Source organism: Rhinolophus sinicus, chromosome 12, assembly GCF_057876585.1.
Source record: "Rhinolophus sinicus isolate RSI-liver-muscle chromosome 12, RSI-T2T, whole genome shotgun sequence".
Lineage (NCBI taxonomy): Eukaryota > Metazoa > Chordata > Mammalia > Chiroptera > Rhinolophidae > Rhinolophus > Rhinolophus sinicus.
In genome coordinates this window covers 48,821,942-48,966,120 of record NC_142512.1, presented here as the reverse complement: position 1 = coordinate 48,966,120, position 144,179 = coordinate 48,821,942, and the positions used below count along the sequence as shown (strand labels likewise).

The 144,179-nt window shown below is 40.3% G+C and overlaps 2 protein-coding genes and 2 long non-coding RNA genes across 12 annotated transcripts; 2 read left to right on the top strand and 2 right to left on the bottom strand.

Annotated features, from left to right (window-relative positions):
* Window positions 1-6,494: 6,494 nt before the first annotated feature.
* On the bottom strand, window positions 6,495-24,018 carry KCNJ2 (potassium inwardly rectifying channel subfamily J member 2). 4 transcript variants are annotated; one of them, XR_012491990.2, is made up of 5 exons: window positions 23,835-24,010; window positions 17,353-18,810; window positions 12,131-12,215; window positions 10,686-10,810; window positions 6,495-10,592 (listed from the first exon to the last, which is right to left on the bottom strand). XR_012491990.2 is itself a non-coding variant. In XM_074319437.2 (4 exons), exons 2-4 carry the CDS (start codon window positions 18,587-18,589, stop codon window positions 10,744-10,746), a joined length of 1,389 nt encoding a protein of 462 aa, XP_074175538.1. In that variant the 5' UTR covers window positions 18,590-18,810; window positions 23,835-24,010; the 3' UTR covers window positions 6,495-10,743. The 4 variants fall into 4 exon arrangements, 3 of the variants coding, with proteins under 3 accessions (XP_074175538.1, XP_074175540.1, XP_088658471.1); XM_074319437.2 differs by having other exon boundaries at window positions 6,495-10,810; XM_074319439.2 differs by lacking the exon at window positions 10,686-10,810.
* A 1,114-nt stretch (window positions 24,019-25,132) lies between these two features.
* On the top strand, window positions 25,133-32,604 carry LOC141568797 (uncharacterized). 2 transcript variants are annotated; one of them, XR_016022981.1, is made up of 2 exons: window positions 25,133-30,349; window positions 31,646-32,604. It is a non-coding gene; the product is annotated as an uncharacterized LOC141568797 (long non-coding RNA). The 2 variants fall into 2 exon arrangements; XR_016022980.1 differs by having other exon boundaries at window positions 25,133-31,550.
* Window positions 32,605-50,907: 18,303 nt separating this feature from the next.
* Window positions 50,908-93,321, bottom strand: KCNJ16 (potassium inwardly rectifying channel subfamily J member 16). Of its 5 annotated transcripts, XM_019740471.3 has the most exons (3): window positions 54,817-54,835; window positions 54,147-54,267; window positions 50,908-53,622 (listed from the first exon to the last, which is right to left on the bottom strand). In XM_019740471.3, exon 3 carries the CDS (start codon window positions 53,556-53,558, stop codon window positions 52,278-52,280), a length of 1,281 nt encoding a protein of 426 aa, XP_019596030.3. In that variant the 5' UTR covers window positions 53,559-53,622; window positions 54,147-54,267; window positions 54,817-54,835; the 3' UTR covers window positions 50,908-52,277. The 5 variants fall into 5 exon arrangements, with proteins under 5 accessions (XP_019596030.3, XP_019596029.3, XP_019596028.3 ...); XM_019740470.3 differs by lacking the exons at window positions 54,147-54,267; window positions 54,817-54,835 and adding an exon at window positions 93,168-93,321; XM_019740469.3 differs by lacking the exons at window positions 54,147-54,267; window positions 54,817-54,835 and adding an exon at window positions 74,207-74,403.
* Window positions 93,322-93,400: 79 nt separating this feature from the next.
* LOC141568828 (uncharacterized) lies at window positions 93,401-109,580 on the top strand. The gene is made up of 2 exons (XR_012492040.2): window positions 93,401-93,526; window positions 108,935-109,580. It is a non-coding gene; the product is annotated as an uncharacterized LOC141568828 (long non-coding RNA).
* Window positions 109,581-144,179: the final 34,599 nt, after the last annotated feature.

Below are 144,179 nucleotides of genomic sequence, written 5' to 3'. Positions count from 1 at the left end.
CAAGCCGGTACCCCCTCCCACCTGAGAGTGAAAAGATTACATTGTTGCAAATGAGGGTGGTAACTTGGATTCAACTCAACTGGAAGAGTGTAGGAATGTAGACAGAAGTGTTACTTTGAATCCATCTTCCTTCAGCAGCCTATTTGATGTGTTGGCCTATAAATGTCCTGCCCAAGCCTCAAAATCAATGTCTATTCTTTCCTGTCCTCTCTCCTGACTCCTGTTTCTTATTGCAGCCATGCTATGACCCATCTTTAACTCTTCCAGCAACCTTTTCCACTCCCAAGATTCAAACAATTGCCAACTCATGTATATTTCTCTTCTGTAACATCTCTGGAATTGATCAGTTCCTTTCCATTCTCAAGTTCAAGCACTTATTACCTCTAACCTGAAATATTGCCATCCGCACTTACTGATCTATCCGGCTCTTGTCTTTATCTCTTACTCCTCTAATCAATTCTGCATTTGACACTTCATCTTTCTAAAAGGTACTTTCATTATATTATTCTCTTACTCAAAAAGCTTCAATAGTTGCTCACAACCCTTTATGTCAAGTAAAATCACTTAAAATCCTTAAGCTAATTCCCAATCTTATTCCCCATTAATGTCTCAAAGTAGCTACACTCTAGACCAGGGTTTCTCCACTTCGGTTTGACTGGACTGGACAATTCTTTGTTGTGGGGGGTTGTCTTGTGCATTGTAGGATGTTTAGCTGCATCTCTGCTCTGTCCTCTACCCACTAGATGCCAGTAGCATTCCCACCCCCTCCAAGTTGTGACAACCAAAAATGTCTCCAGATATTGTTAAAGATCCCCGGGGGTAAGATCCCTGGCCTAGACAAAAATGGGTCTCTTGTGGTTACAAGGTTGTGCCTTAGGTATTCTGTGCCTATATGTGTGTTTGCAGCGGGCCCTCTGCTTAGAATGTTCTCCCTACCATCTCTACCTAATCAAATCATATCCATCATTTCAGGTTTACCTCAAAAGCTCTGTTACCAAAGTCTTCTCTCTGTTTTAACCAGGCTCCCTGAATGGAAGTATTTCCCTTCAACTTGGGGTCACTATAGCATTTAAGGTATTTCTTTTCACTGTTTTCTTTTAATTTAGCTGTTAAAAAATAAATTAAAAAGTTTTGGCCCATTATTTAAATACATAAATATTTATGACAAGACTTATGAAAGATACTCTATTCTGTTTGAATTTTACTTTCCATTTTTCTTTTTTTTCTTTTTTTTTTTTTTTGCTTCTAACAAATCCATTCTAGCTCTTTGTATGAAATTTTTACTGGCGTGTAAATACTAAAAAATATAATCTTTATCTAATTATCTAAAAGTCACTGATAAATGTAATAAATATGAGGCACTCTTATCAAATGTGATAGAAAATAAACCACAGCCTATTTAGAGAGAGGAAACAAACAAACAAAACCAACAAACTGGAGTTAGCTGGACCCTACAAACTGTCTGGTCTTCCGTCTGCCCCTTTACTTGAGGAAACTGGAAACTTGGGAGGGTGACTGTCTTTCACAAAATGGTGGACCCAGTAGTCTCTTATGGTCAAGATGAGCATCCAGGGCTTTCATTCAGAATTTATTGCACTAGGCCAGTTGATCCACATTTAGGGTCCTTGGGTCAGTACTTTGTGTACTCCTTAGAAACTTATTAGCAATGAAAATTCTGGGACCCCACCCAAACTTACTGACTTAGAAACTCTTGGGGTTGGGGTCCATCTATCTATGTTTGGTCTAGTGCAGAAGTGCTCAAACCCCAGTGCATCAGAATGGCTCAGAGGACCTGTTTAAGTACAGAGCAATCCATTCCACATGCAATGTTGGGGAAAAGGTAAGTCGTGGGTTCTCAAGGCCAGACTATGAAAGGCAGCTGTGTTCAGTATCAAATTAACCTGACCTACTTCCTGGAGTTTACAACTTAATCCAGGTTCCTCTGTTGACGTAGTAAAAACAAAAATTATTCTACTTGAATCACTCTACTTGAATCACTGCAGTGTCTGTTCCATCTTAATTAAGAGAGCATACTAAATTTGCAAGAAATTTAAGATAAAAATCCACTAAAATTCATTTACTTCTGATTTTTAACATGTAATGTATGGTGCAGAAATCTCCAGCACAGGCGTGAGAGGGGAAGAGAGAGAGATTAAAGCATTTTTTTTGTCTTATTAAAAAAATAATTAAAAACAAACAGAGAGATTCAAGATGGCAGAGTAGATACACACTATGCATCATCTTCCTTCCATGATCACATTAAAATCACAACTAAATTATAGAACAATCAACCTGGAGAACCATCTGAAAGTCTAGCCAAACAGAAGTTTTATAACTAAAGATATAAAGAAGCTACATCAAGACTGATAGGAATGGGCAGAGACGTAAAACGGGCTGGACCCAAACTGCCATGTGGTGGTTGAAAACTGGTAGGGATATCTCGGTCACGGAGGTTCACCCCAGAGGAGTGCGAGACCCCAGTCTCCCACACCAGGCTCCCCAGCCCAGAATACTGGTGCCAGCCAAAGGAGCCCCCACATCTGGCTGTGAAAAATGGTGGGGATTCCAATCATCCAGGTGGGACCAAAGTCGGCAGGAGGCACAGGCGTCCTCTTAAACAGCCCACGCACAGATTCACTCGCTCACAGGCACTCACCTTGGGTTCCAGCGGAGGCACAGTAACTCAGGGGGTGTCGGAGGCATACAGGGTGCAGACTGAGGTGTGTGGCTTCGGAGCAGGGCTAGAGGACAGTCGCCATTTTCCCTGTGAGGGGGCCTTCTCCCATGCAGCCAGCAGGCAGACGCCATCTTTCCTGTGTTGAGCCCTCCCCCTATGCTTACAGCCAAATCTGAATCTGATTGGCCTGGTGAGCTCTGCTTGCTCCACCCTGCTGATTAACTGAGACCCCGCCCCAACCCACTCCTCCAACACCACAGGCACTTTCTCGAGAGCAGCAAGCCCCACCAAAATTGCATTCTTTCTTGGAAAACTATCACGTCCGTAGGCCCCAGGTGGGGGTGATTGGCCTCTGTGAGCTCTGAGACTTTTGCTGAGTCTCTCTAGGCTCAGCACTGGCACTGAAACAGAGCCTACATCAAGCTGGTGAACACAACTCTTCCCACTCTAGTAACTCCCTGAGACCCTGCCTCACCCAACTTATGTACTACACAAGGTTTTATCACTGCCTGAACCTTAAAGGAGCCAGCAGGTGGCAGCAGACCTTGGGATGTCCTGGCTTTTTGTGAAGTTACCCCAGGATCTGTACTGGTGGCAGCCATCCTCAGTTTGCAGTATGGCCTCTTCCACACACCTCCATGGTTAGCACAGGCAGCAAACGACTGTGGATTACTTTGTAGCTTCTACCAGGTATTCTCCTGCTGGTCACAGGCAGTGGCTGATCTGCACCTGCACCGGAGTCCCTCTCAAGAGGCCTCAGAGCCAATGTACTTGGAGGTTGGCTTCAGACCACAGCAGAGCACTAATTAGCCACGCAAGTGGCATACACAAAGGGTAGTCTCAGCAGGTGCCAGAGCCCACTAAGATGAATCCCACTCAGGGGGTTAAGCCTCCCCACATAGCAGTCTGTAATCTGTGGACATGGCCAAACCCCAAAGCCAATCAATCTGAGCATCAATCCCACCCACTTGTGTGCCAATAGTAATCGAAGCTCAACTATAACAGGAGGGCACACACAACTCACACAAGGGACACTCCTGGAGCACCCAGAGCAGGTGACCAGAGAGACTGTGTCAGGACCCCACAGGGCACCTACTACATAAGGCCACCTGGCCAAGACTGGGAGACATAGCAGATCTACCTAATACACAGAAACAAACAGAGAGGCAGCCAAAATGAGGAAACAAAGAAATACATCCCAAATGGAAGAACAGGGGAAACTCCAGAAATGGTACTAAACAAAATGGAAGCAAGCAACCTTCTAGAGACAGAGTTCAAAACAATGGTTATAAGGATGCTCACAGAACTTAGTGAGAACTGCAACAAAGAGATAGCAAGCATAAAAAAGGACATAGAAACCATAAATGAATCAGTCTGAAGTAAAGAATACAATAACTGAAATGAAGAATGCTCTAGAATGAATCACCAACAGACTAGAAGAAGCAGAGGATCGAATCAACAATATGGACAACAAGGTAACAGAAACCACCTAGTCGGAACAGCAAAAGAAAAAAAAAAAGGCTAATTTAAGAGACTTCTAGGACAACTTCATAGGGGCACCAGAAGGAGAAGAACATTCTACAGTTGACTGTGGTGATGGTTGCTCTGTGACTATACCATAATTCATTCAATTATACACTTTAAATGGCTGAATTGTATGGTATGTGAATTGTATCTCAATAAAGCTTTAAAAAAAAAAAGAAAGAAAAAATAGATATAAATGCAAATAAGTTCTAGGCATTTTCGAATGATTGGTTTAAATACAATTGTTAAACATATAAGGACAACCACTAAAACAAAAGAAATAGAATATATATTTATATGCCAATAGAAGAAAAAGTAAGGCAAGTATAGCTATACAGTAAAGAATAAGAAAGAAAGAGAGAAGGAGCAAGGAAAATAGAAAACACGTCAATGTTCGTAATAATCATAAGTATTCTCCTGAAATTTGGTATAAAAATCGACATAAAACAATTACAAAGAAAGATGGAGATTAAAGGGAGAAACAGAGATATGCTGGGTAAGTTCTTAAACTAAAACAGCATATCATGTTAATGTCTAACAAAAACTAATTCAAAGCAAAAACAGCATTATCTTATTTGTAAAGTTGCAATTCTCCAATAAGATTTAATAATCATTAAAGTGCCATCAGAAATACAAGTAGAAATGGACTACTCCATCATGGTAGAGACTTAAACCCATTTTTCTCAGTAGTCAAGAGATTAAACAGATAAAAAGTATTTGAGGATATTGAATATTTGAATTACATAATTAACAGGCATATAAATGCATAAAATTTGAACCTACCAAAGGGCAAATAAATATACTTTCATTTCAAATAGTTTTGGCATGTTTACAAAAATCAGCCATTATGTTTTAAAGAAAATAATGTATTACATATTTTATGACCACAGTTCAATAAAATTAGAAATTAAAAACAAAAGGAAAGAGATAACCTCCTCCCACAAAAATAAAACAATAAAAAAAAACAAATATTCAACTGAAGATTTTAAAAGACTTTTTTTTATAACCTTTGTAACCCTTATTACAAACTACTTAGACATTTTTTAAAAACATGAGAATGTTACATATCCAAAACCTATGGATTTTGGCAAAAGTGGTATTCAGATGATATTTTGTAAATGAATGCATTTATTATAAAACAAAGAAAAGAGGAATGGAAAAATGAACTATGTACTCAATTCAACAATCTTAAATAAGACATAAAAAAGTGATATATTCTCACTGTAAAAAATTGGAAATTATAAATAAATTATGAAGAAAAAAATTATGAAGAGAATTACCCACAACCCCACTATTTTTATTATTTCCTTTCCTGCAACCATAACACATATAATGGACAATAAATAATCCAGGCCAAATGTCCAAAATTATGTGATGTTTGTAGTTTCTGGGCTGAATTTCCCCTTTGATCTCACCAATATCAAAAGAGAGACTCGTTAAAACTATGCACTCTGGGAGTCATCAGAGAATGCGTTAGTTTTACGTGTGTATGTGCAAGTGGTGTGTGTGTGTGTGTGTGTGTGTGTGTGTGTGTGTGTGTGTGTGTCTGTTAAGGCAGAGTGATGGCAAAATGAGTCTCCTCATAATTTTTTGTCAGGAATACTGCTTTCTTTTTAAAAGAATTTGTCAAAAGAAAATACATGGATCATTTTAGCAGATTTTCCAGAAAGATTTCAATGGCATGAAAATTTGGTAAAGATTCAGCCTGCAAAATGAAATGATGAAAACAGTGTGGGAACTAGTATCTGTAAGGAAGTGACAGAAAAAGAATTGGAATCCAAAGAGGGGACATCATTTTGGACAAGGAGGTTGTGGGGGGAGGTTTTCTCATACAAGCAAGCCCGAGAAAAACATCTCCACCCTCTGTGAAAGGATAGGGCCACTCTTGGTTGGCTAGAAGTTCCAGGAAGGGCCAAATTCTTGCTCTTGAGAAGCAGTTGCTATGTTTGGGGTCAATGAAGCCATTTTGTTCAGCAGAAAGCATCTGGGGCACCGAATGCATTTCTTGTTTGAGCACTGACCTTACCAGGAGGTATGCCAGAAGATTACACTCTTTTCTCGGAAAGAATGAGAATAAGAAATGACCAACATGTCCAAACAAGCTGTGAAATCCTATCCTCCTTGCCCCCTGAATGGAGTCCAATGCCCCAACATAAAGGAAATCCACTCTATAATCTGATAGATTTGTGACTGAGCATTTTGCCAAGAACAACGCCTTCCCTTCACATAGCGCCAGGGTCCAGGTGCAGAAACTCCAACCGTATAAACTCCAGTACAAACATAAATAAATAAATAAAATCCTTGACATTTAATGCATATAACACAACAGGTAATGCTATGGATTCTCTTAACAAGGGTGGAGAAGACTATGCTCACATCTCTTGCACAGACACTGCAATGGAGGTCTTCTGGCTTGATTGCTAAGGTCAGAGCACAAATATAGAAATCTAAAATTAGATTACTGTAATTGTTGTTCTCATTCTCCCTCACTCCTCTGCAAGTCTTTGAAAAAGAGGACCTTTGCATCTCCAACATCTATCATCATTCCAGGTGCTTGATGCTGGGTGAATGTTTCCAAAATGGGAAGAGCTCTTTTTCTCATTTTTGGATGGACTTAAACGTTTTGAATTTGGAATAAAGATTATCTATATTAGAAAATAAAAAATTGTTACCACAAGCATAAAACTAACATGTATGTGTGTGTGTGTGTGTGTGTGTGTGTGTGTGTGCGCGCGCGCGTGTGTAGTACTTTATAATTTATGGAGCACTTTTACAAAAACTACCTCCTTTTAAATCTCACAAAATTCTGTTTTTATTCTTATTTTCCACTGAGCACACCAAGGCTCAAAAGTCTTAAATAATTTGTGAAAGGCAATTTTTCTGCAGAAGATGGCTCAGGTTTACAAGTAATGTTTCACTAAGTGGGGTTAAATACATCTTACCCAGAAATAAAAAGATTGGGAGAAGACAATTCTGGTGCACAAAACCTATAGGAATTTCTTTGAGAATTTCTTAGAATTGCAGATTTCTTCAGGGAAAATGTATATGCTAAATTATACATATACACAATTTTTCAAAAGTTCTGCTACCAATGGTTTAACGACAACAACAACAAAATAAAATGTCAGTGGGGGACCAGGACGCTGGGCTGGGCTGGGAGGGAGGCAGGGAGCTGGGTAAGATTTACAGGTAGTGAGCATTTGGAAGTCCCCAAGATCTTGAAAATTAGAGAGTAAGATTTTCCTCTAAGAGTTAGACGGTAAAATCAAGGGCGTGATGCATCAAAGCAGAGATATGTAGGACCTTTAAAGAGACAGAATGGAATTCTAGAAAACAAGAGCTGACAACCTGCACGTAAAAAAATGTGGCTGGTTCAGCTAGTGCTTTTTCAGAAACTAGACTGGCCATGTTGCTTAAACGCCTACTGACACCAGCTACAGTCTTGGAGGGAGGGAAATGGAATTGAAGAACTTCCTTGAGTGTGTAAGGCTGGAAATGTGTACTTTAATGAATCTAGAATTTCCAGATCTTTGTACCTAGTAGTATGTAAAAACCACTGAGGGGATATTCTTAAACACAGTGTTAAATGTCTGCTTGGCTCTGAGTTCAGATTGATTATTTCTGGTTTTGAGTTTTTTGTTGTTGTTGTTATTGTTGTTGTTGTTTGGGTGTGTGTTTTTTGCTGTTGGTTTGTTTTTGTTTTGTTTTGCCTACTTTAATCCACAAGAAGAATTCAAATGCTCTTTGGGTTTTCCCAAAATAATCGAAAACTCTACTATTGAGCAATATTGGCTTTACAGAAAATTGTTTATGGGAGATTGAGGAGGGGTTCTCAGCAAACACGTCACAGGAAACATCTAATTGAGCTTGGAGGTCCTATTTCTATGAGGATTTCTTCCTCTTACTTTCCCCACTAGTTTATTCTTTTTACCTCCTGAAAACCACTAAGATGTTAAGCAAACTAAATGGCCATGTGGTTAGCAAGACCTTCCTTATTAGGAATGGGCAGCTTTATAACTGCACAGATTTCTTGTTATTTTACATAATAACTGTGCCCCTAAGATGGACAGAGTAATCAACTCCTCGGAGTGGCTGTTACATACCACGAGGTACAAAGGTCTGGAAATTCTAGATTCATGACAGTTAAACTTTCCAACCTTAGATATAAGGGAGTTCTCAGTTCCATTTTTGCAAGCATGTAACTGGTTGTCAGTAGGCATTTAAATAACACAGCCAGTCTAGTTTTACAAATGGCACTGGCTGAATCAGCCACGCTTTTCACCTGCAGGCTGCCAGCTCTCTCTCTGAAGGGGAAAATCCTTTCATATTTTATTCATATAAAGGACTTGTTTGTCTTGCAGAAAAACTCAGTGTAGGGCCCTCCTCACACAATGTAAAATGCAGAGAGGATGTACCTGGTCCTGCAAATCCAGAGAACAGACGGGGGCGTATTCACAGACAACAAACAGGATTGTATTCTTGCTCACCAGACACACCTTGTACCTTTGCATTTCCCTTTTTAAGTGTATTCTATATTGCACACAACTTTATGCAAATCAGCAACAGGAAATGGAAACCTAAGCACTTTTTGAATCATGCCAGCCAGCATGTGGGTTCAGGATTGACTTGTCTCGCAGGATACTCGGAAGAAGAGGTAACTTCTGCAGCCCATCAGAAGGTGTAAAGAAGTGGACAGACTCTAAATGCTGAATGCTTTTTCTCCACTGAATACTGCAGTGGGATCTCTGTTGAGGGGCTTGTCTCCCTCCCCCACCTCTCCATGTGAAAGGAGCTGTTTATTGCAAGTAGCAACAGGATTTAAAAAAAAAAAAAAAAAAAAGAGAGAATTTTGTTAGCCTTCCCCACTAATTGCTTTTTTGGCATTCTCCTGTCCACTTCTTTTTATTATCCTACAAAATGATCATAAACCTATAGAATGTTTTAGACGAGCGAGTGCCTGAAGGCAGAGTGATTTCAAGTAGGACCCAGTGAGCCCAGATGGCCCAATCTGAACGTACACTGGTAAATGGACCTTGTTTTAACAGACCCCACATTCAGATGTCGAGAAGGAGCCGGAGAAACGTTGAGGTTCAGAAGAAAGCCTCACTCCCTTATCTTGGCAAATCTGGGCCTCACTTCAATTAAACCTCAAATGAAGACTCCTGTTTGAATAGTTCCAATGTTTCGAAATAGAAGGGAGCAGCAAGCTGTGGACTGAGCAAAAGTACACACTGTATTTCTAATCGAATGCAGCTTTTTATATAATTACATCCTTGTGCACTTTTTATTTTTGGTTCTTGAATAAAGTCACTCAGATGAAATTAAGAGTGTGCAGGAGAGGTGCTTCTTTCTGTTTCTATGGCAACTCTGGGGCATCTTCTTCAGCTGCCTCATTGACTGCGGTGCCCAAATAATGCAGGCTGCAACTTTCAGCCAATCCTGGATACGGCAGAGAGGAGGGCTTTGTGGTCTGATGGGCACCCAAAGAACTTCTGACAGGACCGAAGAAAACCTCTGGCATGTTGACTTGACTGTCCCTCCTTTTTGTACGAATGGCTGCCATCTGAGAGTGCTTTTGCCAAGAGTGTTCTGTACGGGATGTGTACACACTTGCCTTTGAACTTCCTCTGTTGGTAAATAATCTGTCTTTACGGGTCTGTGTCTGGGTGCCCAAGGCAGCTATTTTTAAGGACACTCTTATACACTATTTAGTAAAACACTCTCTTTGTTTGCAAGATCAAATAAAGAGTTGCTTAACTGGGATGTCAGATGTAGGTATGTTATCAAAAATTTGAAAAAACAAAAGCCAAATAAAACTATACAGTGTGACACTTGATTCATTTGTTTGTTATACAGGAGTGAACCCAGGGGATGTCTTCCCACCCATGTGTCAGGATTGGGGAGACACTGAGGCAGAGATGATTTCACAGGGCAGAGCGGTCAGTTAGCGTGAAGAAATGAAAAAGCAGCATCCATGGGAGCAGAATTTTTCACAAAATCATGATTTTTACAAAATCATTCCCAGTAAGGCATTACGAAAATATGTGACTCCATGGTGCCATCCCTGAAAAAATATTTCTGTAAAGATATTTGTATATGAAGGGTCAGCACTGTATTTTTACACAGTATCCAATATACCATAAGCACTCAATAATTGGTAGTTATTGTGATACATAAATTTTGGTTTTCTCAATTGTAAGACAAAATGAATATACAAACATACTGCCCATATTCCAAACTGTGATCTATTGTCGACCAAGTCCACATAGAAAATTTTGAGTCATCAGCACCATATAATTAATTCCTCAATAACTTTTGGGTCAAATTGCATAGAATTTTCTAGACGTCAAACCCGTTAACAACTCCAGTCTCTCAGGATATAATCTCAAACCTGAAATAAAAAAAAATTTTTAAATCTCAGGAAATGAGTACAGTCACCACCGAAATCAAACCCTCCATTCAAGCCCTGTCTTTTGCGTCTTACCTGCACATTTCTGGCCAGCCTGGTCTTCTGATATTGGTTATATAGACTTTACAACGGGTTATCTGATTTCCTCAGCAAAGCAGATCGGAAGCAAAAACCTAACTGGGTCTTGGGGACTTCTGGTACTGGACAAAACAGCAAGTGATGGTTTAAAGGACAAACCTTGACAAGCACATTCTACCAGGAAGAGCTGCGCCTATTGGCTTGCGTTACACCAGGAAACCATTTTTTGAATAAGGCAGAGGATTGTGTAATATTTTAGAAAACGATTCCTCCAAAACAATGACTGCCTTGAGGCAGCAAATTTGAGCTGTTCGGAGAGAGCCACTTACATGTAATTATTCATCGTTATTATTCTTACTAGTTAGTAACCCTCCTATGCAGAGTCTGGCTCACCTTTCTTTAAACAACTCCACTTCCACACTCTTCCTAACTGTCCCTCTCCTTCCTTCCCCCCGAACATTCTAATTCTCCAGCTTCCGAAGTAGATAACTGACGTATCCCAGTTTGCCCAGAACTTTCCCAGTGTTAGTCTGCAAATCTTACATCCAGGGAAAGCCTGTCTGTCCCAGGCAGACCGGGGCAGTTGGTCACCCTATTCCCCAGCCACGTATTATGATAGTCTTATTGCACCTGCTTCTTGCAGGTGTTACCTGGTAATTGTGTAATTTTTTAAGTCATTATAACAACCCTCCTCGACTGGCTCAAATCATCAGGTCGCCAAGATCCTTGGTCTGAACTTTTTTTTTTTAAAGTCTCTGGTGTCTTAAAACATGCTACTCATGGACTTGTTTTTTTGTTTTGTTTTTTTGTTTGTTTGGGTTTTTTTAAAGGAGGGTGCAGTGGCCCATGTGGGGATCGAACCAGCAACCTTCATGTTCTTGGCACCACGCTCTTACCAACTGAGCTAACCGGCCACCCCTCACTAGCCTTTTCTTCCTTTCTTTCTTTAATTTGGGGAAGCAAATCTGATAGATTTAATCAGTGTACCAGCTCTAAAATGGAAATTGCTAGAGGAAAATTTACAAGTATTATCTGGAGAGCTGCTGCTTAAGAAGGCCAGAGTTTGAGGCCTTGTTGGGATGTCACTGAAAAGAACGCCTAAGCAGGACTCTGGGATGCCACCCTGCCTTTTCTTCATATAATACAAAATTTTAAAAAGTAGGAGTGAGGCCACGTGGCTTTCACTCGCTGCCTGGAGTTACCATTCTATATTTTGCATAATAGGACCAATCACCAAGAGGACCAAGCTACACCTTTGACAGCCATGGAGGGATGGAAGGCAGAGGCCTGTGACTTGGTCGGGCGTCTGCGTTTGGTTAGTAACCAAGCTTTGTGGTTTTGCCTCTGGGCAGGCCTAAGCAATTCCTAGTGAATTGAAATTCCTCTGAAGTTTGAAATGTACCAAATCCCACAACCAATGCTTCAATTTGTAATTAACCTACCCTTTGTGAGTTGTCCCCTCTCTCCAAGAACTAAAGGAGGAATTGTGGAGCCGGTTATGAAGGAGGTGGGAATTCTGGGCTGATGCTCCCTGTGTGGAGAAAAAAGCATGTCCATCACCTACGAGAATGAAAAATGGGAAGCAGGAAGACAGGAGATTAAATAAATAGTGAAACTTTCACCAAGAATGCCTCCAAACGGGAAGGATAGAGCAATTATTTAAAAACAAAACAATAAAACACAGCCCAATGACAAATGGCGCCAGTTTGAATCCCAGTTCCAATAGCTACTAGCTGGGTGTGCTTGTATAAGATGCTCAACCTCTCTGACCTGTTTTTTTCATTTCTTAAATGGGGATAATAATAGTGCCTCCTCCATAGGGTTGCTGTTAAGATCAACTTCTTTAGAATGTATTAAGAACCTAGAACCATGTTTGGAACATAGTAAGTGCCGTGTGAATATTTGTTAAAGAAAATATTTTGAGACCCATATCTCAAAATGCAGATTTTTCTCAGTATTTTCAATTGTGAAAAACAGTTACACCAAATTTGCTAGAGAAGTAGCACTTTTCTCTGAGACGGTATATCCAAGTTACCGAGGAGTAACTTTGTGCCCTGAAACAGTATACAGCTTAGTGGATTAAACTAGGTTTGGAGGCAGATGAAACCTGAATTCTAGTATCACCTCAGTGATTCAGTAGCTTTAAAATCTACCCTCAGTTTCTTCATCAATAACAGAGGCCAATAAATTACAGGCCACGGGCCAATTCTATCACACAACCTGCAGTTATAGTTTTATTGAAACACAGAGCCACACTATTTGTTTTCATGTTATCTGTGATTGCTTTCACTCTACAAGTGCAGAAGAAAAGACTCTGTTATGCAAACCCCAAATTCTTTCTATCAGGCCCTAGTAGGAACACGTTTGCCAATTCCAGATCTATAATACGACAATAATATCCTGATTTGTTTCTGAGAAAACCAGGTTATATATATACGGCAGAACACTACACAAAGTCTAGGCTCCATGAAGAGAGACTGTTATCATTAAACAAAAAAATCAAAATCTAAACCTTGTATTTTTTGTTAGTTTTGTTTGCTTGTTTTTCCATCTTTTCGATCCCCTCACTACCTAGGCCATTCTGTCCCAAAAGAAAACATGAGCTTGACTTCCTCTAACTTGGATTAAACTAATCTGCCACCCCATTGCACCTGCCTGTTGAGGCAGTTTCTATGGCTCTATTCATCCAGATCACCAGGGTTTCTGTCCTATTGTTTGGGAACATTTGCTTTATATCTCAGTGATTTTACACAAGCAGACAGGAAGCCCAAAGATCTTGCACCAATTTGTTTTCAATGTTTAATTTTTTATTTAGAAATAATAAAATAAGACATAATATATAAAAATATGTACAATCCATAGTTTGTGCAGTACAATAGGAAGACTTTAGGTACAAAAGGACGGCAAACGGGAAAATAACAACTCTCACGATTGTCAAAGGCCGGGATTGTTCAATTCACCAGAGCCCAGAGCTGAAACCCAACGTCACTAGAAAAGAGATCCTGGTTGGGGGTGGGGACAAGACTGTGCAACACTTTTTTTTTTTTTTTCACCTTAATATTGTTAGACACAGAGTGAAAAATGACTCACTCTACTTCTCAGAACAAGTTTTTTGCCTTTACTGAGTGGCTTATGATAAAATATGAACTGACATTTGTTATTTGCAAGGGCAACGTAATTTGGGCGATACAAACTCATCAAATAAACATCAAGGTTTGGGATGGGAGTTTGTAGGGAAGAAAGGAAGTGAAGAAATAATGCATTAATAGAATTTTTTTAAAAGGTAAAATAAACTTTCTCCAGGAATTTGGAAATGACTACAGTGCTATAGCGACATTCTTAAAAATGTCGGATTCAAGTATATGCTTAAAGTGATAGAAAACTATTCCTTTTTCAATAATCAAAATAGAATTCACTTTGTCTACGTTTTATTTAAAAATAAGATAACCAGGATTCCATGCCTCCTCCCCAAAATATAAAGCCCAGCCGGATATGGGCAAAAGATTCTTTAAAAGGGAATAAGTCCTAAGTAAATCCAACTGGGGGGGTTTGCTTGCAACAGAGAAGCAACATGTGTCCAGGAATAGACATTCACGGTGGGTGAGTCTCTTCAATCTGCATTTTAATGACATGTGTGCACTAATTAAGGAGACCCAGTCAATAAGGACAAATGTTTTGAAGGTAAAATGCAGCAAAAAATGTTGTGCATTACCTGTGTCTTGGCTCTTGACAAAAACAAACAAACAAAAAAAACCCACAAAAACAAAAACACAGCCATTTAAAGCTTGTAACTGTTAAAATACTAATAACTAGAAAAAGCTTTCAAATGAACAGTCCATGCTGAAATAAATAACAGAAGAACATAGCCATACAAACCTTATAAGGCTGGTAAATATTTGCTAAAACCATGCTAACCGGTAGCATATAGGTACTAGCTCTCAGAAATTGCTGCACTGAAATTATACTTTCTATGGCAATTTTGTTTCCTTTACAGACATCTATTTACATTTGGCTTTAAATATGAAAATATCTGATAAACTTTATAAAATGTACACTTTAAAAACATAGCTTCTGCAAAATTTTCTTGGAAAAACAAACAAACAAACCTGTGCACCAGAAATTTTAGAATTTTTTTTTTTTCTCTTTTTCAGAAAGAAGTTGAAAGATTTCCCTCCCTCATTCCTTCCCCCGTACCCACCCCTTTACAATGATCTCGTCTTTTTAAGTGGCAGCACTGTGTGTTTAGGAGGAGGCTTCTCTGGGGTCACCCCAATTTGTCCACTGTATCTTCATTTAATTTACATATCACTGAATACTCTTTGGTATGATTATTTTCCTTTGCAAAATATCAAAATAGCAGCAGCTGAAGCCCTTGGTATCCTCTTACTGTCAACGGCCAAACCGTTGCATCTTTTGTTGATTCTCTCGTCCACTCAATCCCAATTCCACCAACTCTCTAAACAACTTCCCAAACCTGCTTTGCAATTTGGATTTAGACTAGCATCCACTTGCTTCACATCTCTATCACAGTTTCAATGAAAATAACGCCACAGTTTGCAAACCCATCGACTCTGAAGGCTGACAACAGCAGAAATGGTGATATTGTTGCAGGCACTGCATTCAGATATGGCTGTTCAAGAGACCATCACAAACATTGAGTCACGAAATACAGGATTCTAGAACAAGCTGTTTTTTAATGGCATACTGGGATATAATACCGTAAGAGAGTTGATTTTGAGACTCCAATTAAAAAGAAAAGTCAGTAACCCCAGAATTCACAAATAGGGAACGTTAAACCAAAAACAGAGCTTCATTACTGAGCTAGAGTTGGGGGAGAAAAATCATTGTTTTTAGCAAGTCAGGCAGCCTGGCAGGAGAGGCTTATGGAAAATAACGTGTCCTTCAGTCACCTACGCTAGGGGTCCACAGGCGACAGGGATCAACTCAGATTCACTCATGAGTGTGCATACAGAAATGGGAACTAACCCTTTCAGACCATTATCTCCTTCACTTGTGATTGTGTTGTATTTTGTATGACTCTTGTTGACCCTAAAATACTGAGACATTTTCACTCCTACCCTCCAATATTTAAAAAAAAAAAAAAAAAAAAAAACCAGCAACTTTCCTCTCGCTCCTGAATACTTGAGTTGATGTCAAAGAGACTTGTCCCCATCTCGCCACCTCCCCCACGTTGGCATTTGCAGCACTCTCAGACACTGCAGGGCTCACTCCAGACAGACTGATCAGAATAACCAGTCTGGAGGTCTGGCGTGGCATCCTTTCTAAGGCAAAATCAATCGGGAAATATCCTGGGAGTCAGGGAAACAAATTCAACTGCAAGGGTTTAAACCCAGTTATCTTCCATGTTGGATGGCTCAGTTCTGAGGATGCTGACTAAATTCAACCAAGGCCTTACCTTATGGAATAAATTTTGGAATGTGCAAAAAAGAGAAAACCTAGAAAACGCTGAGAGCATGTCACCATCTCTCAACTTATGCGTTAGCCTGGCCAGCACTACCTTGCATGAAAGATTTTTATTGTGTGTGTGCGAGTGTGTGTGTGTGTGTGTGTGTGTGTGAATTTTACTTTCCCTTTCTTCTTCTTCTTATAATACAAAAGTTACGTGAAAGAACAAAATTTAAAAAGCACTACACTTAACTGGACTTGGCGTGTATGATGTCCTATTTTCTGAATAAGGTGCAAAAGGAGAGGGCAGTTCAAGGTCTTGGTGAGGTTCAAAGTTATTGTCTCTTGATTTCAAGGCAGCCGGTGAGCTTCCTTTCTTTTTTAGTATAAGCTCCACTGTGCAAAAATGTGCATTATCTTTGGTATTTATTTTAGGTAGTCTAACTTAAAATTTGAGATAACCCATCAACATCATGAAGGAAAAAAAAACAAAAAAACCCAGAGGCTACCATTTGGCTATTGTTACATAATGCCCTTATGTAACGAGATAGAGAGAGAGATAGAGAGATAGAGAGATAGAGAGAGAGAGAGAGAGAGAGAGAGAGAGAGAGAGAGAATCAATTCTAGCAAACAAATTACTGGCCTCAAAAAATCAGGCTCTCGTGTTGGCAGCTAATAGCCAAATACTTGCCACTTTGAAGCACATATCATGAGCTTTCAACAAAGTTCAACACTGACTTTTAAATTACATGAAAGAAAAACTACACGGCAACAAAAATACAATTTGTGTTCATGTGGTTAGCAGCTTTTCAAAATTAAGGCAGAGTCTTGCCTTTGTTATGCCATTAAAAACATCCTTGTTCCCTAAAGAGAAGCATTCTGGATAAGTCAAATACCCAACCAAGGCTTGCCTGCAAGTTCAAGTTTTGTAAAAACACAAAACAAAACATAAAAAAAAAACACAAAAAAAAATAACCCCATAACTTATTCTACAACATATATGTGCCATTGGGTCACGGGGAGGCATGTTTAGTGCTTTGCATTAATCTCCGAGCTTAAGAGTCTTTCTCTGAAACCATTGTGCTAGCCTCGGTCCCTTGTGGCCACTTGCCTTGACCCAGCTCTTCACCAGTACCGTCGTCTGAATAACTGTTTTGGGCCTTTGACCAACAGGCTGTGTTGTAAAGCAAATATCCCAGAGAAGGAACCAGTCATATCTCCGATTCCCGCCGTAAGGGTCTGGGCTCTAGAGGTACACTTGCCTGGTTGTGAAGGTCAATGTCAGGGGGTGTGTCCGTACTAGTGCTTTCTGGAACCCCATTTTCACTGTCATCTTCCTCTTTGCTTGTGAGGGCAACTTCATTTTCATAGCAAAATGAATTAGCATTTGAAAGGATATATTTCTTTTCTGCTAAGTCTCTGGCACTACAAAGCGGGGTGTTGGGGACTTCATAAGTCTTGTGGAACCTCGAGTAGTCCACTTTGTAGTAATGCTTCTCTTCAAAGAGTACAGGCTCGTAGCGGTGGCCCCAAAGGATTTCATTTGCCAGGTACGAGCTACGGCACTGCGTCGTCATGGCGGTGGCTTCCACCATGCCTTCCAGTATCACCACAATTTCGAAGTCTGCATTGTCAACGTCCTGCTTACTCAAATCGTACAAAGGGCTGTCTTCATCTATTTCGTGGACGATGGTAATCGGGGACACCAGGAATATGCGGTCAATCCCACTGTCAAACCCGACATTGATATCTATTTGATCCAGGGGGATGTACTCCCCTTCCGAAGTAATTCTGGATTTCAGGAGCTGCGCTCGAACGTGAGCTTCCACCAGATGGCTTTTCCGGAGGTTGCCCACCCGCCACATCAAACACAGCTTGCCATCGCGCATGGCGATGACAGCATTGTGACTGAAGACGAGAGTCTCGTTTCTCTTCTTGGGCTTGGCCATCTTCGCCATGACGGCGCCGATGATGAAGGCATCGATGATGCAGCCCACAATGGACTGGAACACCACCATGAACACGGCAATGGGGCATTCGTCCGTGACACAGCGGAACCCATAGCCTATGGTGGTCTGGGTCTCGATGGAGAAGAGGAAGGCAGCCGTGAAACTCTTGACTTCGGATACACAGGCTTTGCTCTCTTTAGCTGCATCCAGGTCCCCGTGGAGCAGAGCAATCAACCAAAACACACAGCCAAAAAACAGCCACGACAGAACGAAAGCCAGGCAGAAGATAACCAGCATCCACCGCCAGCGAATGTCCACGCACGTGGTAAAGATGTCTGCGAGGTACCGTTGTCCCTTCTCACCCACGTTGATGAACTGGACATTACAGTGGCCGTCCTTCTTCACAAAGCGGCTCCTGCACTGCTGTCGGGTGTGGACTTTACTCTTCCCGTTCCCAAAGCCGTTGGCAACCGCCATGGTGGCCAGCTTCATGCCGTCTTCTTCTGAAGAGACAATGCTGTACCGGTTGGTTCGCACACTGCCCATTGCTTCTGCCGTGGACGCCAGTGCTTCTGCTTTGGAAAACAGTCTGAGTTTTTGCAAAACCCTTTGGAGAAACAGTTTTGAATGTTCAGTGAGGACACACACGCAAAAAAAATATAGTAAGGAGAGATGGGGGTCTCCAGGAGTCTTGAGGGTCTACCAAAGTCTGTCTACTGACATGCGGAGTTACTTTCGTAACTCAGCTGACATCCAGAGAACAGGTCCTGTCAGAAAAAAAGACAATTCATTCATTACAAAAGAAGTCATTCTTAAGGGGCCTACTCCCTAAGGCAACATTTCCCAGCAAGACACAGAGTCAGATATAGATAAATATATTCCACATTGAATTGTAGGGTTTTTAAAATATTTGCAGCCTGAAAATATTTATTTTCTTTCAAAGCACAGAATCATTCAGCACAGGAGAGGGAGTTGTTTGTGACCGTCTTTCAACAAAAATTTCCGGTCCCTTTTCTTCTATTTTGGGCAAGCAACCTAAAATATTCTAGTTCACAGGTCTCTCTCTCCCCTCTGATTCTCTTCTTTTGCTTGCTTTCCCTACTTGCTAGGATGCCAAGTTATTAAGCAGAAGCGAGACTTTCTAATTCCAACGTTTGTTGTGAAGGTTTAAGGACTGGGACGTGTAGAGAACATTTCACACAAATGAAGAGTGTTAATATGAATTGAGCTGCAGGTGCATTGTGGGAGAACATTAGAGCCCTTGATAACAAGGTTGACATCAGAAGGCACAGGCTTTTCGTTTAAATGATAGAACTGAACAGACAGCCCTTAACACCATCTGAAATGGATCTCAATTTCTGGAGACTGTTTTTGGGGAGATCGTGTGCTGCCTCACTGCTTCGTGAACTTCAGCCACTGTGGAGAAATGCCTGACAACATCTCTGTGGGTGCAGCTGATTCTGACTTGAAGACACAAGTTAGCTCTGGGGGACAGGGAGTGATTCTGTTGCCTAGCAATAAGAGTCCTGAAATTCTCCGGAGATGGGATTGCTGTGTGTATAATGACAGGCTCGGAAGTAAGCACCTTTGTGCCAAAGGACCAGGTCTTTCGCGGATTGAGATAAGGCAGGAACTCATTTTATGTGAGGCCAATTCTGTGTTTTCCCAAACAGAGGCAACTCCGTAGGAAGAGATCATAAATGTCAGTCAGCTTACTTTCACTTCAAGCGCTGTTGTTTGCTGTATGTTCCTATGGAGAAGCCACTCACCTTCACTAAATGTGAACAAACAGCCGTTCTGTTTTCTCCTCTTGCCTAATTCTCTAAGTAAAAACCAACTACTTACTGTTACTTTCCATCTTTGCTCCAAAGACTATTGTTTTTCCTTGACTAATTAACAAAAGCCTAAGGATAAGTCGAGGGTGTTTGATCAAATATGAATTAGTGCAGCATAGAACCAAAAAAAAAAAAAAAAAGTGATTCGCAACATTTCAAACAACCAAACCTAACTTATGTACGAAAGGTGAACAATGAAGAAGATCAGAAATTTGGTGAAGCCCTGATAATGATAGAGAGGACTCCTCTTTTTCTTTCTCCCCCCAAGCCACATTAATGTTACGCAGCTAACAAAACCCATTACAGCCAAGCCTACTGCAAACAAATAAAGCAAATTATTTATCTTGTTTTGCACAGGCCCTGAAAGAGAGGTAAGGTGCATTGTCTTGGAAAATGCCTTGCTACAGTCTTTTCACTTCTCCCTCTTCATCCAAGTTATTATGCAAGAATGTGCCCCAACACATTTTTCCTGTGATTAGTCATCTGTGAAAATTGCAATGTGTGTTACATTTTGGCAGCTTTTGACACCTAAATGATGCCCGATTTGAAAGTGTCTTTGAATTACTTTATAAAAAGAAGTTACTGTGCCTTCCCAGTCTTCCACCTGCTTGAATGTTTTGTCTGCTTCCCTGTGAAGTTTGCACTTGGACAAAAGAAACAAGACTCCTATTGCTCGGGGTTCTAGATCCTGGACATGGAAAGAATTTTTTTTAACAGGGATTTCAGCTTATTTGGCTCACATGAAATTGCCAAGCATTTATTTCTACACAGAAACAGATAGAGATCATAATATAATACCAAATGCAGGTGTATTTTCAAAAAAAGGGGGGGTGGGGAGGGAGGCATCATTTAAATAGTACTTGTATCCTTGAGTTCTGATTGACTTCAGAATCTTATACTGTAAACTGACACCAAGAAATTCCCTTTTCATCATCCAAAGCAATCCTTCATCTGAGTTACCATTAGAGACAGTCTCAAATTTATTCTGATTTACGTATACACTTTTGCCAGATTAAAGCATAACAACTGTATGAAATCTAAAGACTGAATTACGACTTTCCAAAAATCTTGACCCCAGGACATTCGTTTGAATTCCACAAAACACACAATACCAGCTTCCTCTGAATAGCTTTCCGCATTTAGAACCTTGAAAATAGCCTGTATTGAGCGACTATTATAGTCTTATTTCCATTGCTAATGACAGAATGTGCTCCAGATAGGGAGCATCATTTGCAAATTTTACCATTTCTGCCTGAAAAGAGGGAGAGGGGGAAGATTCTTTTGCAAAATGGAAACTTTTGTCACTGTGAATAGATACTCGTATGCTCCAAAATGGTAAATATGTACACACACATTATGTGTATTCAGACTTTTGTGGAGCTGATTACATAGCAAAAACCTAGAACCTGCCAAAGTTTGATAGGTTAGTTGCCTTCTTATTCCACTCTGAAGAATGCCTTTCCTATTAACCTGCCCACACACCAGAGTGGCTTTAGGCAAGCAGGAAACATTCTTGCCTGCTCTTCTATCAGTGAAAATCACCAACTCACACACTCCTGGCAAAAACATTCATTAGGAAGATGGCTTTCATGCAACTTTATTTTAGGGAGAGATTCCAAATCATGTTTTTGAGAAACATTGGATTAGGAGTAGATGGGAACCTTAAATGATTTGACCCCTTGATGGGTACAACTCAGGAAAACTGATATTTGATTGGATGAACAATGTGTCAATTCCCCTATCCGCCAAAGTATTTAAGGGCCTGATGTAAATTTAAGAGACACAAATAATCATTTTTACCCAGGCTAGAACCAATGAGGTAGAAAATATTTCTGGGAAATTGAGAGGCAACATGTGGTGCCGTTCATGTTAAGACTATTTATAGGCTGAGCCAAAATTAAGCATAAGCAATGGAAAAAATAGTTCAGTGCTTCACTCTTAGGTAGTTGTTAAGGAAGAGAGAGCTAGGGATAAATAAAAGGTCAAGGGGGATAACATAGTATAAATGAGTGAATCTAAATCATTTTTACCATACAGGAAGTATTTCGAATATGGATTATTAAGAAAAAAGAAAAAGGTACTTATGAAGAATAACCAAGAATAAATGTGTCCCATCAGATGGTCATGGTGTAGTGAATACGAAAGTTTCTAACTAAGGACAGGAAATAAGGATAGTAAAAGAAAGTGTGCTGGGCTAGAGAGAGGTCTGCTAATGAGTATTTTAGAGCAGCTATTCCCCAGCTGACGCCATATAGACCAGCCTGAGTGTGCTCTGGGCACGTGTTGCTATGTGAGCACAACTGCTAGCAAAGCAACCTCTTAGACGTTCAGTAAACAGAGGGAGGGGGAGGGGAAGTACAGGAGGAGGGAATACCCATTTGTCTATGTGAGTATTATAATATTTATACTCAACAATGTATGTAGCATCACTCAGCATGTGCAAATGCTGAAAATACATACATATTTGTAAGCAAACATATACACCAAGAAAAAAAAAAGAAACACTTAAAACTATTTATCTGTTCAAGGAAAGATGTAGTCAATCTTTCATGCTACTCAAAAGTTCATACAAGGACTCTACAGTGAACCAGAAAGTCTACATCCGGAGAGTCTAAAGGAAGTAGAAATATTGTGTGTGTGCGTGCTTTTTTAACGCCAAATACACAAGAGTTTAGATCAAATATTCCTATGGATACCAATAACATAAAAGAAAGTGCCATCAAAACATGAGCGGCAAGGGCTGAACGCAAAGTGAAATGACCTTGACCCCAACTCTCACCCCTCCCACCATCCTTGAAGTCACATCTCCAACTCCTGAACATGGAGATTTTTCCAGATAATGGCAAATATAAATAAAACACTTGGGGTGGGGGTGGAAGTGAGTCGGAAAAAAGCTAACAAGTGCACAGGTAATAATACACAGCAAACATACAATAGTGGTTAGTGAGGAAATCCGACAGCCTATAGATTATTAATGTGAAAGAAGTGGTAAAAGGCAATATGCATTTTGTGCATACGCAAAATACATTTTTAAACAGTGCCTTATTTCCTAACAGGGAAATTCGGAGTTTATGAAAATCCCCAGGACTCACGGCCGTATGGTAGTTACCATCCCACTGATATGCTTACCCAGGCACAACATTAAACTGCCCATTTCCTATCTCTTTTTTTTCTTCAATTGTCACGATGAGTCTATGTTATGATGCAATCTTTTTGCAGAAAAAAGTCGTTTTGACCACTGTGCTCCCTAGAAACCACGCTGTCTTCAACCTAGGTATTAGTACTATTATTGCTAAGAATTACAAGTTGGCTTAGGGGAGAGTGACATAATGATGTGAAAGTTTTGCGGTCTTCGGGCTCAATTCCCAACTCTGGCTCCCGCTCTGTTCCCCAGCAAAGCAACTTTGAGACACCCGGTCTGTTTGGAACTCGACGCTGCACTTGAAGCAGTGACAAAAAAAAAAAAAAAAAAAAAAAAAAAAAAAAAAAAAAAAGGCTGAGGATCGAGACTATCCCTGAGTACCAAGGTTTGCCAAGGTTTGAGACCAGCGCTGTAAATACACTCTCTCCCCCCGCCCCCCGCTGCCTTTTTTTGTCCTGAGAGCGAGAATCGAACGCAGACTCCCTTGCCCTGGTCTCCAAACTCAGTATCTCGCTACAGCTGGTGCATTGGAAGTTATGAGCACAAACAGATGCTGCAGAGAAATGTTTCTATTGCTCAACTGTTCCAAGCATGTCTCCGTATTTTTAGCTCTGGGGATGTTCTGGTGCGCACACAAACTCTATAGGCATGATACGGGACTCGAGAGCGTGGGTGAGCTCTACAGCAGCGTGACAGCTGGGCACCTCTGGAGCAGCGGGGCAAGGTAGCGTCAGGGGCCGCTGCCTGAGTCCGCTCCCCATGACACACAGGCGGCGAGAGAGAAGGAGGGAAGAAAACACACAGCAGCGCTTACCTGTTGCTGGCGCAGGAGCATGGGGACATGAAGTGGAAGTGGGGAGGGGCACAGAGGCATGTAAGATCCAGTAGTTTGTAAAAGCGAATGAGCCAAAGCAAACCAGAATTCCCAAGACCCAGCTTGCCGGCGACGGGGAAGGCTGCGCGCTGGCCAAGGCTTCAGTGCGCTCTGCACTGTCCTGGGCTCTTTTGAGGCGGTCCCAATACCGGCCTGCCTGGCTCCGCCCTCCGGCCTCTGCGGGCCAATCGCAGCGCGTCTGGCCGCGCTACCGGCTGCGGGAACCGCAGCGGGGAGGGGAGAATGCTACAGCCCTGGGCTCTGCCAACGAGGAGAACCTGCCGCCGCTTTCTCCGCCTCCAGCCTCCCAGCCTGGTCCGGGAGTCTAGCCCCGGCTGGGTAGGAGAAACTTGCGCCCCAGCTTGGACAGCAGCAGGTGGGAAGCTCTACTTCCGGACTTTGCAGCTGCCTAATTGCAGCCTGGCCTTGGGCAAAGTTTCCTAACCCTTTCCGAGCCCCACGCTTCCCCTTTTTTCTCCTTGGTGGCGACTTTGCCTTGCGTGCTCCTTGGGGGGGCCTGCGTGCCGGGTTGCCAGCGCCGGGAGGAAACGTTTGCAGCCAGGGAGGATTGCATTTCAGCCCAGGCGCATCCCCCTCTCCCCTCCCTCCCACCCAGAGCCCCACGCCCCCGAATCCCCCGCAGAACCCGTGGTGCGCGGAGCAACCGCGAATTACCTGGGGAAAGGGACCGGGACCCCGCGCAGAACCCAGCTGAACTTAGATGTGCACAAGTGTTGCAACTGCTTAGCCGTTGGGCTCTTTCTTCTCCCGACTGTTCGTGAATTACTTGCAAAGCGCCTAGACTTCTCTGAAGGGTGAACAACTTGTTCCCTCTCGCATTGTCCTCCTTCCATCTCTTTCTCCACCACCGCCCGGCACGCTCTGCTGATCTAAAATCAGAGCAATTAGTAATGAATTCTCTGGAACAGCAACTCCTACAGACACTCAAGCTCTGCCCTCGCGCCAGCGCCTCCCAGCCCTTTCCCAGCAACCAGGCAAGAGCATGTAGACCCTTTAAAAACCTATGCAAAATTCAGTGTTAACTGGGTCTGGATCCTGGAACTTGACAGATTAATCCGTGTGTGTGTGTGTGTGTGTAAACTGAAAAGTGCAGTACTGTGGTGTCAAAACCAAGCTTTGCTCTTAAAGGAGTCTTTTTCTTACACCGAGTTTGAGTTTGAAATCCCTGTGTGTTTAATGTTTCCTCAACCGATCAAAGATGTCTTTCGTGCCGTTTATTTATCCCTTTAAAAGGCCTAGAGTCGCCAAACTACTTCCACAATCTAGCTCGTGTTCTGGGCGGCGCAGCCCTGGTGGATTGGTGTGTGTGGGGGAGATGAAACTGACAATGCACGGAAAGGGTTTGTGCCTGTGCTCACCTCTGAGCCTCATACCCTCAGATGGCCCCTAGGAGGTGCTGGTGAAGTATGCTTAGGTTTTGCAGATACGTACTTCATCCTGCCTTAGCAAGTGTATCTCTTTTCCTAGCACGGAGCAAAATATTGAAATTAAAAGGGTGTCGAATAGATTGTGCACGTCGTGTGACTGCCGATAGCTAAACGCAAACGCGTTGCTCTTCCCGTTCCATCTGTTGAGATTACGCAGTACTCCAAACCCCGGTACCAACTATCTTGCCTTTTAAAGCCCTGAACGTGGGAATAACGCCTCTCACACAGGGAGGTCCACCTTAACATTTATTTATTAAGTAGTGTATTATTTATAAACAGATTGAATTAACTGTGCAAAATAGATGGGTGTATAGGCACCCAGGCTGTATCCCGAAGCTAAAAGAACCTGGAGGTAGACAAGCTAACGCTATGCAGTCAAAGGACCGAGAAGGAGTAACAGCTCACTTAAGTGCAAAAACCTTCTTCTGAAATATGCTTCCTCGTGGATTTCTTCTAAGAAACAGGTGGGAGAGGGCTAATTGATTCCTTAAAACATATTAAGCCTAAATGGAAAGAGGAAATTAATCATTTATGTATGTTCTGTTCTTTTGTATGATTCAATCTGTGCATCGCTGGATGGCTAAGAATTTTCCAAACCATGCTAATTCAGAGAACACTTTTGTTTCCAGGCAGTGAGCTTTTTTTGAACATCAGTCACCGAGGAAGAAATGCCATTTCTCTGAAACTTGGATTGAAATGGCTTTAACATTCTAGTCTAAATAAACTGAATACACCACAGGCCAAGCTAGTTTCAAATGATAGGAAAATCTTAAAAGAAATGAACACCAAGTCATAAGGTTATGGTTGGTTGTATAAATTTAGTTATGGGAGGGGGCAAATAAATATTTGTATCCTAGTCTTTCTCAACAACATCACTCTCACCCCCCACCCAGACTGATATGCAGCAAGGCTTATTTCTTGAAGTAGAAAGCTAGAGAAAAGTTGATTATTTTAATAAGCAGCTTCCCAATCTGATTTAGAATTTTTACATTATTTAGCTAAATAATGAAACACGAAAGATTACATTTTATAAGTAACTGAAACTTGATAAATGCATGATAACATCAAATAACTCCATTGCTTCATGTTATAAAGGAAAATATATAAATGTGTATTTTAATAAGTGATTTTTCCCAATGTCCCTATCAGGAAAATTCTAGTGTTCCAATACAGTCAGTGCTTGGGTAAATATACGTTTTGGACGATGTGTGGTATAGATTTAGATATAGAGTATACCTTTTTTGGCTGAATCATTCCTTATTTAGCAAAAATCCCCATTAGTTTTGAACACCAATGCTGTTGGGTGTTGCGATCCATCTGTGGATTAAATTTTTCCAAGGAAATGACAATTATGATCTTACTGATTCCTTCCACGGTAACCACCTATAATGTGAGAGCCAAATATTAGTCACGTCTAGATCTGCAGTCAGATTATGAATGGTTGTTCGACACAGAAGGTGATTGTTCCACTAGGGACACCAATCTTTCTTTTGTACTTATATAAAGATCTCTAGCAATTAGATATATTTTCAGACTTCTATTAACCATTGATGCAGTCCAATTTCACAATGACAAGAGATGAAAACCTGCTGGCATTTGCATCTACTAGGTATTAAGAATCAGTTACTAATCCTCACAGTAATAATTAACAGTAATCAATAATAAATAAGTAAATGCCAGATTGACTTGAAATGTAGACAGGATGTTTGCAATCTATTGCTACCATATGAGGACAAGCCATCTATGATGGTATTTTAAGGCACTGAATATATCCTTATCTATTAGAAAACAACTTTGGTAATTTCACTTACTGCATTGGTAAGATTTAATCTTCATATTAAATTCAATAATTGTATTTGTTGCACAGCTATTTTGCACTTTAGCTTATATGCTAGGTTATGACATGGGAGACATAAGAGCCCTGGGAGGAACAGTTCTTGTAATAAGTCACAGTCTCTAATTGAGAAGGCAAACAACACACAAGTGAGATCAAATGACCAAATGACAAGATAAGGCAGCCTATGATTAAGTGCTAAAATGGATCCTGCAAAAAAAAAAAAATCTGGAATGTTTCTGAGGAGTGGAATGAAATGGAGTAGAATTTATGGGGAAGTCTTAGAATGAAAGACTTGATATGTATGACACACTATCAAGTGTTAAGGATTCTGAGAGCAGACTACTAGAAGACAATCCTGTTTGTGTCCTAAAATGCCTGTTATGCCCCCAGATCTGTCTATCTATATGCATGTGACCGTGTGTATACATTATAAGCTGCTTCTAAGAATGGCATGTTATTGTTGCACGCCACTGTCTACACAAACATGATTTCCTCTAAAGCAATGGGATTTATTCCGTAAACCTTATTTCCCATCTGTCACCGCTGTAACACACACTGGTTATGCCTTATTTATCTGGCGTGCCTGGAACTGTCCATATCACATAACAGCTTTTCTAAATCATTGAACTTTCTTTGGGTGGGAATTGTTTTCTCTGATCTATTCTATGCGTCCTCCATCTCTCCCATTGATTGCCCTTCTTACACTCTGTATGTGTTTCTAGTAGACCATATTTTGTTCCTCTCATGCTATTATAAATATTTTTTCTCTCTATTTGTTTCCACCTACCAATAGTGAGCTTTTCAAAAGCCACTACCGTGTCTTTTTTTTTTAATCTTTATATCCTCATTGCCTTGAACATGGCTGAGTAAAAAAAAGAAAAGTCAGTCTCAATAAATGTCAGTTGAATGACTAAATAAATGAAAGTAACAATCTTTTTAGTATAAAAATGACTTTAGAATAATGACTCAGAATCATTTTAATAAACATAAGCTGTTGCATTATTACGTGCAGTAGAGCAAGCCTATCAGAGCGGTGTCTCCTACATTCATTCAGCCTAGACTAAGCTTATTTAAATTAAGCCTTCTGTTTTCCCTTCTTCTCTCTCAGTGGCAGCCTTCACTTCTCATTTTTGCTTCTGCCAATGTACCTTAACATTTATCAGGCTGTCACCATGCTGTCTAATGGTGTCTAATGTGCACTGGGCTGAGAAATTATGTAACCAAAGTTGTTAAAAAATAATGTATATAAAGTAAAAGCTAATAGGCTCTAAGGGGCGTATGGTGGATGTAGACTTTTGAAATCGAATGAGCAGGTGTTAAATTTGGAGTTACCTTGGTTTGTTCCGTTCTCTTTTAGGTTAAAAAGCTTCAGAATATGGATTTATGACATCTATTTTAGGTTCTCAGAATACTGAAATGCTTTAGTCCTCCTATTTGCTGTGTTATGAATAGTTGAGAAGACCTCTGGGGAAGTGAGGTCCCTGTGTGTTTGCAGATACGCACATGTTTACATGTGTATGTACAACTATATCAGAGTCATTTATCGAGAAGCAATCAAGTGCTTGCTGTGTCCATTATATATTCATCTTCCATCAAATGTGTTCAAACCAACAACAATAAGTGGATTGTTCTTTAAGGAGCTCATACTCCCAGAGCAGCCAAGTTAGTATTTAATAAATTACTTTTTCATGCACTGGAAGACTTCATTCATCTCATGTGGGTGAGACAGTTACACTCAGAAAACAAAAGGTAAGTATCTGAGGATTTTAGGGACATATGATAGCTGTAACTGGATGTATAGGTTGGTGTTAGACAAAAAGGAGGAAAATAAAATGTTTTTTCCAGTCGATGATCAGTATTTGAATATATTTATGAAAGAAGGGATATTAGAATTGAACATTAAATTTGGGCCAGATTTTTGACCCCTAAGACAAGCATGAGGATTGACACTGTTTTAGACAGGGAAGGATCTCCAGATGAGAGAGTAGAAGGGCAGGAGGTATGAGGCAGGACATTAATCTGACTTCATTTCTTCATTTGTTGCCTCTGGCTGCAGCCCTCACATATGCTCTTTTCTTCGTTTTTTTTTTCTTCATATGATTTCCTAAATCCCAGTTTTCATTTGTAAGAAAACAGAGATATAGAAATTATGTTCCATGACAGCTCCTCAGGTGAGTGGAACCTGTAGATATGAATTCTAAGCCTGCTGATTTCAAAGCCAGTGTTTCTTCCTTCGCTTTCTGCAGGATATAACGTTTCCTAGCTTCTGCTGCTCAGCCAAATCTAGAAATCATACAATAGAACCTATATTTTTCACAGCACTTACTAATTCCCCCCAAATTATTTCTACCCTGACTACAATATACAAAGCTTGGCTTTTTACTCTTTACACAGAACTTAATTCCAAATGTTTGGCTCAATTTTCATGCTTCTCTGTGGAAGAGTTTCTTTCATTTTAAAAATAAACTTGATCGAGACCTCAGGATTTGATTGAATCTTTTCCTCCCTCACTAACCGGTTTGTGTTCTGCAGGCATATATCCTCAATGGATATTTAATTCCAGGCTTTTGATAAATTTATGCGTTAATATTCAAAGCCTTTGTATATCAGTTACAAAGAAATAAAATTTGTGTTACAGCTATGCAAATAAAACTCTGTCCTTACCGTCACTAATAACATTAATGACTAATGATAACAGAACAAATAACATTCATGGCATTATATGATTATTAAAGGTAAACACAAGTTATATCATTATTCATTTCATAGGTGCTGAATTAGATATTTCAGTGTACTCATTAGGATCAAATCCAGATAGCTTTCTTCCTGCATTTGGATTTGAGCTGTCAGTCTATTTCAAATGTTAAATAATTCAAATGAATTAGTATTGTAAACAAGTGTTTTAGAAAGTTACTTCTATGGTTAGCAATAGAGAAACTCTGAATTTATAACAGACAAATTGTCACTCGTGTTTCAAGTTCTGATGACCTTATCAGCAAAGAAACTCTCATTTCAAAACTTACATATATACCGAAATCTATTCTTTTATATGGTTTGCATAACTGAGCCACCAAGTTGTAGCAAGGCAGGAACTGACACTTTTTTATAAGTAATGCTTTTTGGTAACCTAATTGTCTTTTGCCTGCATGCAAACTGAAATACTGTACCTGGTAAGTCAACTTGGGGGGAAACAAATCAAATGGGAGAGCAAGGTTCCTGTTTACTGAGATTAAACCTCTTATCCATGTTAATACATGGAATAGTGCCTTCGAAAAAAAATTCTTGAAAAATAATGGTATATTTCTCACTTGGACAAGAGTTAAACGCCAGAGCTATTGCTTTGAATGTCTATTATTTTTATGTAAAAATGTAGTGCTTCCTTAGTACAGGATTAAGGGAAGGAAGGAATGTACTTAATAAATTAGTTAGCAGAAAGCAAATCAAAGTAGACACATGCATATACACAGAGTTATATCTGTTGACTCAATGGTGACACACATCTAAAAATCTCTTAAGAGGATAAAAAGGGCTAAATTTTGATTTGCAGTTACTTATTTGAAACAGAAGATCTGTCCTCAGCATTGAGATTCCCTTTCTCACTAACTTGCTTTCCTGATTCTGATTTTATGATGTTTAGAGTTCAGTTATATTTTACAGTTTGCAATTAAAAAAAAAAAATAATCTACTCACCCATTGCACACACATCTCTTATGCATTAGAGTACGCAACACTCAAAGTAGATAACGGCAACTCAGTATTTTCCAAAAGTAGAATAATCCATTAAGCTCTGAGGCTAAACAGCTTCAGTGTTTTGGTATAACACTAGCAACATACACATAACGTAAGCAGTTTCCTCAGAGTAGAAGGCAATGAAAATGTTATTTGTATTTCCTTGCCGAAGTGATCAGAACGTCGACTGATCAAAGCATCATTTAGAGCAGAAGACTTAGTCGCAATGCCAGTCCAGGCAGTATCATGGAAATGTATGCAAGTCTCCTTACTCCTGGGCCCCCAATGAATCAGTGCTCTTTCCTAAGTGAGTAAAGCACAGACTTAGGTTACTCCTCCCTATGTTCTATCTTCTTTCCTCATGCATTGCTTGCCTTGGTTCACGTGTCCTGTCCGTGGCCCATACATTATTTCAGATCTGACAAAAAAGGGATTAGGACCCAAGCGCAGCCAATGATCCAGGCGGCAGCCTCAGAATTATATTAGCACCGTAATTTGGCATTTGGTTCATCTCCAGAAACAGCTCAGGAGCTGCATGATTCCAGCTCCACAGGCTCTATTAAAAAGCATAGCCTAACAAAACAGCATGCCGGAAAAGCACCAAGCACATCTGATAGTATAAAATCAATCCATACCCTGCAGGTGAGACAGCCCAGTCGGGGGAGGGGGGGAAATTAAAATCATTTTTGAACGATTGCTCCATAAGGGAAAGTAATTCTCTATGAACTGTCTTACAGGCCATGATATAAAACCCAAAACAGAAAGAAAGAGAAGGAAACAAGACAGAGTCCTAGGCACTGACAGATGTTCTGTTCTTTCTCCTATCTCCTGAACCCTCTTTGGAGTCTCCATCTGAAGGCAGCCTGAATCGCAGACCATTTCAAGCAACAGAGGAACAGGAGATCTTCCTATAAAAGGTTTCACCTCTATCTCCACGGCAAACTCCCTCAGACCAAGAAAACTTTTTTCTCACAGGAGAGCTTGAAAGAGTCTATGAGTTCATGTTCAAAGTGAATTTCATAATTTCCTCTCTGTGCAAATACCAGGGTATTTATTTCTCTTACGTAATTTCCAGGGAGTCCGTTGCATGACCCGACTTCTATTCTGTCGGTCAACGAAGGGACCTTACCGTCAGTCACCCTTGGTGAGAACAACCCAAGGACTGATATATGACTGCAGAGGAACTTAACAATTCCTGGAAGGAAAAGGGTTAAGAGAGCCAGTAAAAACAGCATAAATTTACACATGACCTAGTGTGATTACACTTTGATTCCCTTCCTTGCAAGGAACCACAACAATGGCAACCTCCATAACTAATGCTTCTGGTCTAAAACACCTTCTTCCTATAGGCCACATTTCACCCACTACAGATGGTCTCAGCAACCTTCTGCTTAGAAAAGATCTCTAGACAGAGAGATGTACTTACTGGTGAGCTTTCTTTCCCAAGGATCTGAATGGTTCATTACATTATGGAAAGATAATCTCAACTGTTGGACCACGAAGGGAACAGCCTTGTATGATTAGTGTGTGATGGTTTGCTTCTAGCTGACAAGTTCTAGAATTATAATTAATTTGTCCCAATCCTAACTCACTAGGAAAGGGGATGGCTTGAATAGCCAGCGGACTTGGCTTCAGGAAGAATTATGAGCAGATAAAAGCCATTGCACTGGCTTAAAAGTTGTTTTTTGTTTTGTTTTGTTTAAAAAAAAAAAGAGAGAGAGAGAACTGGCCCTGATATTATTGTTTTTCATCAAGCAAGCAAGCCTCATGTTCTACCTTCTTTCTACAAAATATAGGAAGAGGGTTGTCTAAGCAAGGGGAATGTCATGGGGGAAAAACAGAGGACACACATTTGTTTTCCTATACAGATGACATCAAGTGCTCCAAAGAGACAGATGCCTCAGTCCTATGTCCGAACCCTGCAATAGATACAACCTCCCCTAGATGAGCAAGTTAGTTGCAAACTGAGCTCTCAGGACGGGGTTCAGTTGGGCCAGTAGAAAGTGGGCAGAATGGGGCTGTAACCTCTCCTTCTCCCCCATTGAAATCCCTTAACTGCCCAACAGTCCCCTTTCCTTCCCCCTCCCCTCTTTTCCCTTTCTCCTCTTGGTATTTTCCATCAGTTGGAGAGCAAAGACATCAGTTGTCACACTGATGGGAAAAGTTGCACTTCTGCCCTTGGCCATGGATACACTTGGGTGGCCATGGATTTGCCTGTAGACCCCACTACTGCTAGAGTGGCATTCAGCAGCTGCTCTGGCAATGTCCCACCCACGTGCTCTGTGCTCCTACGTCCCTCTCCTCCTTATTCTTTGCTGTCTGCTCACAAATTCTTGGCAATGGAGCTCAAATATCTAGATCAGTAGAAATCTAGAAGAACTGGCCTTGGGGACTTTTGCAGCCTATTGATTGTATTAGAAGTACTGATGAATTGCAGAACTGAAACAGAAAAGGCAGCAACCCAGGAAAAAATAAAGAGACATTTAGAGATGGCATCATTGGGAGATTTTTGCTTAAAAATCAATTCTTCAACAAACTCAATGTGTTTTTTGAGGGATAAAAATGTATCTGTTTATATCAGTGTCTATATCTGCCTTTCTTTTTATATTTGTTGTCAGTACCAGGATTAGGATGTGGTAAGTAAGGGTCTGCGCATCTCAAGGGTGAATTTAAGAGGCACACACACAACAAAACGTTATCAAGTAATAGTTCAATGTACTATTTGTTTTAAATAAATAATGCAAAATGATCCATAATAACCTAAATAGGTCATTATTGATACATATATGTGTATATATATATATATATATATATATATATATATATATATATATATATATTCTATAATAAAATGATTCAATATAGCAATGTATTAACCAACATAGACCTATTTCTCTCTCGTGTAAAAACATCTGGAGATAGGCACTCCACAGCTGCTATGGTGGTGGCTGCTGGTATTCTTAATGGGTCCCGTTCCCATATCTCAGCTTTAATATCATATATAACATAATCTGTAATGTAATATATAATATATAATTCATATAAGTGATATATTTATATATATAAATATAATTAATATAATAATATAATATACTTGGGAAATCTTTCACTGGGTTTAATAAGAAAAAAATAAAAAATGGAATGCATATTTTCACCATAATTCAGTGTGCACCTTTTACTGCTGTGCTTCATAGAAGACAGATCCTGCTAAATTTTCTCTAGGTACCAATGTACAAAATCACCAAAGACTTGTTCTCATTAGAAATTTCTAAGGATTAATAGAAGTTTGGTCTTTTCTCCCTGAACCCCATTAGATATGTCTATGAGCCTAATTTAACCCTAATTTAATTCTGTCAGAGTTAAGTTGTTGGTTCATTTTTATATCAAAAACTCAGTATTAAATAAATAAGGCTTTCAGACTTCTGCTCATTTGCATATTTTTTAAAAAAAGGAAATTAGGGCCCATCCCATCAATAACTCCCTTGCTCCTGGTTTGTCATTGCACATGCTAAACCCACAGATAGATCCCGAAAACCAGGTCTTAACATGGGAAAGTCTTCCTGAAAATGTTCATTTTGAATGAGCTTGTTTCTGATAGGTTTGTCACCTGACCTTAATTTTCCTTAATGAAATTAGATAGACGCACAATGGCTATGCTTCCATAGAAAACAATTAGCCATCCAAACCATGTGGTATATGTGGGTAAAATGTTTAAAATTGCCTCTAGGAGTCAATTAAATATAAACACAAAAGGGGGAGGAGGAGAAATCAAATGTAAGGATGGATGGGATTCAAGAACATAAATGATTGCATTTTATAAGAAGTTCTAGGAAGAAAATTCATCAAACATTAAAAAGAAATAAAGCCAACTCATTCATTTTGGTGGAATTTTGAGTTTCAGAATCCACTCTAATGAAATGGAAATGGTGATATTAATGACTTCAAACAACATAGGATTTCCACAAATCCTTTCTATTTAGTATTAATTATTTTTTTTATTTAAAGAGGGATTTTAGTAATCTTTAAAGTTAAATACAGAGGGTGCCAAAAATGTACACACATTTTAAGAAAGGAAAAAAAACTGTATTGAAATTGTAATAATATATACTGGACAATAAAAGATGAATACAAGTCATGTGTATACATTTTTTTGGCACCCCTAGTATTCATCAAAACTTCATGGACAGAGATCCAAATGGTGGAATAGACAAACACTGTGCCTGCGTCGTTCCATGAACACATTAATATTACAACTGAATTATAGAACAGTCAACCTGGAGAACCACCTGAAGTCTAGTCGAACAGAAGTCCTATAACTAAAAATATAAAGAAGAAGCCACGTCGAGGCTGGTAGGAGGGGCAGAGACACGAAAGAGGCCAGCCCCAAACCTCAGCATGGTCGTTGAGAATAAGGAGGGATATCTCAGCCATGGCCCATGGAGGTTCCCCCTGGAGGAGCGAGGGACTGCAGTCCCCCACACCAGGATCTCCAACCTGGAGTACTGGTGCCAGCCATTCATTTGGGAGGGATGGAAAGCTACAGGAAACCCAGATGTCCTCTTAAACAGCCCAGGCACAGACTCACTTGTTCGCAGGCACTCACCTTGGGCTCCAGCGGAGGGACGGTGACTTGGGGGGTCTCAGAGACATATAGATGACAGACTGAGGAGTGCAGCTTCAGGGGGAAACTGGAGGACAGTCGCATTTTTCTGGTGAGAGGTCTTCCTCCTGTGCAGCTGGCAGGCGGGCGCCATCTTTCCTATGTTGAGCCCACCCCCACAGGCCAAATCTAATTCTGATTGGCCTGATGAGCTCGACTGCTCTGCCCTGCTGACTCAGCTGGGACCCCGCCCCACCCAACTCAAGCACAACTGGAGGCACTTTCACCCTGAGCAGCCAGGCCCTTCCACATTGCACTCTTTCTTGGAAAACTAAGAGTCCATGGGCCCCAGGTGGGTGGTGACTGGCCTCCATGTGCTCTGAGACTTTTGCTGAGTAGTTCCAGGCTCAGTACTGACAACCAAATCAGAGTCTACATTAGCCTGGTGACCACAACTCTTCCCACTCTAGTGACTCCCTGAGACCCTTCATCACCCAACTCACGTACTGTATGAGGCTTTATCAGTGGCTGAATCTTAGTGGAGCCAGCAAGTGGCAGCAGGTCTCCAGATGTCCTGGCGTTTTGCGGAGTTACCCCAGGACCTGTACTGGTGGCAGCCATCCTCAGTTAGCGGTGTGGCCTCTTCCACACGCCTCCAGGTTTAGCACAGGCAACAAACAACCGCAGATAGCCTTGTAGCTCCTACCAGGTAGCTCCCAACCAGTCACAGGCAGTGGCTGCCCTGGCCCTGCACCAGTACCCCTCCCAAGAGGCCTGAGACTCAACATACTTGGAGGTTTGCTTCAGACCACAGCAGATCAACACCCAATCATTCCCAAAAGTGGCACACACAAAGGATGGTCTCAACAGGCATCAGAGCCCATTGGGGTGAATTCCACTCAGTGGGGTCGGCCTTCTGCACTGCGGCCAATAAGCTGTGGATGTGGACACACCCCACAGCCAGTCAGCCTGAGGGCCAATCCCACTCACTGATGTGCCAATAGCAACCAAAGCTCAGCTAGAACAGGACAGCACACAAAATCCACAAGGAATACTCCTGGAGCCCCTGACTCAGTTGACCAAGGAGACTGTCCCAGAGCCCCACAGGGCACCTACTACATAGGCCACCATCAGTGGAAGAATGAACAAAGCAGAGGTGGTACATATATACATTGGAATATTGCTCTGCCAAGGAAGGGAATGGGTTCTTGCCACCTGCTGTGGCATGGATGGACCTGGAGGATGCTGTGCTGAGGGGAGTGTCAGAGAAAGACAGATACAATGTGATTTCGCTTACATACGGAATCTAAGAACAAAATTAACAAAACAGAAACAAACTCATAGGTACAGAAAACATTTTGATGGTTGCCAGATGGGAGGGGGGTTGGGAGTGTGGGTTAAAGAAGGGGAAAGAATTAAGTATAAATTGGTTATTACAAAGCAGTTATGGGGTTGTAGGGTATAGAACAAGGATTATAGTCAATAATATTGTAACTATGTAATTACATATGGTGTCTGAGGGGTCCTAGATTGCTTGGGGTGATAGATGGGAGGGGAGTTGGGGGCAGGGTGAAAAAGGTGAAGGGATTAAAAAGCACAAATTTGTAGTTACAAAATAGTCATTAACATTTAAAGTAAAGCACACAGAATATAGTCAATAATATGATAATAACTATGTACAGTGCCAGGTGGGTACTAGACTAGTCAGGGGGATCACTTCTTAAATTATATAAATGTCTAACCGCTATGCTGTACACCTGAAATTAATATAAAATAATATTAAATGTCAACTGTAATTGAAAAATTAAACAGGCAAGGAAAAGGTGAAGGGGAATAAGAGGTCCAAATTTCCAGGTATAAAACAAATACGTCATGGGGATGTAATGTACAGCATAGGGAATATAGTCAATAATATTGTGATAACGTGGTAGGTACAGTGTCAGATGGTTGCTGGACTTATCATGGTGATCACTCCTTTAGGTATATAAATGTTGAATAACTATCCCTGTAACTGATGTAATATTGTATGTTAGCTATATTTTTAATAAAAATCTTTTTAAAAAATATAAAAACACTTCATGGACAAATTCTCTTTTTGGCCTTGTTTTTTATTTTACAAACATGGAAGAGAGCAAGGTCTTCCTTAAGGTTCCATTCAGAGTTATTTTTCTGTGACCTCTTTGACTAAATTAAAATGGCAGAAATTTTACCTTTTTTTTTTTTGGTCTTCTTAACAATTTCATCCACTAGAAGTAAAATTGTTACAATCAATTTTAAAAACTTCTACATCAATGTAAGCCCTCTGGGAGTCATACAATTTAAATGCTTATGATATAAACAAAGTTTAATATGAGTTATTACCTTAGTTCTCCATGCCCTGCCTGGTTTCAACATTATGGCATTCAATATCACATCATTATGTTAGGTTGGTGCAAGAGTAATTGCAGTTTTGGCAATTATTTTTAACCTTTTAAACTGCAGTTTTATGCACCAACTTAATATTGCTTCTTCTGTTTGTTTTTGAAGAGTTACTTTAATCTGATGATCTCTGAAGGTTGGTCTACAGGTGGTGTTACAATTATCAGCCTTATCATCATTGTAGTTTTCAGCACAAAGGATGCAAAGCTAGAGACCATGACTTTCTTCATAGCCAGTAATCGCCTATAAGTTTGAAAACAATAATGTCCTGTCTTTGCAACACAATGTTCTTACAGGACTATCAATTTCCATCATTCAGCCTCCTGGAAAATTTAAATATAGCATCAGTTATCATTGCAAATAATCAGGAAACAAGGTAGCGCATTTTATATGTTCAAGAGTGTTTCCTTTGCAAATATTTGTAACTGTGTATACCAACAAGTTTTCCTGAGTCTGTCTCTTGCTTATGTTATGATAGTCAACAAAAATCAACAGTTTACTGTAGCTATCTGATAAGTGGCAAGTTTACTCTAAACTAAATATAAATACATTCCTCATTCAAATATTACTATTGAATCTGCAATGACACACACAAGGTATACATTAAATTAGAGTTTGTTTGCATCATTATTCATTAGTCAATACAGGAATGTATGTCCTAATATGCACCCAAACACAGCTTTACAAATACTTCATTTATTCACTGAAAAATCATCATCAGACTTGAAATCATCTCTCTGTCTTTATAACATGGCCAATGAAAAGTGAGCCTGTTTAGTTTCTAGGCTCTAATAGGTTGATTAAATGGCCCTATTTAACATTACTTAGCTATGTGCTCTGTAATAGTGAATTTTTTTAAGTACGAAAAATAAATTTAAAAAAACTTTGTTATAAAAGGATATCAAAGAATATGTCCCAAACCAAGGCAGCACCAAATTCATTAAGCTCTGTCCCCTCAAAAACAGTGGATATAGGAAGGGTCCATTGCAGAGGAAATCAAAAGCAACAGAGGGTATATAGATGGAGGTAGGGTTGGCATTAACTGAAAATACTAGTTTTCACCTTATATGTAAATACAGAAAAAAAACCCAAATCCATGAATGGAAAAAAAGAAGTGAAACTCTCATGAGGACAAACGAATGTTTGGTTGACAGGCTCGTTTCTCAGTTGATTGCCATGTTGCTCCAGCATCCACCCACAGGAGCCAGATGGCCACTGTTCCAGAGCAGTTTCAGTGTAAACCAAACTCGTGGTCCTCCAGCTCGTGGCACTCAGCACTTGGCCCCTTCTACTGTGCTTTAATACGATATACTCAAAAGCTTGTGAAATAGTATACAGACCCAACGGATAGGATGAGTCCCAACACACTTGACACATTTCCCTTCAACAGTTGGTTGTAACATATGACCAAGTAGCGAAAGCTAGGGAGAGCCAGCATATTGCAAAAGAGTTAGAGGTTTGTTCTCTTTGGTGTACTGAGGTGGTAAGATGTGCTTTGTGAGCCAAAAATGGTGATTTGGCCACTTGTTTCTAGATCCTCACAATTAATGTTGCAGGTAAAATTAGTTATCTTTTTAATTGAAAGCATGAGTGCATGTGCCGATTACCAAAATCCAACATGTTCATTTGGAAAGCTGGATTTTTTTTGAACTGACAAGTTCTTGGGAGCTAAACTTTATGACAAATGCTATAGAGGCAGGAAAGCACATAGCCATGCTGTCTGATGTTACGTTAAATGTGTGGCCACAAACTTTCAAGGGAGCTTTGGGACTGCCTGGGAGTCAGGTCAGTTACACTTCTTTAGTCTATTCACACTCGTAGTCTCTGAGTATTTGGACCTTTCCTATCTGCACTCAAATCTCTAATACCCTTCACTCCCTTACTTCCCATTGCACTGAAAAAATGAAAGCAGAAAGAACAGCCCCCTGTACCCCAAGATGAAATTCACCTCCACATCTCTACCTGTATATGGTGTTTTCCCTCCTGTATCTGTGGCTACAATGTCATCTCTCCCTCCACTTGTAGAATAGATGCCATCCCTTCCCAAATATTCAAGGACTCTAGTTCTTTAATTATCCCCTCTCTCCTACATTGTCTATTTTTTCCTCTGTATGGGATCATTCCCATCTGTTCATAAACATGCTGAACTACCTCCCACTTACAGAAAAAAAAAAAAGGAAAATACAAAGAAATAAAATAAAAGGAACCTGTATCTCCCTCCCGCTATTACTATGTCATTGACCTTCTCCCCTTTATATGAAGACATTTGAAAAGTTGTCACGACTTTCTCACCTCTCATTCTCCCTCCAATCTCCTTGAATCAGGCATTCGCTCCAGATCTTCAATCTGAGTCCTATAGTCAAGTCTGTTCTTTCACACGTGGCCTCTAAGTAGTGCTTGAGAGTCAATGATTTCTTGGATCACTTTCTGTACTTGGCTGTGAAGTAGCCAGCCACTCTCCTCTGTTTCTTTTCTTTTCTTTCTTTCTTTCTTTTTTTTTTTTGGTATTTTTGTACCACCTCTTTTTTTTTTTTTTTTTTTTTTTTTAATACCTCGCAGACTGCTTGCTCCTTCTCATCCTCCTGTGATGAGTTTTCTTCAGTCTCAGCCTCACTAGAGCACCCGGCTCTAGTACCATGTTCTCTTACCGCCATTCACCTGATGGCAGAGCTCAGGTAAGCCTACACCTTTAAAAGCGTGTATATGGAGAGGGCTTCCAACTGACATCCTCGGGTCTGACCTTCTTCCACAACTCCAGAGCACACAGACAGCTTCCTATCGTTTTCTCCACTTGGGTAGCTAATAAGCATCTGAAACACACCTGGGCAAAATGGAATTTCGCATCTTTGCTACCTCCCAAGACTCTCAAACCTCATTCTGCGTCAGGGTCTTTGCACAGGCTTGGAACTCTATTTCACAGGCATCCATAGGGTTTACTCTCTCTATTCTAGGTTTAGAATATTCTGTTCTAACAGTCTGAGTAAATGTCACCTCAGCTGAGGGGGCTTCCCTGACCACCCTACCTGAAATGGCACCCATCGCTCTTGGCACGGGCACACTCCTTATTTTGTTTGTCCATAGCACTTAACTGTGCTTAGTGTTAAATTATGTATTTGTTTCTTTCCTTGTTCTCTCTCCTACTAGAATGTAAGTTCCAAGAGGGCAAGATCATTTTTCTGTTTCGCTCATTATTGCCTACACAATGCCTATGTAAGACTGGATACAAAGTAAATACTGAATATATGAATGAATGAATGAATGAATGAATTTTAGAAAAATCAGATACTGTGACTGAAAACTCTTATTTCACTGACTGTGTTAATTCTAGTCTGACAAATAAATAAAGAATCAAATGGGAGGAAGGAAGGACTAGTTGGAAAAATAAAGTCATAACTTAGAATGAGAATTATTGTTTATTTCAACCAACTCTGGGTGAGGATGTACAAGAAGAAATATGAATTCATGTATGGGTTCTGCTACTTAATTACGTGATTGTAGGCAAGATGTTTCTGCTTCTTAGCATTTCATTGATAAAGTGGTGAGAAGAGGCACATAGGAGATTTTTCTGTTTGAAATTCTAGAGCTACATCTCTAATTTGTAGTGACATCATACCTGTAAATGAGGCAACATTGGAGCATCTTATGATGACAGAGATTTGAATATTACAAATAGAGACCTTTTTTAGACAGCCACCATGTACTGGCCATTTACTTTTGTGCTAAGTATTATCTTAAGTACTTGCACATCCAATATGTCACTTAATTGTCACAACAATGTATGAGGCAAGTGCCCCTATTTAACAGATAAGGAAACAGGTTTAGAAGTTGGAGTAACTTGCCCAAGGGTACACCACTAGGAATCCACGGAGCTAGGATTCAAATCCAAGTCAGCTGACCTCCTAGATTTCAGTCTAAATTGAATTAGAGAAGTGTAACAAAGAGAGACACAAAGAGAGAAAGACAGGGAGACTAATATAGAGAGAATGAGAATAAGATATAGAAAAAGAGAGAGAGAGAAATTGACAGATATAAAGACAAAGAAACAGACCAAGAGACTGATGAAGAGACTTAAAACCTGGCAATGCCTCTGTGAGAATTAATTAAAACTCTCTCATTCTCTCTCTTTCTCTCTCTCATTCTCTACACACACACACACACACACACACACACACACACACACACACAACACACTACATATAATGAAAGAATTGTTGGAACCTCATTTTTTTCTAATACCTTCATCCTTGATAAAAACTATATCCTTGATCAAACAAGCCCTGATAATATAAAACAGTGGCCATTAAATTCCTGAATTTGTTACAAAAGATATAATTTAGTCCCTAGCAGACAAGTACTCTGTGGGAAGATGGCCAATCCTGTCTTTCTCTGTTCTTCACATCTGGATGCTGACATAAGTGGAATTTAGAAAACAGAAAAATCCTTTAAACAAATATCACGACTCTTTGAAATGCATAAAAATTATGAGATTATAATGCCCATATTTACAAAGCAAATCTTTACTCATCATGAAAATCATGTTTATTAAGTTATTTCCATATATGCATTAATGTGATTATTCTAATACAGTATTAGTAATTGATACCTAAATTCTGGCTGCGTTCTCTTACTATAAAAAGATTGTTGGGTTATTTATTAGATTTCAGTGGACATGATCCAGACTTCCATGTCTCTATTTGTAGAATGGCAACCCAAATGAACTCCAATTTCATCTTCTAAATATATTATCCACATGGAGGTAGCAAAGGAAAAATCTCATCCTTGGAATCCCCATAGTTAGACCAATACTATTGTTGCTTTTCAGGGCGGGTTATTTTTTGACTTGAGCAGCGCCCATTATATTTCTTTCAGAAGCCTTACTGGCAATGTAGTTGCCAAGTTACTCTTCCAAATATCATCCCATAGAAGTGGGAGGCGGGAGGGGCGGGGGATAAAAACGTGGATTCACTTCATGGAAAAAAAACAAGTGTTCCCTGGTGACCACAAGGTGGCGCAATGGTGACCAAGAATACTCAACCTCCTAATAGAATTACCAGAGGCTTTTACGTAATTGCTACTATTAATAGTTGTTATTATTATCCTTATGGTATTTCAAAAGACCAACTAATCACCCTAGCCTTTGGTGAAAAGATGAAGTGTTTCTATTTTTTTTTTTTTATCTTCTTCTTTCTGCTGCAAAATCATTAATATTTTGCTTTCACTCAATCCCCAATCCCAGAAAGGACGAGTACGGATACAGATCCTTCACTTTATTTATTGTCCAAAGCTTTTAAACAAAGAATAATAACTTGGGCAACACGTTACGTTTCCGGAAAAGGATAAACAGAACTTCGTACTGTCTGATGGACCTGATGTTGTTCAAATCCATGATTTCATGACTACCCTCATAGTCGTTTGTAATATAGGAATAAAAAAGCCATTCTGAAAATGTTGGTTTACAGTAAAGGTTCAGATTTGTAATTTGCAAATTGTTATTTCCCTAGGTCCCACCGCAGCCATGAAATGATAATGGGAAGGGTGCCCAGAATATTCCAATGTGTTATCCATTTATTTGTGATTATTTGGTGTTGATATTATAGACCATCTCTCTCATGCTCAGGGGACTAAGAGACCACTGGGGTCTGGAAATCTAGGTGCTGCAGTCGTGGTCAGTTAGACATATTGGGAGGAGATTAAAAAGCAGACACTTTTTCCCAACTCGAAAAAAAACACTGCCTGGCCACGTACAGTTGTTCAAGTCATTCACTGCACAAGTCACCAACCTGAAGATGCTGCTTTAAATAGTAACACAAAGGGTTAGTAGCACCCTTGGCTGAACATTTTCCCCCCAACTTTCATAGATTAAGTGTTCTGGCATTTCATAACATTTAACAGCATATTTGATGGCCTCTGTTAGTTTGTCATAAATGTAGGTTGCCCTCATCAGAATTTTAGTTACTGCTTTTTTCATGCCACTACTCGCTTCCCACCATCGTAATTACAAAAGCGGTATTTCATCTTTAAAAAAAAATCAGACTTGTGTCATTTTTAAATGCCTTAAATTCTCCTGTTTGAAATAGGTCCAATTTTAGAAAAGGAGAGTAATATCAGGTCTGAAAACTAAATTCAACAAATATTATTATTCTGAGTTCTTAATTTGTTACCACAGGAAGTATACAAGTTAAAGAAGGGTTTTAAAAGAAGCAGAAAATAGTATGAAAGTAGAACTTTCCTGTTAAGTTCAGGGAGTACCATAATCACGAGAATAGAAAAGATTGCAGTAAATTACATACGTTAGTAAATAAATTATAAAAAGCCAATAAGAAACAAAAAATCAGGACTAAAAGTACAGTGAGGGAAAATCATGTCTTGTGGCTGCAAGGAATCATGAGGTAATTTCAACACCTATGCTGTAAGTGCTGGAAAACATTGGACCAGAGAGGTTGGGTAATCCCCCCAAATCCCACAGCTCATTAGTGCCAGTGCTGACACTAGAATCAATTACTCTTGGAAGCAGAAGAGAACATACTTAGAAAGTTGACCTCAGACATCAGATAAAAACATGGGTATGTAGAAAAGAACTAACTTTGGGATAATTAGTAAAGCATTATTAGCCCACAGCTAATAATGCTTTGGCTTTCAAATTCCTTTGAATCATGCTACTATTAGTGATATATATAGAGAGGAGAAAAACAAGAAATATTCAATTACTGAGCGACTCCTGTGTGACCATAGTTACGCATATGTATGTGTGTCTCTTTACACACTCCCTCCACATCCCTGGGTTATACATCCTGGGGTTCAACCAACCACAGATCAAAGATAATCAGGGGAAAAAGTTACATTGTTGCTGATGTGCGCTGCGTTGTTAAGCCTACGACGGTTGCGTCTGCACTGAACATGTACAGGATATTTTTTCTTGTCATTATTTCCCATACAATATAGTATAATAGCTACTGACTTAATATTTATATTATATTAGGCATTACAAGTAATCTAAAGATGATTTAAAGTGTACAGGATGATGTGCAAAGGTTATATACAAATTTTAAAACATTTTATATAAGGGCTCTGGGATCCTCAGATTTTTGTATCCGCAGGGTCAGGGGGAGGGGTCCTGGGATCAGTCCCCTGCGGATACTGAGGAAGGACTCTATACATATACATATATATACGTGCATGTGCGTGAGTGTGGGGGGGTATCCTGATATGCTCTTTCCAATTAGCCCACAAGGTAAATATTACCTCCATTTATATCCATGAAGAAATTGAAGCCCGGTGACAATTAAGATGTTGCCCAAGTTCATACAGCTCGCAAGAGGCACACCTGGAACTTGCATCCACTTCTGACTGATTTGAAGTCCGTGAAGCCCCTCCTGTCGCACGTCCCACATTAGAGGAGGAGAATTGCTCCTCCCTGTGCCGATGAGTCCAGCACACTTCTTTGCTGGCCCGTGAGGTGTGGCTCTCAGGCTTCCGGGTGGTTTGCAGACCCACTGGCGTGTCCGAGACCAGCACGTTTTCCCAGGTTCAGTTAGTGGCAGCGTATTTGGGTTGTGATGGGTCATTTCTGGATAATGAGCCTGCTCCTCCCGGGACCCCTTTTAATTTACTGGAACATGTGGAGAAGGTTGCATGTAGTGCATGGTATTGTTATATAAAATAGTTCAACTCTTTTTGAAACATCTTAAATTGAATGTCCAGTGGGGAGTTTACAGAGGGGGAGTATCCCATAGGACGTGCAGTCTGATTTCCCCTTGGTTTGGGCCTATTCACTCAGCCTCTGTGTATCTTAGAGTCAAACTTTTATTCTCAAAGCACCATTTTACCGAATCCCAATGCCTCATAATGGAGAAAGCATGGTTTATGTCATCCAAATGGTTTTGGTAAGATAGCACACAAATCATTTACACTTGGATGGCAATAATCTATATTCCTTCTACTGAATGATCTCTCTCTCTCTCTCTCTCTCTCTCTCTCTCTCTCTCTCTCTCTCTCTCTCTATTTCTTGGCTTAAGTCAATGTTAAAGGTTATGGACTGTAAATTAATGGACAAAACACTTAAAGAGATGAAGAGTTTGCAGCGGGCGGTAATAACAACACCTTGTACTTTATCAGCACTCATCGTGTGCCAGGTGCTGTTCCAAGCACTCTGCAAATATTGTCTCACTGACTCCTCACAACAACTGTGAGGCGGGTACTCTTATTTTCCTTACGTCACAGTTGAGAAAGCTGGGGCACAGAGAGGTTAGTTAGGTAAAGTGCCCAAAGTCGCACAGGAAGGAAATAGTAGAAATAAGATCCAAACCTAGGCAGTCTGATTTTTAAGCCTGCTTTCAGAATCGCAGCATCATACAGCAAGGAAAACCATAGATAAGGGGACTGAGAAGCAGAAACACCGGCTAAGTTGCTCTAGGCTGTGCAATCACTAAGACGAGCACCCGTGGTCAGCCCCGGTTTTTGTGACGCTGTCAGGTTGGGCTCCTTTCCTCACAGATCCTGCCTCAAGAATGGACCGTGTCCATTTAATGGAGGAAAAGCCCCACCACTCATGGTGTTTAAGGCTGGCCGTGCCCTAGGACCAAACGTTCCTGAGCCCAAGGCGAGAGGCATGGTGACAGGGCATCACCACACAGGGGTGGGTCCCCCGTGCCTGAGCCTTCCCCTGAGAAAAGGTGAGTCTTTTTCTTTTAAATTCTGTAATCTTTGTTTACATGTGGGATGCGATTATTCTCATCCATCATTGCTCTTACCGGCTGCTTCCCACGTTTTTTTGTCCCCTTCCCCATACTCCACCCTCTCTAAATAGTTTATGACTAGTTAACTTCTAGAAAAGAACAGGCTTTTATTTCACAAAGGGTCTTGAAATGATGGCTTTTCCCACTGAATGATTACAGAATAAAAAATGTCTCAACCTCTGGCAGCATCAGGGCTACTTAGCACCTGTGGTGATTCAAAGAGCTTTGGGTTGGTCTTTGGTAACTTGTGTGTCTTTCGTCTGCTGTCCCTCCTTTGGTGGCTGTGTTTCTGGGGTCACATAACTCCTCTAAGTGGGAGGGCTCCTCATATGTAAAATGGAATCTGATTAAATGAGCTAATGTTCGAAAAAATCTTTGGTTCTGGAATTGGCAGCTGGCAGAGGCTAGCTCTGTGCTTAACCCTATGGCTAGCCTCCCCTCCCCTGGCAAAGTGGGATCAGATACAATCAACAGGCAGCACAATAAATAATTGATTTACAACATGTGCTTCTAATTCAAAGAAAGAGCCCCAGTGCATCGTGCATGCGACTGAAGTATTTTATGTGGAAATTTGAAGGTTTCTGATAACTTTCTGTAAAGAAGTTTCCACAGGGGCTAAACCTCTTGGGGCTCTTTCTGTCTCAAGTTCAAGTTACTTAGATAGTGATTAAGGATGTTTTATGGGCCCTGTGGTAAATGATAGCATAGGGGGAAAAGCATTCTTTGGCTATGTAATTTAGCAAGACTTAATCTATCTGTTTGGGTTTTCATCCTCCCGGCTTGCTGAAAACTTGAAATGATTAACCTGTGTCTCTGTAGCCTGCCGAGGGTCCCAACTTTCCATCAAGGACCCGACTTGAGTGACTACCCAGCTCAGGTTACCTTAATGACTTAGAAGACCCTCAATCTCAGTCCAGCTGTGTTTTCTAGGTGTTTTCTAGGGGTGACAGATTGACTCAAGATCCAGTATGCTTTTTCCTTTGCAGTATTTATGAAACAGCATCCATCAATGAGACCAAACAGCAAAAGGCCATCGTTTATTTATTCTTAAATTTTCCCTGCTAGGTACTCAGCAATGAAGACTCTATGGAGCTATGTCGATTTAGTCTCCAGACTGCACAACAGATCCCCAACCACAGGCATGGACTTTCCCGAGGAAAGGAGTACCGGGTGACATGATGAGGCAAGAGGCTGCCTGACCCCAGCCAGATCTCATGATCTAACCACACAGTGGGAAGACGACTGTGTGAAGTTGCTGAAGCAATCCAAAGTGAAAGAAAAACGTGAGAACTCACTTGGACATAAGGTTTTACTGACTGCAGAAAAGCTACAAAGCCACACAGGCCCGTGATGTTTTCCCAGCAGCACTGTGATTCTGTCTCTCCAGGAAAAGGCCCCTGTAGGAGGCCTTGCTTGCTCTCTGCCCAGTGATTTATCTGAACTGAATCTCAGTTACTAGCTTTCGTTTACAAAGACCTCAGATCCAGAAGAGTCTTTGCAGACCATTTGCCAAGGGCCTCCCTGCTGCTTCCTCTGTGTGTCTGTTATCCCCACTTGCGTTGTGTGTGGGGCCCAAAGTTATTTTCTCCAGCAGATGGGTCATATTGCTCCTTCAAAACTGAAAGAGAGAGAGAGAGAGAGAGAGAGAGAGAGAGAGAGAGAGAGAGAGAGAGAGAAACACCAAATCTAGAATTAAGGCAGGGTCTCGTGAGTACCCAGGGTATGTAGGGGTGGTTTCTACAAGGCCACAGGCAAAACTTACCTTTACAAAAAAACAGGGGCTTATACACGCCTTTGCGAAACACTCAGAGCAGAAGAATCAATGGTTCTAATGAGTGGAGCTAATAGAATATTTTAATTTGGTTCCCAATCTTTTACATAGGAGCTTCCCAAAGTGTCTACTTTACACATATCCTGGCCAACCCAGAAGTAATGAAATACAAACATTTAATGTAAGGATGAAGGTTCCTTGGTCTATATTTAGAGTCTGCTTAAAAAGTTGATGCCACTTGGTCTCCCTGCGGGTCTGAAGCCCTGCCCAAGATGTACAGTGCTTGCTTGCCGAAATCTCACTGGATTTCAGGTCCCCAACCCCAGTGACAGTCCCATCAAAACACAGAATGTCATTCTGTGGGAGGGAAGGAAAAAGGTAAAGGGCAGTGGGACAGTAGGCTGGTCAATCATCTTATCAAGGTTACTCAGACCTCAGTGTCTCTGAGGGATTTGCAGGCCAAAAGGAATTCTTTTGTGTTTGTTTTACAATGATAGTGGCACTTCCTCAACTCCCCAGAAAACATGTGGTTTCCAAAGAGACCAACTGCATCGAATGCTGTGTACAAGCTGGACCTAACAGGTATATCGTTTTTTTCCTTACCAGCCTTTTGTTCCCTGCATAATTGCCTTTGGAGAAATCACTCACTGTGTCAGTTAGAAATCATGTTTCTTTTCACTCTTGCGGAAGAAGTCTGGAGATATGCAATCTCGGGTTGCACTCTTTCCTCTCCTATGCTTCCTTTGGAAGGGGTGTCCTTGATTTTCATTCTCGGAAGACGGCTGCAAGGGTTTCAACTACCAAGTATGATGAGGTCTAGGTGAGGAGAGGATGTATGCAGTGAGCTAAAGGGCCTGTGCCAGCTCGGTCAGCCCCAGTGAAAGAGCATTCTGAGAGGCCACACCCAGAGTTCTGATGACATCTCACGGGCCAGAACCATGCCACTTAAGCACACTCCCCCAGCCCCCAGCCGCAAAGGAGACCCAACAGCATCACCATAATTTGTTTTAAACCTGGGCACATTGTTGTCCCAGTTGGGACTCTGTCAGCCAGGAAGAAGCAAAGAATGAGATATTTGATGACATGGAAATTTAAAATATCCCCCCCACTGTTTTGGTGTCGAGATTAAGTGTATCTGTGTGAAGTACCTCATAAAGCTTGATGAACTGGTGGTCCACGAAAATGGCATTTCCATCTCTCCCTGTGCTCCCTCACTCTGCAAGGGACCGCTCACAGGTGACAGCACACAGCGGGGCCAAGCCTTGATGTCACTATTTGTTTTTCCATCTAATTAAGTTCACCTAATAATGTCATCTTCATGGAGAAACAGATGCCATCGGAAAAAATATTTGACTGACTTCTCATCCCGGACCGAGCATTCAAAGCTAGAAATGCCATTTTGCACAGAGCCTACAAGTTGCAATGCTAACAGAAGCACTTAATTGTTAATTCGGATACAGCTGTTCTACAAGCTGTTCTAAACCCATAAAAATGGTTTATAATTGTGCCAACATCCTAATTCTATGACGCAGCAACCTCATTTTACATCCGCAGAGTTTACACTACCTGGAATATACACCTTTGGCATTATTGAAAGATCTTTATTACCAAATAACTCATTGGGGTGTCCGGGTATGTTATAAACCTAAACAGAAAGTTAGAGATAAATAGTACATGGGAATGCTGAGTTTACATTCCATCCTGGGGAAGATGATTTGACAACAGATTGTATGTATTGAATATTGCTGCCTCTATTCTGATACTCACGAAGCAAGATCATAGGGAGGCAGAGTCCAGGAAGCAAAGAAAAGTGAAAAGAAACTAGATGTGTGTGAAACAAGCTAAGGATGGGGGGGGCATGTTTGTTTGTGGTAGTGGGTGTTTTCTACATAGTAGGTGGTAGTACTTACTCTGCTGAGTAATTTCCACTACAAAATCTAAATCTACAGTGCAAGTGTAATTTAAACATGGATTTTGCATTCCTGAAGCAAATCAGAAAAAAAGGCATTATTTATATCTGGTGTTAAGCTTCCAGACAGTTTTGCAACTTGTAACCTGAACAAAACTCTGATCCAGAAAACAACAGGAATAAAAGATTTGCACACGAGCATTTAAAAATGCTTTGTTGCTCATAGGCAAAAGGAAGAAAGAAGGAAAGAAATAAGAAAAAAAAGGGAGGGAGGGAAGGAAGAAGAGGGAAAGAAGGAAGGAAAAAGGGGGGGGAGGATGAAAAACAAAAGAAAAACACTTTATATACCTACATATTAATATTTTACTTTTATTGCTAACCTTGAACTATGTGATTCAGTTCAATTTACTTGTATGCTTTAATTTAAATGGAAAAAGAGATAAAGATATTTTCAAGAAAAAGCAAAAACTATGTGTGTGTATATATTTAAACAAATTAAAAACTGTAGTATATATAATTATTGCCAACTCAGCAACAATGTTAAAAAACACACAGGTAATTCTGAATGTAGCTAATAACTTCAATTTATAAAGCTTAAAGTGACTTCACTCACAAGTGATCAAATTTGTGCTTAAAGTAATCATAATTAACATCGTCTAACACAGAAATACAGTATACAGATGGATCGCAGTTCCTCAGGTGTAAGTAACTCTATAACCCTTAGCTTCTCCGTTTAATAATATGCATTAAAATCTCCTTCATTATATTTCACAAAATCTTCAATTTAAATGATTGTTCCAAGCTCAGTGGAAGAGTTTCTTAAAATCCACAATTCAAGTCATTTATATTTTATAAAATGACCAAGACAGGTAGCATACATAACTGCTTCTGGGCACAAATAAATACCTTTCCCCTCGCGCCGCCACCCCCCTACCCCCACCCCCCGCCAAATGCCCCTAGAAAAGTTTCCATCCCTATGCAGCCAGCCAGAGCTTTGCAGGACACGTGGGCATGTTTTCTTCCGTAGTGTGAGAGTGTTTATCACGGCTATCCATTCCGTCACCCCATCTCTGTGACCCTGTTCCTTCATCTTGTCCTTGGAGAAGCTGGAAGGTGGGCATCAAAAGCCCCCTTGTCAGAGAAACTACAAGGGTCAGGATTGCCTCATTTCTGCTCTTCCATGTAAAGCCATTTGCTGGAGCCAATCAGGGCACTTAAGAGAGAAACACTGCTCTGAATAATCATATAACTTTTCTCCTGCCTTATGGTTTAGAGAGAAAATAGCTCCTATCATTGATTATTACCGGGCAAGCGGCTGTGGAAGAACTGTCTGAATTGGTGGCATTGTCTCTTTCTTACAGCCACTAACTCTTGCCTGCTGATACCAAGACACTATGAGGGGCAAACATAGTGACACAAACAGGCCAGTCGATGTCACAGTTCATTATTTCAACATTACAATTTACTGAATGCATGCCTTGCATATCTTGGTTAGGTGATATGATGTTTTTATGAGACACCACTCCTTATCCATTCTGATACATTAAAATGTTTATTATTCATGCTGGTTGCCTCTCCTATTTTTATTTATTCTAGTATCCTACCTTGTTCCCCCATTATTGAATATTACACCTCCAATTAAAGATACAAGTATACAGAATAATAAAAGCAGATGGAATTTATATTAATCAATTAGACTCTTAATAGCATCCCTAACACAAAAATTGCTAGCAAAAAAAAAAAAAAGTTTAAACAATTGGATACTAAGTGATTTTTAGATTATCTCCCATCAAGTTTAACCTGCTCTTCTTATTCCCATCAGCATCAAACATAACTATTACATTCTTTTAAAGCCCTGTTTACAACTACTTGCCCTAAGGTGATTGGCTAGATAGTAAAATGATTGAGTGGTAGCCCTTGCAATTGCACTTTGGGACTACATTTGGGATTCTACAGAGATTCTATTTAGAGTCAGGAGAGCTTTCTGATAAGGTGTTTCCTTACACTCGTCCATGGCAGAAGTGGTGGTCTCCTCCGGGCTTTCACAGCTGCTGACAATGGCAACTGCACTAAATGACCTTCTTCTGACCTTGGTGTCCCCCGTGCAGGCTCCTCGGCCTGGCGGGGCTTTTTCCACGCTGTGGAGCTGCTGGTCTTTCCAATCCAGTTGCTTGGCACTGCAGAAGGGAGCATACACTTCGACACTTCCCTCAAACTCTAAGCAGTTCACTTTGTAGTACTTTCTCTTCACTTCCAACACATCATTAAACCTGTGGCCCCAGAGAATTTCTCGGGGAACGTAGGAACTTCTGGACTGGTGGGAAGTCCCCGTGGAATCGCCGGTATAGATAAACGTCACCAAAATCTCAAAGTTATCTTTGGCCACGGCTTTCCGGTCAAGGGCATACAGAGGGCTCTCGTGATCAATCTCATGAACAATGGTGACTGGTGTGACGAGGATAATCTGGTCATTGACCAACTTGAGGTCTTTGAAGGCCATTGTCATGCGCCCTTCGCTGTCCTCCGTGTAGCGGAGCAGCTGGGCTCGCACTGTGCCCTCGACCACGTGGTTTGGTCGGAAGTCCCCTACGCGCCACATGAGGCACAGCTTCCCATCGCGCATGCCTATGAGCGCACAATAGCTAAAGCGGATGGTTTGCGCTCGCTTCCGAGCGGTGGCCATTTTGGCCAGGGCGGCTCCGATGATGAAAGTGTTGATGATGCAGCTTAAGATGGACTGGAGGATGACGGTGAGCACGGCCACCGAGCACTCCTCCGTGACGCAGCGGTAGCCGTAGCCGATGGTGGTCTGCGTCTCCAGGGAGAAGAGAAACGCGCCGGTGAAGGAATGGACGTTGTCCACGCAAGGCGTGATGTCTGGGTTGTTCAACAGGTCTCCGTGGTGAAAGGCTATGAGCCAAAAGATGGAGCCGAAGATCAACCAGGAGAGGATGTACGACAGAGAGAAGATCACAAACATATGGCGCCACTTGGTGTCCACGAGGGTGGTGAAGATGTCCACCACGTAGCTGCCCCACTCCCCGAAGATGTGCTTGAAGTACACGTTGCAGCTGCCATCCTTGTGGAGCAGGCGTCTCCTGGCCCTTCTCTTCTCAGCCACGACGTGCTCGGGCGGGTAGCCTGGGTATTTGGCGTCCACGTTCACAATGGGATAGCTGCTGCCGTAGTAGCTCATTCTTTCCTGCGCCCTGGGCATCCAGGTGAGGTGTGCAGCTCGGGGGTGTGTGGCCTTCTGTTGCTGTGGGGTTTTCCGTTAAAACCTGAGAGAGAGAAAATCAAACCCACTTTAGCTGTTGTTTTCCACCTGTATAGCTATTTGCCAAATTTGAAGCAGTGTTATGCCAAATGAAATAGCCAAGACTTCATTCGAACCATAGAGAGAGACTCAATATCGATGACACATTTCAGTTTAAAATTCAACTCCGTCATTATAGGAACGCAATATGCAAGTAGAGAAGACAACGTTTTCATAAATGCCTAAGGCTTGAGTAAACACTATGCTGATCCCAAATGAAGCCTCACTACCGTTTCTGAACTGACATTAAAAATAAAATAAAATAAAATTGTCTTAGTTTGGCGACTCTCCCAGCATGAGGGCATTTAGAAAACAAAAGAATCAATCATGTAAAAAGGCAAAACATAAGTCAGATATTTGTCTAGCAGTCTTATAAGCTTTCTGTTTAAATCTGATGGTCTTCCTTAAAAGAAGGAGGCAATGAACAGTTTCTACCTTCATGTTAAAATGTAATTTCCAGACTGGTTGCTATCATAGGCCGTCCCTCACCTTCAGCACCTGTGGCTTCCTCTCTCTTCCACGGAGGTTCTTCTTCCTTGTATACTTCCCAGGACCAAACAGAACTGATAGGGACACTATTTCAGATTCAGCTCCTTTACCCTAGCTCTACCTTTAGTGGAGAGAGGGGAAAAAAATCTTTCTTAACCCCAGAGGAGTTAAAACCACTCCCAGTTCAGCTTTCAATAAGGTATAAAATTGCTTGCGCCTTTGTCTCATAACATCCATCCTTTTTTTTTTTTTGGCACTGGAAGCTCTTCTCTTTCCCTCTGAATAGAGGCAGACAATTTGCCAAAGTTGCTAATCTTATTTCCCTCTTAAAGGGAGCATATTCCAATGGACAACACGCCCCCCCCACCCCGCCTCCAGCTTTTTAGTATCCCTGATGCTTTCACAGCCATGCCAAGGAAAAGTCATTTTTCTTCCTCCCAATTCAGTCTTTAAAAAAAAAAAAAAAAAATTAAGGCAGCACACACAGTTCTTAGCATGTGTAGCATTCATGATACACAGGCCAATGGTTTTCCCAGCTCAAGCCTGAAAGTACATTTTAAAAATCCAATGTTAAGTGGTGTTTAGTTATTTCTATGCTACATTAAGAAGTCACTGCAGCCCAATTTTAATTGTTTGGTAAATCTTACAACATGTTTTCCACATAGTTTACCTGTGCTAGATAGGGGAAGTGAGTGTAAGAAGAAGGGACCACTTCAGACTCGAGGATCCTGCCACCCTGTTGCACTGAAAAATAGAGTAGACGTAATTACTGTTCCTGACATTGAGACCCACCCCCTCTTGAAACCAACCAAGGAAATTGATCACTAAGTACTTATTTAGCGCCTTACCCTGGCTGCTAAAGGGAGGAAAGAGTTAATTTCCCTCCAGTCAAAAGGAATCATTTTTCTTATTCTCCGGGGATCAGGCCCACTTTACAATAAACACTTTGTTTGGTGGACCACTGTGAAGACGGACACGCTGCTTACGGCCAGAAAATCCTGCAAGGCCTGTGTGAGTTTCTCTCTGTCCACCCCCGGACCCTCCCCCACCCTGGCCACTTCACCCTCCCTCCACCCCATCTGCTTTGAGTAGTGACATCCTCTCCTTTGTCAGCACTTCAACTGTGTTTGGGGGGAGACAGTTGTATAATTTCAGGATGTGACCCAGGGCTGAGAAAACGCTCACTGGAATGTCAAATGTAAAATCTTCCCACAAATTTCGTCCACGACATACATCATTCCTCAGAGGTTCCAGTCTGATTTGTCACCGAATGGTAGTTGCTCAGGACTGAGAAGGCCACTCTTTCGCCTGATCACTCAAGGCATGAGAATGGGACCAGTTATAATCAAAGGCCCATATGATTCCTAATTAAAAAGCAGATTTGGAGATAGGCTTGTTTTCTTGTTAAACTCTTCCAACCCAGTTCCTTAAAGGGAACTGCACACATCATGGGAGTCTGAGAATAAGAAAGCACAGTTCATAAATCAAGAGCTACTGTGTGACTCTGCTCTTTTCTGCTGCCAAAAGAAAAAAGATTTTTATTTGCAATGGCATTCCGTTGGCATGGTTTTAAATTCCAGTAGTGCCAACAACTTTTATAAACAAGCCATTTTTAAAACACCTTCAGCAGTATGCTAATTGGTGTATGACATTTCAATTAATACAAGCAGCAAGTGAGCAAATTTGAATGTGTAGAAAATCTATTTCTGAGTAATGGAACCATTTTAGGGATACAAGTCACAGCTGTGAGAATTCTGCCCCAAACCCACCATATCCTTGGCTGCGGTTCATTCTTGCGATCATTTCAGTGTTTCCAGAAAAAAGCTTTCAGATTCTGTACAGGTACGTACACTTTGTTCATCTAGTCTTTGATTCTCCAACCATGTAAAGGATGCATTTTCTAAAAGGAGATTGTTTCTCAGCTAAATGATAGATTGTAACCAAACTCATTTTATTTAGTCTTACCCATTGCTTGGGCTCCACAATGAGCAAAGACATTTATGGAGGCCCTTGTCAAAAATGGCGAGGCAAAATAAATATTCATTAATCTCCTGTTTCATATATTGTGTTAATTTGAGCACTTTTCCAATTGTTTGCCATTAAATAGTAGAGGAGCAGGCTTGTGGATTGACTGGACAGTCTATATTTAACATTTGTGTTTGTCAGGGTTCAAACCCAGTTTTAAAAAGTGCCTTAAAGCTTTCAAAATCGTCTTGTCACCATCAATTCCATCACGAAAAAGCATTTGCACTGTCCCTACTTCTGTATTTTCCTTTTGCATGTTGTGCTCCTTGCTCTCCAGAAACTGACGGTGGCCGTTTCATTGATTGCAAAGTTCTTTTTTTTAAAACTAAAAATGGAAATTTGATCACGGTAATTACAACACAGTGGAGTATAAAGTTCAGAAGGAAAAGCTGAATCGGGTAAGGTCCCCCTGCTGCACCAGCCCAAAATTGTTTCACCAGGTGATTAATGGCAGAGGGGTAAGAGGACTGCAATTTCTTTGCCATGACATCGAGTTCTTTTCTAAGTGGGGCTGGAGTAAGAGGCAGTGCACGGCTGGGATGCTGGCTGTTCCCTGGGAATGCCACGAAAGCTCATTATAATGTGCAGAGACACTTAGGAGAGCACTGCCCAGACGACCCAGTTCACGCCATCCCACAGAGATACCCCAGCGAGAGGTACCCAGAGGGCTCAGCCGACCCAGTCCTGACAACAACTTTTTTCTCAGCCCTTCCTCCTGGTATTAAGTTCAGGCAATTAAAAAACGTTCCTTAATCTACTTCGACCAGTGAGATCTGCTTTTCGTCCTCAGTTTTCTAGATCTTTGTGTGCATTCCAGGAGAACTCTTTACTGATTCATCTTATTTCGAGCGGGTGATACACATCACGGGGAATGTTTCCCAGAAAACAGACAATGTCCTGCGTGTCTGTCTCCATTTCTCCATTTGCAAAAGTGCCTCCGTCGGACTCAACAGTGTTGAAGCGATTCCTCTGCCACTTTGCCATAGCCTCTCAAATTCAGCTATTTCCCGAGCAAGGCTGCTCTTGTACATCAAGCTTAAGCGTTTCATTAGCATGTTGAGGCTACAACACAATGGTTATCCTGTGTCACTTTGATAATAAAATCAGGTCTTGTCTCTATATCTACTTAGTATCAATAGAGTAATAATAACCACAAATAAATGGTCTAAAATCTCTGGTAAAATTCATTTATTAATGCCCATGGCCTTTCAGATTAACAGGTTCCTTTTTTATCATGTAAATGACTTAGATGAACTTGTCAGTAATCAAGTTACTTTCCTGGCAACTATTAGATAAGATAAATTTTACTGGAAACTTGAGAACTGGTGGGGTGGAAACTAGAAAAGGCGGCCTAAATTCCAAGTACAGGTCATTGTTTTTGAAGACAGGCTTGGGTGACGTGTGGGGTGGGGGCCAGGAGGGTCAGTGAGAGGAGGTGTAGTCAGATGGCATGTGGGGGGTGGGATCTGGTTGCCAGGGAGGAAAGGAAGAGGGGTTTCATGAGTTAGCACAGAACCCAAACAAGTTAGGTTATTTTGCTCAAAATTCATCCTACAACTGGTTGCCTGGGAATTATGCCTGAGGCATAGCGTGCCTGGAAGCCACCTAAGACCTTGGGACATACTTAGGTGGAGTTCTTCCTGGAGCCAATGAAGGCCTGCTTCAGCCACACCTGTTACGTACGGTCCGGACTTCTCCGAATACTCCCAGTCTCCCCCATTTCAAGCAGTTTGTCCTGTGTTGACAAATCATGGCCGTGTCATGTTTCCTTCTCAGCTGCTATTATCATCCCCAGAGCAGGCCATGGCTGGACTTACAGCTTTTGTCCCCTCTGTGTCCTCTTCTCCCTCCCAGCCCTAGTCTAACTTCTCAATGACCATGGGCTTTACTTTTCGTGATACAACCTGACAATGTCTCCTTCTGAATCAATTTTTTAAAACAGTTGTGTGTCAGTGATGATAGGAAAGGAGTTATATATACCGTGTTATGGGAAAACAACTAAACTGAAAGTTGGTGCTAGGAAGGAGAAGCAGACATCTCAAGTTGCTAGAACTTTTTTCTGGAGCTTTTCTTTCTAGCCCACCTTTTCTTAAGTCATAGCTACACTCTAATTGTAAACCCTGCCTCACCCAAAATGATGCTGTGTTTTAAAAGCAGAAGAAACCTGGAGCCAGGGATTATGTTTCTTCATTTTCTGGATGTCAAACTAGTACCAAAGTAACACAGATTATAATCCCAAATTATTCTGGTTTAAAAATCAAATTACCTCAATAAGAAACAGTCTGCAATAAAATGGGTGTTTTTTTGTTGTTGTTGTTTTTTTTGTTTTTTTTTGTATTGTACAGAACCCTGAGTTGGGAAGCAGACTCCAGTTCCGGGTCTGTCCTGAATGTCCTGAGTGGCTTGTGTAAGCATCTTGTCCATGAACCTCTGTGTCCCATCCACAATATGGGAATAATACCTATGTCACAGAGTTACTGTGCTTTGAATGTGATCAGATCTTTCACTCTGCCGCACTCATAGCAGCTGTTGAATAATTATTACTGAAATCTGAATCCCATGAGGACTCAGTTTCCCCCTGTAAAATATCAGAGCATCCGTTTTAACCCCCTCAGAAGGCTTTCCACTGCATGACATCAGGGCAGACCATATGTGGTCCCCAGTAGATATTTTAAGTTCAGGGACGGTGCCACTCACTGTTTCCTGCCACAGAGCCACCTGAGCTCCTCCTCTGTCATGCCTCCAACCCCCAGGGGTTCCTTTCCTTTTCACAACTGTTAACAAATGGGAGATCCCCTAGTCCTTGTTTTCAATACACACGCACACACATGCGCACACACACACACACACACACACACACACACTTCTACTTTAAGAATTGTATTGCTATTTACTCTGAGCGACCAACCTAAAGGAAACAAGGCTGACAAGCTTGGAACATTTAACAAGTTAAAGAAATTCACAAGGTAACTATGGGTGGAGGGAAAAAAGGGTCCTATGGAAAGTAACCTCACAGGGCGATCTGATCATAAATGCCTAACTGAGCAGGTCATGGTGGGTATCACGCCTCAGTCAAATAACTTATTTGCTAAAAAGCTTCTCTTTGCCTCAAGCAGCCCTGTCCTGTTTCTGTGCGTCTAGGTTAACACACCTTTGAAATACCAGAAGTAAAACCCTTCAAAGGGAGTCTTAACCCTCAAGAGAGCACACAGTCTTGTTAACTATCCTGTAATCCAGGCCCCCTTGGGCTTTCTCCAGCTTTCCTTCTGTCCCCTCCTTCATTTCAAATGCATAAAGGAGGCTGCAAAACTTATTCTCTGGAGCATCTGAGATCTTGTTCCCTGACATACGTCGTCAGTTTGGCTCAACTCTTATAAAAATTCTCTACAGGTTTGTTTGGACGTTTCTGACTTCAACGTTATGATGCTTATTCTTTGTCCGAAGTGGTAGGTGTACGTTTTATGAAGGTGGCTCTGAAGCTTCCTCTGGTTCTTATCTTGACAATCAGCCTGCCCATCCTGCTCTGGGTGGCATGCCAGCCCCAGCCGACAGTTTACCTGGAGCGGAAAGTGGGTTGGTGCACAAATTGGATTTCATGAGATCTTATGTCCCTTCGAGAAACCAGTTCAGTATCCCCTTGTTGTGCCAGGAAAGTGCTTCCTCCAGTGGTCTCTAAAATTCTCCCATGGAGAATTTGTTACTGATGGTTTATATTCTTGTTTAGTTTTATTCTTTTTTTTTTATTTTAATTGAGCTCGTATTGTGTGCCAGACCCACCCGGTTTTACGAGTTAGTGAACAGAGTGCCACCTGTGTGGAATTTGCATTTGCAAGTTGGGCATGGATAAACATGAAAATAAAATGAGATAAGCGCTGAGAGGAGTAAGTACCAAGGAGAAAGGAGAATGAAGTACTAATAGGGAAAACGGAGGGTGCCATTGAACAAAGGTGGGGAAAGTTTAATCCAGGACCTGACCGGTCAGGCTGAGAGCACCTCCTTACTTTTCCTGGCTCTAACCTTAGGCAAAATGTTATCAACGCGGGCCTTGTTCTCCATCCTATTTTTGTTTGCTTGAGGCACCTCACTATCTGGTTGTTCGGGTGCTCACTATTTATAGGTGTAATTTGGCTGCTGCATCCTCTGTTCTAAGCTAATTTGAAGGCCTGGTTCTCACAGGACTTATCATTACAGGAACTCATCTGCATTTTATCACTGAATTCTCTCCTGATCTGGTGAAAAACCGGGTTTCACCGGTTTATGTAACAGCCTTCTAACTCTTCTCTTGCCACTTTTATCCAGAGTGGTTATTCTAACCCGAAATGTAAACATCCCTTCTCCTGCGACCTTAGGCTACAGTCCACACTCCGTCTGGTCCAACGGTTTCCCCGTTCAAGGGCAGGACTATGGAGATCAGAGACTTGGACAGGATTCTAGTTATGTTCCCACCACATCTTAGATGTACGTGTGTGCTATCAGCATCTGACAAATACAGAGGGTGCCAAAAAATGTATACACATGTTAAGAAAGAAAACGGTATTAAAATTATAATACTTGATGTATACCGATAACAGAAGATAAATACAAGTCACGTCTGACTTCTGCAATGACAAGAGATGCTCAAAGTGGTTCCCATCAGTGTCCAGACATTTCTGATCACGGCGAACTACTGCTTGAGCAACGTTGACCAAAGTGTCCACTTGTACACATTTTTTTTTTGACACCCCCGGTACTTTTAGGCTTCTTTGAGTTTATTTAAAACATAGGGACAATAGTTGACATCTCAAAAGGTTTTTGTAAGGAATAAATGACAATATAAAAAGAGTGCAACGGCTAGCGCCTGAGAGTTCTCCTTTAATCCCTACTTTGAGCAAATATTTCTCCTCTGTTTCTTGCAATAGCTTATACTACTGGGTTCTTATGTCGTCTGAGAGGGATGGGTATCTGAACTACAGTCTGTAAGGTGAATACCAGTCAGTTAAAAAAGAAGAAAGAAAAAGACTTTTTCAGGCAGAGGAATAGCATTTCCGAAGGCTCTGTGCTTCGAACATGCGCAGGACACGCTTTCCAAAGAAGTGAAATTGAGGCAGAAGGGGGACAGGTGGGGGAGTTGATCCCAGAAAGAGAGACAGAGGCACAACATAAATGACCTAGTGGGTAGAACTATAGACTTGGGTCTTTCTCCCAAGAGTCGTGAAAGCAAATGAAGTACCTTAACCAAGGGCACAGGCTGATAAGGCTGCGTTTTTAAAAGATCACTGTAGCTGTCCAGTGGAAAACTGGTTGGAGAAATTGTAAAAGCAGACGTGGGGAGATAAGCCAGGAAGGTATTTCAATGACCAGGTAAGAGATGATGGTGTCTGGGGCTAGGATGATGCCAGTGGAGGTGGCAGAGCCACCTCTCACTAGTGTTTCTTCACCCTGCACCTGGAATAAGGTCACGTGACCTTGGTGTGGCCAATCAGAGGTCCAGGAACAACACTCTGAATCTTGAGGAAGCCACACAAGGGTGCCGAATCCTATTATTCCAGGCAAGTACAAGGAGTCAAGAGGGCAGGGTGTGATGGTGCATCTAGGTCCCCACCTTCCCCAGGACACAAGTCACAGCTTCTAGAGAGACTGCCCTGAGATAAGATTTCCATTTTGCTTTGCCTCGTTTCTGCTCAAATCAGGTTCTTCATAGTACGTCCTTTGATACTGACTGTAAGCTACCTGATATCTTTTCAATAATATTTTCTTTTGCTTGTTCTAACCAGGGGTAGTTTTTATTGCTTGAAATAGAAAAAAATTGAGTTACAAGAAAGTTTAATTTACATGTGTAAAATATCTCCAATTTGCAAGACTATGACCTAATCACTCTCCTTTAACTTCCGTCCTGTAAACTGGCAGCAAGTCCTGTTGGTTCGACTTCCAAGGAGAGCTGAGAGCTAATCACGTTTCATCATAGTCAAAACCCCCATGTCTTCAAAGGACCACAGCAGCTTCATAGGAGATCTTCTCTTTCTGCCCTCCCTGTACTTGAATCTACTCCTTTTAAAAAGAAAATCAAAACATGTCACTCCCCTGCTTCAAACCCTCCAGTATCTTTCCATTGCCATTAGAGTAAATTGCATAATCTGTATTTTATACAGATGGTCTACATCTGACCTCCCTCGGCCCGTCTCTGCTACGTACCTCCTATTCTCCTTCTCACTGTTCACTCTCTAGCATCCCTGCATCTGCCTTTTTCACTAACACAGGGGTCAGAAAACTATAGCCTAAAGGGCAGTCTGGTTCACTGTTTGCTTTTGTTTGCTTAAATAAATAGTTTTATTTAAACGCATTCAGACTGTTTATATAGTGTCCGTGGCTACTTACTCTCACACTATCTATCACTGCAGACTCAAGTACTTACAACAGAGACCACACATGGTTCACAAAGCCAAAAATATTTACTATGTGGCTCTTTAAAGGAAAAGTTTGCCAAATTCCACTCTGACACACAAGGGTGTGCCTGCCCCAGGGCCTTTGCACTTCCTTTCCTACCTGCAGGGCCTCTAGCAGCCCTGAAATCTTACCTTTAATGTCACCTTTTTAAAAGAGGCCTTGTCTGGAGAGGATTTATTAACTAAAACCCTCCCCCACACCATTGTTTTCTGTCTCATTAACATGATTTATTCATTTTAAAATACCGCTACTGATTGAATTCCTTGTTTGTTGTCTGGCTTGCCCCATGGAATAGATTGTAAGCTCCAGGAGAAAAGGTTTGTCTTACGTAGCACTGTATCCCCAGCAGCTAGAGCAATATGTGGCATGTAAGCACTCATTAATTATATTTTGAAGGAATTAATTAATAAATCATTGAACAATACCAATTGAGCAATACAATATTCTCAAGGAGATTTCAGTCCTCGCAAGAGAATCAGCATTGTGAAAACTGTAAAAACATCAATGTTGGCAGTTCTCCAAACACCAGCTCCCAGTTCCTTCCATTTACCTTGCCTCTCCCCTGTCCAAGCTGCCAGTTCATACATAGTTTTTGTGTTTTTGCTTTGTTTTTTAAACTAATACTTACTACTTTTGCTTATAAGCTCGCCTAGAACGGTAGAGTTCAGCATGATGACTGCATGTAACTACGCTGGAGAACTCTGGAAATCGTAGTTGAAAAAAAAAAAGTGGGCGTGGCACTAAAAAGTAATAAAATTTGTTAATGATTGAATTATTAGCAATGTGGTTCTCCTTACACTGATGCACGTCGTTACATTGTCATTTTGGAAATATATTCAAATATAATGTATATAGATTTAATTTGAACGATTTCTGGAGATATATTGGCTCTTATAGTGACAATCATCTATAAATTTGGTACAGCCTCCAATTCAGCAATTCCACTTGTAGCAATTTACCCTACAGAAAGGATCAGGGATGAGCATAGAGACATAGTTAATTTGTAGGACTATTTGTAGTAGCAAATGTTGGCTACGGCCTGGCCAGCTAATAAATGTGGGATTGTTTTATAGGTAACGGTACACTCATATCATTACTCATTACTTTTAATGTAGCCAGTAAAAGCGATGGAGTAAAAGAATGACAGGAAAAATGAAAACATATTGTTTCATGGAAAAAAATAAAATAGCTTGTACGATATTATTTTTTTAAGTTTCACTAAATATAAGCATGGAGAAAAGACAGAATGACGTATAACAAAATATTATTTGTGGCCTCCTCTGTTTGTTATGATTTTTTTTCTCTTCCTTTTTCTTCTGTTCACTTATTCATATTTTCTAAAATTTTACAATGAACATGCATTAGTTTTGCAAAAAAAGGAAACAGGTCTTTTCAGCCAGTACTGTTGGAGTGGACCAATTCTAAGGCTGCATGAAGGGAAAGCAAACCCATAGCAATTTAAAAGCATTTATTAGAGTGTTTAAAAGGCAACTATAAATAGCCTAGAGAGGCAGACAGTCTTACAGACGTTTAAAGTCAGACATTGATGCTGTAATTTTTGCTGGAACAATTCACAGAAACAAATATAGTGACATTTAATTCATCTAAGTAAAACCAGATCTCTTTAAAACAAGGAAGGAGGGGGAGAGGGAGTAGGGTCTGATTTGGCCACTGGAGACCAATTGGAGAAATCATGAAAGCAGTTGGGAACAAATCAGGGGTACATAAAGCAGAGTTAAAATTAAACAGGCATCAAATACAATTCTCCCCTCTCAGTGCCCCCTTTCCTCCCTTGCCCATTCCAAAACCTATTAAACTGCTAATACCTTCATTTCTTGGCTTGGTATACCAAAGTCTGTCTTAGGAATCTTTCTTTTATCTTAATATTTTCAATAACTTTGGAAAGAAAAATGTTAAAAACTGCTATTTTGCAACTTTAAGGTCTATGTTAATAGACGTTTAAGACCGGAGGAAATGGTCCTTTGAAATGGATGCTTTTGAGGAGGACAATTAGATATTCATGATGCAGATCTGCCCTAGCCAGTTCTTAATAATTCATATCGATGAACCCCAAACCTCATTCAGATACCCCTACAAGCAGTGTAGTACGTTAGCTCTGTTCAAAGGGTAGCCTACTAACAACCTGCTTCCGAAATCTTAGGGGAGCATGTTGCACCTACAGACAGACCCTTGGGTTTCACCCCAACCACTCTGATTTCCTTGCCCCCAGTTGATTATTTTTAATTGAAGTTTATTGGTGTGACAATTGTTAGTAAAGTTACATAGATTTCAGGTATACAATTCTGTATTACATCTATAAATCACATTGTGTGTTCACCACCCAGAGTCAGTTCTCCTTCCATCACCATATATTTGATCCCCTTTACCCTCATCTACCACCCCCCTTACCCTCTGATAACTACTAAACTATTGTCTGTGTTGATTCTTATACATCCTGAAGATGGAAATCTACTCTCTCACAGTTTCAAGAATTGAGACACTGGGTTCTCACAGACATGGCACTGAGTTCAGATGCTTGCTTGCTCACTAGTAAGACTAACTGCACTTCTGCCTAAGTTACTCAACCTCTTTGAGCCTCCAATTGTCCATCGGAAACTGCAGGGAGGGTTAAAGAAAGCTGTGTTCCCAAACCTCCTTTCGGAGTAACCGGTATTTAATACATATGTACTTGCACTGCTTACAGCTGTGACTACAGTTTATTCAAATATGGATCCAAATTGTGTGTGTGTGTGGGGGGGGGGGGGGGGAACGGAGAAGAGAGAGAGAGAATCTGCCTTTTTTTCCCCACCATAGATTATTAGATTGCCAATTTCCCAGACTTGTTTGAAAGTTCCCTTCTGGCACCTACTTGCCTTGACAGCACCTTCAGGGAGATATGACAGAGCTGCACAGAAAAAGCACATGTATCATTACGAACAGAAGTCATTTTGTACCAGTCCCCCACTTTGCTTTCTAAATGCCAGTTTACCTATGACTGACCTTTAATAGCTCCTATACAGTCTGGTTTGGGAGCTGTTTTGGTTGAATCTAACTAACTGTTCATTCCAAAATAAATGTAATTTATGGAAAGCACATGTGCCGTGGCTTTTGACCTTCTCCAAGTTTGGTATTCCAAGAGAAAACCAAATCCTCTCTCTCTGTTGCCATTTTCCCCTTTTGTGAGAACTACCTGAGAATTGTCCTCTTTGGCAATTTACAGGGCATCTATTTGTTAGACTATTCAATCTGCAGAGAATCATTGAACTCACAAATGTGATTTGCTAGTAGATAGGGACCTCCTGGCTAGGTCTACAGCTTCTTTGATCTTTAAATGATTGAGTTTCTGCATTAAGCTGTCAAAATGAAAACTCAGGACAGCTTTATTGGGGAGGAAAATAAAGCAATGGTATTGGCTGATAGCTCAGTTCCCATTTTCCCTTATGGAGACAAAGAAATTGAGAAGGCCTTCAAATACAGAAGATCACCCTGGGAAGATGCAGCTAGCCTGCTGAGACAACACCTGAGGCTGCCCCTCACATGAGATTAGCTTCCTATTAGCCTGCACCGGCTCTCAAGGGCACTTGGCAAAAAAGCATCACCACTTAATACAGATAACAGAAAAGTTAGATAGCCGACAGGAGTGAGTGTATTAGATAGACTTGTGAATTTCCATGCAGTTCATTTTCTGTACTTTCTCTCCCACTATATCTCTGAGTCCTACACAAGAAAATGAACCATCCTGCCTGAGTTGGAAGGTTTGAGTCCCTGACCTATGAGAGTCGGTAACAGTTCTCTTCCAGTGAGAAGTGATACGGTTCCCAGCATTTCTTAGGTTGGACTATTCTTTGTGATGGACAGTGGGGAGTTTAGGGTGGGACAGAACGGGGCCTTTTTCTCTTAAACCTCATGGTAAAATGTTTCAACCTTCACAGAAGGAGACTCTTATCATTTAGCTCAATATACCAACGCATGTGATGAGCTGGAAAAGATCATGGAAATAGCCTCTGTGTATTCTTCAATTCAATCAACACTTAAATATGTCTGAGGCATTGTGAGGATGCTCCCACCCTTGAGAGCTCAAGCTTGCAATGCCAAGTACAACACAGACATTCTGTCAAGACAGCCTGCTGAGGGCACATGCTCTATGGCAGGAGAACATCAACGTGTCATGACGCAGGTCCAAAATAAAGGTGGTTGAGTGTGAGATGTTTCCCCAGCACGTAAAGATGCTTCCCCAGCATTCTGCTTTTGTGGTTAATTCTCGATTTTCTAGGCTGATGAAGGAAGATGGTGCCCTAGATAAGCCACAGGAGGAAAGTGGGGAGAACACTGATTTGTATTTGGCTTGGGATAAATCATTTGCTTTGGAAAGAAAGTCCCATTTCTGTACGTTTGCTGGCCATTAAAATGGTTTTCTGTTCCCTGAATTCAAGCTGTCAGACAGGCAGGATGTAATCAAAGGGATCCTTGTGGGTAGTGGAGCAAAAGGCAGTTTAGGAGTTGTTATTTTTAATTCCTTGGGCTAATTCATCCAGCAGATAATCTGCCTATGGAAATTTGGTGCTTTGCTGGAACAAAAGATTGCCCACATCCAAATCAAAATTCATTCTTAGCCAAGAACGTAGCACTATGGAGAGAGATTTCCAATATATTTTGAAAATTCAACAATCTTTAGCGACTGATTTTATTAAAAATTATTCATAATTGTAACTGTAGGCAGCATGGCCTCCCTTTTTATTTCAGGCTGACTAGAGGAGAGGATGGAGAGAAATATTTTCTTTGGTAATAAAATTACCTTCCCCCCCCCCCAACTTAATCAAAATGCCACTTTGCACCCATGTAGGGCAGATAACATGAAGAATTCATTCAACAGAGAGCCTTGGCAGTACTACAGAAGTTAAAAATCTTAATGGAAAGAATATGCTATGAACTAAAGTAGCTTTTTCCATTCATAGAGCTCAGGACTAGAGGAAGAAGTATTGGCTTTTAGCTGAAAAATGTAAACCTCATCAGCATCTGAACTCCCAAATCTCATGGAATCTCTCTGTAGAAAGATAGATGGGATGCCGTCATTGGAAAACATGAGAAACCAATCCTCAATGAGATTTTCAACAATTCGTGAATATCTCATGCCAGCTTCTATATCCACAAACATCTAAGAGAGGAGACATAATAGGCTAAGGGAATATTTGGCCTGTTAGTCACTCAGATTTGGCTAAATGGCACCAAAATCTTGTGAACACCAAAGTATAAGCCTCCACTCCTTCCTTCCCTGCACCTCCAACCTAGAATTTCCACTTGGTTCTTGAGTTCTTGGTTCCAGGGTTGCCTAAGCGTGAAAATACAATATATGTCTGTGCCATTAAGCAAAGCAGGTCTCCACTTCCTGCCCCCCACTGGGCTGCTCATGGCCTCTATTCTTGTCATTTGAAGCAAAGAATGGTCTTTGCGTGGAAGCAACACAGTGGGATTTGTGACCTCGCCCATCTGTGGGCATATTTCCCCAGTCCTTTTCCCCAAGGAGATTTGACTATCAGTTCAATAGAACAGCACTAATTAGAATCTCCGCTATCTAAATAGTGATGGCCAGGAAGTCAGAAAGAATCACCACGTAGGTCAGTGTGATGCAACCTGGAAGGTCCAGCTCATAGGAAATTTGTTACGCTCATCGAGATTCCTCTGTGTGCTCCCACCTTCCACCTTTAGTGACATCTGCTCCTCTGTCCAGCTGGACCTCTTCTTTCAAGGCCACAGCTATGTCACTCTCCCTTAACCCTCACAACAATCCTGAAAAGTAGGCTGTATTACATCGTGTACACCTTGCAAATTCACAAGCTAAGTCTTAAGAGAAATGAAATCTTCACTGTATGTCACAAAGTTGGAAAGTGAAAGAAGTGGGATTGGAATGCAGGTTTCTGGAACTGGATTATACATGGTGCATGAGGATTACTGTCATGCTCTTGTATGTGCATATCTTTTATATATAAAGCTCCAACCCAATTTTCTAGAATTAAGATTATATGCTATGCCTGTAACTCTAAACACCAGTTGCAGGGAGATGTTTTGGCATCTGTGGTTGGTTTCAAGCTTTCTCAAGATAGGTCTACCCAGTCTACTGATAAGATCAGCTCCTGACGGTCTTACCAGTGTACACAAGCACAAGTGACTCTCATCCAGCAAAAGCCCACGTGATAGAAACATTAAGAATCTAAAGGCCAAAGGAAACTTCCAATGAGAGCTAACTGGGTGATGCCTTTTCGCGGAGAAGGCTTCCTATCGTGAGATCACGCAGCCAATGGGTGGACTGCAGGGAGGCTCGTTGCCTTCAGATGCCCTTTGGAATTAAGCTAAAGTGTCAAACACAAAAAGAAAAACAATGGAGCGTGGATGATGTCACAGAGCATCCTGAGGATAAAGCTTCTGACTACTTGGATCCAAAGAATGTAGACGTTTTGGCTTTAATTACTTCTGCAGCCAGAAGCTTGACTCTTATGGAAGGATTAGTCCTAAACATAAAGTCTCAGTGCTGAAAAGGAAGGTGTGTGTGTGTGTGTGTGTGTGTGTGTGTGTGTGTGTGCGCGCGCGCATGCACACGCGTGTATATGCGTGTGAGTGTGTAAGTGTGGTTCCTGATATGGGAATTAGAGAATCAGCATCCCCGTCTCCTCCACAGGTGCTCTAGGTTGTTTACCAAATCATTGTAATGAGGCAAAGGCCATCTCCACCGAGGTAGACAGAAATTTGGCTTGCTCTCCTCAGGACACTCTAGCTGTGATCAGAAATCAGCCTTCTCCTGTAATAATAATGGTGATTCTGGTCTCCTCTGGCTGCAGAGAGACTGCCCGATCTTATTCTAAGAGGGCTAAATCTTAGAGACAACAAAGGACCCAGCCTGGAGCATGCTTTTGATACATTAGCTAATCCAGAGCCATACCTTCTCCATTTTTTTGCCTGTACACCCAAGGAGGCCGTATTCTTCTGCCTTAATCATTCCAGAGCAACTAGGGACCACACTTCTAGCCCAAAGTCCACCCCAAGTATTCAAACCAGCCCATCCTATGCTATACACCCAGCCTTGCCTTGCCTTTCCTGTGCAAAACCTGACAGAGGCTGGGCCTCGGCCTTCCCCTCACTCTGTCTTCTGCCTCCTGTCTACACGGGTGTCTTTCCCACATGGTCTCATGTAGCATCCTGTCTCGAGGACCTATGTGTATAATAAACATTGTTTTTTCCTGAGCCCTGACACTGTCTCCTCTTGTGGCTGTATCTGACCCTCTCATAAAAGAATACAAAACAACCTAAGGTTCGGGTGGAGAGACACACATTTCCGTCTTCATTTGAGAAGAAACTGCACGTGGGGAAAGAATGTATGATCATTAGAGTTGAGATTTTGTTAGGCGGGAGTAGGGCCTTGCACTCTGGAGAGGTACCTGGCAACACTGCAGACAGAGGATAGCCAGTATAGAGTCCTTCTGCCTTGGGAGGTCATTGCTAAGGCCTCTCTTGCAGCTGGCTGTGGAATACAGCTTCTTGCCCTGCAGCATGTGGGCCCAGTGAGTTGCAAGGGTCATCCCATGTCTGGGAGCACTGATTTAGCAAGAAGGTATATGTGGATTCATAGGCAATGTCATGATGAAACTCCTAAGGTCAAAAGCCAAGGATTTAGAATTGACCTGGAGTTGGGCGTTTGCTGTGCTTGGATGCAGGTCTAGCGGTGGCTGTGGAAGGGTGGGAGTTCAGTTAAGCTGCTGGAGGACAGAGCAGAGGAAAAGAGTGATGGGTTCTAACAAATCAGCTTACCAGCTACTCAGTGAGAGGCCAAGGGACAAGAAGGAAGGGGAACACAGAGCTGGGAGCTTAGGAGAAGGGAGAGCAGATAACATGTGTTCAGGCAGCCAGGCATTGCACATCAAAGACATACGGCCAAAAGTAACTGGACCTAGCAGTGCAGGGGCGAATCAGGACACGGACTCCAGATTGAGTGAGGAGAAGAGTCGGATGCGATCATCAGCCTGAAAAGAAACACTTCTCAAGTGCCAGGCTCTTGACACCCATGAGTGTGTTTATTTTCCCTCCAAAGCCTGAAAACCAGGTATCAATATCATCTCCATTTTAAGGATGAAGAATTGAAGCTTAACTAGTTTGGTAGATTTATCCAGGGCAACAATAGGTAGTAAATGTTCGGGGGAAAAGGACAACAAGAAATTCATCTCATTCCATAACTAAAGTTTTAAGCCTTAATGAGAAGAGTTGCTGCGCAGAATCGGGATAAGGTGGGTCTTGAGACCTGATCTCAGGAGAAAAGAGGAAACCCAGTCCCTGGGACTGAGATGTGTTTTAGAGCCACTTCAGTGCTCTACGGATTGACCCAACCAGGAGCCAAGGGGCCTGTGTGTGGGGTCAAATGCCCTTAGCTTTACGGTTCGGAGAAACTCACAGCAGGGAACTGAGGCAATTGATTTGCCATAAACTGACCGGTCTCAAGCCCAGAAGGGCAGCCAAGATGAGCAGCTGTGAGAAAGGGAGGGGTGGCAAGTGAACTTAAGAATGTATCTTTCCCAGACCATCAAGGAAAAGATTCAACACAAGGAGTTTCTTATCCACACAGAGTTTCCAGTGAAAGTGGGAAAAGTTCATTTAATTGGAGATATTGTCTATCTAAAGTGTAATGTTCTTGCTTTCTAAGAGAAGTCATGATAATGATGAGAAAGTGGAGCTGAAGACAGAACAGGAAGAAGAAAATATTAAAGGAAATATACACTCAGGTATTCAAAACTCAATATAGTTCAAGTGTATTTCCTGTACCATGATGGGGATGTGTTGAGATAAAACACGATGTTGCTCCTAGTATGTCACACCCCTGAGTGCAGAGATGGGACACGTACCCCTGTATATTTCATGCAGTAGAAAAGGGGCCCAGCTGTGCGATGTTACAGAGGCTGCACTCAGGCTGTGTGTGGGATTTACAGAGAGGTAGATACTCAATCCACCTCTCTGTATCTGTATCCAGAAGAATGTTTTCATCGTCAGTATCACTACCAATCCAGTGAAGATGGGCAGTCTTTACTCAGAACCTGGATGGTGAACTTGAACATTACATGGAAGAGTTTCCTGAGTATTTAGGTGGCTGAACTACACAACTCTGAAGGTCTCTTTGCAAAGGTTTTAGATGATGTTATTTTTCATTAACCAATAAATAGCACTTACCCCAATTTTATGAGATGAACAGTGGTGAAAGACTGTCCAAGAGGATTACAAATAAACAGCGTCCGAAAGACCTCATCTTCTCATTAAAACTTGAGACTTCTATTTTTTTTAAAAATTATGAGCCATGTTGTCATGCCAATAGGAAAGATCATACTGACCCATGTTTTTGTATCTGTGCCTTTGTTCAATTTTAGCTGATCTGTTTTCATTTTAATTTTGCATTTCTCTGTATGTCCAAAACTTAAAAAAAAAAAAAAGACCCTCACGCTGGATTATGAATTTTCTCTGTGAAAATTTAGGGGAAACCCAAGCTAATGGCTGACAGGGAGTTCCCAAAGGCAGGAGACACTTCTAGATCGGTTACTCTTGTATTCCAGGGTGTCCCTGCATCCCACTGTGAGGTTGGACATACCACCTTTTGAAGGTTTTGATGACCTTAGTCCCAGGAGGGGCCTAGCAGGTTCTTATCACAACTCATCATTCCAGAGATATTACTTATGTAATGCCAACAAAATGGGCCTTTAATCACTTAGATTTGACTTTTGAAGTCAGCCTGATGTCCGTTTGAATCTCGTCTTTACCACCTCCCCAAGTGAATTCAGACCAGTCATCTGACCTCTTTGCTCCCCGTCCCCTGGAGAAAGGTAATGATGAGATCAAGTCAGGTAACATTGTGACAGAGCCCTGTGCATGTCAGTAGTTCCCACCTGAAGCTTACACTTGGACAAAACAGGAACTGTGCCTTAGCTGACCTGAAGCAGCCACTATGACAATGACAGAGGCAGCTGGTGGGCTTGTAAAAGATCACGGCGTGAAATGACTGCTGTGTCTTTATTAAACTATGGATACACAAAAGAATGTCCCTGGCTCTAACTCTCTTCTTGAACCTCAGTATCCCTCGGGCAAGCCCCATCCCAACATGTCTACCCTGACTTCAGCAGCATCCTGGCCGGCAGAGATTGGGCTCATCAGAGGGGCGAAGCCCAGGGATGGGATGTGGGTGCCTGAAAGCTGAACACTACTGCTCAGAAAACCATTACCAGAAGCAGATCAGAGCAGGTATATAAATTGCCAGAACTACCTCTGATACTGTGACAGTATTCCACTTTCCTCATTACAAAACTGCAATTGGCTTGTATTTTCTCAAACCTGAGGACAAGAGGTGTATTCCTTGGAGTTAGGCATTGGAGACATTACTCTGAGCTTAGCTCTTAACCCATGTCACTTTCTGAATCAGAGTTTCCCTCCTCTCTCAAATGGAGTGAATAACAATTGTCTCCATTTCGGTTCTATGCTCCGGGTACTATATCGAATGAGATTAGATAATATCTGAGTGGCAGGTATTAGTAAATGCTTAGGAAAAAGAGGCAGAGAGAAGCTGAGTAACTTGGGAAGGTTATCTGGCTAATAAGTAGCCAGTTGGGGTTCTAGCATCAGGATTATGGGCTTTCAGAACCTCGGTATATTGCCCCCTAGCTCCCTCTGAATTCTCAGAATTATTTCAAGGCTCATAGTAAAATAAAAGAAGGGGGGGGGGCGCTTTTTCATATAAAGAAAAGCTTAAAGAGTTTATAAATAAGGCGTAGTTCTGGTTAAGCCCTGGGCATGCAGTTCTGGAACTTCCCAGCAGACAGGCTGCATTATCTCAGCCTCTGCTCCTTCCACGAGTGACATGGAAACCTGAAGGCTTGGGCTGTAACAGATGTTATTTACTCCATAGCAACAGTTCAGATTGCAAATCGAAAGGCAGCAATCAGTAGAAGAAAAACATTACAAATCAGAAAGCCCAAGGCTTTTATGACTAATCAGACTTCAATGCTTGAGGAGCTTATTATTTATTGAAGTTACCTTTCAGCAGCTTCCCCCCCCCCCAATGGGTCGTTACAGTATTTCTGTCTATACTTTTAGTTGTAAAGCCATAATTGATTATAAATCAAGGTCAGCACATTTGATCGCACAGTTTCAAACTCTCAGTGCCACTTTGCTGTCACTTTGGAACAGTGGCAGAGTGACAGAGACACACAAAAAGACGGTATCCTGAATGACTGCTTCCACAGGAAATGAAAGACTCATGCTTTCCCACATTGTCCCACGTCAGTAAGCCATGTTCGGCTGGCCACGTCATCGTGCTTTTTGTCTCTTTCTCTCTAAATGTTACTTCCCTTAAGTGATCTATAAATGGCATGCATATTCTTCCTCTGTTTGGTTCAGCACTCCCCAGAGACTACGGGAGAGAAAGAAGGACTATTCCCAGCCACACAGCAATAAAGCATGACTAGCGAGCCAGAGGAAGGACTGTAAAGGTGTCTATGAGTAGCATACACACGAAAAAGAAGGAGCTGACGGCAGCAGGAGAGCGATGAGCTCAGGCTTGAATCACTTTGTCAACCACCAACCGGTCTTACCTTAGTTACGGGACATAAAGCTCGGCTCCGAACCCCGTGTCCTTTTCATCTCATAAGACTGCTGCAGCCAGACACCTCGGGGTTCTTTTCTCTCTGCTCCTCCGTGCTTTCTCTCTAGCTGTCAGCACCTACCGCCATGGAGATGGGAAACCCCACGGGAGCATCTCACCCTTCTTTGACTTTCCGGACACATTCAGCACACACAAAGGCTACTGCGGTCTCGGCTTCATGCTAGTGAATCAACACTTTCTCTAACTGGTTCCCATGCCTACGAGAAGTAGACAGTCTTGCCAATGGTGGCTTACAGGAAACAAGAATCAAGAAGAAATAGCCTTCCGCCCTGCCCATCTACATATCTGTCTTTCCATCAAACCTTTGGGAGCTGATTCAATACCAAGGATCTCCCCAAATCACGAAACGGCCAAAAATTGCCCCTCAATTTCTTCCCGTCTCAGAAGATTGGATTTCCTCTCACTGACAACTTCAGGACTCATACAATTCCTTCCAAGTGTGTCCTTCTTAAATGTAGGTGCTCTATTAGCATTATAGGGATTTTTCTGTGTAAATACACACCCTGACTAAGTAATCCCTACGCCTAAGGCAAACAGCTTCTTGCCCAACATTATTTCATTTGGGTTCTGAGGAAGCGTGTACTACTAGACCACTGGAAACCTCAGTAGTGGCTCCAACGACAAAGATGTTTCTCTGAGCAATTGGTTTTGTTTTGTGGCTTGTTCTTTGCCTCATCTAAGTGTGGGATAAGGGAGGGCATAAGTTTCTTACTCAATGTCCATTTTTCACCTATAAGAACGTTTTATAACTTGGATGAGCTAGTCATGAAAAGGTGGACATTTATGAGAAATTGAGTGAATGCTGGTGTCATTTACTGAGATGATGGAACTTGAAGTGGGGGACTCAACAGCTGAGGTTTTGTTGTGGTAACTGATAAACTCTCTGACAACTAAATGAAGTGTCAGGTAGATAATACGATAGTCTGCAGTTGAAAGGGGAGGTCCAGAATGGAGGTACAGGATTGGAAGTTATCAACATATATGTGGTATTTAAAACTGTGAACATGGGTGAGACCACACAAGAAGAGAGATTAGTTAGAAAAGAGATCTGTTCCAATGACTAAGTTCTGGGACAACCCAATCTGAGGTTGGGAAGATGAGGAGGATACAACAAAGGCGATGGAGAAGGAGAACTGCTGGAAATAGAAGGAAAACCATGATGTTTTCCTTCTATGAAGAAAGTGTAACAAGATGAAGAGCGTGATCATCTGTCAGAGGTTAATGATAGGTAAGATGTGGACTGAGAATTAACCATTGGATGAGGCAATGTGACGTCACTGGTGACTTTGATGAAAGAGGTCTCAATAGAGTTTTGGAGACAAATGTCTGATTAGACTAGGAACAAGTGGGAACGGTGAGGGGAAGTGAAGACAACATCCACCCCATTTGTAAGCAGTTCTGCTGTCTAATCGAGTAGATAGAGGTGAAGATGGACGGGAAGGGCTGGGGGTGTCAAGAGAGTTTTTGTTTTGTTGTTTCAGGAAGAGAGTTTTTATTTTGTCGTGTTTTCATGTGGGAGATGTTACACTTGGTCACATAAGATGTTGCTAAATTATTCATTTTTTAATTAAGTAAATATCCAATTACTCTGGTGTGTCATTGCTATTAAGAATAAATACTTTGGGTAGACCTGAAGAAGGTGTCCTGTTTGGTCTCCTGGTTTCACTACAAAATCCACATGATAACCAAACTGATGAATTCAGGAAAGTAATTTGAAATAGAGAAAAACAGTCTTTTATGTGGGGTAAGGTAGGCACTAGGTAATAGACAGAATCATTTACTTAATCTGATTTTCCACACCCAGTGAAATATTTCAAGTTGGTTCATACAGCCTCAGCTGCTGCTGAAACGATGCCTTCAGATAGACCCAAGCAAACTTCACAGATACCAGTTTCGCTGGCCAGAGGGTTTCCTGTTACCCTAACTGCCTGGCTACCATAGGATACGGAGGAAACATATGAAATCCTCACTACTGAACAGGGTGTTCCTCTTCCACTTATGAATCTAAAGTTACTTGAAACTCACTGACTTATTTTCTTCTCTTTGGGCAAAGAGTGCTAAAGTGAAATTGATTATCCGAACAGATTTCCAAATCCGGAATCAGAAATAAATCAGTAGTAAGTTAGTTAGCATGTACTTCCTCTCAAATTAGTGACAATTATATTAATTTTAAAACTGAACCACGAGAATCAGTAAGAGTTTCTGTTTGGGTCACTCTTTGTCTGAATTTGAATGAATTGTTTTTCTGGCTGGTTGTTATGCCAACTCCCAAACACACACATCACCAAGCAAAGACCCTGTGAGAACTGCCAAGACGTCTGAGTCAGGTATTATCAGAGGATTCAACTCAAAATATGAATCCTCAGAAGGGCATTAACACAACAAGAGTTCATTGCCTGAGCTCCTGTACAATATCGCCTCAAGTTGGCCCCCAGTCTTTGCCTGAGCATGTCCGTTGACGAGAAACTCCTCAACCTCCTGTCCCCCCACGCGTTTGTTCCTATTTGATGATTATTCAACTCTACAGATGAGGAAGTCCTTCTCAGATAAAAATGTGTCACCTTTGAGCTCTCCTAAGACTTTCCTGTCCTCATGCTGTCCCTTTGCAAAACATGCCTTGTACTGCTTCCAACAGCCTGTTCTGCAGACAAAAAAAAGATAAGAATCTTATAGTTGCTTCTTACCATCTAACTCAATCCTCACTTCTTCCAGTGAAAACAATCTACAAAGCATCCGATTATTCCTGATATGCATATTGATTATCTGTCACTGTTGAAGGTGAAAAGAATAGGGACGAATGCTAAAAGGATGACAACATGAAGACAACAGGTGTCAATGAAGACGGCCAGGACACTTGGTCAACTTAATTTATAGGCAGTGGTGTGCTGGCAAATTGTAATAGCGGGCTCTCTGGGGGGAAAAAGGGCTGATTGGTAAAGTTTGCCAATTTCTGTGGTGGAAATACTCCCACCATAGCCGATTTCATGTTACTGATGTGATGTGTCAAAATGTGGAATTGGCAAGAGGCGCTCAACTGGCTCCTGCGAGCTGATAGGCGTTGGCTCCAGAACAGCGCTGTGTGATAAGCCTTGGTTTAGGGATTGCTCGACGTCCTGGTTGTTCTCTGATTCTCTATTAACAGTCCAGTCCAGAATCAGTCTAGATTCCGCTTCAAAGGTCCAATTCCATCAAAATTCAAGTGCAAAGCATCTATGAATGAGGAGAGCATCCCCGTTCATAGTCACAGAGAAAAGCCTCTGGCTTCTAATATTTGGGTCAGGAAAAAAATAATTTGGTCTTTAGCGTCTGTATTGGAAATAAAATTGGGCAAAATTGCTATATTAGGGTACATTCTCATTAAATTATATATTCCGCTAAGCAATTATTATATACCACTAAGCCTTAATTAAAGTTGTCGTTTGTTTAATGGAATGGAAAAGAAACCGGGTTTAAAACCACTGGCTTATTAAGAAGGATACTGCAAAAAAATGATTTAGAGTTTTAAATGTTTCCATATAATTCAGTAAGCACTTATCAAGTCCTTATCATGCATTAAGGAAACTACAAATAGTCAATTTAAAATTCTACTAATGAATAATCTTGTTTTCATGTTGAGCCTTTTTCGCTCTTGGATAGGCTCCCACTTTCATAAAAACCATGGATGTGTTTGTTTTTGTTCTTCAGTGAATCCATTCTGCAGTAGTTACTTCTGAGTCACATTTCCCAAAGGGTGTAATTTATACCCTTACTCTAGTCATACTAAACGCAACAGGTTAAGACAAACTATGTTAGCACTGACTAGGAGTTAGCAGGAAAAATAAAAATGTTTACTTGGCTTGAGATCTGGGATGGTGAAAAGTATGAGACAGAGAGAGATGGAGTGGTGAGCAGCATGTGGTAAGTCAGGTTAAAGAATCTGGATGATTCTAAGGCAGGATTAAAAGGCTCTGACCATGGGAGTCGACACTCTGGTTAGCATGTAAGAGAATATATTCTGGTAGTGGTGGTGAGAATGGATTGGCCAGACACCAGATACGGACGGCACTAAGGAAGATACTGCAAAACCTAGAGGAAGAAAGTAAAGGGAACTGATTCAGGAGATGGTTGAAAGTCTGAATCCACAATGATCAGAAATCCATCAGGAAAGGATCAGGGAAGGGAAAGGAGAAGGGACGAAAGAGAGTCAAGGATAGTTCCAAGGAAAGAATGTCTACAGCTGTAATCAAGTCTATAGGTTGGGTGAAAAGAAGTCGGTGATTGTATTTCCCTGTTAAGTAATGGGATGGTGGGTAGAGGAGACAGGAACAGAGATTGAAAGAGAATGGAAAACCTTTGAAACCATCCTTGTATGGAAGCTGAGAAACGTGTTGGGTTGGGGCTGCAGGGAGGGACTATTCTTAGTAACATTTCCTCAGCTATCTAATTGCATTTGTATACATGGACATAGTATTCCAGGTGCGCCTGAAAGGTCTTCCCACTCCCCTGGAATGACCTGTTTCTCCCATTTCTAATGACACCCACCAAACAAAACAAACACTTTTTCATTTTCTAATTTTAACAAGGTAACTCGTTCCATTCTTGGTTTCCAGATTGACCACGAAATGGCTTTTTTGCAACAAAAACAATGAAATGCCCACAAAATATTTGTTCCAAAAACATTTGCTGGAGACCCCCTCCCCACCCCTATCCACCACCAAACAAACCCCTGACATCAGCGAGGAGACGGGAACCCACAAACAGTGCCATCGATGCTGTTCTGTGTGCAACTCCGAAGTTTAGTCAAGGAACAAACCTCAGTGAGGTCATGTCTCGTTTGGGACTAAATAGCTAACTCCTATTCTGTGATCACATGAGGAAAAATGCACATAAAATGCCCAGGAATTTTTCCTTTGTTTGATTCAGAAATTAAACTTGCACACGTCATGTCTGCAAAATGAGCATTTCACCATGTCAGATGCTTTCTTTGACGGCAATGGGATGTAAAAGAGACAAGAGGACATGCTACCTTCTTCAGCTGGCTGTGTCATGTACCTTACAGCATCTCTGGAGTTATGGATTCTAAGGACAGATTTGTCTACACTCTAAAGCAGAGGTGTCCAAACTGCGGCCCGCGGGCCAACTGCGGCCCACGATCCATTGTTAATTGGCCCGCAGCAAATTCCAAAAATATATTTAGTTTACTTAAATAAACCAGGTGAGGCAATACGTACTTTACCTCGAGTGAGTGGCCTGGCTGTTTTGTGTATTTTACCGCATATGGCCCTTGGTGAAAAACGTTGAAAAAAGTTGGGAGACCCCTGCTCTAAAGAGTAAAGTTAATATCCCAGAACTTTAACCAAGTTACTAGCTGTAACCTGCTCTGCCAGTTGAGGCCCTTGAGAGGAGTGAGGTTAAGACACTTTCCTGCTTGCCTGGTACCGGATCATTCTGGTTCTGAGAGGCCTAGTTTCCAGTACAGCACAAGGTGTACAGCTGAATTATGAAGGTAGACACCTTCATTCTCCACACGACGTAATGCACATATTGTCTTAGATGGCAGAGCTTCTCTGATAACTAATACAATCTGAAAAACTAGCAAGTTCCCAGCAGTTTCCAAATTTTGGCTCCAAATGTTCCTTGCTGTCACATCAGATCTGAAAAGGTTGTTGATTTGGAAATACAAGCACCTATTTTGATGTCATAATCATAGTTACTACTTATTCAATACATATTACACTTTAGGACTTTGGTAACTGTTTTACAGAAACTACCTGTTTTAATTCTTAAGCGATTCATACGATAGGTACTAATGTTACTAGCAATTTTTAAATACGATTTAAATATGCTGACAGATTCTCCCAAAGTCTCCTTACGAATAAAAGTAATCGGCAGGATTAGAATTGAAACTTGCCAATATCAAAGCCCACACACTTCTCTGTGAATAATGGTAAAACGAACCTCCTCAAAGAAATGGAGCCCATTTGAGCTAATCACGGGTGACTGTCCCATTACGCTGAGTAGTTCCACAGAGAAAAGCACCCCCAAACCGGGACGTGTGCAGGAGACTCACAGGCAGCGAGACCTTGGCTGCGATGACTTGTAAAGAGAACTGAGTAACACCAGTGCCAAATCATCACGGATCTGAGCTAGATCAATGGAATCCTAATCCAAGTTTCAACCAGTTCCAATAATGTTTCTGGCTGTCAAAGATGATTGGCACTACCCTTCCTATCCAGTGGCCCCAAGGGACTTCTCAACTTTGGCAGGCTCATCTTGCCATGTAAAGGTTGCTATATACAAATTATAATAAATACAGACCACCACCAATATAATAAGTACAGAAATAAACACAGACAACCCCAGTGAGAACAAGCAGGGGCTCTCCTTCAGTTTGCCATAGCAAAGGGAGTCAGCCATCATTGCTGGTGTTTAGCAGAGGCGCAAAGGGAGACAGAGACGGGAAAGCTTCCAAGTGAAAAACAGGAAGGCTTCAGGTCTGCTCTGATCTGTGGCTGCTGGCAGGAGACGCTGGAATCAGGTTAACTGAAAGTGGGGCATCGATTGGTTTGTGATGCACATTTTGCTTTCTTTGGTAGAAGAAACTTAGGGGGACAAATTAGGGAAGGTGGAAGTCAATGGCCAGGCCTTGACCATTTGGGGCTCATGGCCACGAAGGATGTGGTTTGTCTTCCAGGCTGTTTGTGATAGAGGTTGTGGGTCAGAGTTGTATTGTCCAATGCTGTCTTGGCCATTGTTCGTTTGTATATTCAGCCTCTCAAAATAAACAACACGATACGGTAGTAAATGAAAGGTTCGCGAATACACTTCTTGAACCCGTAGCATCTATACCAATACTTATAAATGGAATCATTTGTGAATAAAGCCCTCCAAATCAATGATTCATATTTTTCTATGATCTGAGTCAAAAAAGGCATCTCTCTCTCTCTCTCTCTCTCTCTCTCTCTCTCTCTCTCTTTTCCAGGGCAGCTTGGTTTTCTTAGAAATCTAATTATCTATTAGCCAACATATTAAAGCTGGACTGAATTCACTGTAATTGAATCTTTCTGATCTTAATGAAGACTAGTATAACAAACTCTCAGTGATAACTGTTCTTCTGTGGAGAACTGCACGCCCTTGCTGTGTAGGATCTTGAGAACAATAGTCCCTGCCATCTCTCAGGACTGGTAAACTGCAGCAAGTTGGATGCCCCGTGTTCTTGGAAACATGGCATTGTGCCCATTTTGCATTTACTTTCAAGTGTGACTCTATTTGACCAGTCCAAAATTATTTTAAACCTAGGGGGTGACAGTGTATATTAAATTTCAGCTTTGTCAAATCTACCAATTTGCAGCTGCTTTAGTGACAAAAAGTAAGGTGAATGTATTTTTACCATTCCCCCCTGCCCCCACCCCCACCTTCCCTGCTGGCTATATTTCTCTGGCTTATTACCTCCTTGGCTAATAAAGCACAGTGGATGGATGTGGTCATTTCAATATTTTGCCAGTCCGTGCTTTCAACCTAGATGGTGTCTGTGTGTGCGATACACACTTTCACTAATTGTTAACAGCTCAAGATCTTTTAGCTTTTGTAACTTTCTGAAACTCACAAAGGCAACACTGACTAGTCAGTAGTCTTTCCGCCGGTGAGATGTTTTCATTCACATACAGATTCATATGATAGCCCACCATTCCACCCACCTCCCCACTGCTTGAAAATACTGCTATCACTGCCATGAAAATAAGGACCAAACGACAGCCTTGGCCAAAATAGTTGAGTCAGTTATTCCATGCAGACACTCCTTGAAGGTTACTATTATTTTCACTTTGATTTTTTTCAAGCCTTAAGTAAATGCAAATGTTACTATTGTTATTTCTCTTTAGGCTAGGAAGTCTGGAAAATATAGCGGAAGCTTCAGAACACAGAGCTGTCTGGGGTACAAGAGAAGTTATGGAAGAAAATCTGAGTCATACCTAAATCTCTATTTTCTTCATGTTTACAGGATAACTATTTCTGAAAATACTTCATGTCTCTCACTTTTCCTCCATCAACAATGCACTGTTCCTTTTATTTTCCCTTTTGATTTGATCTTTCCCTTCCACGTCGTGAAACAGGTTCTTCTGTTTTGTTTATTATCAGCACTAAAGTTGCCTGCTTACTGACAGCTAAGCAAATTGCAATAGTTGTGGCGAGTTAGAGATGAACGAGTCTGACCATGCCTCTTCAAAGGGATGAGATTCAAAACAATAAGTAGAAAAATGTTTCCATCTAATATTATCTTACGATTCCATCATGGCCATGTAAAAGCACAACACGAGAGGAATTATTAAGAAAAGGAAAGTCAAGTGACTTCATTTCATTGTGTTGCTCTATTCTTTCCCAAGGAAGGTATGGAGTCTCTCATTTCCTTGCCATTATCATCTGTTAAGGGTTGAACGGTGCCCTCCCCAAAGAAGCCCTGACCTCTGGTAACTGTGAATGTGACCTTATTTGGAAATAGGGTCTTTGCAGAGGTCATCAAGTTGAGAGGAGGTCATCAGGGTGGGCCCCTAAACCAATATGACTGGTGTCCCCACAAGAAGAAAGGAGGGTTGGGGAATGCCTTGTGAAGAAGGAGGCAGAGATGGGAGTGACCTGCCACAAGCTAAGAACGCCTGGGGCTACCAGAAGAGAAGCAAGAGAGGTGCCTCCTCCAAAGGCTCTGGAGGGAGAGTGGCCGTGGTTTCAGACTTCCAGCCTCCTGAACTGGGAGAGAACACATTTCTGTTGTTTTAAGCTACCCCGTTATGGAAACCTCAGGAAACTAAATACGACATCCTTGCTTGCCTTTGAAAGGTTATTTCACATCTTTTAAGTTTCTTCTCTCTATTCCTTCCTCTCTGAGGACTCTTTTACTACCTTTCAACCTTTGCAAATTTATGAACTACTAAATAGTTCAATATTACCAACTATAAAACTAGCTGCCTGATAAAAGTCAGGTTCTGAGTTTGTTTTCCCAAAATGCCATACTAGATGTTAAGCTTACTCTTGGATTGTAACATATCACATTATCCAGAGGTGATGGAAATCTTAAAAAGTGGCTCTTCATCTGTACATGGTACAGTTATTTCTGGGGCTTTAAATCTGCTTACATAGTTTATTCCATTATTCTTAATGTACCGGCTAAAAGAAACAAACACATATGTGGGAGATGCTGTTTAGTTATTCTGATCCTACATGGAAACTGAGACTCATATATCAACAAAAGCGAAATAAAAACAATTAAAAGCCTGCTATGGTTCACCCAAATGTGCTTGTTAACAGATATTTTAGGATTCTCTTATTTATGGTGCAGATCAAATTTTAGACTTGTCGGGATTGTCTAACACCTGTTTTCCTGGCCTATGAATGAAGCTCTGCTCAAACTGTGCAAGTCACCGCCCTTCCCACCCACCTTAAATGAACCCCCTGCCCCCCAGGACATCATAGCATCTTCAATGTATTGGCGTTATTTCGCTGTGTAGGTTGATGCACCCAAGAATCTCAAATTAAATGTGAATATTATATGTGAGGGTAAAATAAGTTAGAAGTGACTCTTCCTGGAGTAGGAGATCAGGATGGTTCGAGAATATAGGTTGACATCAAACGAAGTGTCTCCTAAGGGTCTCATAAAGGTCTCCCTGTGTAATAGCAGGAAACTGAAGACTTACTTACCCAGGGCCACGCAAAGAATGAGGCCTGCAACCAAGAGACTACGTGAAGTGAAAGCATCAAAAAGAACATTTGAAAGTGCTAAATACACCCAACGAACAGGCCAGTCAGTCTGTAAGTAGGGCTATGTGGCTGACGTACATCCCTAATTCAGCCCAGAAAAGTACCTGGGAAAATAAAGTCCGAGTGTTTCCATCGACCTCAATTACCCAAATCATGTGTGCAATTTTATCCAGCCAGAGAGTAACAAAGATGATCTGTTTTCAACTAGCTAAAGGTTTGTGAGAAGGCACACAGTGTTTTCAGGTAGACTTTTCCCCTTATCTTACAGTTTTCAAGCCTGCAGAATTTTCTTTCAAGGCAAAAACAAAAAACCCGGAACAATTGCCTCATTCAATTATAAAGTCACGGCCATCAGCCTTTCTACTCCTGCTTGTGGACAGAAGCAGAAACAACAGGTTCTGCCGAGATCGAGTTGCCCTGTTTAACCAGCACAAATACTTTCACAGGAAGATAAGTCAGTGATTAGATCTGAGGTGGAGCCTAAGAAAATAAATGCTTGAGCGAATCGTTGACCAGCTTTTTTGTGGTGGGGTGAGACAGGACAGAAGTGGACCCCACCAGCTCCCATCAATTAAGGTGCTCGCCTAGAGCAGCAATGCATGAGGGTTAGGCTCAGGGTTATGAAGTATTAGCGGATCATATTCTGCCTTTATCTTGAGTGTCATGGAACAAGAGATTCTAAACAGAGTTAATCAGAGCTCTGTGTTCTATGTAAATACTGGAGTAACTAGCTTTTAATTTTTTTATCTACATCTAAATTTGGTAAACAGAGACAGGGTAACCTTTTGAAAATATGTTACATGAGTTGTAAGTCTAGTTTATAGATAAATATTTTCCCCTCTTCTAGTGAGTTAAGGTGATTTATTAGAGTGCCCTCTGGTTATAGACAAACACAATTATAAAAACCCTGTCATTTTACACCTTAGTAACATTAGGGATTTTTTTTTTTTCTCACTGACTCCCCTAAATCAGGAATCGTACCTTTTGGGAACTATTGAAACAAATAAACAACAGCAGCAAAAAACATGGCTTTGGGTGATTCTTTCTCTTCAGACTTCAGGAAATGAGGCACAGTGAGAGTTTAATGAAAGCAGGTATAACACCACTCTCTTTCCTGGTAGTTAAAACTCATGTACAGATTATGCAAGACTCTTATTTCAATCTAGAAACAAAAACTTAGGTAGCTAGTGTGGTTTAAATCCCCCAATTCCTGTTACAAAACACCTCCCACCCTCCCAATTAAAAAAAAAAAAAAAAAATGAGGCTAGGGCAACCAGAAACATACAGCATAATGCCTGGCACATGGTAGATATTTAACACATGTTCTCTACTTTTGTAGGTCCAGGAAGAGGACAAACAGAATCAGAAGCAGAAACTGGCATGATCTGCCTGTTCATAAGCCTATATACTACGTGATCCTTAGTATTTTCAGCTCCATAATAAGAATCCTACTGTTGCTACTCTCCCTGGTCTCATAGAGTTGTTTGAAGATAAAATGTGATAATTGCTGTAAAAGAATTTTCTAAGCTTTGAAGTGATGCCACAAATATTGTTTGTCATTTTCACTAGAAATCAAATCAGAAAAAGAGTAAAGATGAACAAAACAAGAAAAACAAAAATATGTCAGAGAATGATCTGGACTTTAGTTTAAAAGCTGGGACTACGTAAAAGGAAATGCCAGACACAGCAAGCAAAGAAGTTTATTAGAACTTTCAGGAGTTCAGTCACCTCTAAGATGAATGCACTAACAATTTTAAGGGTAGGGCAACTGTCAAATTTTTTCCAACAGTTCTTTTTTTTAACTTAAAAAGCAAGCATCCTATTTCTTTCTTCTAGAGACATTCTTTTAATAAGTATTGAACAAGTGATTAATAAACTTATTTTGATGTAATTATTTTCTAAATAGTAAAAATTTGAATAGCAAAAAATAATTGTAAAAACGAAGACTTCTTCATGAAAATTTTTATTGTAAATATTTGCATATCAAAAGCAGTAATTTCTAACTATGTTTGTATTCACTGGCACAAAGAAAAGGGAATTTTATATTGGATATATTGGGTTAATTAAGAAGAAACTTCTTACTAAAGGAAGAAATCTGTCAAGGCCCATTGGGCTCTCCTTGTATCTACAAATGGCTTATTTGGTATTAGTTCAATATTTGGTATTAATGCCAACAGACTTCCATATGTGATTGGGACCATAAGGAATGATTGCATGTTCCCCCATCAATGATATATTACTTTCTTTTGATTGGATATTATACTTGCTCAGTGAAGTGAAATCTATATTGATTTACGTTTTTAAAGTTCGGCTTGTATTTATTAGATTTTGACAAATCTCTGTGCTGGCACAGCTGGGGCCCTGTCTATTAATCGAGTGCATAAATCTTTTGTTTTTGATTTGCTTGTTCTTATTCTTTAAACGCCTTGATAGAGAAGGTACAAGGTAATGCTTGGCACGCAAAATAGAGTACTTCAAATAATCAGAGATCCGAGAGCCGGTTCAGGTAGTAGGGTTTGATTCTATTTTATCATTTCAATGCCTGAGCATTTCTCAGGCTTTCACTTTGAGTGTGTGTGCAAAGGTTTCTTGACTAGTGGGTATATAATCCAAAGCATGTGTTAATATAATTTAGGATCCCAGTAATCACACAGATATGAATTTATGGGGAACTGAAGGTCTTTAGAGGGCACAGATGAGTGGTAAGAAACACATAATATAGAGAAAGATTGCCTGGTCCAAAATCAGCAGTGCCATCTTCTAGCTCTGTGACCTTGGGGATAGTACATGGCCTCTCTGTGTCCCTGCTGCCTTTTCTGTAAAAATAAAGTTCATCATGGGGATGGAAATATTCGTAAGCACTTAGAATGATGCACGGCATGTAGTTAGCATCCTGTGTTTGTTAAACAAAGATCAATCAGTAAATTGAAAATATTTGCTGTGAAAAGAGACATGTTCCTTTGCCTTTGGTAGATGAAAGTTTTTTATAACTTTCTCCATACAGTCTCATTCACGAAAGATTTAGAAAAAACAGCTTATTTTCATGACTTTGGTCACAGAACATTTGGGATGTGAAAACAAATTCTTCAAAGAAAAGTGAAACCACCTATAACCTGACACTATCTTCGTGATACACAGAAAACATGAAGTCTTTGAAATATACCAAATCTACTCTACTACAGAGCATCAAAGGAACAGAAACTGAGACAGAAGATTAAGGTGAAAGAGTTAGTCACACATAATCTAATAAAGAAACAGTAGGGAAAATCTACATAAGACCATGCTGATAAGCAAGTAGTTTTCACATAACATTTTGAGGCTATTTCCTATCTTTGACGCTTTCCTTTTAATAGTGGACAAGGAATTTTGCTACTATTTCTTAACCTCTTATTTTTCTTAGCTTAAAAGAGGGGTACGTTATATTTAAGCAGGACAAACATTGTGCCTGGAAAAAATGGTTGGTGACAAACACGCAGGCGTGATTGCAGGAGCCAAAGGCTCTGGATTAGCGTGGGGAGTTGGTTGCTATCCGTTCAGCACCACCACGCTCCCAAGTGAAGAAAGACAAAGACCAAGGGATCTTAGGGAACCTCAACTTATTAAAAATATCCAGAATGAATTTGTTTCCCAGTGTTTCTTTTAAAAATAGAGGTAATCTAATATCAAACAACCCAAATGAGACTCTGAAAAACCATTAAAAAAGTAACACTTCTGAAGCTTGTTCAAGTGCATTCATCTCACTTTATGCTTGTAAAAGAGGCAAAGCAGTTCTAGTAGTAGGATGCATATCAGGGTGAATTAAGACTCTCTCCTGCCATATAGTTGCCTATTTGGAGGCAGGAACCATGTCTCTATCATTTGTTTTATATTCTGAATGGCAGGTGGCAGATTTGGATTGCATTAGTTTCACTAAACTGGGACTACATGTCCCAGAATTCCATTCCCTTCTTAGTTGCAAGTTAGCTTGGGCCATGGCAGACATTTTGCATGACATTTGTAAGGCAAAGGTGAAACTATAGCCATATTCTCTTTATATCAGAAGGCTGGGGAAGGGCATGAGGTACTGTGGCAACTCACACAGGTTGTCACTGTTCCTGCAGTTCCCTCTGGGTCTCCTCCTTCAGCGTTTATGGCTCCTGGGTTACATGAGAGAGGCCACCAGTTTCCCCTACTGGGCACCCCCATTATCTAATTGAAGGCTCAAAGAGATGGACATGGGCTCCATTTCATGCCGGTAACTTCCAGCCAATATTCACTAGTTTCCATTTGTTGTATTGCTCCAGTTCACATCCATCTCTTCTTCTGACTATCTGCCCCACAGCTTCAGCCTCCAGCACCAGATCCAGCTTCACAAAGACTGTGCGACCCATTACATAAGGTCAAATCTCATCGTACTCTTAGGAAAATAAATATTTAATAGGCTCAGTCATCAGAGCTGGATTAGAGGAGCAGAACCACCAGGGAAATTCATATTTATTTTATAGATGAGGAAACTGACTATGGAGAATTACTTACTGTCAAATAATAATAAATGCATAATGATAGTAAGACTGAAGACTTCTGACGCTGAGTGCAATGTTCTTTCCACTGCACCATGATGCTTCTTTTAGTCTATTTAGCCATTCTTTTGTGATAAACTGAGCCTTTGTAGGTGAATTCCTAAAACCGTCTTAAGCACTCCATTCAGGTGTGAATAATATTCTGAGCACCTACTCCATAAATAGAGTGGAACCAAGTTAACACCAACACAGTTTAGGACAATAAAACACAGGGAATGGACCACTTCAGAAGAAAACAGAGTCCTGATACGTAATGATCAAGTTCTCTGTGTTAAAGATAGTTTCACTTACTGGAAAACCCACTTTGCATTGGAACCAAAATGTCCTCTATAAAGTAGAAAAGCATCACTAGTTTGCTTCTTCTATCTCTTCCGTGCTCTCCACATTTCCCTTTAAGTCCTCCTCCTTTCTCAGAATCAGTCCCGGGTTATGGGGAACCAGCTCAGTTTTAGAACTATAGACCTGAGTGATTTGGTGGAGAAGGGTGAACATTGTAAGCATCCTTCCATGTAAGCTATGACCTAGGTCATACCCACTTCTTTATTCCACTTATTACTCCTCTGCCTCCATCCTCACACCAAGAACCCTACACACGAACCACACAGAACTGTGCACATTTCCCTAAATACATCAGGTTCTTTATAACTCTGGCAGATAGCTCTTCTTTCTTCAAGCTAAAACACAAATATCACATCCACTGTCAGCCTCCCTTCAATCCCCCAGGCTCAGTGGCTTCTCTGCTCGTGTCCTCCTTTGCCAGGCCTTGACTTTCCCAATGCTGTGGAATGGATGTATTTCTCTTATATACCTAGTGCCCAATGCAATGAGCAGTACACACCTACTTAGAAGAAAGGAGCTGCCATTTGTTCAATCCATGAAACCAAAGTGTAAAAGATGACACTATTCTGTCTACTGGATGGCTACAGGGTTACTGAATGCTGTTATTCTGATGCCTAAAATAACCAGGTCCACGGTAAGGTAATAATGGTATAGTGATTACCATGGTATTGCTTTGTGCGTAACTAATACAGTCACTTGTGTTCCACGCACAAAATCCATGGTGACTGGAAACAGCTAGTGTCTACAGGGCACAAGATGGACTTCTCATCTCCTGGCTCTGCTCTCTCGGTACTGCTGTGCTTGTGTCGTACAAGCTGTCCCAACAGATCACACATGTCACGCACACCTGGAGAAAAGGTGTCCACTCTTTCCACCAGCAAAGAACAGGAAGAAGGTGACAATGTCCTGATTTCTGTTGTACTAAATTCCTGTGGGTAAAAAGCACAGCACATTTTGCTTCTGTTTGGTTTTGTTTGGGTCTGCTCATTTGTGATTTTGCTTTGTTCAGTTTTATTTCTCTGAATGTTTCTCGAGCTTTGAAACTCCTGATGAAAATGGTGTAATCTTACCTTCAGCTCAATATTGTTATCTAATACAGTTAACTTAAATTTTAGTCATAAGGAAATGAAACCTTCTATTCCCACAAAGCCTAAATTTAACAATGTCTATCGCATTAAGTCTTAGATAATTTGCTCAAGTTAGCCACGCGACTTTCTCCTTGAGTGTTCTCTAACCACCACAAGTTGGCTCAATTCTGACCTAAACAAAAGGCAAGCTAAACATGCAAAAGGAGCAGGCTCTTGATGTGACAATCCTGGTGTATAGTTCACAGTCTCTAATACTCTGGCACCTTCTCAAATTTTAGTTGCAAGTCCAGGGAGGGATGTTATTGTGCCATCTATGAATAGAACTCAGTACATTCTGAGAACACTAAAAGGTCAGTTAATAACAGCTCATCACGGATGGTTGAGCGTGACTTTCAGGTAAGTGCTAGTGGTGAGAGCTGTGAAGATGTCGTTTGGCAGACTCAGTGTGCTGGCTTCTGTCCAGGAGAACCTTGATCCAGAGATCTACCAAACAATTCCTGTGGTCCAGCCACTATGCCAGGTGCCTTGTTTTGTGAAGTTACTTTGGAATTATTTTCCCAAACTAGACACAGAATGTCCCGAATTACCATGGCTTGGAACAGTCTCACGTGTAATGAGAAGAGTATGGAGTTGTGAAAAGACTGGCCGTGTTTGTGAGTGAGTAGATATTTTCTGGGGCAGGGCCAACTAAGTAATCAAGTAAGTAACCTAACCCAAGAATTTAGTCTCACGAAAATCATCCTTAATAGCGCTTCTGCAAATTTTCCATCAAAAACAACAACAAAACAACCTGAGAAAACAGAAGAGAAATGAGCCCATTACACGTATTCCTAACGCAAAACCCTTGGGGATCAAGGATATAACACAAAGGACGGGGTCCAAGCTCAACCTATTGTAGTCTATGATTTTCCTTTACAATATATGTTGGTTTTGAAATCTGGTATATCAGCATACCTGCATTATAAAAATAATTATTTAAACTGCTTATCAGTTAAATTATTTCATTCCTCTTACTCTTCATCAAAATTGTTGAGTTGAATTAATGCCTCTAAAAAGTACACCACATTTATCTCATGGCTTCCCATAGTTCCCAGCACGTTGCTACTACTCAGATACAAAAACAAACAAACAAAAAGCAATAGACAAACAAAAAAACCTACATAAAACTATACAAGAAAATAAATAAAATATGTGGTACAGAAAGCAAAGTTCATACAAGAGGAGACAACGCCATTAGGAGGCTGGCCTGTGGGAGTCTTTTAACAATAACTTATCCTTTGTCTCAATTGTAAGAAACCACTTTCTCTTTGACCAAACTCCATTTTCGAATTTAGACAAGACTGAGTTTGAATATTTGAGTCAAAGGAGTTACATGACTTTCCTAAGATTAAACAGCCAGAAAGTGGAAACTCTAAGCTTCATGTGTAAAATGAACATAAAAGCTCCTTTCAAATGAGATGACCCAGTGATATAGTATTGAAGCACCCAGAACACAATAAACACTAAAATGCTTATTTTTCTACCTTACCAGAGAAATAGGTATAGTCTATGTGATGCCTGGGATAATGAAAGTGTCCATCCACCTATTTCTAAAGCTAGGTTTGAGGCCAGTTTTCCCAGAACAAGGAAGTAACATTGAATACTTGAGGATAAATTCATATGGGACAAAAGCTGAACAGTTTGTTCAAATGATGGGTTTTACAAATTCAAAAAAGACGACGTTCAACTAAATATATGGGTTATTATTGTGATACCAAATACTCACTCTAAATATCCTTTATACAGCTATCATTTTCCAGAGAACTATACTTTTTTTTTTTACAATTCCTAATTTTCAACTAATTTATATCCAAGTCTATCTTAACTGGGACTCATCACTAACATGTAAAATGGAAGAAACATATTTTTTTTCTATGTTCTTGAAAACTCTTGTTCTCTTGCAAGTCCAAAAATACTCATTTAGCAAAATGCATTAAAATAGCATATTGATGTCCCTCCCACTCCAGTATTTCTTCCAGTTCCAAATGTTGTCAGGGTCTTGTTTTGTATGAGACTCATGTCTTGGATTTACCACAATTCTCACATTCTAAAAGTAAACTTAAGCAGCAATTACATCTGTCAGTTACTTTAGTTCTTTCACTGTCTGTCTCTTTCTCTCTCTCTCTTTTTCTCTTTCTGCTGATTTGAATTGAATTCAACCCTGGACTCTCTTCACTCTTGAACTTCTTTTTGGCTTAATTTCAGAACTGCTTAAATGGTTCAGACGCTTCATGTCACTTTATTGGTTAAAATCTGACAGAGAAAGTGGCTGCCTCACATTTCCCAAAGTAAAGTGGCACACATACATGAATACATTCTTTCTTCTTAAGAGTCTGGCTCTTGTAGCTGTAAGGGTAATATTCAGCAGAAATAACCCAGTTCAGTTTTCCTAAATACCTTTCAGCTCATATGACTCTAAGAGTATAAAGACTACACATGCTCAAAAATCCGGTTTATAGAAAAGCTCTTGTTTACCACATACACCCACCGACAAGGGAAACAATTCAATTACATGTTGCAAAATTCATGGTAGCCAGACAGAAAGGTTTGACAGATCTACACTTTTCTGAATACATACTCAAAGACAAAAATTCTAAGATTTTACTGAGTAAGAAAAAAAGCTTAAAAGAGATTAAGGTGAATCAACAGGAGAAAATTATTTACTTCTAATATATGTTAAAATCAGTCTAGAAAATGCATGTTTTATGTAAACATAAATGCATATTTCAATGCTTGAAGCTATATGTTCATAAAAGTGTACATATACACAGGATGCAATAATTTGCTTTTGAAAGAAATTACAGAATACTCCATCTGGTATTGAATATGGAATATGATGACGTCACTTTTAGATATCTACATATATACTGGCAAGTAAGAGCTGTTTAATAAATTCTGCAAAGACCAAATTTGAAACTACTTTTGACCAAATCTTCAATAGAACTCAAGGAATGTGACGCACTGACTCCTACTTAAAGCACTTGGATAGGAAATTAAATTATCTTTATTGCATTTAATTCAACATTGTTATTTACATGGCTGGATACAAGCGTGGCTGCTCGCTAAACAGAACCCAGCATGAGCAAATCATAGGCTGAATGTCCTTGTATAATAATAAAAACAGAGCAGAACTTACCTGATTCACTCTCCCCATAGAAGATCAATGAACTCAGTGCTCACAGCTGAGCAATGGTAAAAAAAAGTTCTTTGGTTAATAATAAAGGAAAGAAAAGCTCCAGACACCAAGAACCTGGGTTAACCATTGACATTGGTTGTTCCTACAATTCCACCCTGGGAATCTACATAGGTAGCCCTTGGCATCTGGTAAAGCAGGCGACAGCCAGTCAGCTGAGACGAAGGTAACCTCACCGCCTCTGCCTCTGGATAAGGTACAGAGTGAAGGTCATTCAAGCACACCCTGCCTAAGTTTTCACTCGGTCACGGATACAAAGGAGGAAGATTTCCTGGGCCAGAAATATGCTCAACACAATGCCCGTAAGTGACTCAAATATTTACAAACAGGGTTGTTGGGAGCTGACCTATGGAAATCCTCCTGCCTGTTTTCAGGCTTTGTCTGAGCAATTCAAAGAAACACTTTTTACCAGAACTCTTTGTCTACGTCTTAGCGGGTGAGGGTTGAGAGTGCATGCCAATGAAAACTGAGACAAGACAAGAGAAATAGCTAAGCATCCATTCATACCTTTATGCAACAAGCCTGTAATGATTATTTACTGACTACAGCCCAGATCCAGAGACCTGGCATCCACAGTTGAATACACCCTGATAAATAGAACACGGCGATTAAGGCTGGAGGGCCCTCCCTCCACCAGCCCCAAGAAATCAGAGCTAAAGACAGAGAGGATAAATAAATACGGCTGTGGGCCTGAACCAGAACGTACAGTCTGCGTACAGAGGTCACTCCACACCAGCAACAATCCTAAGGGGTGCGATGAATGGCTGATGTGGTCCTGTGGGCAAGCTGGCTGACCGGAAGTCAGAACATTGAATGATAAGTGAAGAGGTGGCTTTAACATGGTAGTGCCAAGAGAAAAGTCCAGAAAATGTGAAAGGCAGCCACGAGAAACTAAGCGACGACCCCAAGCAATTCAGACCCTGGTGGGCCTGTATGCAGGAGAGCTCAAAAGGAGGCCTGTGCTGGCAAGGAATCAGTCTTTTTCTTTATTCCAGAGAGGATTGGTCGCGGGGGGCGCCGTCCAGTTTGGTTAACCTTCCAAATTGAAGGCGCCATTTCTAGGTTCTGATGCTAGTTGTTGTTTGGTTTTTGTTTTCATTTTTAAAAACATGAACACTCGAGGAAGCTAGGTTGGATTTCAACGCTGGTGTTGTTGCTTATTAGCTTTGTGACATTAGGAGCTGCTGAACCTGTCTGCATGCCAGTTTCCTCATCTGTAAAATGGGGATAATAACAACACAAAAACGCCTACCTCGGGGAGATACTTAGTGTTCCAAACCTGTTAGCTATCATTCAGGTTTTAACATTCTGATGGGAGCACGTGATTTGCAACCTGTTACACAGTAACAAGTACGAGAGTTTGAACTCTCCAAGGGACCTATCTTTTCCATCACCCATAAATGTCAGGGAAGCAGTGGACCTAGAGGTTAACTTTTTTGCAAAGAAATGTGAAGACTCGAGAAAAGTCTGCATTTCCATACTAATCGAGGCGACATTCATTACGGTTTATCTATGGATAAGCCTGCCTTGCTCATTCAGTGAGTATTATCAATTATTCGGCTTAGTTACTGGCTTGTTAGAAAGCTGAGCTCCCTTTATTAGTGTTCTGTCTGAAAGGACATTTTAAAAAGAACAAAACACACATAACTCCCTCTGCTCTGCTCAGGGACGGTGGCTTTGTTTAGATGAATATTTGGGTTGATCTGAGAGGATGAGGCATCTTAACCGTACAGCATAAAAAAAAAAAAAAAAAAAAAAGACCACAGAGAAGGGCAGGACAGGAGGCAACATGGGGAAACTGGATGGTTTCCCAACTCCAACTGAGTCAGACCATCTCAGCGTGGCTTCATTCCTTTGTTTGAAGTAAATTCCCAGAACATCAGACACACCCATACTCACATGTAAGTAGAAAAACACTTTTTAAAGCCAAATAAAAATGATTATCTGGGTTGGCTTTTCTGTTGAACGTCTATGCCTCCTAAGTCTACCTTAAGTGAAAATGAACTGTAGTGAAGTTCAACTGCGTTGAACTGTAATTACTCCCCCTCCCATACACAGGGAGAAACTGAGGCACATTGAAGGGGAATGTTGGTTTGAAGATTTGTCCAATGACAAGATGATGCAAGAATTCATTGATTGAATGTAGAACCTGGAAGTGAAACCTCATTCTCTTTTTCAACAATCTGTCCTTTATTGCTGTACAGCGATTTTAGTAATGGTTTGATAAGAAGTCGGGCTACACAAAGGGACTGCCGATGACATAGAACTGAGGCATGACTACTCCAGCTCTGCTATCTGCAGACTGTTTTTGTTTGTTCAGCTTGGTTCCTGTGTTTGTAAGACCGTGAGCTAAGAAGTTGTTACATTTTTAAATGATGAAGAAAAATTTAAAGAAGAATATTTTGTGATGTGAAAATAATATGAAATTCACATTTCAGTCTATTAGTTTTTACTGGGACACAGCCATGCTTCTTCATTCATTTACATATTGTTGATGACGGCTTTCAACTGGTAACAGTGACCTTCAGGGTCTTGAACAGGGACCACCACGAGGCCCTCAGAGCCTAAAATATTCAGTATCTGACCCTTTACAGACAAATGCTTTCCAGTCCTTAAGCTGGCGAAACCACACAATTCACTGTTTTCCAAAGATGGTGTTTCTCTCTTTGGATTAATGATTAACACGTGATTAACTTTAAGGCAAATGAATTTCTATAACATGAAATCCTATCTTTCTACAGATGATCCAGCAATCATGCTCTTTGGTCTTTATCCAAAAAGTTTTGAACGTATGTCCACACAAAAACCTGCACACAGATATTTATAGCAGCTTTATCCATAATTGCCCAAACAGGAGACACCCTTCAGTAGGTGAATAAACTGTGGTCCATCCAGACAATGGACTATCATTCAGTGCTAAAAAAAGAAATGAGCTAGCCAGCCATGAAAAGACATGGAAAAATATATGGTACTATATGACATTCTGGAAAACGTAAAACTATGGCGACCAGAAGATCAGGGGTTGGCAGAGGGCAGATGGAGATGAGGGAGCAGAGCTCCGAGGATTTTTTGGGCAGTGGAATTAGTCTGTATGATATTAAAACGATGCATATGTGTTGTTATACATTTGTCCAAACCCACTGAATGCACATCAAGAGTGAAGCCTAATGGAAACTATGGGTTTTGGGTGATTGTGATGTGTCCCCATGTAGGTTCATCCTGGGTAAAAAATGTACCATTGTGGTGAATGATGTTGGTAATGGGGGGGGGGGGGGGCTATGCATGTCTGGGGGCAGGGGGTACATGGAAAATCTCTGTACCTCCCCTCAAATTTACTGTAAATCTAAAACTGCTCTAAAAACTTAGTCTTTTTTTTTTAAAAAAAATCCTATCTTTCCTTCAAGGTTCCTTTCACTAATTCCTTCCTTGCCTACTATACACATCAGTTTACAGTAATTTTTAAAATATTTTTTTAAAAGAACAAACTTTTTAAAGTCTCTCTCTTTTGATCTCTATGTTATGGTTCTCCCTTGCATGCACCATTTCTTTCAAATTTTAAATCCTACTGGGTAAGGAGTGACAGAATCTTATCCATCTTTGAATCCCATAAAGTGTCTAGCAGAAAACGAATACAGTGGATGCTAAGAAATTAATGCTTTTCTTAATGAAGTAAGCATACCATGTTTGGAGAGCGAAACGTCATTTTTTGTTATTTTCCTCTCCTTGAGCCTTTTCTTCTGTTCACTGTCTTAACAAGCTTCCTCTTATTCCATGGCCGCTTCCCGCCTCTCCTGGTGCCCCCCAAACCCCCTTGCTGCCCAGAGACACCACCTAACATCGTAACTAGTAGATGACGCCTGCTTTGTTTCTCTTCATCATCCCAGCTCTCCAAAATTTCCTTCACTGTGTCTCATTTCCACTTGAAGGAATCTGTGTGTTTTAGCATTTTCCAAGCCCTCTAGAACATACATGATAAGAGGCAAAGGAAAAAAGAAAAAAAAAAGTTAACTTGAATTTGCTTCCTCAAGGAGCAATCCAGTCCAGGCTCTTATAAGCTGGTGCATGATATTTCAGCAAAGGAGTTAAATCAAAATTATAAAACTGATTGTGTGATTTGAAAGAGCTTGAAACATTGATTGAACCATGCTAACAAATTAAGAGCTGCATTATCCCCCACCCCCCACCCCGACGGTGGAAAAAACATGGGAAAAATACTTTAAAAATCTCTCTTGGATGTAAAGATTGTATATGTTTATTGCAGAGAATATGAATAAGAGTAGAAAGAAGGCAATAAAAATCAATGATAAGCCTCAATTTCCTTTGGCAAAGTTATTTCCAGTCTTTTTTCCCTACTGTATTAAGATAAAATCAAGATGCAATTATGTTTGCAACTTTGAATCTTGCTTTTTAACTTCTGTCAAGGAGCTGTTGTCTTAATGCAAAAGAATGCATTTGCTAACCATGGAATTCCCAACATCCGGATGGGCGAGTCCAGCAGACCTCTTGAAGAGGGTGTGTTGGCTCCCCAGTGCTCCCCATCACATCCCCATTGACTGATAAGGTTCACACTGTGCTGTGCGGTGAACTGAAACCCGGCCTTGGGAGAGTTTCATGAACCATCAGGTGTGCCACAGATGGGACACGACACTTAAACGTGTGCCCAGACATTCGGGAAACCCCATTCCTCTGTCACAAGGCTTGTAAACTGGAAAGCTGTCACCCTCCTCAAGAATGCATGCGTTCAGGAGAATGGGAATAGCAACAAAGGTGGCTGGCTGGATTTCAAAGAAGGCCCTCACTTCAAAGACTCTTTTGTTTTTTATTCCTCTGTCTTTACCTGAAGAGCTCAAGCCCCAGACCTCTAACTATGTCCCTCACCACACTGATGACTTCACTAGGAAATATTGGAGGGAGATTCATTTACCTGCATCATTTCCTCAGCTCTTCTTCAGTTTTCAGATGGAGGCATGATTGTCCCCTACCCTCCTTCTGCCCCTCTCAGATTCTTTCAAACTGCAGGAATTAATTGTAAAAAGGAAGGTTCTTGTTGCCGCCCTCCCTTCCAAGACATTTTTTTTCCTAATGCTTTCTTTCCCCCCAAAATAAGAATTAAAAGTGGTATTTCTTTTGACAGCTGGTAACTAATCCCACCTTAGCAGGAAGGAGAACAGGAAGCCAGCAAAGGAATTTTCCATTCCTATGTCTTTTCTAATTTTTTTCCACATCAGGTACTTTTCAAAATCTAGACATTTCCAGGGAGTCTGTGTATCTTCTTGTTTTGTCTAGCAGAGTCACGTGTTCTTGAACTTGTCCTGTGCCGAGGACAAACCTGACTGAACTGATGTTTATGTTTGAAGGAGGGAGAACTTGAGAACTTCTGAATCTCCAAAGGAAATCTAACTGTAATGTGATGCCTTTGCTTATGCAAACGGGGTTTTTCCTGTGTAAAGATAAAGTTCACACAGCTAGCCCCTCAAACCACAAATCAAAAGCCTCATCTTGTAATAACTACGACTTTGACTCTTAAAATAAGTCTCTATTCAACCATCTTTTGCTTAACAGACTGTCTTCCTTCCTCTCCTTCCTTCCTTCCTTCTCTTTTCTTCCTTTCCTTTTTTCCCTCCCTCCCTCTTCCCTCCCTCTCTCCCTCCCTTCTTTCCACTCTCCTCCCCTCCCTCCCTCCCTCCCTCCCTCATTTCTTCCTTTCTTTTCTGTTTAAATACTAAAGGGCTCTGTGTATTTCACTATGTTCCAAGCCCACCAGCGTGTAGGTCGGCTGTGTTTTGGGGCACCTGTAATGAAGCAAAGACAGAAAAAGGTGCTTGTGGCCAGATCCTGGCAGAAGTGCATCAGCAGCTGAGGATACTGCACTCGACTGGGTAGGCAGCGGTGGGCCACTGAAGCCCAGGTTCAGAAATGGGAATCTGGCCCGTACATGGGAGAGTTTGAGCAGAAAAAGACAGACCAGGGTGTGTGTGTGTGTGGTGGGTAGGGCAGGGGGTAGAAAAAGGGAGGAATAGCTTAGAAGGAGTAAGTCAGTAATGAGACTTGAGTTTATTGGGTGGACAGAGAATGCAGTTGCAAAGGGAATCACATGCCTTATGTTACTGAGCAGCCGATTAGGGGAGAAACAAGGAGTCAAAGATAATTCTGAGTTGTTACCTGAGGATGTGGGAGAAATTTTTCTGAAGATTCTTCACTTAATGAGAAGAATATTCTTCGAAGGCATCAACTAAGTATAAGCAGTGTATTGTAGGGACAACACAACTAGAGAAAAAGTCAGGAATTGGATTCTACTTTTGGACTGACAGTTAACTAGAGGTATGACCGTTGCCAAAAGACTTTATTTCTTTGGGTCTTAGTTTTCAACTATGCAAAATCAAAGAGTTCGATGGTTCTATTATCTCTTCTAGGTATATAATTTTATTATTCCATTTGTCCATATTAGAATGAAATGAAGCTACATGAATAGGAACAGGGATAATGTCTTTTTTTTCTTTATATTGCTTACTCGATGCCTAACGCAGCACCTGGCCCATAATAAGTGCTCAATAAACACATGTTTAATGATTGAATGAATCATGAATCAACAGAAGATTATGTGTTTATATCAAAGCAAAAGGACCAATCAATTCCGCTTGTTATTTTTTAAGTCATTTGAAGTTTTAGCATAACTGTTTGGGATGGATTTGTGTAGACCCACTCTAGTGGACACCCAAAAATTATAATCGCACTTATATAGTCTGATAAGCTTAAAAGTGATTTCCTATTGCTCACATGTAAATGCTCCCAGCAATTATTAGTCTATAAAAATGGAAGATTTCTATACATTTCTGTACATCTCTTGTTCCCATTGGCACCTCTATAGGTTTATATTACTGTAGTATATAAAATATAGATCTACTTAAGGCTGAAATGGAAGTAGTTACAGTGAGATTTCACAGGCTCGGAAATTTTGCATTTGGTTGTATATTTGTATAGTGCATAAATAAAAGATAAAATACATCTTGAAAATTTTTTCCTACAATAAATTGACTGACTATATTAATAATGCCCAGTTCTTTCAATACTTCGTAAATCACAATTCAGCTTAGAAAGCAACATATTTCACATTTCAACTATTTGCTTTGATTTATACATAAGAGAAATAATGAAAGAGCCAAATTTTAGCACAATTGGGTAGACAAATCTCTGCATACGATTATTCTAGAAAGCTTATTTTGCATTAATGATTTCTGTTATCCTGATCTATGTATTTCAAAAACACATTGCTAAGTACTAATATACTTGTGTACTCTCTTTTCTTCTCATTCCCCCCCTTCTCTCTCATTCCCTCTTTCTCTTTCTCTCTCTTTCTGTCTCACACACATTACCAAATATCTGAATATTTAATACTTTGTAAATAAAATACATGGATGATAAGAGTGTTTATTTCTAATAAAGACGTTTGAACATTATAGCTAATGGATTATATATATACTATCTCATCACAATCCTAGCCCACTATGAGTTTTCCTTCTTTAAAAATTAATAATATAATGAATTGAATATACAAAAAGTTCAGTCTATGTGTAATACTGTGATATATAATAAGAAATATATATTTGGTCTTCTCCTTGGTTACTGACACAGAGCTCCTAAAACCCTTGTAATTTCCTACAATAAGAACAATAAAGGCGTCTTTTGTTATGTTCAGGAGGTGACTTTCGGAAAGTTCTTAGGTAACCTAAGGATGGGGGCTGGTTGCCAGGGGAACCAACCTTGTGATTAGGATAGAATTTTCAGTCCCACCCACCCCCCAATCTCAGAGAAGGAGAGAAAGGCTGGAGGTGGAATCAATCCCTAAAGGCCAATCATTTAATCAATCATGACTATGTAATAAAACCTCTATAAAAAACTACAAAGGGAAGGGTACAGAGAGCTTCCTGGTTGGTGAACACCGTGCGGAGAGTGGTGTGCCTTTCCCCACACCTTGCCTTATGCGTCTCATCCATCTGGCTGTTCCTGAGTTATACCCTTTTATAACAAACCAGTGATCTAATAAGTAAAATGTTTCTCTCAGGTCTGTGAGCTGCTCTAGCAAATTAATTGAACCCAAAGAGAAGGTCATGGGAACGTCTGATTTATAGCTAGTCAGTTAGAAGTACAGGTAACAACTTGGACTTCTGATTGGCATTCTGAGCTGCAGGGGGGTCATCAGAACCCTCGTGGTGTAGCCAGTCTGTTAGAAGCACAGTAACGACCCGGGCTTATGACTGACACCTGAAGTCTTGTAGCACTGAACACTTCACCTGTGAAACCTGATGCTATCTCCAGGGAGATAATGTCAGACCTGAGTTGAATGGGAGGAGTCCCAGCTGGTATCTGGAGAATTGCTCCTTTTGGTGGGGGAAATACGCCTCCCCACATTGGAATTCTGACCCAAAAGACTCATACTAAACTATAATAAGATAAAGTAGTACCTTCATAAGACAAAATAATACCTTCAAAGACTGTATTTAATATTAGCCCAAATAAATGAATAGTGTATTCATTTTGAGAATTTACAAATCACAGAGGGGTTTTTTAACAGTAAATTTAGCTCAAATTAAAGCAAAAATATAATTATATTGTTTATTCACAAAGTATTGTAATTGGTTCACTGTTAGAGATCGTTATATTCCTAATAGTGAATTTAGAATGGGGTGTAAATGAACCTTTCTCCCTTCTTGTAAAAACTGATAGCTCTATGGAGTGGGAGACGGTAAAAGAAAGAACTGCCAGTGTGTGTATGCGTGTGTCTGCTTTAATTGAAAAGCTAAGAAGCTAATGAAATAACTCTCCTGTTGGTTGTAAGTACAGGATGTTCTTGAGTCGATCAAATGGCTGGGCTCTCCTGAAGATGGGAAATAGCACTGTTAGCACTACATTTCCTATTACTGAGCTCATCTATTGTATGTCACTTGCCCACAGAGCATAAAGGCATACATTGTTCTAGCAGGACAGAAATGCAAGACTGACCTTCTCCTTTCCCTTGAACCAATTTTCACAAGCTAGAACCCAGTGAAAGAAAACACAGGGGTCCTCAAATGCATTATTGAAGAGTAATTCATTTTTCGCTCATCAGATAACAACACTTAATGACTTGGGTAACCCAACTTCGCTTTCCTATGGTCTTAATAAAAAGACCAGTTCATTCCATTAGGAAATCAGTGAGATGAATCGTAATGAAAAACCATGATTCTTTGCCAGGATTTAGCAAAGGCCATGAATAGCCCAGCTTAAAAGTTGAATTTCTTGTTTTCCTTCCTGTGTGGCTCTCTTTCAAAAGGCAAGAAAAATGGTCCATTTGGTCTTTGGAAAACCCATCTCGGAGTATGAGGCACTGCCAGCTGGTTAGGTTCATCCCAGGTAAACTAAGCCATGGGGGCAGTAGGAATGAAATGACCAGAGGAAGACTTGGAAATGAAGACAAAGTCACGTGTTTAGATAGATTTTCTTGCTAATGTAGTCAGGGTAATAAATGGACCCCAATTCCAGGCAATTCCAGGGCTCAGAGTCCTGGCATATTAAAGTGTTTAGTGCCTTACATTCTGTCACCCATGAGGTCTCCTCTGTGTTATAACAGTTGTGCTATAACATGACATATGGGCTCTTAAAAATCACCATGATATGCATGGTTATGTAAAAAAAAAAAAAAGAAAGAAAAAAGGACTTACAGGAAAAATAGGGCTAGGAACATAACACTCACAAATTTCATCAGAAATATATATATATATTTTTAAAAAGATAGGAAGCTGATGAAAAGGGTGGCGTATGGTCAGTGTTAAGGAATATAAATGCTACAACAAACATGGCACTCGGCCTTGGGAAAGCCCTGAGGTTTCCTTGTGGAAGCGGGAATCAGAAGAAAGGTTTGCAGCTTGTGAGTTACTGGAACGTGGTAGAAGGTTTATCTGAAATCTGATGGAAGATTGCCACACCCGGTGTAGGTGGATGAACTCCTAACACATGCAGTGAGCTGAGATACTGGTAGAGGCTTGAGGGGTGTGCATGCGTGTTTCATGTATCCCTATGCAGCTCAGTTGGGTTACGTGCAGTTTTTCTCATTCACCTGGTGTTTCTTAGGGACAAACTCACAGACGGGCAAACATGATGCTTACTCAAGCATGTGTCATGCTCAAGCAAACACAGGGTATGTTCAAATTGTTCCTTCCTATGTCAAGTGCACTGGAACTACTTTGCATTTTGAAAACAAGTATAATAGTCAAATGGACTATATTCCCAGGTTATACTTATTTATTACCAAAACAGTCAAATGGGGAGTTAAACTTTTTTTTAACCCTTTAGAAATTTCCAAGTAGCTGTTCAGTGTTCTGTTAAATTATTCTACCTGTATATTTTCCACCTGTCCACAATAATACCATTTATCTCCTCCTCCTAGGAGACAGTAAATATGGTAAAGTCAAAGAAATTGTTCAAGAGTTTCTTCTGACAGGATGGAGTGCCCTAATGATTAGATTGTTATCCCTCCAGCTCCTCTTCCGTATTTTATCCTAGCTGGGCTGTTATTTCTTGTTTTAATTTTTAAAATTGTTTTTAAATGTATTTTTCAATAATTGACATAAAATGTCATATTAGTTTCCAGTGTACAATACAGCGATTATATATATATATATATATATATATATATATATATATATATATATATCTTACAAAGTGAACACCCCGATAAGTCTAGTCTAGCTCAGTTTTTAGTTAATTCTGTTGGTTCCAGATCTTAATCACAGTATTCTATAGTATATCAACTTCTGTCACATTCTGAAAACTTATCCAGTAATTTCTTACCCTTGAAATGTTATCTTCTTGTTTCATTTAAAGTTGGATTTTGTTGTTACTGTGTTTTGGCCCCCATATCTATGGCCCTTGTCCACTTACGTCAAATATCCAGAGCAAATGCTTTTCAAAATATCTCATATGGTTTTTCAATAATGTGCAGAGTTCAGAATCTTCTCTGTCTAGGAATCTTACTCACTCTTTGGAAAGGATTTTACAAGGCTCCAATGTAAATATGAAGTAACAGGAACACACACACTACGCTTGGCCTCTCTCTCATTGTGTTTTTAATGCTAATCCAAGAAAACAACCTATAAAACATGCACACACGTTGCAGATTTTCTTGTAAACATCCCTTCTATGATTAAATTGATTCCTGAGGAATTGGCTAAGACAAGCAGTACCAAAGGTCATTTTCAAAACTTCCTGTGCCCCTGAGAATGTTTTGTGTTAATAACATGCATTAGTTTTATAGCCACTTAAGAAAACCTCTTTTATGTCAAACCAGAAACAGAGCCAAGATTAAAACAAGGGGGGAAAAATCCCACCACCTCTATAGAATCAAATGAATGTAGATTTAAGGAAATAAAAGAAAGCTGAGTTTTGGAAGATTCACTAAAAGTCTCAATCTCTTGATATTGTATCCCAAAGCCTAAAAATACGACAGCAACAAGAAGCTGTGCCATCCAGCAACAGAAGGCATGTATTGATCTGGACAGCATGATAGATGAGGAACAGGAGAAAGATCCAGGCCTAGGAACACAATTAAAAAACAAAACAACACAGAGGAAACAGATTCTCAATGCTAATCAACTTGCTAAACAGGATTTCTTGGCCATTTTTTTTAAAAAAGAAGGTAGAACATTTTGAGAACTTTTAAGACTTTTCACAATTATGAAAATGTGTTTCTTAATTTTCTTAAATATAAATAAGTAAATATGTATCAGTCAATCAATTCCAGCCCCTTCCTGGGGAAATCTGCTTGCATCACCAAACAGAGGTACCATGTGAGAATAATATTTGCTTTCTCAAGTTAAAGGGAAGTCAGCATGTATTTCATATGGGGAACATGATTTCATTGATGGTATAAAGCCCTCTTACTTATATTTCTTTGAAGACAAATGTTTCCATGTCCTTTATAGAACCAATACATTTTGCTTTCTCAGAGTAACACAATATAATTCTATAAACTATAGATGGCTGGTGAGTTACTTTTCTATTTTTTTTCCCCCCTAGAAACCAGAGATTATCAAAGCCTGAAGTTTGAATGTTGTGTAACTGTCACAACTCTCCCAGGATTGTTCACTAGATTTCTGAAGTTTTAAGCAGAGAAGGGAAACATTAAAAAAAAAAAATCAAAAAAAAAAATCAGATCCTTTTTAAAGTGGGAACTCAAATTACCATACCCTACCCTTATTGGGTTACTGTTGTCAGATTCTACATGGCAGACTTCTCTCATATGATTGTAATTACCAACATAACCAAGCTATTAGAGTGTGGCATCATGGCCTGCCTACAATAGTGCCTAAGGTGATTTGTTAAAAAAAAAAAAAAAAGGAGAGAGAGAGAGAGACTTACAGATGAATGAACCATAGGGATTCCAGAGGCAGAAACTGAGTCGTGTGGTGCATTCGACTTGTCAGCATTGTCTCACGTCCCCTCATTTGGCCCAGCTCAGGTATCAGTAACTGGAGGAGAGCAGAGAACAGTAATCAGTCGAAAATACTCCTGTCTGATCAGCTCTAAGAGTGTGACAGGTGACATGCTGTACAGATCCTTAGGGGAGAGAAGGCAAGAAATGAGAAGAGCACAGTGGTGGGAAGAGCCGGTTGAAACTCCCAGGAAAAAGAAACAACATGCAACTGTTCAAGGTACATATCGCTAGTTCTCATCATTTCTACATCAGTAGATTTGTTTGTTTGTTTATTTAGACATGTGTGTTGGGAACTGCTAATTTCTCCACTCACATTCAGCTTCAGGCACTGATACCTCTCACATGCAAGCTTTTCTGGGCTCTGCCTTGGATACTGTGATTTTGAATGATTTTCTTGTTGCCACTATCTGAAATCAACTAATACTCCACCTACTGGCTGGTCTCCTGGTACTTTTAACACTTATCCAGATAGTGTGTGAATTTTCTATTCATTGCGGTTACCACATTTTGAATCGGAGCCTCCCTTCTGAATAAATGAGTCTCAAAGCCTGGTTAAGTCCTCAATGCAAGCTCCGTCCATCATTAGTTTCTGTCCTTCCATGCGGCCCTATGACAGGAAAATCCCAGCATGACTGGGGAACAGAGAGGCTGGGTGCCTGGCACATAGCTGGGACTCTAAGTAGATCAGTAAAACAAGTATTAATGAATTGATTTGGTAAAGTCAAACTGTTGAGTCATCCGAATATGCAAACATAGCTTGTGCTATGACAGCACCAATCTCCATGGATCATGATATAATTATTAGGTCGGTGCAAAAAGGAATAGCGGTTTAAAGGTTAAAAGTAATTGGAAAAACTGCAATAACTTTTTCACCAACCTAATAATAAGGCCACCATTCCTATCAAATTAGGAAGGAACAAAACAGCTTCTACTAGTAACCATTTCCCTGGCATGCCTCTGTGAAGAAGAAAATGCACAGAGATAGCCAGGCATTTCCCTTCTGGGGTACGTGATTATGAGGATGACTTCTGAAATAAAGTAAAACAAAATGTAAATTCTGGATCATTCATTAAATCTCATCAACCAATTTACACCTCTGTGTTTTAGAGGATATCCGTATGAAATGGTAGGAAGTAACTTGGTGTGGGAAAATGCAGGTACTTATTAAATTAAATTATGTAATGTAGATGAGAAGATACAATTTGATTACATATTTTGAAAAACACTGATCTTAACATTGAGAGCTCTAATTTGTATCTTAACTTTGCCACTTACTGATCTGGGATCTTGAGATGTCATTGAACTTCCTTTAGTCTCAAGTTTTCATCTGTAAAATAAAGATGACTAAAGTCAAACCTAAGGTTCTATTTCCAGCCTAGAAATTCCATAATTCTTGGATAAGTTTGTTACATGCCTGTAATTTATTATTCCATGAGATTAAGCTTCTCTTTTCCTTTGTTTTCAACATACAACCCAATTATCATGATTTTTAATTTAATGGATGTATTAATAAACAAAATAAGCCAATTTTTTTCACCTTAAAGGTGACTGTATAATATGTAATATTGATGGCCTGTAATATGCTAACTAGTCCCATCTCTGAAAATGGAGCTACCAATCTCTACGTTGTAATTCAGGCATCGAACGTTTCTCTGCAACAAACAAAATGGTCTCTTGATTGAGTTAGAAATGTTTTGGGTTTGAATACAAATGGTTTTAAGTAGAATATATAATCTATACATAGAGCCTGTTCCCTTAGTTTGTCCCAAGTTGGAATGGGATGGTGGCAGTAGTTTTTGGAGCTATGGAAAAATGTGTCTTCCTTTAAAAATGAAGCAGGATTCTGTCATAGAAACATATCCATTATGGCACGTGGACCTGGGTAATTTTTGCTCCTGAATTTTGTTGGGTTGGTGAGCAGAAATTGTTCCAAAGGGAAGTTATTCCAAAACAACTAGACAGAAAATCATAAGCTCAGGGAAACCTGAGAACTGTTTGAACAAGTGCCACATGCAGCAAGGTAACAGTGACAAAAACAGACAGAAATTCCCCAAACCACAAAGGTGTCAACTATGTGTTACAGGGGGTTTAAAACATGTAATATTGTCATCCATCCAACTTCCAAAAGCAGCTCCTGTTCTGTATGCAGAATACATTAGCACCTCTTTGCTTCGAGCCAGCCTCTGGGGGCATCAAAGATGACTAGAATAGAGACGCTAAACTATAGAGTCACAGAAAGTGCCATTTGCATCTCTGATTGGTACGGCAGGGTACCCACTGTCTAGGGAGCAGAGTCCTCTTCTTCAGATCCAGTTCTAACAACTATACTAATTCTATGCTAATAATATGAATTCTAACAATGAGACTTTACTACTAAGCCTAGTAAACCAAGGAAAACAATAACACATCTTCTGATTCTTTCGGTCTTTACCTTAGTTGGATAACCATTCATACATAATGAACCCTCTCAGAATACATTGGAATTGCTCCTATTCTAGGTTATTTCCTGAGGAAAAGCTTGCATTGTGACAAAGGAATAGAAACTAGGTTTGTTCTGTGTGTCCTTATTTCCCCCCGAAATAAATACAAATACATTACTGCCATATAGTTAAAAGAGAAGCGGGGGGGGGGGCGGGTGAAGGGAGGGAGGGTGGGCAGGAGGGATCCACAAGGAAACAACCATCTTGAGCTATTAATAATAGTTACTATGTCCTATTTAGCATTTGGTAAAGGTCAGGCAGTGAGTTAAGTGCTTTAAGTGTGTTATCTTATGTAATCCTTATAACCTTATGAGTCAACACAACAATGCTCACTCCCACTTTCCAAATAAAAATGTGAACCTTGAAGAAGTTGACTGCAATGTCACACGGCTAGTAAGGGTCCCAGATTCTTGTCATCACTGGCCTTTCTCTGGTTCATAGGCTTCTGCGTAGGGTACTCGGGGCAGACTTGAAGTGAACTTGTCAGTTTTAATCTAGATGAGAAATGTCCTCTGAGATTTCTTCTAGGTAATTCCACAAGGAGGAAAATGCACATTGGCAGAGCCCAGCTGTTGGCTGGGTGTTAATCGTCCTGGATGTCGCAATTATCTTGAACGTAGATAGGAAGCAGTATATGCCAAACTTCTGTTCAGGTCTCATCTTAACCAGGAGTGGCCGATATGCTGTGTTTTGTCACTTTTCTTCTTTGAATTCTCACCATTTTGTTACAAATATTTCTTGTCCTCTGATTGTTCGAATAGGGCTCACATTGTCCCAGAAGTGATTTTCAAGGTCGCCGTGAGAAAACACCAAGCTCTTTTGAACCAGGCGCACTTACTGGAGGTCAGAGGGGACGTTTCCTTCATTTCCTGAGATAACTCTGAACCCTGGAAACTGATACCGACCTGGAAATTCTTGGATGTTCTGAACACCCAAGCCACAATGGGATTGTGGAAAGAGAAAGTCACACTCCGGTTCTATGAGGTGACCCTAATGGGATTGTCCTTGGATATTATGAACAAGTTGAAATTCAAAAACTTGACAAGTTCTCAGTAGAGACAAAGAATTATGAAGCTGGCAAGGATGCGACCATCCTCACTTCAAAATCTGCAGAAGATGTTACCCAGCTTCATTCATTCCTTTACAAGATTTTAATGCTTAACAATCCTTTTGGGTGACTCCCCCAGAAACTCACTTCCGTTCAGACAATATCCATGCCACATTTTAAATCTCACTAGAATGTTTCCTTTAACATTATTCTCCAAGGTATGCCCCTTATGGTATTGTAATCATGGGGAAAATGACCAAATTGTGTGTGGGGGGGAAATCAGGATATATGGTCCTGCAGAGTATGTTTCTGATTTGTGGGTTTATTTTTGAATAAACAAAATTTGATTATCCTTTTAATGAATTGCCTTTATTTGAAAGCATATGAAGGCACATAGGCAGACTGCCATAGAGAACCTGATTTGCATGGTCATGGGGCATGGTTCCTAACCATTAAATTAAAAACAAACAAACAAACAAATGTTGCCTTTATGAAAAACCTTAAAGACTTAGCAACCTCAGTATCCTAACAGTAAAAAAAAAAAAAAGTAACTTATTACCTTAAAAGCAAGGAACGCACTTATCAATTACATTGCAAGTCAAAGTAATTACCTGAGTCTAGTAAGATACGATAGTATTTTTATCATTAGCTGTCAGTTACAATATTTTGAAATCCATATATCAAGGTTGTTTTTAAAATACAAAGAACTCTCATTATATTAATCCATTCAAGTGCAAAAGAGTCAATTAGAAAAAATCATTGTCTTTGCAAATTCTGTCTATACAATCTATTATTTATTATTCGAGTCCTCACAGTGGAATCCCAGAAAATCAAAGGCAGAATTTTGTTCCCAGCTACCACCATTCAGTAGGTGTAATCTAGGTTCATTCCAGATACCTTTCCATCTTGTTCTCCCCTTCTGTACAGTACTTTGACCCACGGCACTGCAGGAAGATGGGTTTCAGGAATCACGGGGGGGAATACAAACATGGGGACGGAGGACGGGATGAGGACCAAGAAACCAGCTCTTTGCTAGAACAACTGTCCTTTCCCCTTTTCCTTTTCAAACTAATTTTTCCATCTTGTCTTTCTCCTCCCCCTGCTCAGTACTCCCTTCTAAACTCCCGAACTCCTGACTGAGGTCTAGATAGAATTATAACACACACACACACACACACACACACACCACACAGCAGTGGCCAGTGGGGTGGGAATGTCCACACCTTAAATCTCACAAGAAATATTTATAAGAAGAGGAAGTTGTGAATGCAAATGAAAGTTTGTTTGTTGCACTGAGCCCATGTGCGAAGGGCAAGCTTTGAGTGCTTCTTACTCCCCCTTACACCCTCGCATGTACCTAGACCACCAGAGACCAGGACTCAGGAGACCCTGGAAGATTAGAGGTCATTAGCCCCACATCGCCAACTATTCCCTGTTTCTACATTTCCGAGTCTCAGCTGCTCCACCCTACTCCTGACTCAACTAAAGGGCCATTCATAGAAGATAGAACATATCTATGGTATGAAATTGGATCGGTTTGTCGAACTGTGAAAGTTTCAATTCTAGAACATATAGATATCCTGTACCATTGACCTCCCAGAGGCCCATACCTCCTCAATAAACCCTTCCTTCTTCTCAGGCAAAATGTGCCCTTCCATAGCATACTGTTCAAGGCTTGATTTTCACACATGTGAAAAGCTGATATGCACGGCTGTCTCTTTTCCATCATACTGGGAACTTCTCAAGGCCTTGTCTCCATCACGCTGGGCACCCACCACCCACTTGCCACTGTCTCGCTCACCCTTCATGGTAACTGAGAGACAGTAAGCATTCCATATTGGTTTTTTAGATAAATATAAATAGGAATGAATAAATGACCTTTGGTTGTCCTGCGTGTGAAAGAATGCCTTGTCCCGAAGGAAACATTGGCCTGCGTTATTTTGCAACGATCCTTTATCGGGAAGTAGGTAGGCACCATGAGATTTGAATTACTTCCTCCACCTGATCTTATTTACTCTTTCTACTACGCCATGAAGGAAAGGTGTCACATTTCCTATTTGCAAAAAGCAAAATGACTTTCATTGCATTTTGTAGCCTGCCCTCAATTCCTCAATGACTCTTCCTCACACAGAAATGCAGCTTGCTACTTGGGCATGACTGCACAGCTATGAGAGAACCTACATTTCCTAGCCTGTTAAAAATGACCTTTATTATTTATCAACCCTGTTCAAAATTAAGTTTCTTTGCGGACATGTGAAGTTGACCTTGGGACTCAGACAGAAAAATAGAATGAAACGTAAATCAATGGCTGTTCATGGGGATTCAATACCTTCTAAGAATTTGTTTTTTAATTAAATGACTGAAGTTTCTTTAGAATCTAGGCTGATGTATTTTAAGCAACATTTGCTATTGCAGCCATGGTTAAAAGGATTAAATTGGATCATCTAGATTTTTTTCAGAGTCAATCATTCCCATTTTTGTTTTTTTGTTTTTTTCAGGAATTCCCAACAAGGAAAAATTCAGCAGAGGTCAGAGGGCTCATGGTAAGAGGGAAAGGTCCACAGATACAGTTTCAAAGTTCCCCCTACAAATGTGATATCTAACAGCAAAAGATCTGCCTCTGGAGAAGAAATAAACTTCTAGAAAGCCCACTGAAAAAAAGAAACAAAACTCCAAAATAAAGTTGTCTTTGCATCTTTGAGGCCTAAGTAATCATTGTTTTTAAGTCCGACAACATTTGGTGGAGGGATATGGTGAAGCTCCTTTAAAAATTTTCCCTAATTGCAAAAGAAACTGTAACTGCTGATTTAAAATTCAAGGCTACGGTCCTACCAAAAGACTTTGAGAGTAATATAAAAAGGGTTTATTTAGCTTTGGCACACGCGTGGGCTGGTAACTTCTGCAGTGAAAACTTAGAACACGTCAGTAAATCTCCCAGTAGCTGAAGACACCTGCCTCTAGCAAGGCAGAGGTAATACCTGATGTCTAGTCTGTCTTCTTACTGACGGGCTGCATTTAAGAGAAAAGTTTCAAGTATTTGCGTCAGGTACGAGAGTCTCATCGACTGAAAGAGAGTCACAAATCTCAGCGTTTGTAACTCCAGAAATCTTTTGCAGATTCACCTAAAGAATCACCGTTAGAGGTTTAAGAAAGATGCACTATCTAAGCTGTGTTTCTTATCAGCACAACATTACCAAGATGTCTGCAGTGTCAGGATGAAAATATATCAGGATAAAAGGTAGAACTGTCTGAGGAACTCTGGAGAAATTACAGATTCCATCATTCTGGAGACTAGTAACGGTAAATTTATCAAAAACAAATGAACAGATCCACGCACCTCACTTACTTGGCTTGGTGTATTATCCTCTGGGGCTGTAAATGCTATTCCAGTCACTTCCTTTAAATCCCTTTGGCAAAGCTCACCTGCAATAGAGGGAATTAAAATGTAACGTTGTGTGCATTCAGCATTGGCAATGAGGTGTGATACATGATCAAAACTTTACCAAAAAATCATAGGAAGAGTTTCTGGTTGAGATAGAATTTGAACTTTAACTCAGACAAATTTAGGTTGTAAAGTAAGAACAATTTGGATTTGGTTTGGTGTTTTTAGGTAGAATATTCAGCCTCTGTCTCTGTTGACTTAAGAAATATCTACAAACCCTTTATTTTCCAAATACATTTTCCCTCCTGGATCTTTAGTCATCGTCTTTAGGAATTAACCATCTTAAATTATCTACTCTGCATAGATGTATATAGCAACTTAGCTCTAAAAACACGATTAATTAACTTCTTTATTGGATAACTACGAAAATTAGTCAAGTTGGGGAATGAGCTCTAAAGTGCAGTCATTTAAAGCTATTATTGGACATGCACTACTATATGTGATAGTCCTGTATTTCTAGAAGGATGTACCTGTCATTTTAAAACATAGTGAAATTCTGAGTTTAAAAAAACGAATGGGTCTGGCCTGGCATGTAAGAAGGTTAGAAGGTGTCACACCACCTTAACAACAAATAAAAAAAGAAACAAGATGAAAAACCAACAACTCTTCTTAGTTGAGTCAAAGTGAGGTCACAGGGCAAGGGGCTGCCCTCAAAACTGGAGACCTGGACATGGGAATTCAAGAAGCGTAACTGACCAGAGTGGAAACCTCCATGGGAACCAGTGCCTGGTAGAGGATCTGAACTGGAATTGACAATTTCTGGAGGCTCCGTGTGGACAAGTCTGAGAGATGAAGACCTGGGGGAGTGCAGATAACTCTATGAGATCCTGAATTCCATTCCTTTGGTTACATACCCAGAAGCGGGACTGTCGGATCCTACGGTAGTGCTATTTTTAATTTTTTAAGGGACCACCATACTATTTTTCACAATGGCTGTACCAGTTTACATTCCCACCAACAGTACATGAGGGTCCCTATAGCCTTCATATCCACACCACATTCTTATCAACACTTTACCTTTTTGGGTTTGTTTGTTTTTAATAAGAGCCATCCTAACAGGTGTGAAGTAATATCTCATTATGGTTTTGATTTTGTGATGGTTTTAAAGATGTATCTTCCTCTCTTACTGATGGTGAAGTTCAATAAATATTATCACTCTTTGACTGATTATCTACGATGGGGAAGAAGCATGCACTTGTGTTTGAAAAACAATTACTATCTTTTCTGCCATTCAAGAGACAAGGGGGACCTGAGTGTCTATTTTATGTCAAAACCGTCAAATTAGAAATTCTGCTGAAATTCACTCAGAGTTCCCACTTATTGGTCATGGAATCCAAAATGTAGTTCGGGGTGTATCAGGCTACTTCTTTAGAGCAAAACCCAACCTGTGAATTCAGGCGATGACATCGGCTCTCACTACTCACCCCCCAGTCTGAGGAAGGCCCTGGGCTGCAGACTTCACATATATGGTCTTTTCTATCTCACTAGCCTCTAACCCCCATTTCTCAGATGAGAAAACTGAGGCTCAGAAATTATAAGTAGTTTATTTAAATTCACACAGATAAGAAGTACAGGACCCAGAATTCAAACTCACATACATCTGACTTGAAAATCCAGAACAGTATGAAGAACAAACACTCATAGACACAGACAATAGTTTAGTGGTTACCAGAAGGTAAGGGAGAGGAGGAGTAGTAGATGAGGGTAAAGGGGGTCAAATATATGGTGATGGAAAGAGAGCTGATTCTGGGTGGTAAACACACAATGTGATACATAGATGATATATTATAGAAATGTACACTTAAATAATTTTACTAACCAATGTCACCCCAATACATTTAATAAAGAAGGAAAGAAAGGAAAGCAAAGGAAAGCAAAGCAAAGGAAAGGAAAAGGAAAAGGAAATCCAGAACAGATAAAATCCAACAGAAGAGGTCAAACTTTGAACCTGATTTATAGATAGTCTAGGATGGAAACTGAATTAGAAGTCAGGGGCTTGTTCCCATCCCAAACCTTGATCAATTGTGAATAAATCTTTTCCTCTGAGCCTCAGTTTCCTCATGTGTAAAATGAAAAGATCCAAAATGACCTTTAATGGCAATGTAGCTCAAAAAACTGAAAACATCAAAGGAACAAGACAAACAAATAAAAAAACAAAAACTCAGACATAGACAATAGTTTAGTGGTTACCAGAGGGTAAGAGGGGGTGGGGGGGTAGGTGAGAGTAAATGGGATCCAGTATATGGTGATGGAAGGAGAACTGACTCTGGGTGGTGAACACACAATGTGATATATAATGTATTACAGAATCGTACACCTGAAACCCAATGTAACTTTATTAACCACTGTCACCCCAATAAACTTTAATTTAAAAAAATGAATTATCTTTACAAGTCCTTATTAAAATTCATTTTAAAGACAATATTACAGGAGACATATGACAGAAGCATCTAAACCAAAGGTGACAGCAGTAACTTAACATCATAGATTAAAAAAAAAGATCTTTGCCATTATTACAAATTATTAAAGGTTTGACTTACCTATTCACAGACTTGAAACTTCTTGTGTTAGCTTCTTTAAGTTTCTCATTACCTCTGACTCAGACAAACTAAAGCATGTTTCCTGTTTTGGCTGCTTTCTGTTACTCCATTTATGAGATTCTCGGTCTGACGTCCAGTCCAGTCAATCCTTTAGGACCCAGATATCTGTGAAATTCTGACACCAACATTATGCTGACATGGGGTTCATACACTTTCTTCCCTTCAGCCAAACCACATGGGTACCAAATATTTGAGGAGAAACTCGTAACAGATGGAAGGAAACATTAGAGAAAAACCTGAGAGCATCTTATCACTTCATCATGGGCTTGCTCTGGAGATTCACATCCCTTTTGTCAACACAGACTGGGGACAGTTGTGTAACTTTCAGAGAGCGTCCAACTCTGTCTGAACAGCCTCTGAGCCTCAGGTTGACTTACCAGTTGATGTACAATTATGTGGACTTTCCAGAGTCCCGGATTCGTGGAGAGCAAAGGCTGTTTTTTCACATCTTTTTACCTTTCACATTCAAATCACATAATGTCCTCTCCCATTTTACAATCCTAGAAAACCTTTTTTTTTTTAAAGGAGGGCGCAGCCCACAGTGGCCCATGTGGGGATTGAACTGGCAACCTTGGTGTTATTAGCATCACGCTCTAACCAACTAAGCTAACCTGTCACGCCTTAGAAAAATCTTATTCATTCATCTGTCTGTGCTTGGTTTAATCATCACCTCTTCTGGATGGACTGTCCCTGTATCATGACTGTTACTCATATGGCAACTATTAGTGCGTAAGGCATTTCTATTTTAACATCCACCATATTGTAATGTAATCATATTTTAATAGGTTTGTCTTTCCTCGTAGACTAACCTCAATGAAGAGACCCCTGGCTTTATCTTTCTCCAAATCTTTCAGAGAATCTAACAGAGTGCCTGGCACATAGGAGGCAGAAAATGCATCGAAACACTAATTAAGCAACAAGTCCCCGTACAAAGAAAAATCCTTCAAAGACAAACAGGTGATTTGCCCTTAACCGCTCCAAAATGTTGTGTTGCCCACTCACCACATATGTATGCAGTGCCTACTGTGTGCCCCATGTCTTTCAGGCGCTGTGCGTATACCAAAAAACAGATGCCACCCCGTGCTCTGTAGAGGATTACATTTCAGTGGGGAGGATGGGCAGCCCAAGACAAACAGAGTAGAAGACGAGACGTCCTATGAAAGAAGAAAGGAACATGCCAGAGGCAGGGAGGTAGGTGGCCACTTCATATAGCAGAGTCAGGGGGACTGTACCAAGCATAACAATAGTTGTAGAAAGAAGATGATGATGAAGACAGGAAGAAGGCGGAGAGGGAGAAGAAGAGGAAAAGGAGGAAGAAGAAGAAAGAGGAAGAGGAGGAGAGGAAGAGAAGGACTCGGCAGGGTAGAAACAACAACAACAAATAACCACCACGCTTTGATTTGTCTGGTGCATTTATAATGTAAACAGCATCACACATAAGTTTTCTGGAGTCCATGGAGGTGCTTTATCAGACTTGCCCCTGTCATGTTTCTCATTTAGCTCTTGGATATAACACAATCCACTTCCCTCTTAACCTGTAAGAGGAGCACCCAGGACTGGAGAGAGAAGTCTTGTCCCATTAATGAGATCAATGGGCAAAGGGATTGCCCTGCATTTTGGAAAACCGAATATTCTTACGGCTTCTTTGGTTGTGCAGGGAACTCGAACTCCATCCTGTGAAGTTCTGATCTCCAATCAGAAACATCTCCCTTTCCTAACAGTGACATTAGCATAGCAATAGCAAACTGTCAGGACATTTTCTGCCGAGATTAGTTCCCAGCACGTGATGTGCTGGTTGTGCTGAATAAGCTATTATTTGATTGACAACCGTTGATTACACTGCCTAGTGCCCGTGTAGCTGCACGTGTGTATACATGTTGGGGGGGAGGGGCCAGGCGCTGCACATTTTGTCTGCAAAGTGGCCCAGACAGATATTATACCATTCGGCAAGGGCAATGAGGTATTGAGAAAATGAAGAACTCCAGTAGATACAGTTAAACTTAAAAGTCAGTAGTAGAGTATTTATTTCTTCTTGTAGAGAACAGAGTGACAAACCTGCAGCTGAGGCTGTTCACCTTCAGGAAAACTCAGATTGCTTCTTCTGGGTGTCCCCGGGCCTGTCTGTGACACAGAGTGTTATTACTGGTCAGGTTTCACAAGCTCCCTTCTAAAGAGTGTTTCTTCTTCCAGGCAAACCAAAGTTTTCTGCTGCAACACTCAAAATGGTCTTTTCCCAATTTTCAAGAAAAATATACAACAAAAGTAAGTCAGTGAGTGGAAATATCTCAATTTTAGTTTTATTGCTTTTTTTCCTTGAAAGACAATGTGCAGCCAATTTTCTGTTTTTCTTTTTAATCTTTCAAATCTGATTGTTACTTACAAATTATAAAAGTTCATCAACAGAATCATTTCTCCTATGTTAGCAGTAACCAATTAAAAGGAGTATTTGGAAAAAAAAACAAAAAACGATTTCACCCATTCAGCCACAATGATAGAATGTATTTAAGAATTTTCTTAACATCTAATGTATGTGATCAGGTACAAGTTACCCAACCACTGTTAAATGGGGTTAATGAAAACCCTCTCTGTTATAGCCTTGGGTATTAAAAGCATTCACACATGTAAAGTCCTTAGAGTAACGCCTTGCACAGAATTAATTTTCAATAAGTGTTATTTATTTTTTACATGATATGGAAAATGGTAAAACTCCATTGAAAAATATAAAATAAGAATTGAATAAATGGGGATCCACTATGATCCTGGATGAAAAGAAAGCTTACTATAGACATGTGAATTCTCAAGGTTTCTGTAAGTATCGTTTACTTCTGATGTGAACTCAAGTAACAATAATTCTTTTTGGAAATTGACAACATGACTATAAAATGCAACTGGGAGAATAATTTATGAGAATGTCTAAGGATAAATGGGAAATCAGAGTAATGCAGTGAGTTATATTATTGGGTGTAAAAATATGATAAAGTCACAATAATTAAGTCTGCGAAGAAGAAGCCAGAATAAACTAGCAGATAAATTTAAGACAAGGTTCCTCAGAGGCAGATCCTAAAGTGTGTAAAAACAAAATATTTGATAAAGGTCACAGCACAAACTAATGAGGAAGGAATGTACTATTCAATAAAAATATGAGAATAATTGTCTAGCTACTTGGAAAATAAATCAAAGTGGAGCCTGTCTTTCTACTTACACCAAAATAACATCCAGGGAAATTTTAAAAAAATTAAACTACAATACTGTTAAAAGAAAACATAGATACAAATGTATTTGATCTTCAGATAATGAATATTTAAATAATGAAGGAATTGGGCCTTCATTATCATTGTCATAGGTGGTATTTATTCCACACTTACTATGTGATAAGGAATGCCGAAAATGCTTTACAAACTTCTCTCAAAGCAGCGGTATTCTGTAGATACTCATATTGACTCCATCTTAGAAATAGAAAAGTTGAGGCTTAGGAAGCGTAAGTAAGCCACGCAGTCAAACAGTGGCAGAATCAGAGTATGAACATGGGCAGTCTGATTCTAGAACCTGTGCTCTTAGATTTCATATTTTATACGCATATACAAACACGCACAAAAGGTCGGACAATTAAAATCACGCACTTTCTACCATGTGATCACACAAACTTAATTGTCTGACCTCATATATATATATATATATATATAATTTCATATATATGCATATACATATATATACACATATATATGTGTGTATATATATATATATATATATATATATATATATATATGAAATTAAATTGGAAAAGATGAAATGGTAAAAGAGAGAGAGAGAAAACAAATAAATGTGCCAAGCTATAAACAAAAACTTTGAAACAGAAGGAATGCACATGGGTAATAATCTTGGTAAAAAGTTAAACTTCAGTAATCAATTGCACACACACAGAATGAATACACTAAGACACTAAAAAACAACAACAACAACAAAACCAACATAAAATCCATGCAGCTTTCTTGGTTTTCCTTCACAAACGATCATACTTAAAACCAGAAAGAGCTTGGGGAGGCATCAGTTAGGCATCACCAAATCGCTTTCCAGAAATGACACACCAATTTATACTCCCCACAAGTGGCAATAGAATAGGAAGCTTTAAAAGTATTGATGGCTTTTGACCTGGAAATTCTACTTCTAGGAATCTATTCTAAGGGGAATTTTGGAAATGCAGACAAAGCTTTAATCAGATTCTTTAAAGTTTTTTATTTTTATTTTTTTTATTAGAATAAGGAAATTTTGGGAATAATCTAACTGCCCAACAAGAAAATGGTTGAGTAAATTAAGGTCTATCTATATTATAATGTAATATACTATATAGCTCAGGGGCCAGCAATCTATGGCTGTGGACCAAGTACAGCCTTCTGTTTGTTTCTTTTTTCCTGCATTTGTCAATAAAGATTTATTGGAACACAGCCACATTCTTTCATTTACATACTGTCCACAATTGTTTTCATGATGTAAGGATAGAGATGAGTAATTACTGCAGAAACTATATGGCTCGCAAAACCTAAAATATTTATTCTCTGGTCCTTGACAGAAAAAATTTGCTGACGCCTGCTGTAGCCAGTCAATTACATTATGTTTATAGAGAATACAAGTTTATGAAGAATTTTTACTGACTAAGTTAAATGTGAATCTTTTAATCTGCAATGAATAAGAAACACATGATATTCATTCTGATCTGTTAACACAATAATTAGTAACAATGAGGCTAATAATATTAATAATAAAGATACGGTACAAAAACAGTCCTTGGTATATCACAAAAGTCAATTTTAAAATGGAGGGGAACTATATTATGATTTTAGGCTCATTTAAACTGAAAATCTTTTTTCTTTTTTTTTGTACATTCTTTCCTAGTACTAGTAATTCCTACAAAGCGCATTTTATCTTTTTTGCCTCTACACAACCTGTGCTGCACAAACATTAATCTGTGATAATTTATAAAACTTGAGTCCCAAAGGCAAGCAAGGCCACAGCCAATGATGATGTCATCTGTCATCTATTTTACCCTTAAAGGGCAACTTCCCGCTCACCCCCCCTCCCCCCAGCTGACTTCTTGATCCAATGACTATGCTTTTTCACAGTACATCAAAATCTGGAATTAGTTGATTGACCTATTGGGTAACCCTCGCCTGAAAAATTAGGTCAGTATACTACTCTGTTTTTGGATCTTAAGAAATTGCAAAGATGAGTATAGACCTTCCTTATCTGCTCCCTTTGAAAACAAACAGTGCCTTCCAGTTAATAAATCACCAGGAAGGAGATGACAGCACCGAAATCTGTGTTCACGTCTTTCTGTTGTTTTTGTCTGGTTCAGACATCATTAGCACCTGATAGTGATTTCGATGGTCTCCCAGTGGGGAAGGGTAATACCCAGGCCACGTTTCTGTCAGATAGGAGACAATCTATGGAGACGATATCTCCAAAGCAAAGAAGCTTGCAGCTTTCAGAGTGTACCCATGGGCCTTAGCAGACGGAACTGCCTGTGTGAGTTTCACAGTAAAAATTATACAATAGAACTTCCAGTGAAGATAATTGATTACTTAAGAAAAAAATGGAGACTATGGGATCAGAACCAAGAGTGTAGTGATCAAGTGCTAGACTTTCTATTTTAAAAATTGCCTGTTTCGAGAGGTGCATATATTATTTACAATTGCTTCCATTAGCTGAAGGAAAATCAAAATCGTCTGTGACTTCAAATACTACTTCTGGTACAAAATGCAGCTATCGGAGTTGGAAGTAGATGTTACATTATATTTACTTAGGCAATTGGTGTGTCTCAGACATGGTTCTTATTTCAAATACAATACAGACAATACTGAATGTTTAATTTATGTTATTATGGTTTGCTTGCTTATTTAATTTTTAAAAATAAGCCTCCAACCTATCCTTCCTTTCTTTAAATACATGTGTATATCTAATGTTACAAACACTCTGCTACGCATGATGAATACAGAGTAAGAAGTTGCAATCTCAGAGATAACAAGCAACACAGAAGGAATGAGAACGTTAAGTAAAAGCTTGCTGTATAAACAAAACTAAAAGGACGGGTGGGGGAACCATCACACAGGTAACAAGGTGGTTCTTGAAGATAAAGGAGGCATTCTTTGAGTCGACAGGGAGAGAGAGCTCATTTCAGGTAGAAGTAATCCAGGTACAAAAGCACAGAAGCATGAATAGCTGTGCGGAGCCAGATTCCATGGGAACTGTGAGAAGAGAGTCGAAGGAAAGCGTAAAGACGTAGAAACATGATTGCAAAGAGCTCTGCACACCCAGATTTACCCTCCAGGTAGTAGAAAAGGGTTTCCCAACATTTTAGAAGTAGCCATCAGGCAACAGTAGAGAGGATGGATCTGAATGTTTGAAGGGAAGGGATCATGGACAGAGGCCAGCAGGATAGTACTGAGATCATCGAGAAGAGAAATGACAAGGACCATGGATGTACAGAGCAGAGGAACAATATCGAGAAACATTTAGGACAAGACTGTCCAAGAAATATGGTGCCAGCCACATAGCTAAGTTTAAATTTTCTAGTAGCCACATTTAAAAAAGGCAAAACATGTGAAATTCATTTTAAGGATATATTCTACTTAACCCAATGTATCAAAAAATATTATCATTTTCACATATAATCAATATAAAATTTTTCATGAGCTAGTCTATATTCTTTTTTTGGGGGGGGGCACTGTTTTTGAAATCCAGTGTGCATTTTAAATTTACAGCACATCTCAGTTTGGCTAACCACATTTCAAGGGCTCAATGGCCCACGTGTATTAGTGGCTGCCGTCAGGTTTAGAAAATACAATCTGCAAGACTCATCTGCCAACTGGATAAATAATAAGAAAAGAACAATAGCTACCATTCAATGAGTACTAAATATGTGGCAGGGATAATGACAAATATAATACTGAATGTCAACGGTAATTGAAAAACAAAAATTTAAAGATCTATTCTTATTTTTTTAAATGCTTTATAACTAGAAATGTAGACAAATTGATAATTATCTCTAGTGATTGATATTATGATTATGACTTCTCCTTTCCTCTCTGTGACTGTTTTATTTGCTAATTTTATATAACGAGTATGCATCCCTTTTGCATAAAATCGACTATACTTTTCATTTTCTCAAAGCTATGGAGGAAGGGTAGGAGAGTGATGGGCAGCAGCTGGAGGGAGGCGAAGGACAAAAGTGGGTTTTGTTTGGAATGGCAGAAATGTGCTCATGTGGATCACTGAGGGGTAAAGAAGGAAAGGCTGAAGATATGGACAGAAGGGTGGTTGCTGGAGCAAGGTCTTAGAGGAAAGCAGAGAGAGGATTCTAGGACCAAAAGGACAACTGGAAGGATTGCCAGGATCCAGAACAGCAACCCTTCTTCTGTTAAGAAAAAAGATGCATGTGTGTGTCTACACATTTATGGGAAAGCAGAACCAAGGCCACGAGAGGATGGGGAGGCCATAGGAGAGTCCCTCCTCCCGAGCACACACAGACCTGCCTCAGTGCCCTTGTTTATGCAGAATGGCTCTTCACCATTCACTCTCCACTCACCCTGCAGACCCATCTCAAGCCCACCTTCATGTGGGGCCTCTGCAATTTCCCATGTCTCCAGGGCTCCACGTCCTCCTCTGGATATTAGAACACAGAACCCTCCGGGGAGCCTGTCAAATATACACATTCGCGGGATCGCACATCTGGAGCCTCTAATTCATTCTGTAGGCCTGACTAGTGCTTCTCAATTTTGATGTACATGTGAATGGCCCAGGAGCTTATTAAAAGTGCAGGTTCTAACCCAGTGGGTCTAGGATGGGGTCAGAGGTCCTACATTTCTAACAAGTTTCTAGGTAATGACAACGCTGCCAAGCCTGAAAGCACACTGAGAAGCCTGGGCCTAGAGTAGGACTAGGGAGGAGGTATTTTAATTAAATTTCCAAACAATTTTAGTGCATCCTGTCTAGGAAGAGTTAATTGATAGTCATTTAGGAGCTACGCTCCCTGCTCTTCTGGCTGTTAGCATTTGATCTCCTGTTGTAGTGCAATTATTTCTCTATGGAGATACTAGGCTTGGGTCTTCCACTAAACGGCACATCAGTGGTAAACATTGATACCCTGTTTCTCCGAAAATATGACCTAGCTGGACAATCAGCTGTAATGTGTCTTTTGGAGCAAAAATTAATATAAGACCCGATATTATATTGTATTATATTACATTATATTATACCCAGTCTTATATTATAGTAAAATAAGACAGGGTCTTATATTAATTTTTGCTCCAAAAGACGCATTAGAGCTGATTGTCTGGCAAGGTCTTATTTTCGGGGAAACCCGGTACTTAGCACCACTCTGCATCCCTCCATCTAGAAGAGTGCCCTGCAGGACCAACATCCCAGCAACGGACAGGAATGAAAGAAAATTAATGATACTGTTGCTTTAACAGTGATGTATCACAAAGAAAGGAACTCCAAATTGCTGCTGTAATATATGCAGAGTGAAAATGAAGAACGATTTTAATTTTTAAGATTTCATATGAATGTTAACATATGCAGTTTCCATTAAGCATGGCAGGACACACATTGAAATCCATGCTTAGACTCTCTTGTGACACGGTCCCCTGTTTCTCTATCATATGTATTACTCGTCGGGCCCTGGATTTGTTTTAACTACCAGGTGTCTTGTTACCTTCTGCCCACACCGGTTTTTGGATGCTGAGGTCAAATGCTCTTTTTTCAAGTCCCTTGCATGGCACTGGACCCTGTTTTGAACACCTGAAATGTATAAAATATAAGGTTAACGTTGATTTTATGTTATCCTTTGGGGCAGGAAAATATAAAACGTGAGCTCCTGGAAGGGCCTATTTCCTGTTTTATTGGTCATAATGGTTTCAGAGTGGGAGCAGGTGGCACAGACAGAGACACAGAATCGACTAAATCCTACCGGGAGCATATCTTTCCTACATGACGACTCACCTTCCCTTCCACACTGAAACTAAATTAGAAAACCTGCACAGAAAGCCCACTGCCGCGCTCAAACCCACTTTATGCGTGCAATTCAATGACTTTTAGGAAATGCACCTACTTGTGCATCTGTCACTATATTCCTAATTTAGAACATGTGTATCACCCCCATAAGACCCCCGATGCCTCTTTCCAGTTTATCCCTGTTTCCTCCCTAGGCCCAGGTAACCACTAATCTTTTTCCTGTTTCTCCATATTTGTATCTTCTGGACATTTCATAGACGTGGAATCACACTATACATGGTCTTTCGTGCCTGGATGATTTCACTTACCATCACGCTTTCAAGGTTTCTCCATGCTATAGCCTGTATGAGTACTTTATCTTATTATTACCAAATAGTATTTCATTGTGTGGAAACACAATTTCATTTATCCCTTCACTAGTTAATGAACATTTGAATTCTTTCCAGCTTTTGCCTACTATGAATAACGCTGCTATGAACATGCATCTTTTTGCGTGGCCATATATTTTCATGTCTCTTGAGTAGATACCTAGGAGTAGAATTTCTGGGTTACATGGTAAATTTAAGAAACTGTCAGACTGTTTTCTACAGCACTGAACCATTTTACCACCAGCAATGTACGAGTTCCCATTTCCTTACATCCTCAACAATTACTGTCTATCTTTTTATTACCACCATCCTTTGTGGGTGTGAAATAGTATCTCACCATGACTACAATTTACGTTTTCCTAATGACTAACGAGATACTTAGCATCTTTTCATATCCTTTCTGCCCATTACTGTATCTTCTTGGTGAAATGTTTCAACTGAGTTGGTTTATTTTTAATATAAAGTAGTCGCAATGCTTCTTTCTCCAAACTGATCACACTTACGCATGTGACGACAACGAAAAATTCTCAAAGACCAATCACTCTGCAAATTGAAAAGGACTTAATAATATACAGTAGATACAGCAATAAATACAGGTTTAGCAAAATTCAAGCTTCATTTTACAGTATACAATCAAAATGCTTTGCTAACCTGAAAGTTTTCCATTAATTAATTTGAATTTCAATTGGCAGAGTTCATTCTTCTTCTTTTTCTTTCCTTTCTTGGCCATTCCTCCCTCTCCCCCCCAAATTTGTCAGTGTTGCTGCAAACCTAAACCCCATGGCAGGTTATTATGGCACTGAGAACAGATGGTGAAGTTTCACATAAAACAGAAAGGACAACAGACCTGTTTGAAGTGAGGTAAGTAAACACAGAGCACATGAATGATGAGAACTGAAATGCAGTGTTAAGTACAAATTAAAAATAGAAAGCATGATCACTAACCTTGTTTTGGGAAAAAATATCTTTTTAGAATATAGCCAATAAAAAGTATGTATAAGTCTAATGTTATTCTTATTTCCTTTGGAACCTGGTCATGTACCATTACTGGGGAACAGTAGGGAAAACATTTACCAATAGCAAAATAGAGTAGAAGAGGTTATCTGAGAATTTAGTAACAATCCCACATTTTATAGGGGAATGCCTTTTATTTTTGTTTTGTCTTTATGCAAATAAAATATGACTATTTACATGAATCAAATAGGAGATAATTATTGTCTTTTCCAATTCTCTGTTCGTGTATGGTCACAATTGCTAAAAGGAAGCCAGAAGACGGCCATTTGTTCTTTTTTGTGTTTCTCTATTAGTACCGTGCTTCCCCGAAAATAAGACCTAGCCGGACCATCTGCTCTAATGCGTCTTTTGGAGCAGAAATTAATATAAGACCTGATAGTACATATGCATATATATGTGTTTGTGTGTGTGTGTGTGTTTGTGTGTATATTTATATTATGTTATATAAGTCCTGGTCTTATAATAAAATAAGACCGGGTCTTATGTTAAATTTTGCTTCAAAAGACGCATTAGAGCTGATGGTCTGGCTAGGTCTTATTTTGGGGGAAACACGGTAGGAAGAGAATATATAGAATAATCACCACTCTTTCCTATCATGTAGGTTATTGCGTTGGATTGAGCCTCAAGACTCCTTGTTTTCTTTCTCATTGCAGTTGTGACTTTTGTTTATTTCTTGTTTGTTTTTCTAGTTTAATATCCACATTAAAAAACAAAACAAACAAAAAAAACATAAGATTTACCCAAACTCCCATTTCCTCTTCACAAAATAGAATAAAGAGGAAAGTGTGAACTCTTCTCTTTGTGAGGGAAGGAAGTTATTTTTTTAATCTTTGGGATCATGTGTTGTTTTTGTGCAGAACTTCAAAGTGGCTCCTTTTGTGTGGATGTTCTTAATTCCTCACAATGAGTGGGACATGAAAGAAAAGGCGGGAGGAAGCATACATGTCAAATGTGCTCAGGACTGTGCCTCCAGGTTAGGACGGTGTCTTGTATTTGGTCAGCAATCCATAAATATCTGTTGCCTGTGTGACTAAGTGAGAGATGGATGAAGATAAATGATTTTTGAAAAATGTAAATAAGTTAGTTCTTGTTTGATTGGAAGGACATTAATATATATATTTTTTAAATCATTGGGACAAAAAAGAACAATGCATCTCAAAGTTGAATCATTTAACTAGAAGACAGAAAATATCTTCAATACAATCAGTCTCTGTGCTGTGATTCAAATCCCTTCATGTAAGGAGACAATTGTCCATTAGAGACAGAAGTTTTACAAAAGTCTTGTACAGCTTTCCTCCAATCCCCAGCCTTCCCTCTACAAACACAGTATAGATCACAGTGCTTTATGCGAGCTGATGGGTAATGAGGAGGGGCGAACACACAGTGGACAAGCAACTGACAACTGCAATTTTTCTCTGTCTTCCAAGAAGCATATCCCCTCTGCCCAAATCCATCCCTGCTGCAAAATGACTATTGGTATACACAGCTAAAGACAGTCATAAGTTTATGGATCACATTTGCCCACTGTGAAACAGAGATATATAATAACTCAGTGATTACAATATGCCCAGTATTTTGCAAAATTAGATTTTCTAAAGCTCTTATCGAGTCAGCTACTACTATGCATCTGATATTCATTCATAGACGATCGATATTTAATTGCATTAAGAGTGGGAAGAAGTAGTGATTAATTCTAATTCCAAAAGAAAATAATTTTTAAAATGTCAATTTGGCTTTGAATTCATATAATATCAAGACTTTTCTTTTGTACCTGGCAAGGCTCCTTAATTATTTAATTAGGCTGATGTTAAGGATGAGCACATAATTGATATCAGAAAAGAAAAGAGTTTAAAAATACAATAAAAGGGTGATAGAAATTGGTCTGGGATTTTTCACGTTGTTCTCTTAATCACCAACTTGGATAATCACAGACTTAGGGAATAACTAAATATGGCATGTGTGACAGCATTACAACAATAGTTATTATTAGTAATACCTTACCATTGTAGTCTTTCCAATGTACAGTACACTTACTTCCATATACTTTATCTCACATAATAATATCTACCTCACAGTATAACTATGAGTTATTATGAGAGTTATAATTATGAGAGTTATTATGCCCATTTACAATTAGAAAACTGAGATTTGGCTTATCTTGCCAAGGAAATACCACTAGTAGTGAGAAAACAAAGGCTTAATTCTTGTTTATTTGATTTTAAATGCTACATCCTTTTGAGATATATCTTTTGGTTCATAGGTAAGAGAGTTCTTAAGAAAAGGCTTTAGATCAATCAATCAATATCAATTAGTCATGTTGTGGGGAACATTTATATAAAACAAATACTCATATCTCTAAGGGGTGCAAATGAAAAAAGATTTCTTAAAGATGTTTCTCTTCATTAAAACCCTTAGCTGTTAACAGAATATTTTGAGACCAAAATCTAACAAAGACAGAGCGAGATTTAATATTTTCATGTCCCAAGACCCCACATGCCTCACTCCAATTCCTTTATTTATATCAGCATATTATATCAGCATATCTAGGAATATGTAAATGAAAACTGACTAGTGGACACACAGGAAGTAGGGGTGAATTGTTTACCCTTGAACCTCAGACGGGTATAAAGACCTGGAAATTTCATAGTTTGGCTTATTTATTTTTGTCTTATTTAAGACAGATTTCTCTGTTCCATTCTTGGCCATACCACTTTCACCTGTGAGTAAGAACCACGAGAATTGAGAGACCACAGAACAAGCTAACTTTCTTGGACAGATGCTGTCTTCACCATAACCTAGATGGTCCAATTCTAGCCAATTCCTTTAGCTTCTCTCCTGTGGTGGTCACAAAGAACGTGAGGATCTCACAGCCAGGGCTGCAAGCAACTTGAAGATAGTCATGTTGACTACATGAGTTTGAGTTCAGCCTTTCATATGGCTTGAAATATAAGGTGAAGTCCACCCACACAGTTTTCAGATAAGAGGATGGAGTGTCCATCCGTGAGCCATGAGCATCTACCTGCATGTGGCCAAGCAGGATGGGCATAGAATTTTTGGAGAAACAGCCCGAACCTGAAATCCTAGCTCTCCCATTTACTGTGTGACTAATGAATTAACCTGAGCTCAATCCCAGAAAGCAGTTGTAAAGATCAAATGGGAATATTCTCAGTGGAGTGGCTGTCACATTATCAATACGTGTTGGGTCCTTGTCCTTTCTATATGAAAGCCAGGTGTAAAATAAAACCCCATGTATGGTACATTTGAAAAGGAGAGGGAAAAGAGGGAAAAAATGAGATAAAAGAGGCAGTTGCTATGACATTGAAGTTGGGGGCTCAGAGACCTCCAGCTTATATACATAAGCATTTGGAATAAAGTCAAGAGGTCTTTGAAGGCCAACAGAAGCACATGGTCTGGTCCCTGCTACCTGTCTTACCTCATTTACCTTTTGCTCTCACTGTTTGAGCCCCTTGCCTTCCCTTGGAAGAGGGTATTCCTTAGGACACCAAGTTCCAAGACTTCTCTGTCTGGAAAATTCTACTCTCACTTATCCATACGGCCTCTGTCTCACAAAATCTACATCTGACTTCTGACTATATAGTATCTCCTCAGAAAAATTCCCTGATCACACATTCAAAATTGAAATCCCTGACCTCACTGCAGTGTTCTACTTCTCTCCCTGTTTCAGGTTTTTAGTGTATTTATAATGACCTGGTATTGTATATTTATATAATAACATTTTTATATCAAACATTTACTTTCTGTTTATTTTCATTGGTTTATTATCTGTCTTCACCCGCATCCTCTCAACATTACCCTAATATCTCTGGACTGAGAAAGACACTGTTTTGTTCCAGTTTATATCTTAGACCCTCCAATAATGCTTTGCACCTAGTAGACACTCAATTTGTATTTGTTGAATGAGGGAATACCCACTTCTGAATTGCAGACTCAGAGCTAAGAAAAGTGTTTGTCATCATGATTAAACCACACACTATAATGACATAGAAGTGAATTCCATACATGTAATGCATACTGAAACTCCTACTTTAAAGTGCTCTCATGAAGTCATATAAATATAAGGGAATACGGTGCCTTTTAATTGGCCATGGAATCCTGGCACAAAACTAACATTGTATTTCCATGTTTCAGGCCTTCCTGTGTGGTCACCAGCTTCTATGTTATCAGCTCACAGGAGTCGACACCTTTTTCCTTTGAGTCACTTCCTGTGAGCTGCACACTTGATTACGGTAATTAAAGAAAACGTCTTCCTATGTGAAATAAGGTGTGAAAGAACAATTAAAAAAAAGTAAAATGGTGAGAACATTTCTCTGAGCAAAAGCAATTTCCCCTTTGAAAGAGCTCACCTATTACGACCTCTGTGGAGGCATCTATTTTCAGTCTGTTCCTTCTCTGTGTCCCTTCAGGAACTAAAATACCACGATAAGTCATAATGACCTCAATGTTTAGTCCTTGATAATCAAAATCCATAAAAATACGATGTCATTAAAATAAGAACACTAACCTCCAGGGGGCTAGTAAGGTGGTTTGGGAAGAAGACTTCTCCTCCCCCTTTATTGTGTTATATTAACAGCATAACATGTAAAAAAAAATCTCCCAAGGTTCCTAGTCAAGTTCTTGGTGGAACTCAGCTTATGAGATCCTGAAGACCCTACATTCAGAAACTTACGTAGTTTCTAAACGGTTCTTTATACTCAGAATTAAGTTTAATCATTCAACACACATTTTGAGGGTTTTTTATGTGCAAGACATTCCATGCTGTTATATTTTAATTATAGTGTTATAAACGATTTTTGAGAGCCTATTGCATACAAAGCACTATGTCAAGTACAACTGCAAAAACAAAGACAATCAAGGCATGGCTTCCTGCTTCAGACGGTACCCAACGGAAGTGCTCTGGACCATCAAAGAATTTGCCATCTAATAAAGAGAAACGACAAGTGGGTGACAGAAGTCAATGAATGCCCCAGTTAGAAGAAGGGCTAGAAAAACAGGGCAAAAGAAAGGAGATGTCACTTTAGGATGTTTGGGTAAGTGATTTATCTTGGCCATCATCCCAATTGTGGGTGGAGGGAAAGAAGTTCCTTTTACCTGTTGATCTCAGAAGGCTCACATTAGCATAAACCATAAATGACTCTAGCTACTGTCTCCACCAGGTTTTCATAGCTGACCACATCTTGCTTTGGGCACACAAATAAATACGACTACTTAACAGTAGACACATGTGTAATGAATTCATTTTATTTCATTGTATAAGGTTTTATATGGGAAGATTTAGTGGTCCATATGTTCTCTACTTTCATGGCCCATCAATAACAGAAGAGCCTATACGTGAGACGTGTTGCTGGACTGTGGAGGGAGCTAGTCTCTGCACTGAGCTACACTGACATTTTTCTCTTCATAAAGGGATTACACTTAAAAGATCCTCAAGAGGTAGTGATACTGAAAGGCTGTCTCCACCTCCATTTCTTTGGGAGAAAGAGGAGGAGAACATCAGTTGCGCTTGGTATCTTGATTATAGACAAGGAGTATGAAATCTGGTTCCCCAGCATCTAAACACCATTTTAACATGGGGGGAAATCCTATGACAGGCAGGGCAAGTATATCACTTATCATCTGTCTTAGCCCATTTGGGCCGCTATCCCACAAATACATAGACTGGGGAGCTTAAACAACAAACATTTATTTCTCATAGTTCTGGAGGCTAAAAGTCCAAGACCAAGGCACCAGAACATTTGGTGTCTGGTGAGAGCTGCTTCTCAGTTCATAGAGGGCTGTCTTCTCACTGTGTCCTCACATGGAAAAAGAAGGAGAAGGAGGGGAGGGGGAGCAGGAGGAGAGGGAGGAGGAGGAGGAGGAGGAGAAGGAGAAGAGCAGCTAGAATAACTCTCTGAGATCTTTTTTATCAGGTCCCTAATCCCATTCATGAGGGCTCCAGCCTCATGACCTAATCACCTCCCAAAGGCCACACCTCCTAACACCATCACATTGGGGGTTAAGATTTCAATACATGAATGTTGGGGCAACATGAGCATTGAGTCCATAACATCATCTCAACCTGGACACACTTTAGAATGAAGGGAACATTATTAACCCTTACATCTGAGTAACAGGCTTAAATTTTCACTATTGCAGCAACCAGGACTATGTTCACCCAAATAATGACAGATAGGAGATGGAATTCCACTTTCTACAATGAAGCAAAAGGGGAGTCAATATATCTTGTCTTTACCTCTTGGGAGCTAAACTCTGGACATATCACCGAGCTCAGCCAATCATATGCCATGAACTACATTCGACTTTTGAGTGAAGGGCAACAAAGGAAGCAGAATGTAAGAAAAATTTCGCTGTCATATGGAGATTCCGGTGGCATAGCAGTAAGTGTCCACAGGCAGTGGAGTTCGGCCAAGAAGCAGGCAGTGTCTGTGGGGTGAGAGCACCAGTGGCAGTAATAACAAAGGTCTGGTAGTGAACAGGGATATCCTGAAGTTCATTCGCGATATCTCGGAGGCACCTTTCTTTCCTTGATTTCCTCATGAGCCTGGTTCTCCAGCTTAAAGCTGAGAGCTATGCTATTACAAATCTCATGAACCATCATTTTTCTCCTTAAGTTATCCCGAGTTGGTTTGTTGGTTTCTATTTCAACTAAGAGCTCTGACTAGAACTAGTACAATATTAGATTCCTTAGATGACAATGATGATTTTACTCGATAATGATCACCACCATTTTAACTTGAGTGCTTTGGTTATTAACTAGAGATCGCAGTGACAATATAATAGCATTCCCTTTTTAAAAAACAATCTGTAAATACATCTTTTGATTGTTACATACTTTTCTAAAAATAGGCAAGAATTTTGTAATCTAAATCCCTTCCCTTTTCTAGTCTCGTGAAAAATCAATAGGGGCATTCCTATAAGTGCTATACAAGAGCCTGAGATATTTTAAGAAGTCACACACTTCTCAGTTGAAAGAAAATATTCAAGGCTTTTGAGGTCCTTGTCAAACTATTTACCTTCATTTTTCGATGTTGAAGCTGAAGTATGGAAACACACAAATATTCATTTGGAAGATGGCAGATGATGAATATTAATTGCTGCATATCAAATTGTAATGGAGTTTTGTAATTAAAGTTAATGAATTTCAAAGTTGCTAGAGGTCTCGGCAAAGGGATAAATGTGAAGGATGCTAGAAAGCCAAGGAAGATAAATACTTATTGGGATGGAGGTGTATAAAGCATTCATTAAAGTTTTCTAATTTAGGCGAATGTGGAAAGTGAGCACATGGTCCCTAGCTATGAATTGCTGGTACCATCATAATAAAGCAAATGTCACAGCCTTATCTCAAAAGGCAATTGCCAGAATGCCTCAATTGGGCTAGTAAGAATCACAACTTACTTCTATTAATTTGGTTTAAGGGTAAATAAATTCTTGGGAATCACCTGATGCTGCTGCACAAAGCATGAGGGGAGCTGTACCAGTATGAGCAGGTGGTGTTTTTGAAGAAAATAATGCTAGAGAGCCTTGGACTTGGACTTGAACCACCTTAAGAGGCATCCTGACTATTCAGATGACAATGTAGGACCCAGATCCATCTCTTGGCTTCTGCCTTCTGAGTAGCTATAGGAGATGGGGGACCAAGCAGCTCCAAAGTCAAGGTCTAAGATAAATTACTAAACATTCATCACAAATTGTCTCCAACTCAAGGGAGAAAGCCTGAACTATAAGACAATATTGTTCTGAGATCAAAGATGGGAAACTAGGCAGCGATGAGCATTTGGAACGACTTGTTCCTTCCCAATCCTTTGCAGCTACATAAATAGGACTTTTTTTTTATTTTTAAGAGACTGATGTTAAGAGTATTGAAATTGATTGGCCCATAAGTATGGGTTAAGAAAAAAAAAAAGCTGTTTTTCTCACCCATTTGTTCCTTTAGTTAACCTAAACTCCATTTAAAACAAAAAGTCAGGGGTTATCATCTTATCACATACATTTCTGGACCTGATTAATAGTTGTAAAATTTCAATAATCCACCTCTTTTCCATCTTTCCAATGAGTAAAAGACAATGTAGTGTGGTAGGAAAAATACTGGATTAGGAAACAGAGACCCACCTTCCTGTCCTAGCTCTGCCACAGACCAGCCAGATGGCTTTCTCTCAGCCTTAGTGCTCACACTTATGAAATGAGGGATTTCTTTTCTTTCTTTTTTTGTTTTTCAGAATGACTCCTAATGCCCTAATCTCTTTTGTGTTCCTAACTGATGATATGAAAGATTATTCTACATGTTTATTTTTATTCACGTATTGCCACTAGCCGATGACCCCCTTGATGTCAGAAATTATGTCTATTTTCTTTATTTCTGGTATTTACTAACCCTGACCTAGAACATAGGAGGTACTCACATTTTATTAAATGAATGAATGGATTAAAAAATGAAGAAGTGTATTCTAAATAGAAAATTATATTTTTTTCTTTATTTTTAAAAGACACTTTATTGATTATTTGCTCTTATTTGGGTACTTCCAGAAGGTGACTCTGGTTCATGGATTAGAATTCAAGTTTACTTGGAATGTGATTCCAGGAAATATAGAGAGTGCCAAAGTGAGATGGGGTAGGGGTGGGGGGAAGAAGCTACTAGAATGTTATCAAGACAGTTATCACTGTGGAGAACTGGAGCTTGATCCAGCTGGTAAAGTATAGAAAGCAGTGTGGAGGATGCACCCAGAGTTATCTATCTGAGGAAGAGGGGAGCTGTGTTATTTGTACACTAATGACTACCAGTCATTGGTCAGGGATGACTAACCTGGATGACCAGAGAAAACCCCCTTGGGTAAAGAGACGAAGGTGCTGGCAGTGGGCGGGTAGCATGTGCTGATGTGGTAGAGGCAAAGCAGTCTTCATCCACAATGTCTATTACACTCTCAAAACACTGTTATCTCTTGTATGCCTTCCCATGAAGCAGTTATTTGCCTATAATACAATTGCCCATTTACTCATCTTTACTCTTCATTGGCCTGTAATCTCCTTGAAGGCAGAGAATATGGCTTCTTTAAAACTATATCTTCAATACCTAGCACTGCGTAGCCCACTTATATTTGGGGAATGAATGATGAATAAGGGCATAATACCACCAACTTTATAAGGTTGTACAAGAACCAAATTAGATAATTCAGATGGATGTGTCTTGAGAAGAGTAAAGTGCTATCCACATCTGATAAGAATTATGTGGAGAAAACTGAATACCATCCCCAAGCTAACCATGCAAGATAGGATACGTCCATCTTTCCACAACAACACATCTTCCTTAGTTGGTTATAGGCTAAGATGCGACCAAGATGTCAGCATGCTTGAGAAAGATGTGGTCCAGCAGTGAAGAACTGGTGGACAGCTTCTTCCTGTTGGGGTTTTATTGGTTGGGAAATATGTGAAAAGCTGGAACCAGTAAGACTATATCTCTTAGATAACACTCGAGAATGAACTAGGCTAGAGGTGAATGGGGAACAGAGAAAAGAACACTTTTATCTAGGGATGCTTGTCTCCGACACCAAGTCCTTCAGTTGTAAAATGGTGAGAATAAAATAAAACGTGACACTAAGGCAATGTGTGGCTCTGATGCTGTTTTGATCCTTAACAAGCTTATTTTTGAAGCTCAAGGCCAAAGAACAAGGCCAGTGTTCTTCTCGGTGATATGAAAAGAATAGTTTCCCAGGTTTTGTTTTGTTTTAACCACCAAAAAATGAATTCTTTCCATTTCCCACACCAGATTTAAGAAACCTCTCAATTCCTCATAACACTCCAAACGAGCTAGAAGCTAGCTGCAAATGGTTTAGGAGCTGAGAACATTCTTTCAGACGGTAAGAATTATAAGTAACTGTCTGTTTTACTACGAGAGAATGCGCTTTGGGAAATGAGGAACAGAATTTTTCATAGTTGTGGAGAATCCATAAAGATTGGCTCTCTTGAACCAAAAATCAAGATGCTTCCATTGGTTCTCAGTACACTTGAGACAACCCTGGGGAAACAGTAGGTCACAGACCTTCCTCACGAGTGTGCCCAAGCTTCCAGTGTTATAGACCTGAGACACTTCCCCCTTCCTTGACATGGAGCATTCATCAAACACACCATTTTGGTCCAACCTAGCTAGTAGCTAGCTAGCTTCACTAACTGGGAATTTCAGAGAGGAATTAGTCCCCAATCTTTTTGTTTCCAGGATACTCTTATTTTTCTCATATAAATTTTTCACACAGCCCCACCCAACCAACAGAACTTCATTACATCCACACTTATGAAAAAGTCATGTCCCCAGAGCACTCAGATGCCAGGTTAATCAAAATGCAATTGTTTCTCTACACCAGGAAGGGTAGATGGATAACTCTGTGTATCTTAAGCACTTTTGAGGGTCTCTCTCAGATCAACAGGTATCATCCCTAAAGACAGAAACCTGTACAAATTCCAAAAATGACTATTGCTTCACCTAAAAATTCTAGTCTTCCCTGGGTACATCACCATACAAACTATGCTTTTTTATCTTCATGATAATATCTGTGGTGATTATTATCAACTTCAATGAATAAGAGGTTTGGGAGTGACAGTAGGGGGACAGATACTGAAGCTTTAAAAAATTATAAATTTGTCCAAGTTTATACAACCTATAAGCGGAGAAGCTAGTAGCATTTAAATATAGGTCGACTCCAAGGCCACAGTATTTCTGCCAGTACATACTGCTCAATGTTGTTTTCTTCCTTGGAAGCTTTACAATAGGGGAGGTTTGGATTCTCTAAGAGAGTGTCGATGCATATGACATTGCTCAGGATGAGGGGGTGGTTCAGAGAAGCCTTGAGCATTCTCTTCCTACCATGATATCATTACTCAGCTGGGCAGTCACCTGCTGATTAAAACATGGGAAGTTCTAGAACCTTGTGTCCTGGGTATTTGTAAGAAAGTCATGCAATCCCATCTGCAACACACAGGTTTCAGTAGTCCCTGCACTTGTTTTCCTATGAAAACACCACAGGCTGAAGCCCTGACCTGGTAAAGGGGAATCCGTAGAAAGTAAGACCCATTTAAAGCACTGTGACATTAATAGGACTGTAAACAGACCTACTGGTATAACAGCTTTGATTTAAAGAACGACAAGATGTAAATGAAGCAAACTGTATTTCTGTATCAGTGGTAACACAAAACGCAGAACAATTCTCATTCTGTTTCTAATCATCTGTGTTCGTACCTGCAAAGGGAGAGGTTGTTTCGTTTAACTCATTTTGGAATTACTAGACTTTTTTGTTTGCTTGGTTTTGGTGAGACAAGGAAATATATCCCCATTTCTCCTCTATGTCATTTTCTCCAGCTCCAGGTAGGAGAAGCATTCATTATAGAAAAGACAATTGGAACCAACACCATGCCCTAGACAAAAAAAAATAATCATCTCCTCTAGATCAAGACAACTGCACAAGATGGAAAACTGTAATTAGCTAGTACATTAGGCAAACCCAATCTGAAATTTTCATCTTAGTCTGAAACAAGTCCTATCCGGGGTTCATATCTGTAGTGAATAGAAATCAAAAGTTGCCGTTTTAAACACATAGCTTCTCCCTGACGGATTTCTTATCTCACTGGGCTAAGGATATGATTATGAGAGAGAAGCTGCATTGTGAGAGGTCAGCATGACTGTCCATTGATGTTTAGCAGCCTGGGGAAGAATCGGACACTTAACTCAGAAAATAAAGTTGCCTGGACTGCACTGCGACCTGCCAGCCCTTTTCCTTACTGGACGCCCGCCCTGCTGTGTGGGACAGTATGGTGACTGGAGGAATCAACATCTCCTTTGTATGTCTACGGGCAATGTTTGGGCATCCCTCACCCCCTTGTCCAGGATGCTAAGACTGCATACTCTGCACTGCAGTATGAAATCAGATTTGCTGCAGATGAGGATATACCTTCCCATGGGCACAAAACACATACCCTGGGAGAGCCCACATCTTACATCACTGTCTAATATGGAGTCTCAAAGTTTCTTTGTAAAATTTATAAGATGCACGTTTTAAGATGCAAAGTAAAAAAGGTGTTATCTTCTCATACAAAATCGAGTATCATTAAAATAAGAGCGCCTCCGTCATTTTCTGTAGCTATCCCTCTGTCTGCTTATAAGTGGAAAATATGATCGAAAGACGCAACTCCTAAAAGGGCAAGTGAAGGGCTAACTGTTGGCTGAAGGCAATGAAACAGGCAGACCAGGCTGGAAACCACTGAGTGTTTTTGAATCTGTTCAATTTGGGGTCAAGTGGATGCTAAGGACCCTGCTTGCAGAAAACTGCTTATTACTGCCAAGAATTACACTTCTTGTCTGGCTCGCTGCTATTTTTCTCGGGAACGTGTATGGCAGATTGTTTATTTTTTGAGTGATTCCAAAAGATTTAGGCTTTTAGTGCAGCATAAAGTTCTATTACTAACTCAGGTGATAAAGGATGATGCAGTGTCTGTCGGATAAATTCACCACCCTGTGGTCATACATTCTGTATAGTATTACCTGATGGGTTACCTAGAAGGCTTACCACTCAAAAATTAAGATTTATAAAAAGAAACTTTAACATGACCCTCTAAAAATCTATTGTTTTAGGACACAAACCAGCCTGGATTGATCCAGATTGCTCCCTGAATCTTGACTCTGAACAATAATTTTCAAAAAGCCTCAGAAGTCATCTAGCCTAAGTTCTTTGTGCTACGAGGAAACAGATCCCCATTTCTCCTCTATGTTATTTTCTCCAGCTCCAGGTAGACGAAGCATACTCTATAGAAAAGACAGTTGGGACTTACAGCGTGCCCTAGGTAAAACAATCGTCTCCTCTAGATCAAGGCAACTGCACAAGACGGAAAATTGTAATTATTCAGTACATTTGGCAAACCCAACCCGAAATCTTCACCTTATTCTGAGACATGTCCTATCTGGGGTCTGCGATAAACCAATAACAGGTAAGCAAACCATGTTGCTTGAAGTCGAAGAGCAAATCCAAACTGTGGTTGCACGACCTTTGATTCCCATGGCTCCTATCAAAATTCAAATGTGACGTGAGATGGAAATACATGGGAAGACGGAAAGCTCATCCATTTATATTGCAAAGCTTTTATATACCATTTTTTATACCGTTTTTCCCACTTTGACCTTTCTATAGAATTTCTCAAAATAAAATCAGCTGCTGTTACCTTCATACTAATGCCTCAACTCCCTAATTCGGGAGGAAAAGCTGAAGCGAAGGCTCCTCAACTCAATATTGTAAGTACTATAGTAAATAAAAACAAAATTTGCAAAATAGAATAAAGATGATATCAAGCTTGCTGGCACGAAGACTTGCAGGTATCTCCCTAAATGCCATTTTAAGAATTCTAGAATGGGATCTGAGACTAGAGAAAAATATTTTCTGAGCAAACAGTCTCTGGAAGGTGTTATTAAGAAGACAAGTTCTCAAAAAGCTGTGCCAGAAAGAACCAGACTCCAGAAATGGAGGGTCAAATATATCTGCCAAAGAGGGTATTTGGCGCATGGCAATTTCAAACCAGCCTCTGGTTAATTTTCCTGGGCAAGTCACAATCAAATTGTAAAGCACTTAATATTAAAATTTGATGGACAAAATTGATGGGAGGAAAAGAATCCAAAGCTTTGTTAAAGTCAAAATAGATCACATATATCTTACATCCTTTGGCAACCGGGTCTGTCAGTCACAGATGATTAAAATCATGCAGTTACAGAAATTTAGAACTGGCAGAAACACGAGAGATTGGGTGCTTTGAACTTACTCTGTGCAAAGAGACAAGGAAAAGGCCCTATCCGTCACCATTGCTGCTGTTGAGTGGGGTTTGGGAGTCAATGCTCTCTGGGAAGAAGGCAGCTTTATAAAAGAGAATTAATTATGCCATGATTCACAGTCACTGGCTGCGCTATAAATACTTTTATGGAAGTGTTTTTCTTTTCCTTTTTCCTTCCCTTTTTTCCAAAAAGGCTGTGTGGATGAGCAGTGCTTCCAGGACTCATTTAATTGCTCCTCAAATCAGAGAAAGTGGGAGCTGGAAGAATCCTTCAGAGTTTGGTCAAGATCCTTCACCAGCATTTTACAGGTGAGGAAATTGGAGCCCAGAGAAACGAAGGCACTTTCTGGAGGTCACAGAGTGAGTGCCTGGCAGGCTCTGAGCTGGACCCCTGGTCTCCCGAATCCCAGAGCAGAGCTCATGCCATCACACCTTGTCATTTTCCAGTGCCGGCAGGGGAAGTGGCCTGGACAGGGCACTGCTTCCGACAATTAGACCTCAGCCCCAGAGCCGCAGATGGCCAGAGAACCTGAAGAATTTCTCTTCCCAGAGCTCACTGGCATTTTGGATCATTACTTTAATGAGAAGGTATTTTTAGCTCTTCTCCCAGGAGCTTTCTTCCAACTCACTTTCAGAGCTGCTGGGTTCAAGTTTAGAGGCCAGAATAACTCTGGATACATTTTTCTTTCTTTTCTTTTTTTTAATTTAAGAAATTCAGTTCAAGAATCCTTTAGTGAACACCGTGGATGCATAAAGCATTGGATTAAGTGCTTTGTGGCTACAGATATGAATAAAGTGGAATCGCTGTTGCTAAGTTGTTTACAGGCTATTGTGGAATGGAGAGCAGTGGGCCTCACCAACGAAGGTGGTGTTACAGACATGTGGGAAGCTGGAAAACTAAGGTGCTAGCAAAAGACCTTACTAAGAGTCAGATGGAGTTAGGTTCCAGGTATAGTTATGAAACAATGAAAAAGTTACTTCAATGTGCTATGCTTCAACGTCTTCTTCTGTAAATGGGGTAACTTGTACCTATGCTCTAGGGTTGTGCTGAAGATTAAATGAGGTAATGCACAGAAAGCGCTTGCACAGGACACGTGGTACAAATGCAGTAAATGGTTATTATGACTGTTAGTGTTTGTACACATCTGGAATGAAAAGTGAAGTGAAAAAATTCAAGCTGAGGACTTGCAAAGCAGAGGAGATAGGGACAGTCTAAAGACATCTGAAAAAGTATAGACTTCAGTTGCTAGTAGAGTATCACTAGTTGTGACAAACGTACCACACTAATGGAAGCGATTAGGCTAACTGGGTATTTGGGGGCCATCTGCCCTACCTTTGTGATTTTTCTGTAAATCTAAAATTCAAAGTTTATCTTTAAAAAGATGCAACATTTGAAAGAGCAAAAAAACTGTTCCTGGACAGACTTTTATACCATCTTCATTAATTTGCTGGTCTGGTGTATACGCATACACCAGAGGAACCATTCTGAAGCACTCTTTCAAGCGTTCCTTTTCAACAGAGGAGCATTTTAACATGGAAAAAAACACATAAAAGATATTTTAAAACATACCTCATTGAAGCAAACTATTTGAGTATTCCCTTTATACTTTTTTCAGAAGATGCTTTTATTTAACTGCTCTTAATTACATCCAGTTGTGTTGGCCCTATCAAGTTGCTTTTAATAGCACGTCTAGTAAACAGAGCTGCAGAGAAAAATCTTGGTTGGGACAGGTCACCAGGATGGGGGTAAAAGTCACAGGTGTGAGCAGTTTGCGTGCCGGGGCCAGAACGGTCTTGGGGGAAGAGGGGTCTGTGTTTAGAGGGAGGGGGCAACCGACCATCCCCTGGCCATATTTGGCAATGTCTGGAGACATTTTCTTTTGTCATCACTTGGGGGGTCAGGGGACATGGTGGTTAGGGGAGTGCTACTGGAATCCAGTGGACAGAGGCTAGAGGTACTGCTAAACATCCTACAGTGCACAAGCCAGCTCAGCCCACCCCCCAAACAAAATGGGAACAGTGGCAAGATTGAAAAATTCTGCATTAGATAGAAGAGGGAAAGTCATGCATTTGTCTCCAATTCCTATCCCCCAAGGACATTAATACTTATTTGAATTTTTTAAGCACTTCTGCATTCCCCTGACTTCTTATCCAGGATAACAATTAAGCCATTGCTAGGGAAGATGCTTGTAGAAGAGTGTCGTTGGGCTCACGTCCTCCTGGCCCATCCTTTACTAAAACGATTGCTCTGGGCAGCCGGCTGCTAGCTGCCAGCAGTGCAGCCTGACAAGCCTTGCTTTCTCCACAGTGAGCTTCCTCACTTTCTGCCCTGGGGCCTCCCTAACACCCACACCGTGGAATAATCACACGAACCTTCAGCGCGCTCCTACACTTAGAGCATCCTGAAAGCTCTAAGGAATCACTGCCCCGTGGGTCAGCACTTGGACACTGGAGGATGGAAGTTTGTGAATAAATGACCTCTTCTTCCTTCTTATAAATGGGCAATTCTCAATCTTATTTAACCTGGTTCCTCACAGGAACCCTGTGGGAGAGGTGAGTGGGCCACTAAACTCAGTGCAGACCAGCTGGGCAGCGCTCCTATTAATTCACTTTCCCGCCATCCATGTTTCCCCCTCTTCAGTCCTACAACCCTCATACCTGAGATCAGTTCCCAAAATAAACTACCCGACACAGCCCTGGCCTCAGACTTTTCTTTCTGAGGAACCAAGGCTAACAACTTGCCCTTTAAGATTTTTGTCAAAGATTTTCCTCCTGAGTAGTAGGTATTGATTATTATGGGTTTCTCAAAGTCTCTCAGCCTTGATTTCAAGTAACAGTAATAAGTATTAACAATAACAAAAGTGTTTATCTCTCGGAGTCTTTCTTACAGAAAAGGAAACTGAGGTTCAGAGAGATTAAAACTTGGAGAAAACCAGGATTTGCTCCTAACCTGCCTGAGCTCACAGTTCCCAGCACACACAATGACTGTTTTTCTAGGTCGGGGTACACTGACTAAAAGCAATCTATTTTATTCTTAAAGACAAGCCTTGTTATACCCTAACGCACCGAACCTGTCATGAGTATCATATGATGTCTAATAGAGCAAGGTATTTACTACCACATTGGGATTTCAAGTGTGACACATTCACGTACAGGTAACTATTCATTATGAGTGCGTTAGCTACAATGGTTGTTGGGCACCAAAGAGAGTCTAAGAGAGAAGAGGTCAACATAGGGGAAACTGTGTGTGTATGCCTAATGCCTGTGTGTGTGTGTTTTAGTGTTTGCGTGTGTGTGTGTGTGTGTGAAAGAGAAAGAGAGAGAAAGAGAGAGAGAGAGAGAGAACGAGATTTTGAACCTCCAGCCCTAGAGCCAAAAGCCAAATCGTAATTAGTTTTTGTAGCTCATTGCTTTATATTTTCAAAACTGTCACACTCCATTTATGTGAACACTTGAGAGCTTCCACCAGCTGCTGATTCCAAGCCAGGTTCACAATGAGAGTGATTGTGCAGGAAAGGAAATGGCTTTGCCTTTACAAACTCATGAGATGTCAGTACCCCGACTTTACCCCCTTCCATATTGTGATGGTAGGTGTCTGCCAGTAATGGTGCTGTTGGGTTTTTTGGTTTGTGTTTTCCTAAAATCACCATAATTTAACGCTGCCAGGGTACTCGTGTCTTAACCAGAAAAACTAAGTTTAAATTCTCTCATTTGCTTAATGTAGCCATGAATAATAGTAATAGCGGAAATAGTTATTGTTGTAATTACAACATCTACTATGTGGCAGGCATTCTGTGAAATGCACTACAGGCATTACTTCATTTAAACTCTCTCAATAATGTTCTGTGCTAAACACTATTATTATCACCACTTGTTGGATGATTTGTGAGATGAAACTAAGGGTGGAGATGTTAACACATCCAAAGTCACACGGCCAACATGTGAGATACTCGGGACCCAAATCAGTTCCCAGGCCCCCAACCATGCTTGATTCTGCTGCGCTACAAAAACTCCGTTTCGGTTTTCTTACCCACCCCACGGAGCTGGTCTTCCTTTCTCCACGCACGTGTGGTTACAGCAGGGGGATTTCTTTTACGGGGGGTTGAGAGGAAAGAAATGATACCACACACTTGACTAGAAACTTCCTTGGAATCCATAAACCAGACTAGAATTTTGGAATGCCATTTTTGTAGCAAATGAAAATGCCAGTCTAGGAAATATGGGAGGCAAAGCAGATTATGCTCAGATTCCTAACTTTCCACTCCACTGGAGGGAAATTCACTGCCCAGCAGGACCTACAAGCCCCTGTGTTCTGGGCCCTGCTTTGCTCTATGCCTCAATGCCACTCTGGGTATCCTGGCCTTTCTGATTTCTCTCATGTACCTCAATTGCAGTCACAGCTTGAGAGCTTTACATTCAGACCTACTAGACTCTTCCCGGCAAAAGGGTGGGGAGACTTTTAGTAAAGTCAGATTGGTTGCAAATACCGGCATATGCTCTCTAGGCCCAAGAGACTGCCAAAAGATAGCTGGGTAGAGATATGGACGGAGCTTGGATGTATGGACTGGGGTGTCCACAGGTGAGCGTGGGGATCTCCTTACATTGTGGGTAGGCAGCCAGGGCTGGAAGAGAAGGAGAAACAGGCCTAGGGGTGGGGTGGGCTCTCCCCACGCTGCCATGTGTCAGTGAAGAATACCAAGGAGTTCCAGAATC

What these genes read in the sequence shown, in the direction of transcription:
- KCNJ2 (XM_074319437.2), bottom strand. Translation starts at nt 18,589, where the DNA reads ATGGGCAGTGTGCGAACCAACCGGTACAGCATTGTCTCTTCAGAAGAA. An exon ending in TGACCTTCACAACCAGGCAA is followed by an intron (nt 12,216 to 17,352) that starts GTGTACCTCTAG and finishes CCACACAGGGAG; the next exon opens with CATCAGCCCAGAATTCCCAC. An exon ending in GAGGGGACAACTCACAAAGG is followed by an intron (nt 10,811 to 12,130) that starts GTAGGTTAATTA and finishes TGTTTTGTCCAG; the next exon opens with TACCAGAAGTCCCCAAGACC.
- KCNJ16 (XM_019740470.3), bottom strand. Translation starts at nt 53,558, where the DNA reads ATGCCCAGGGCGCAGGAAAGAATGAGCTACTACGGCAGCAGCTATCCC.